Source organism: Microtus pennsylvanicus, chromosome 3 (assembly GCF_037038515.1).
Source record: "Microtus pennsylvanicus isolate mMicPen1 chromosome 3, mMicPen1.hap1, whole genome shotgun sequence".
NCBI classification, from domain to species: Eukaryota; Metazoa; Chordata; class Mammalia; order Rodentia; family Cricetidae; genus Microtus; species Microtus pennsylvanicus.
This window is the reverse complement of record NC_134581.1, coordinates 17,590,182-17,734,360: the sequence shown is the minus strand read 5'-3', so window position 1 is coordinate 17,734,360 and position 144,179 is coordinate 17,590,182. Positions and strand designations below refer to the sequence as shown.

At 45.2% G+C, this 144,179-nt stretch overlaps 1 protein-coding gene across 1 annotated transcript; it reads right to left on the bottom strand.

Moving 5' to 3' along the window:
* Positions 1–36,886: 36,886 nt before the first annotated feature.
* Positions 36,887–133,526, bottom strand: LOC142846949 (collagen alpha-4(VI) chain-like). Its single transcript, XM_075967714.1, has 36 exons — positions 133,451–133,526; positions 129,130–129,732; positions 126,021–126,608; positions 123,770–124,375; positions 121,183–121,815; positions 119,638–120,183; positions 118,446–119,000; positions 111,892–112,226; positions 110,740–110,818; positions 108,145–108,290; positions 107,893–107,985; positions 104,769–104,822; positions 100,571–100,642; positions 99,122–99,148; positions 97,788–97,832; positions 94,132–94,185; positions 90,237–90,299; positions 89,848–89,913; positions 77,959–78,012; positions 77,794–77,829; positions 74,085–74,147; positions 72,352–72,414; positions 69,769–69,831; positions 68,926–68,988; positions 66,338–66,388; positions 64,888–64,923; positions 64,723–64,785; positions 62,992–63,054; positions 61,167–61,202; positions 60,255–60,291; positions 57,521–57,532; positions 56,942–57,435; positions 45,620–45,710; positions 41,632–42,315; positions 38,012–38,108; positions 36,887–37,191 (listed from the first exon to the last, which is right to left on the bottom strand). The coding sequence occupies exons 1-36, from the start codon at positions 133,524–133,526 to the stop codon at positions 36,945–36,947; spliced, it is 6,894 nt and encodes a 2,297-aa protein (XP_075823829.1). The 3' UTR covers positions 36,887–36,944.
* Positions 133,527–144,179: the final 10,653 nt, after the last annotated feature.

The following is a 144,179-nucleotide window of genomic DNA, read 5'->3' as shown; positions in this document are numbered from 1 at the left end:
ATGCACTGTCTATTTCACTTCAGTTCTCTCTTTGGTTGTGTGAAGTAAAGATAATTATGCCCATTCTACAGAGAGACAGGGCCTCCAGCAGTTATCATAGCTTGTCCCAAGGCTTGCAGTCTCTTGACTACAAAGATATTTTCCAATACAATACTTCATCTTTCTAATGTTCTTATTCTATCATTCTGGTCTCTTCATATCCTTGTTACCTTCCAAGATAGAAATTAGCCTAACAAATCACTCCATATTAAGAGAACGGACTTAAAGTATCAACTGGAACCACCAAATAATGTAAAACGTAAAGGTAGCCTTTCAGAGACCAGACCTTGAATCAATTATGACCCCCAAAGAGTAGTGTGAAGGGTAAAAATTCACATAGATCAGAGGAAGTAGGTACACAGAGCACCCGGGGCTAGAGAGGTAACAAAACAGTGGCAGTTGGCACACACATAGCCTGTCCTCAGGAAGCAGATCACTGCTCTTGTATATTGAGACCAGTATTGCCCAGTGCACCCTTCCTCAGCCTTTGTGTCTGCCCACAAACCTGAATCTGAAATCCTGAGTGATGGGGATTCATCAAAGCCAACAGCACTGTCCAGAAAGTATACCCCCACCCTAGTGAGCATAGGCCCTCCACTACGAGAGATGCAGAGAGATCTGGGTACATGGTCCTGATGGAGGAAGGTCATTGGTTAATTAAATAAAGAAACTGCTTGCCCTAATAGGTTAGAGCATAGGTGGGTGGAGTAAACAGAACAGAATGCTGGGACGAAAAGGAAGTGAGCTCAGAGACACCATGCTCCCCTCCCCCAGGCAGACGCGATAGCTCTGCTCTCTGAGGCAGAAGCATGAAGCTCAGACCCAGGATGGACATAGGCTAGAATCTTTCCCGGTAAGACTGATGCTACACAGATTATTAGAGATGGGTTGATCGGGATATGAGAATTAGCCTATAAGGGCTAGAGTTAATGGGCCAAGCAGTGTTTAAAAGAATACAGTGTCCGTGTAATTATTTCGAGGCATAAGCTAGCAGGCGGCCGGGGTGCTGGGGATGCAGCCCCACTGCTCCTAATACTACATGGTCCACCCTGAGAACTCATTTCCTTCAGACGGTGATTTGAAGTTGATGAAGAGAAAAGCAAAATCAGAAATACCATGAAAACAAAACAAATACTGAGGGCTAGGGAGATGGCTCAATCTATAAAAGGCTTGCCACCCAGACACAGGGACCCGAGTTCAACCCCAGAACCACATAAAAAGCCAAGCTTGCTGCTGCACTCTCGTAACCCCAGCACCAAACCCCACATAAGCTAGGCTAGGCATGGGAGTGCATACTTGGCATCCTGAAATTTAGAAAGGAGACAGGAGAATCGGAAGTCTAAAGTTGATGGAGGACTCTGGGTAGATGTCCTTGTGAAATTCCTGAACCTCAGAGCCAAGGGCAGGTGCAGTCTGTCCAAGGCCCAAACCACACAAAATGCCTGTCAAAAGAAGCTGGCAAGAGAGGCATGGTGGTACCCAACTGTCATTCCGCAACACTAGGGAGACTGAGGTAGGAGGCTCTCAGTGAGTTCAAAACCACTATGAGCTACATATTTTAAAATAAAAACTAAAACACTAGGCACATGATCGTGGCTGAAGGATGGGCTTCCTTTCCCTGGTGGCAGCTGCGATTGCATCTCTTCGCCAAGCTGTGGCCCCTCCTGAGTGTGAGAAGCCAAGTCATCGAACAGGCTGAGTGGCATCCCTGAGGCTTGCTGGCCGGTCAGTCAAGCCTCATTGGTAAACTCCAGATTTAGTAAGAGACCTTCATCTCCATAAACAAGGCAGGCATGGGAAGAACAGCCCCAGAGGCTGGCCTCTGGCCTCCACACACATTGCAAACTTCACACTGCATTACAGAAAGTGTTGCGCACATGCTCACTGAAACAGACTTGATTAAAAAAAACTGGCAGCTGCAAACCGTCTTTGCAGGCTTACGACACTATTAGCAAAGCCTCCGGATTTTATTGACATGACTAGAAGTGTTTTTCCAGCCACTTTGATCAGTATATGATCATATATTGAGTTTTATTTCTGTTTTATCTGATAGGCGAATGGTCACTCGGTGTATTCATAAGCCTATGACCAGTAGGGAACATCAGGGAAATACTTTGGAAGAAAACTGGCAAGTGCTGAACCAAAGCACCACACACTTATTGCATCGGTTGAAGGGAGGGGAATCTGAGAAAGATCTGCAAGAAAAATTGGTACCCAAAAGATTTAGGCTTAAGGCAAAACCACCAAAAGAAAAAGCATGAAAAGCCACAACTGACCACAAACTGTATTTGTGCCTTCATTATCAAGTATTTAACGAGCTGGGCTCTCAGCAAAAATGAAGAGCCAGTTCATCTGAAGGGATGATTCAGAACCATGGGGATTTGTGCTTTTCACATCAATTCTTTAGAAGTCTTGGGATGCCCTAGGGGCTAGGCTAACATGATGGCTCAGCCAGTAAAGGTGCTTGCTGCCAAGACTGGAGACGTGAGTTCAATCCCCAGAACCCACTTAGTGAAAGGAGAGAACTAACTCCCTCTACTTGTCCTCTGGCCTCCAAAAGTACATCAGTGGAACGTGTGGACACACACAGAAAAATCAGTATCCTATTTATTCTATTTGTAAACTGTAGCACAATAAACTTAAGTATACTGAACCAAGAAGTCTATCTTGCCAATGTGGATTTTTCTTAAAGATTTTGTTTGGAATTCATAAAATACATTACATCTCTTCCAAAATTTCTAACCACTCATCCTAGATTGACAACAATAGCAATGAAAATTAACTTCAGAAGGGACAGCTGAGTGCTGAAAACCAGACTCCACGTGGCCTACGAAACACAGCAGGGATCTCCGAAGGCTCCCCCAGGAGACATCGCAGGCCTCCAAGTGGAGATTCTGAGAGTAGGTAATTCCCTCAGCACAGGGAAGAACCTTCGCTGGGGATCCACACACACAAGAAACTCCATAGTGTTTGTGGAAGCCTTGGGTGCTGCTTTGAGGAAACCTCACAGACCAGTTTAGAGCTTGAGGCCAGACACCAATCGCCACAGTGTGAGTATATCAGAACATTCTGGAATCCACCCACAGCATCTGCCGTCTTTTGTCTCAGGGTCTGAACAACTACCACTGAATCCGAGGGCTCTCTGCATGAGCATTAGTCCCCAAAAGTTAGACTGAATGGCCTGGCCGAGGGCATGGGGAACCGATTAAAACCTCTCAGATTCAGATTCAACAGGTCTGAGATCCCCACCCCCACCCCCCACTGCCGCCTCCCACCCCATCCCCACCCCCGCAGTCTGGCATTTCTAAGAGATTCCTAACACTTGGAAACCACACTCGCTGAGATCCCCTTCTATTCTAAGCTTCTAACTTTTAGGGACCTCAGTCTCTTCTGAGCCTCGAACCTGAAGAACAAGCAAAATCTACAGAGGAAGAGTCTCCTCAGACCCTGAGGTTCAGGTCCGGAACCCTGCACGCCACACTCACCCGGGCTTCCTGGGGTTCCCAAGGGTCCTGGGGCGCCCTGCGCTGCAGCCCTGTGCGCCCTGAAGCGCGCGCCTAGCCTCCGGGTTCAGGCTGAGTCGCGGCAGGTGCTGCGGAGTACCGAGGGCTCTTTTATGTCATTGCTGACTCGTGTTTTGGCCGGGCTCCCTCAGGGACTAATGCTTTGCAGAACTCCAGCGGGCAGAGGTCTCCAGCTGTTCATTGGCGTGACCTACTGCGGGGTCTTAAGGCAGCCACATGAACTTGGCAAGGCACAGTTTCTCAGAAATCCACAACCATTTCAGCTGGCTGAGGTCACTACAGCTACTGGGGCTGAGGAATCTTGCAATTCTTCAAAGCTAGCCAACAGGGAACCAGAGAACAACTCCTAGGAGGCTAGACCCTAAGGGGGGTGCATAATAAAGACAAAAAGCCAACTTCAGCAGCGCAGTTTGACCTGGCATTTCTAAAAAGGGTGGCGGGGGCGCGCGGGGGTGGGTGTACGGGAAGTACAGGTGTGATTCGTACATATGTATCAGATTCAGCAGACCTGAAAGCATCGAGTACCCTGGCATATTGTTAACATTTGACTTTCGTTTTCCTTTCATGGACTTGTACTCCGGCTTGAGATTTCACCATAACACCCACAAACACCAAGCTGCCTGTGAAGACACCTGCTGAAGGTACTTGCAAAGTTCAGACTATCGCAAGAGCCCTTTGGCTCCCCCTCGCTGAGCAAGCACCTCCAGAGCACCAGGCTCCCCCATATTGCATTGCTTCTGAGGAACCTCAGTTACTTTTCCTAACTTGGGTTGCACTTTGTATTTTCTCTGCAAAGAAGTAAAGCATTGAGTGAAGGGAAAGAAACCCTGCATCTTCAAGTGCAGAAAGGTTTTTAAATTTTCCTCAGACTTTATCATTACTTATATTTGCTGTTCGTTAACCCAGCGTGCACGTGCATGTCTTCTGCAAATGTTTTAAACTGAGAGCTGTAATACAGCGAGATACTGCGTTCCCCATTGGGAAACACCAGTGAAATCTAAAATCCATCTTATCAGAAATATGCACGATGATTTGGGTTGCAGATAGCGTGCCTGGAATATGACTTTATCTATGATGCAATCAGAGCTCTTAAAAGAAACAAAAAGAGGAGACACTTTCTCAGTGTCACTTGGTCACACCTGTGATAAATTAGATGCATTAATAACGGCTTAGGAACATGACTCTGCTCGTAAGGGTCTTGCCATTGAAAACTGACCGCCTGAGTTCAGATGCCCAGAACCCACGTGAAACAGGCTGCATATGTCTTTAATCTCAGCAACCCTGTTGAGAAATGGGAGGTGGAGGCAGGAGAGTCCCCAAAAGCTTGCAAGCCAGTTAGTCTGGCAAAGGCTCCAGGGAATAAGCCTCAAACATGGCGGTAGGCAAAGACCAAACCCAAGATTATCCTTAGACAATAAGAATCATATCAAGCACTAGGTGTGATAGAGCACGCCTTTGATCCCCAGCAACGTGGAGGCAGGGACAGATGGATCTCTGTGAGTTCCAGGTCAGCCAAGACTATACAGTAAGACCCTCAAACAGAAAGAAAAACAAAACACCCCAAACCAAGAAACCCCCAAATCATAGAAGAGGTATTTGTAAAGTACTTGGAAACTTTCCTGGAAGGTATTTATTTAAACACAAGCCACACGGGTTTAGCTTTGTCCGAGCTGCACATCCCACTGGTCTACTTTCAGATTATCTCTGCCCAATGCACACGCACGCGCACACACACACACACACACACACACACACACACACGCGCATGCACACACACTTTTAAATTAATAACAGAAGTTTGCTAATAACTAAATCCAAGCCACGTTGCTCTCATTATTAAATATTGTTAGGGTATGATTTGCTTTCCTCTCTTCTCTCTCTGAAGAACAAATGAAAGTGACTTGGTGACTTTACTCCAGGAAATCCTTGCTCCTAAAAGACAAGGCTGCGACTAGCCAAAACAGCTAGCTTGTCAGTATCAACCAATTTACCCAAAAGACTTGCTTCAGCTCCTTCCTCTCCCCATCCCCAACAACCCAAAGCCAACACATCATGAATTCTACCCAAATGCAACCCTTTATCTGACTGCAAGCCCCACCATCCAGGGGGTTAAGGCCAGGACCCTAACCCTGCACACATACCTGACTCGCTCTGGGGGGGGATGCTCAAGGCTCTGTCTCTGAGGAGCCCATCTTTATTATATTATGATCAGTGGGCAATGTTTTTGTTTGAGCCAGGGTCTTACTGTACAGCCCTGGATGGCCTGGAACTCACAGAGAACCACCTGCTTCTGCCTCCCTGTTACGGGATATTAAAAGTGTGAGCCACCACACCTAGCACTTACATAATTTTTAATAAACCTCTCGCCAGTCCTATATATCTCTACACCCTTATATTTTTATGTAAACTCCTCAACCCTTTGCCCTCTGATTGCCAGTTCATTTACTCAACAATTTATTAAAAACCTACTGTGTGCCAGCCTCTGTTTTAGGATTAGAGACACGGGGTTGACTGATAAACCAGATCCCTGGTCTTGGAGAGTGGCGGGAAGAAGCAAACGAGGATTCCTGTGCTTCGGAGGAGGCCGTAAGCATAGAATTCTCTGGCACAGATATCGGGGGTGAGGAGAGGTTTTGGGACTCTGAAGCAGTGAACTTGAAGTTTGGCTAAAGCGGCCACAGCTCTGCAAGGGCCAGGCTCGAAAACGCCGAGTACAAAGGCTGTGGAACAAGATAGACCTCGGCCTTTCCTAGGAAACGATAGGGCCCAGTATCGCTGACAGAGTGTGGGCAAGAAATCAGCATGCAGGAAAAAAAAAAAAGATGGGGCTGCATCCATCTGGGCTTTGCCAATTACAATAAGATGGTGGGTTTAATAAGGATTGCGGTGTAGGGGGGGATCTATTAAAGAATTTATTGAAAGCATTGAAAGGCAGAGCGCGGCCTGATGGGTGATAATTTAAAGCTTACTTGAATTGCAGAACACCAGGGTGGGGAAAGGAGGACAGTGTGCGGTCAGGACATCGGTTATCTTTATGTTAGGTATCCAACATATGATAGCCAGATGGATGCCATTGGGGTTATGATTTAGTGACACTGGTTTGGGCTGATCCTTGCTTGCCTCTGTCTTTTGTGGGGGAGTAACTAGCAGTATGTAGTGTGTCACCGTGCATCCAAGTTGGGCGAGTTTCCCTACATCCATCCATCCATCCGTCCATCAGTCCCTCGGGAGTGCCTCTGGGAATCACAGAGACACAGCCTTGTGTTCTCCAGAATCTCCCGGTTCCTGGAAGCCGTAGGGCTGCACGATGAACTTCATCACTTGAATTAGCCCATAGGCGTTTTCCCCAGAACATTTGGACTTTTACGTATCTTCATCCAGAACTCTTTTTCCCTTTATCTCTAAACTGAGCCTCAAACTAGACAATAAGCTAGCAGGACCAATTTCATATTCAGTCATAATTCCAGTCATTTTAATTGTAATATTACCATGCTCTCGATTAAAAATAATATGTGCTCGCCTTACTAATTAGACAGGGAGGCTAATTAGTATACCCCTTCTCCACAGAGATGGACTATTATATGAGAGCCGCTTAAGCTGTATTAATTACAACACTGCTTGGCCTATTAGCTTATGCATATTTCTAGCTCACTCTTATCTCTTAAATTAACTCATTTCTATTATTTATATTTTACCTGGAGGCTCATGGCCTACCAGCAAGGTTCTGCTCATCTACAGCTACATGGCGTCCCTCTGACTCCGCCTTCTTTCTCCCAGCATTCAGTTTAGTTCCCCCATCCCCATCTAGCTCTGTTCTGCCCTGCTATAGGCTCAAAGCAGTTTCTTTATTCATTAACCAATAAAAGCAACACATATACAAAAGAACTTCCCACACCAATGGACAATATGATTTGAGTTTGAACATCTGTTTTCACTGGTCAGACCCATCATTCCTTTTGCCTATAAAACTGGTGGTGTCAAAAAGAAGTATGGATTTGCTGTTAAGGTAAGGAAAGCAGGTCCTCATTGCCACAGTAGCCTCCTTGGCAAGTCTGGACAAATCCTGGCAAGTCTGAGTTTCTATAGGAAGAGCTCAAGGGCCACAAATATTGCATTGTCTCTGAATCTATCTTACTTAGTGGCATGTGAATGAGCAAGGCCAAACCTCAAAGGGGAAACAATACAGGAAAGGAAAAATAGTTTGAAGGACCCCAGGTGATGATTTTGGAACTCAACAGTGTCCATTATGTAACATCCATTTTTCTTTGATGTACTGTAACCAGCGCTTTAAATCTTTAGGTGGCCTTTTCTTGCTAGATACCCTAAACCCAACCCTTGGCCCCACCACAGCACTAGAGAGAGAAGTCCTGCTGGCCTTCAGGAAAATCAGACAGAAGAACGGTGTGTGTCCCTCCTGAAGCACACACCATACCTTTCCTTTCACAAGGGTAGTGGGGTACAGAAGTATAAAGAGCACAGCGCCACTGGCCAACTTCAGGTACCAGACCAGAGACAGAAGTTCAAGGATGCCTCACAATCTTCCTGTAAAGGAAGTCTGACTTTGAACTCACCTAACTGTGAGTGGGCATGGCGGGTGTGAGCGTGGGTGTGCAGGTTCTACAGCACATGTACAGTGATCAGAAGACAATGTGCGGGAACAGGGTCTCACCTTCCACTGTGAAGCTCCGGAGGTTTGAACTTGGGACCTGGGGCTTGGCCGTAAGCACTTTCACCTGCTGAACCATTGCATCAACCCACAACGTGGTTCTAAATAACAAAGGGATGAAGTTCACCTGAGAGCCAGGAATGTAAATGGGAGTCATTTAGATGCAAGCCGACTTTCCTAACTTACATGAAAAACAAATCTAGCTTGCTATTGCCCATGTTGGCATATACCTTCATTCTTTTGGTAAAGTTTTATATGTACGTGTGTCTGCTAACACTCCCCTCACAAACTCACTCAAACGTTCCTCTATGAATTCTCTTCCCTATCATCAGGCTCACTCAGCAATGGTCACTCCAGTCTGTATAGTACACGTGCGCTCTCTCTCTCTCTCTCTCTCTCTTGATCTCCTTCATTCTTTCCTCTTCTCCCTCTCTCTTCTACTTTCTCTCTCATACACACACAACACCATATCAAGCTACATCATTGTAGTGTGACGTTTTATTCTTTTGGCTTCTTGAGGGGGTTCACTACCCAGCTCCCAAATAAACCTCACACATGGAGGATGCTTGTTCTTAATTATAAATGCCTGGCCTTAGCTAAGCTTGTTTCTAGCCAGCTTTTCTTATCTTATACTAACTCAGCTACCTTTTCACTCAGGACTTTTATCTTTCTTAGTTCTGTATATCTTATTTTCCTTCTTACTCCGTGGCTGACTGGGTTGATTGACCCCTGAAATCTTCCTCTCCTTGTTCTCTTCTGCTCTTCCTTGTTCTCCTTTCTCCTTCTATTTATACTCTTGCCTGCCAGCCCCACCTATCCTTGCTCCTGCCTCGCTATTGGTTGTTTATCTCTTTATTAGACAATCAGCTGTTTTAGGCAGGCACAGTAACACAGCTTCACAGAGCTAAACAAATGCAGTGTAAACTAAAGCCACGCACCTGGAAATAATATCCCCCTACACCTCATAATATAATTTGTATGTTAATGTTCGTTGTACATATTAACCATACAGGACACTGTTTAAAAGGACATTTTCCTGTAATTATATACAAATATAATTTTAGCAGGTTCCTCTCATATGTGTACTGAGTCCTATTTTATTTTGAATTCCTAGATTTTCCTTTCTCTATCTTAGAAAACCTTTTTCTGGCAATATTACTGCAGAGAGATGTTACTTGGTGGTAATAGGGGACCCATATTGTTAGCCACAGTTCTTGATTTAGGGAAAGCCCTTGTCCAAGTTTGTTCCATCCACCCAGGGGTCCTGAGTCCAAGGAGGCTGGAGGCTGGTTTTCTGGTATGAGTCTAAAATGACAGAAGCCACATTCCAGTCACCTTGAAGGGTCTTTCAGATATTAGTGTTGGCATGCGAAGACGAGAGGGAGACTTCGGGGGTATCAGAACCCTGTGTTCTAGTAAGCTTTGAGACTTTACCTTTTCCATAAATACACTGGACAGGAAATAGCTTGTCTTGGCTTACATAAGCTGTGTTTCGCTCAATAAAAGAAGCCTGGCTAAAAGAATGGCTATTTCTCTTAATCTTGGTTACATTTGATTACTAAAGTCATGTCTTAGTCATTTTGGCATGTTAGAACTGTCCTAAATGAACTTACAAGTAGGACCACAGTAAAAGAATAAACAGTGGCATTCTCTGTCCTCATTCAAAATAGAAAGCCAAGCATAAAAAAGTTCATCTCGATCTCACTCACCATATAGAGCCAAATACCAGGCACACTCAGATCCAGGGTTCAGCATGCTTCCCCAGGAAGATGGGAAGTTCTCAGAAGGTCCAGTCATCAAAGTGGGATTTAGAGTTAGCTCAGTCTGATAAACAAAACATGCAGTCCCCATGTTGCTGGGCAACAACAACTTGTACTAAATGGTTAAGGGAATTCACTGGCACAAGACAAACTTCAAAGAGCTGCTGTTCTTGATGGGTTCTTGGCTTTCCTTTTCCTGCTTCCCTTCTATTAAATTGGAAGATTAAAGCATGTGCAATGGGCAGTGGGTAACACAGAGACTTGAGCTGTTCAGAACTTGAGAATCAGTGATTGTGAGCACGCAGCCACAGATGAGTCATGTAGGTCCCTCTCCTCCCATCCGAGGGCAAGAAAATTGCAGAAGGATGGGCAGAAAGAATCTAAGAATCAGAGGATTCAGAGGGGATCTATGAAATGCTGTCTTCTGGGCACAACATGACTGATGCACACATTAATTCAAAGCAGTTATACAAGATCAAGCCAATCAAACTTCCAGCTAGGCTAGAGGACATGGCTCCCACCCCTAGTTGAGGTGCTGTTGGCCAGTTGATGGCTGCTGGGGGAAGTGGTGTGGGAAGTCCTTCTGTATATGTGTTGCTTTTATTGGTTAATTAATAAAGAAACTGCCTTGGCCTTTTGATAGGGCAGAGTAGAACTAGGCGGAGAAAACTATACTGAATGCTGGGAGAAAGAACGCAGAGTCAGTGAGAAGACATGTAGCTTGCTGGAGACAGATGCCAGAACTTTACCCGGTAAGTCACAGCTTCGTGGCGATACACAGATTAATGGAGATACGTTAATTTGAGATATGAGTTAGCCAGAAATATGCTTAAGCTATTGGCCAAACAGTATTGCAAATACTATGGTTTCTGTGTGATTATTTTGGAGTTGAGCAGCCGGGAACAAACAAGTGACCTCTTACTACAGGGAAGAGTCACTTTTCTTTGAAGATGGAACCACTGGTAGGTTGCCATATTCCAGCAGATGACACACCACCTGAGGCTGACTCAATCAGAGTTCTTAGAGAATGGTGCCAGTGTAACGGCATAAATGAATTCAGACAGATTGTAAAAATATATAAAGTTTTAATGGGGAAATAGACTTACAGAACCACCGTTCTTGTGGAGACCAGGAAAGCAGAAGCAAGCACTGCGAGCAAGCTTGCCAGATTTATAGGTAAACATTAGCCCGAGGTGAACACGCCCCCTAGGGGCGGGACTTATCCCTACATGCCAGGAACTTGGATGTGATAAGACACCAAGGAAGACTCCTTAGACAGAAACCTTACTGGCAAAGATGAGCGGTACAAAACCAAAGAATTGAGCCATGCAGTCAAATGCACAGAATCCTGACCCACTGTCTTAGTTAAGGTTTCAATTGCTGTGAAGAGACACCGTGACCAAGGCAACTCCTATAAAGGAAAACATTGAAGTTGGGGTGGCTTGCTTACAGTTCTGAGGTTTAGTTCATTAACATTTGACAGGAATCAAGGCAGCATGCAGACAGACACTGTGCTTAAGAAGGAGCAAAGAGTTCTCACATCTCAACCTAAAGGCAACAGGAAGTGGTCTGAGACACTAGGTGTGACTTGAGCATATATGAGATCTCAAAGCCTGCCTCCACAGTGACACACTTCCTCCAGCAAAGCCACCTAATAGTGCCACTCTCTTTGGAGGCCATTTTCTTTTAAACCATCACACCCACACACTGCCATATACTTATTTTGCCTTTTTTATTGTCCTAAATTTACACAGCTTCCATCTGCTCTTTCTAACAACCAGGTTTAAGGAGTTAAATGACTAAACATGGTTACTATCTGAAGAAAGCAAGGACAAATGAAGATATCCTGTGGGCTTTGCAGTAAGATTGAATCCTTGTGCAACTAATGCCCCAGGAACACACTATAGGGCATGGAGAGAGCCTTGTCTGAATGTGCAAAGAGGAAATGAAGTCCTAGGTGAGTATGCATTGTTGACATGGGAATAGCCATGTCACAGACCCAATGACTCAGATCCACTGGAGGAAGGCTCGGAGGGATGGTAGAGCCTTCTTCTGGTCCAAATTTGATGTTGACAGTGTACACAAGTCCAAGTGTTTATGAATAATTGATCAGTGTGTACAAAACCCTGCAACTACAGCATCTTCTCCCAGTGTTTACAGCCTGAGGCAGCTGAGCTACAGAGGCCTCCTTCTGAGACTAGCTAACTCTCCGCACTGCGGTGCACATAATAAACACACTGAGTTTCTAGGAAGTTGTGGAGTTTGTCCAACTCCATCAGACTACACACAGGCCACCCAATTCAACCACTTCTGAATGTGTGTCTGTGTGTGTGTGTGTTTGTCTGTGTGTGTGTGTGTGTCTGTGTCTGTGTGTGTGTGTGTCTGTGTGTGTGTGTGTGTGTGTTCTTTATTCCCTCACTGCCCTAGTCATGGCTCCAGGACCCGCTCCATGCTGGAGGTGGGAACACATGATTTAGGGAAGAAAGGGGTGGGGAGTATGTTATCTAAGCAGTCATGAGACACTGTGAGTCAGCCTGAGGGAGCACACGCCAAAATTCTAACAAGACTACAGTGAAAGGTGCTGTTCAAGCCACTGAAGGAGGTCACAGTGGAAGAAAGACTAAGTGGGAATTCAGGTAGAGAAAGAGTCAGGCATCTCTGAAGTTGATGGTAAATTAGATGGGATTATTCTTTTACTCTGCTGGGAATCAGCTGATGATACTGAGATTGGGCAGGGCTAGGTAATGATGGAGTTCACATCTCTGAGTCCTTATTTCTCTACCTACTTGACTTCCTTGAATTCAGATTCCCCATTTCTTTCTGAATGAATCCTTTCCACGTGATACTGAGTTTATATAACTATTGGATCATTTTCCACTGTGAGGTTATCTTTGAGTTGAGATTCCCTGTTGTCAGTCCCCTTGGTGAGGAAAAAAAAAACAGTACCTTTTTGGTCCACCACATTGGTTTTGGTGAAGTTTGGGGAGGCATGGTGTTGTAATTTTTAAAAATGCCACAAAGAGAAGTCATGCTAAGCAACAAGGTGCACATAGGTTTATTTTAAGAGGAGAGAAAAGGAGCAGAGTGGGGGGCAGAGACCAGTTCCTGAAGACAAGGATGGCAGAAGAGAGAGGGAGCGAAAGAGAAAAAGAACGAGGAAGAAAGAGAAAATGAGAAAGAGATGGGAGGTGGGCATGCCCACCTTTTAAAAGGGAACATGGTGAATGTGCACAGGCGGTTCTCTCAGTGAGTGCAGCTGAGGATGTATCTGTCAGGACCACTCCCCCAGTCTATTTAAACTACTTCCCCCAAAAGTTCCCTCGGGGTCTCTTTTCCTCCCTCCCCTCCCTCCATGGTTGCGTTTTTAATTTGGTTTGTTGTGATTTGACTTGATTAGAATTTTTGCGTCGGCAGAGAGCTCGCGTTAGGAAAATTTCTTAACACTAATTTCAAGCGAAATAATAATCAATAAGTAACATATAGATAGGTACATGGATACGTTCATAAACAGATAGATAGGTAGATGGTAGGTAGATAGGTAGGTAGATAGATAGATAGATAGATAGATAGATAGATAGATAGATAGATAGATAGATAAATAGATAGATAGATAGACAGGCAGACAGACATCATTAAACCAAGTATTTAGAACATCTAGTAGACATCAACTGGGGAAACTCAGGCAGCTGGTTAGAGTTCCCGACTGGGCTTTCTCTCCAAGAATGAGCATCCCACAGCCAACCTTCCAGCCCCTCCTTTTCACTCTAGACATTTTTAATAGATAAACATGATCGTAGATGGGTAAGGCACTCTGCTGTTTTTAAGGCATGATGTTTTTATTGGGGTCTGTTTTGCTATTCCCACCACTGTTAAGGGGACAGCCCTTCCCCAGACAAGAGACCTCAGAAGATATTTTGATGCTGCTGGAGCTCCTTCTGCTCCTTCAGCCAATAGCCTTGAAGATACCAGCCTACTTGGGCGTGGTCTCTTTTGCTTTAAAAAGCAGCAGTAGCTCTTCTCTCTCTCTCTCTCTCTCTCTCTCTCTCTCTCTCTCTCTCTCTCTCTCTCTCTCTTTCTCTCTCTCTCTTTTTCTCTCTCCCTCTCTTTCTTTCTCCCTCTCTCCCTCTCTCTCCCTCTCTCTCTTGCTTCCCGATGTGCTTCAGGCTACTAGACCCTGTTCCTGGTCGCACAGAGGGCTGTTGTGACCTGTACGTTTTCCCCTTAAATAACACTTCTATTAATCATAATTCCAAACTGGTGTGGGATTATTTAGTGACTTACGTCTACATTTTGAGACAAGTGTGCTTGAGTCTGACAGAGGGAACTGCCACTTCTAGAAACAGCTTTCCAATGAGCTCAAATAGCACATGGCAATTTATGAGATAATATACATTATATAAGTTGAAAATTTAAAGAAACAAATACACATTAAGTGGTCCACACATATTCAAGCAAAACACTTAAAAGAAATACCCAAAGCTCAAGTCTTTTCTGCTTCTTTCTCTTGGTTCTCTTGGGAAACTTGTTCTCTGTGTGACTTATTGAGTAACTCTGTGTTTGCATATTTGTGCCATTGTTTATTCCTGAATCAACGAACATCTGTCAAGCATAATCATAATTGTGTAAAGATGTCTTTAAAGGATATTAAAAGAGAGGACTCTCAAGTTTTCCCTGCTAATTCCATTCAATGAGCAAGTCATACATTATCAGGATGCCCTATATCAGTGCTCATTGTGGTTGTCCCAGCTGCATACACCTGACATTTCTGGGCTGTTGTAGCCTTTGTTCCCTAAAAGGAAACTAGTTCAACTAATTGAGGCGAGAAATAATTCAGGAAAACCGCATAGGCATTTTATAATGAGACTAAGAACCCAAAGAGCGATCCTGGATTCCCTGGTCAAAGCCTCTGTTACCCTCAACTCTTGTCTTTTGCCTACCAGTCCAACAGTAGCATGCAATGACACCAAAACCTACTAACTGCTTAAGCATATCATGGACTCTTTAGATCATGACTGTATGCGTGTATAACTGTGTGAGCTGGACCAGAGCCTTGGGATACCTGCTAAGGAGAGTGCTAAAGGCAGTGGAACCAGCCCAAGAGAAAGAGCACATCACAGTCAACAAGGCTGAAAGGAGTTGGAGATCTGAAGAGCATTTTGACATCAGACATGGAAATGCAGAGTTTGGAGCTTGACCCGCAGGTTTTCGGTCTTGCTTTGGTCATGTATTTCCTCACTGTGCTCCCTTTCCGCCCTTTGGGAATAGTAGTGTTTACCCTGTGCCTTTATATGTTGGGAGTATCTAATCTGGTCTTGGTTTGATTTAGTAGACATTATAGTAAGAGACTGTCGTGGGTCTCAGAAAAGACTTTGGACTTTTACAGGGTTGAGACTGTTACACAACCTGGGGACTTTTTAAAGTTGGACTTAATGCATCTCTGTATTCTCGTATGGCTACAAGAATATGGGGGCCAGGGAGTGGAATGTAGTGGTTTGGAAGAAAATGGCTCCTATAGGTTCGTTCATAGGAAGAGGCACCATTAGGAGGTACATCCTTGTTGGAGTAGGTGTGGCATTATTGAAGGAAGTGTGTCACTGGGGCAGGCTTTGAGGTCTCAGATGCTCAAGCCAGGCCCAGAGTGGTATTCGCCCTTCCTGCTGCCTGCTGATCCAGCAGCATGTTTGCCTGCATGCCACCATGCTTCCTGCCATGATGACAATGGGCTAACCCTCTGAACTGTAAGCCAGTCCTGACTAAATGTTTTCCTTTATAAGAGTTGCTGTGGTCATGGTGTCTCTTCACAGCAAGAGAATTCCTAACTAAGACAGAAGTGCACGTGAGATAACAAGCCACATGTGTTCACTTCTGTAAACAAGGCTGGGTGCCCCACCTGCTTTTATGAGTAATTCAGAAAAGTGGGCAGGCTCAAGTAAGCTGCGTGGTGTCAGTTCTTGATGTGGGAGTGCCATATATCAATCTGTTGATTTCATTGGTTAATTAATAAAGAAACTGCTTGGCCTGATAGGTTAGAACATAGGTGGGTGGAGTAAACAGAACAGAATGCTGGGAAGAAGGGAAGTGAGCCAGACGCCATGCCGCTCCTCTCCAGGGCAGATGCGATGAAGCTCCCGCCCAAGATGGACATAAGCTAGAATCTTTCCCAGTAAGCTACTGCCTCGTGATGCTACACAGATTATTAGAAATGGGTTAGTCGAGATGTGAGAGTTAACCAAGAAGAGGCTAGATATAATGGGCCAAGCAGTGTTTATATGAATACAGTTTGTGTGTTGTTATTTCGGGGCATAAGCTAGTCAGGCGGCCAGGAGCCATGCAGCAGGAATGCAGCCCGCAGCTCCTTCCACAAGTTCTGAAAGCAACATCACCAAGGGCAGGATTTCTGGGTAGGAAGAGTGCATTATCTCATTAAAAGGATAATTATTTTCTCCCATCTTCTCAGCATGGCTTAAGGTAAACCGGCCTTGCTGAAGGATAGTTTCTTGATCAGGTGACTAACAGGCCCAGCTGGATTTTCCTAATTGAGTAAACAGTGATGTATAATGTAGTCTTCGATGCAGATCAGAATGCCATGTCTCCACGCAGGACCAGGATACTTTTCATTATTTTGACCAGGAGGAAAGTTGTCCCTTAATGGACCTTGGCTGAGACCTGATCAAGGCTAGTAATATAATCCTTCTTCTGAGGAAGTAACCCAAGAATAACTTATGAGATAGGCTGGAATTGGGAAGCAGAGATAATTCATTTTCACCATGAACCTCCAGAGATGCAGTTCCAAAGCCGTCCATTCAGCAGAAAGGGCTCAAATCTGGACAGGAGTTTCAGCATGACCCCCACACGACCCTCCAGGAAGGGCTGCTCACTTAGGAGGTAAGATGGAGCCTCTCCCTTCTGGCATTCCACGATGAGAATCAAGCAAACTCCCTCCCTCTGGCCAAGAATGATAATGCAGCTCTTCTCAGATCCCTGCCCTGAAACAACCTAGCCAACTTCTACCTCCTGTCCTCACGAGCAAGGTCAGGTTCCTGGCAGGGAGCCCCCAAAAGGATAAGAGATGAAGTTAAAGTTCCAAAGAAGACCCCAGACAGTGGAAGATGCTAGGACTGTGGAACATCCACTGAGGAAGGCTGCAGGCAATGCGTGGAGTCAGCCAGAAGAGAGGCACCACGTGGCCATGTCAGCCAGAAGAGAGGTTCCATGTGGCCATGTGGCCTGCAAATGGAAAGGCCGGAGATGTAGGGTTACCTAAGGCTGTTGGGGCTCACATCAGGATGCCATGTGTTCTAATGTCTGGTAGAGAGCTGAAGATTGTTTTCGGTGCTGGATTTCAGTCTATTCTCCCACCCCTTCCTTTTGGGATGGGTATGCCTACTCTGTGCTATTAAATGTCAGGAGTATGTACATTTTAAAGGGTCTCACAGCTAAGGGTTTGCCTTGAATCTTGGGTGGGAACTTGAATTTGGACTTTTGATCAACATTTGAACTATTAATATTATGACTAGTTGGTCCCTAGATAGAGGTGCTCTTTGAGGAGGTTCTGGGAGCTTTGGGAGGTAGGACCCAAATGGAGGAAGATCAATGGGAGGCAGTTGGGTTATATGGCCCCTTGCTGACTCCTGCCTGCCTCGTCATTCATCAAGTACACAAATCTCTTCTGCAGCACACTCCTGCTGCCATGTCCACCTGCCCCATGAACAGAGCCAAGTCACCGCAGGTTAAACCCTCTGGAACCTTCAGCCCTCTTCCCTTTGGTAAGTTGTTCTCTATATTTCTGTCAGTGTTGAGTGGCCAATGCACACAGCATCTAACATTCCTGATAGTGACTTTCTCCTGCGCAGAAGACACATGTGAGCCCTTACACAAAGGAAGAGCCTGGGCTGTCACGATCAACTTGACATTTGTGCTTCAGATTTCCTTCATTCCGTGACATTGAAGCCCCTTATGCTTCACTTTTTTCTAAGTTTAGCCACAGAAGCCAACTGCAGATGATAGACATAAAGCCAGTTTTGATTTTCTACTGTCTCCTCTCTGGTCCTTTTACGATCGTTTCTAACTTTGGCTACATTTTTATGATGACTTTTTTTTCTTTCTGCTTCTAACATATAATTGTTTCAATCTTCCCTTTCACCCCAGCCCTAAGTTCTTCCAGCTCATTTTTATTTCTTCCTCGCATTCTTTTTTTTTTCATTGACATACATTTATTTTAAAGCAATTCTTTGGTGTTACAAGTAATTTTACCATTTATTAAGAATGAAAGCAAATTTTCATACTAATAAGATAGATATATTTGTTGATTTTACATGAAAAGGAAACAAATCTTGGTTGAATATTTGGCACTGATGACTGATACTTTGATACTTTGAGAATGGGATTTGTATGAATTTGATGGACAAAATGACAGAAGTATGCTTAGGGTCACTTTGGAAACTGTTGGGCTTTCTGATCTAATCCCAAACCCAACTTCATTGAATGTTTTTTCTTAAAATAAATATAACTCAGATCAGCAACTCAAGCAGCAATTATTATAGTGTTTCTTTTTTCTTTCAAAAATTATGAGTGTTGTATTATGTGTGTTGTACACGTCCAGTGAGTTTGGCGTTCTCTCCTTTCCCCATGTGGTTCTCACAGAAGAAACGTGGGTGTCAGGCTTGGCGTCAGGGGTTGTTGCTCACAGTCAGCCTGCCTGCCCTTTTTCTCTCCTTTCCTTTTCTGTTTCCAGATGAGGTCTTTAGCTCAGGCTAGCAGATCAGTCTCAGACTTGCTATGTAGCCTAGGATGGTCTTGAATTCCTGCACCTCTTGCTTCCACTTCCAGTGCTGGTATTATAGACTTTAACAATGTGTTTGGTTCTCAAAGGTCAATTTTTAAACATCTTTTAGTTATTCTTTGACAATATTTTTTGGTTTTTCGAGACAGGGTTTCTCTGTGGTTTTGGAGCCTGTCCTGAAACTAGCTCTTGTAGACCAGGCTGGTCTCGAACTCACAGAGATCTGCCTGCCTCTGCCTCCCGAGTGCTGGGATTAAAGGCATGCGCCACCACTGCCTGGCTTTGACAATTTCTTAATGTATACAATGTATCTTGATCCTGTCTACCCCCAGACCCTCCCCTTACTTTTTCTGGATGCTCTCCAACAGGTCCCTTTCCTGCAGTCATATCTACCCTAGTCACTGTTGAAACACCATGACCCAGGCAACTTAGAAAATAAAGCATTTAGTTGGAAGCTTGCTTACAGTTTCAGAGGGTTAGGCAATGACCATCATGGCAGGTTGTATGGCAGTAGGCAGGCAGGCATGGGTCTGGAGCAGTAGCTGAGAGCTTACATGTTATTCACAAGCAGGAGACAGAGACTGATCCCGGATTGGGCTTTTGAAACCTGAAAGCCCACCACCAGTGACATACCTCTTTCAACAAGGCCACACCTCCTAATCCTTCCTAAACAGTCCACCAATGAAAAACTGAACATTCAAACACTAACCTATGGGGCCATTCTCATGCAAGCCACCACCACATCCTCTTCTTTGTTGTTGTTGTTCTTATGTTTGTTTTCATCTTTGCTTTCCTAAGCCATGAGTCTAACTAGTGCAGCCTGCTGGGATGTTGACTGATCTGTTGGTCTGATCTATGTAAGTCTTCTACAGGTACCCACAGCTGCTATGAGCTCATTCAATGCTGGCATTGAAGCTTTTCAAGAGTTGCCCTGGCTCCACAAGTGGTATCTCTTCTATCATTTGTAGTCAGAGACTGCTTGTTCGTTTCCCAGCTACTCAGACCTTCCTGTATTCAGCCCCATCATTGGGCTTCTTCCTAGCATTCTAAAAGGGAATCTTCTTTGCATCCTAGCGTCTATTCTTTGAACTCTTGTTGAAAAAAAAAAAGCTGTTGAGTTTTTGTTTCTTTTCCCCTATTTACTTTATTTGTTCCATATTTTCTTATTCTCGGCAACATCATCTTTCTCTTGAGTTTTTTGTTTCTGCTTGTTTTATTTTGCTGTTTGGTTATTTGTTTGATTGTTTTCATTTTCAAGGCTAGGACCTCACTATAGAGTTCTGCTGCCCTATAAGTTAGTATGAAGATCAGGCTGGCCCAAACTCACAGAGATCCGCCTGTCTCTGCCTCCCACATGCTGGAATTGAAGATGTGTGCCACCATGCCCTGTTTTTCTCAGGTTCCTGACACAGAAAGCTTTTCCATTTTGCTCTCTTGATATTTTTTCGTTTTCTGTGTCATTGGTGCTCATCTTTTTCATGGAAGCCAGTCCTGCTTGGCCAGCTACTTGCTGAAGAATACAATGCGGTAGGAGGCATGAGTCCAAGTGCTCAGGGCTAGCTGGCAGGCAGAGTCTGTATCTATTACTAGGAAATGCTCCGCCTCCAGGTTCCTACGCTTGGCTCAGCAATCAAGAACTGCACATGGCACTCAATGAAGCCAAAAGCATCGATTCTTCTAGGGGTTTGTACTTATTCTAAGTCATCTTACCTCTCAACATATCTCCTCTAGCCCACCATCCAATAATTTGTTCCTCATCAGACAATTTGTCCACTAGTCTTTGAGTTTGTGCTTTCTTATTTTGTAATGAAATGGAGCTCAGGAACTTCCCAGGCAGCTGTCTGTTCAAAGGCCCGAGACCAACTGCTTGTTCTCCTCACTAACACCCTACTGATGGAGAGGTCTGTGTGCTGGTGGGGTGTGCAGAAGCAACTCCATTTATTCCAAGATATTTATTGAGTAATCTCCAAATTCCAGGAACTATTTTAAGCTTTTGAACTCTAACAGCACCCCTTTATCCATGGAGAAGGCATTCCAAGCCTACCCCTAATAGATGACGGAAACCAGATATAGAACCAAATCTTGCATATACTATGTTTGCTCCCCATGCGCATAGCTGTAGTATAATTTATAAATTCAGTATAGTGAAATATTAGAAATTACAACTAATAATAAAAAGAACAGTTGTGATAGTACACAGTAAGAAGAGTATGTGATCTCTCTCCTCTCTCTCTCTGAATATCTTCCTACCCTATACTTACATTTTTCATGATACTGTGAAATGATACAATGGTTACATGAAATGAAGGGACACGCGAGACAGATCCTCACCACACTGTTAGCTTCTACTGACCTTCTCACTCAGACATGCGCATTGCAGTGTCCCCTGATCACTCCGATGACTACTCAGACACGTTGGACCAAGGGGAAATTCCCATTCTGGGCACAAAGGGGCAAGATGGTACGGGGGTTCACCATGCTACTCAGAACAATGGGCTTTACTTATATTGCTTCTTTCTGGGATATTTCCATTTACTATTTTGTTTTGTGAATTTTTTGTCTTTTTTTTTTGAGACAGGGTTTCTCTGTGTAGCCCTGGCTATCCTAGAACTCACTACATCAACCAGGCTGACCTTGAACTTGAATCTGCCTGTCTCTGTCTCCCCAGTGATGCCACCAGCCAACCATTTACTTTTTTTTGAATCACCACCAGCCAAAGCCAACTGAATTCAAAGCCATCAGAACTGTAGGTAAAGCCCGTTCCACATCAGTGACTCAAAACAGCGTCCACATCTGCCCTTGTGAGACTCGCACTAACGGGGCCTGAGCGAAGGGTAGGTGAAAATAACGCACAAATACCAGAAATGATACAGTATGCTCAAGAGTGATGAGCACCTGCGGAGGGAGACAGAGAGAGGGGTCGGGAGTGGTAGCAGACTAACACGCTACAGGTGAAAACAGATGCTCTGGATTCCACAGCATTGGCAGCAACATCCCATAGATGGGGATTTGAGATTTCCCCTTTGTGCCAATCAATCCTCTGCTTGTTTTCTTGGGGCTTCGGTGAGAACGGAGTTAGTTTTTCTTGGTTTTACTGTACTTAAGTAGACATCTTCCACCGCCTCATTTTGTGTTAAAGCACTCATCTTGTGAGTTATGGCAGCCTGGAGTGGAACATTCCTTTGTGTTTCTCCTTGGGCCTCATTTTGTATATATCAATGTGGGAAGCTGTTTAAAGCCCAACCATTTTTCCCCATCCTCGCTCAAATCCGAATCCAAAAACCGCATTCTCTGGCCAGTTCTGTTGTGTGTTAGCCAGTTTATGAAAAATGGTTTCATTTTTCCTTCTCGGTTCTTGCAGCATCTGAAGCAGGGTAGTAGGGGCAGCACTTAGGAGAAGATATGGCTGCATATAGGCACATAAGATACACTCCTAATACGCCAATATCTAAGCCACCCCCGTCAGTGATATCAATCAAAAAGTGGAAGTCTTTCTGATAAGAAAACAGAACTGGGGATGGGCAACCAAGGCAGCAAGCTTTCCATTGTTCAAATCCAGGTGTCAAGAAGCTGCTCTTTAGTGGGAGGACTTGGGTGACAACTGATGCTCTAGGAGTGCCCAGCCCTCCGACTCTTATTTCAATGGTTTAGTGGGATAGTGTTTGTTCAAGACTCTTGAAGATGACTGGTCAGAAAAACTGAAACTAACCCACTAAGAGAAACAGAATTAAAGGTAAAAACGTGGAGGACTGGAGAAGCAGCTCAGCAATTAAGAGCACTTGGCTGCTCCTCCAGAGGACCTGAGTTCAATCCCCGGCGTTCATGTCCATCAATTCACAGCTGCCTGTAACTCCAGCTCCAAGGGATCCAACGCCCTCTTCTGTTCTACACAGGTGCCTGCACTCATGTGGCATGTCCTCAGACACACACATACAGATAAGGGGCTTTCCTCCATGTGAACTGGATGTTAGAGGAGTTGGGGATCCTGTGAATAAGCTGGAGTCCTGGCTGGTTTCTAGCATGGGCTACAGGAGACTTTAGATTAAAAATGTTTGTGGTCATACAATGTGTGTGACGGGGAGATTTATACCACTATGATGGCTCATCTGGGTTTGGAGTCACCTGGGAGACACACCCAGAGTGTCGGTTCTCACACTGAATGAAAAGAGAGAATGAGAGTATGAGATGAGCCAGCACCCATCTCTCTTTGCTCCCTGACTGTGAACACAGCATAGCCAGCCACCTCCTGTTCCATGCTTTCCCTGACATGAGTGACTGTATCCTATCAAACCACACCCAACTTACCTCCCTCCAGCCCTTAGTGTAGTAGACAGACTCCGAGGATATGAGACAGGAAGAAAGAACTGGTCTCCTCCAGTCACAGTTGGTAACTGAAATATACATTTCATGTGTTTCATCTATAAGTCCAGCACTTCTATACAGTGCAATGGGAAGTGTAGACAAAAGAATCCCCAGAATCTCACAGGCCAGCTAGCCTTGAGTAGGCAGCAGTAAACAGAGCAGAAGGCAAGGACTGGTACCCAACGTTAGCTCCTGACTTCCACAAGTGCACCGTGGCACATGAGTGCCTGCACCCCCACATATAAATGCACTCAAGTACACACACACACACACACACACACACACACACACACACGGGTTGGGGAGGGGGGAGATCTGTGCACCAGAAAGAAAAAAGGGGTTTTTTGTTTACAAAGCTATTAAAGGCTGGACAGTTTGTTACATAGCAATCAGTGTGGCCATTTTATTAGTTACTTTCCTGGGTGTAGTGGCAAAATACCTAGCAAAAGCAAATTAAGGAAGGAAGAGTGTCTTTGGCTCAGGGTTTAATACAGTTGATCACAGCAGGGACAGCATGCAGCAGGAGCAGGAGGAGGGTGGACACAGGGAGGAGGAGGAGGAGGGTCACATGGAGGAGGAGGGTGGTCACATGGAGGAGGAGAAGAAGGAGGGTCACATGGAGGAGGAGGAGGGTGGTCACATGGAGGAGGAGGGTGGTCGCATGGAGGAGGAATGTGATCACATGGAGGAGGAGGAGGGTGGTCACATGGAGGAGGAGGAAGAGGAGGAGGAGGAGGGTGGTCACATGGAGGAGGAGGAGGAGGAGGGTGGTCACATGGAGGAGGAGGGTGGTCACATGGAGGAGGAATGTGATCACATGGAGGAGGAGGAGGGTGGTCACATGGAGGAGGAGGAAGAGGAGGAGGAGGAGGGTGGTCACATGGAGAAGGAGGAGGGTGGTCACATGACATCTTCAGTCAGGAAGCACAGAAGACAGCAGGAGAGACCAGGCTATAAAATTAGTAAATTCCCCCAGAAAGGGAAAGAATTGTTGTTTGTTTGTTTGTTTTTATTCTTCACAGATAAATCCTTGGAATGGGATATTCTGGAAGATTTCTTAGCACAGGTGTGTGCTCAGTGCATATTTATGCAAGGAACAAATGACTTTTACTTCCTGTTTTTCTCTCAGTCCTGTCCAGTTTCCTCATCATCTTCCTCCTTGTCCTCCTCCTTTATCCTCCTCCTTGGTTTTCTGAGACTGCTGGCTGCCCTGGAACTCACTATGCAGACCTCAGAATCACAGAGATCTGCCTGCCTCTGCCTCCTGAGTGCTAGGAATACAGTCATGACCCACCTGCCCAGCAGCTGGACAGACAAGTTCTTTACTCCCTGGGTAGGGAGAGGGGGAGGGGCATAGAACATCAGAGCCCCCATCACATTGACATCCTGACTTGCATGGCAACCACATCTTAATTTTATTCTTCTTTGATCATGTAAGTGACAACATAATTTAATTGTTGTCTATTTTGAAGCTTAGAGAGAACATTGAGAAAGGGATTGGAAAGGAAATGGATTGGAAAGGGGGAAAATTCAAGGAATAAACATTTGTAGAAGATATGGGTATCTGGAGAAATAAATAATGCTAAGACAGCGATGTAAATCCTGCTCTATCAGCCCCAAGCCTGCAGCATCCTGCCACAGCTGGCCACAGTTAAGAAGACTAAAGAAGAAACCTTCGTGCTTTGTAGGCCCAGTGCTGAAGATGTACAATGTATACTTTTGGGTCTTGCTATCAAAATGTGTCTTCTCAGATGTATTCTTGTTGCTGAATCTCAGTTCAGCTGCAATCATTTATTTTCATCCTTGCTAATCCAGTTCTTAACTACACTTGTCTGTGTGTTTTGTGTGTGCACATGCACATTTGCTGCAGCAAGCACGTGTCAGTCAGAAATCACTTGCGGGGGTTACTCTCCTTCCACGTGGGTCCTGGGGATCAAACCCGAGCTTTCAGGTTTGGCATCAAGTGTCCTTACCCACTGAGCCATCGCACCAGCCCTCTATTTTCTATCAAAGCACCACCCAGTAGCCACTCATTTCATTCCTGCAGCACCTGGGGGTTGTTCGCATCCTAGGGCTTTAAAGACCAGGCTGCTGTGAATAGGGTTGGAGGTGTGCCCGTGTCTTGGTGAGTTTCCAGGTTATAAGTTTTGGGAATGAATTTGCTAAGCACCCACTAAAGGATTTAGATTTTCAGTTTCACTAGAAAACACCAAAATGCTTTCTGGGTTTTGTAGTCCTATCTGGGAGTCCTTGTGGTTCCCTGTGGGCGTCACTGGGGGCAGGTTTGGAAATAGTATAGTGACAACCCCCTCATCTCAGCGACTCTTGACAACAAAGACCTCCTTCTCAGCCCGTTGGACAGCTTGCCATCCGTTACAGCCAGCTGCTGCATAGTTACCGCAGGCTCAGGAGCGATGGAGCAGGCTGCCCTCTGCTCCTACGTGCTTTCTCTGGCCTACTCACGCGGACAATTTAGACCTGTATACCTTTTTTTTAATCAGCCTCCAGAAACTGACTCTAGGCCAGCTCAGTGACCAAACAAACTTCCAGGTGACTGTGAGCACGAGCGTGCCTAGTCACACCCTCCAATGGCAGTCACTCCTAGCCCAGCGCCCCTGAGAGCAGATGCTTATTTAGTTCACGGTAATGTGGCTCCGTGACCTGAGGCTGAGTGTGGTTGGCTGGTTCTCCGGTTCCCAGGCTTCTTAGCTGCCGGCCTGAGGCCATTTTAAAAGCAAAGGAATGGTCTAGTACAGGGGATGACAAAACTCAAGGAAAAACAGCACCCAAATCACACCGAAGTAACGTGGCCCCTGCTTAGAAAACGCTAATACTGATTTTTGTTTGTTTTTGAGATCAAGTTTCCCCTAGCCCAGGCTGGCCTCGAATTTATGTTGTAGATGAGGATGACCTTGAGCTGCTAAGCCTCTTGGTTTACAGAGCTGTGTTACCAGGACTCATTTTATTTTATGGGACAAGACATCACTATGTAGACAGTCATGAACTCTGAACTCTCTGATCATTCTACTTCAACCTATTGCTCGCGCGGGCACGTGCGCACGCGTGCATGTGTGTGTGTGTGTGTGTGTGTGTGTGTGTGTGTGTGTGTGTGTACACGTGCATACACGCCTACATGTGCGTGCTTGGGGATAAGACTTAAAAGAACTTCATCCCTGAACTACATTCTTAACCTTTTCTGTTTGTTTTATTTTGCTTTTGTGTTGGGGGAATTGTCTGTCTGTTTGTAGCAGGGTCTCACATTTCAAGGTCTGTATTTCAGAGGATGACCTGAGATTATATTGGGCACCACCACACCTGAGTCTCATATTGATTTCTGTACTTTTAAACGCAGCTGGGAACCAAATTCTGAGCCCAGCAGTCCTAAACCCTCCAATCTCACAGAATCAATGGGATGCACTATATGTTTAAAAGCTCCATGCAATTGATTCGCCTAGTAACTAAAATGCTTAAGTTTTGCAAAGAGAACCAAGCAGATGCCCAGATAGTTCAAAATTCATTCCATTCTAAATTTAGACCAACTGATTCATCACATGAGGCTTGAAGTCACTTGACCTTCCTACAACTTAATTTCATGGTAAGAATTAATATTCCCCAAAGCAATACAAGGGGATAATTAATGAGACAACAAATCCAAATGAGAACTTCAAAATACATGCATGAAGCTTGTCCATGCCGTGATACGGTACACAGAGCCTTGGTGTTTGAAGTAAATACAAAATAAACAAAGGCAGAGGGACTGGAGAGGTGGCTCAGTGGTTTTGAGCACTCGTGGCTCTCACAGAGGGCCTGAGTTCGATTCCTATCATCCATGCTGTGACTCACGACCACCCATAAGTCCAGTTCCAGGGGATCCGATGCCCCCTTCTGACCTCTGAAGGTAGAGACAAGCACATGGTGCCCACACATAGATGCAGACCAAACTCTTGTGTATATAAATCAATCTGAAAACAAGATTAAGGAGAGCAGAATCTAGAAAGTGGTCTCCCTAGAGCAAGAGCTATAGAAAGGAAGCAAGCATGGAGGGTGTCTGGGAGTCATCCCTAAGAATGAAATCTGCTAAATGACCGAAATAAATCAACTTGTAGGAAGGAAAGCTGGTTGATTTGGACCCGTGATTTTGAGCTTTCAGTCTATGGTCACGCGACCCATTTGTTCTGAGCCTGCAGCCGGTAGAGACTTTATAGAAGGAACACAAGGCAGAGGACTCTGCTCACCTCACAGCAGTCAGCCAGCAAAGAGAATGAGACCTAAGGGCCATTCAAGGGCACGCCCCCAATGACCTATTTCCTTTCTCCGGGGTCCCACCTCTTAAAGGTTCCACCACATTCCCAATAACACCACAGTCTGGTAGCTAAGTCTTTAACACAAGGCCCGCGATGGAGCATTCCTAAAGAGTTAAATCCTAGCTAAAATGAGACGTGCCTAGCTGTGGGCTAGGCAGGAGTTCTCAGGAACAAGGCTCACAGCGTCGTTAGGATTCTAGAACAGTGGTTCTCAACCTAAGGGTCGTGACCCTTGGGGAGTTGCATAGCAGATATTTACATTAAAATTTATAACAGTAGAAAAATTATAGTTATGAATTAGCAATGAAAATAATTTTATGGTGGGGGGTCACTACAGCATGAGGAAGTGTATTAGGGTTGCAGCATTAGGAAGGTTGAGAACCGCTGTTCTAGCGGAATGGGACCAATGGGATGAGAATACACACACACACATATGTATACATACACATACATACATACATATGTCTGTGTGTGTGTGAGAGAGAGAGAGAGAGAGACAGAGAGAAAGGGAATTTATTACGTCACTCCTGAGGAGCTGAGAACCCAGGACTTGCTCAGTCCTGGAAGCCGATGTCTCGACAGTTCTGATCTGGTTCTGGAAACCTGGAAGTTTCCCTGATAGTCACTGAAAGCCTGGAGACGCTGGTTCTGAGAGCAGCGAAGCAGGGCAGCAGGGCAAATCAGGGTCAGGGGTCTTCCTCTGTAGCTCTCCTCCTTATGCCTCGAGACAAGGTCCCTCACTGCGCCTGGCGCTCTCACCGCTCAGTGATTGGCTAGGCTAGCCGGCCAGCAGGAACCCAGGATCCTCCTGGCTCTGCCTCCCAGTGCTGCTATTCTAGGTATGCGCCACCATGCCACGCTTTCTAAGTAGGCGCTAGGGAACCAAAGTCAGATGTGCTCGTATAGAACCTTTCCCCACTGGACCATCCCCCAGCCCCTAATTACTTTCTAAATAAACGAAGTTAATACATTTCCTATAGAAATGTCGAGGGCACAGATGGGATGAAATATAGCTTTTTCAGGAAACTACAAAGTTCTGTTTGGTTCTGCTGAAGGGAAGCGTGGGCGGAACCATCAATGAGGCTCAGAGACGGACACAAAGAAAACATCCTCAGGCCTTGTGTGATGCACAAACACTGAATGTGCCCTGTTGCATCTAGCAAGATAGTGAAACCTGAAAATGGAGCGAGAAAGGACATTCCAAGGAGAGAGACTGACAGGAATAATGTGCCTCCCAGATAACCCCTCAAGCAGGACTCCTGGCCCCAACTGCTGGGGGACTCTGGACAGAAAGCCTTCAGCAGGGTCTTTTCAGGGTCTGCCGTAGCTGCAGAGGTGCCTGAACCACAGACATGGTTCCTCAGCTTCCCACACCAGTGTCTGTGGAGGCAGGAGGTACTGACCCAGCCACCTGAGCCTGCCCTGGGCAACCCAGAGAAGCCTTTTTCGCTCCAGAGCTCTTTTGGGGTTGACACAGCTGCCATCTGGATTGACCAGCAATTCAACCACTGTCCGTATTATCCCAGCTTCTCTCCAGGTACAGAACGAGCGGGGCAAGGCACAAGAGCCAAACCTGTCGTTCTCTACCACGTCCCACCACACCACATATCTGTGACGCTAAAAATCCTCTCGTGAGAGATAATAGGAACAAACATAATGGAGAAATAAGAACCGTAGCCTGTGGATAAAAGGAATTCAAAACCAATTTCACCTTGTCAAACCTTTTCCCTTCCCTAAAATGGTTTCCTCGTCCCGGAAATGACATTCGTTACCATCTGAGGGTTAGTGGTGGGCATGAGCAAATAAGGACGAGAATGCAGAAAGCCTGTGTATTCAGATCGTGTACCTGGGAACAGCAAGCAGATAAGGCGGCTGCTCCTCCGCAGTCTTTAGAGGCGCCAGAGAAGCTGAGCGGAAGGGTTGTGCTGCCATCTAGGAGACTCAAGGGGAACTGCAGCTAGACCTCAACTGTTCGGAGGAAGGAAACCAAGGCTGAATCTTAGCTTTCAGGTCCCCAGTTCCTAGACTCAAGAACGGCAGAGTCGGAGTCAGAAGTATAAATGCATCACAACTCAAATACCGTCTTCTGGATAGAGACGCATTTCCCCGCTACCCAGACAGCTGGGACTGTGTCTAAAAGAGACAGGCGCCGGTAGTCAGCAGCTTTGCCAATGAGCCAGAACATCTACTGTTTCATTCCCTTCATTAAAAACATCGGCTCCCAAATCAGACACATAATATGCTACCACAGAAAAGAGAAAAAGCTAGGGCCTCCGGGTGTAGGGAAGCCTAGGCTATGTATAAATGGTTGGGAGAAAAGATTGCATAGGTCTGCAGTCGTGTCTTCCGTGTCTTCCTGGGCCTGGCAGGTGTGTTGCTGGGAACAGACAGTCATCCCTCTGTGACGAGACAAAAATGATCATTGCAGAAACAGGTTGAGCACTCTACATAGAGCTGGTTCCAGGACGGGGAAGATGGTCTAGCAGTTAGCAGCACTGACTGTTCTTCGAGAGGACTTGAATTCAGTTCCCAGAACCCATGCAACAGCTCCCAACCATCTGTATGTAACTCCACTCCCAGGGCACCTGACGCCCCCTTTTGGCCTCTGCAGACACCAGCCACACCCATGGTATACAGACATGCATGCAGGCAAGACACCCATACACGTGAAAAATATATAAGCAAAATTTAAGATGATTTATCTTTAAACTGATTCCCATTGCTTCTAAAATGCCACCAGGCTCACCAGACTGCAAAGGAACAAAACAACTCTAAAAACCCCAGCTTCTGGGGCTGGAGGGATGACTTGGCCATTGTGAGCATTTGTTGCTCTAGTAGCAGGCCTGGTTTTCATTCCTGCACCCGCATGGCAACTCACAGTAGTCTGTAACTCCAGTTCCAGGGGACCTAACACCCTCTTCTGACCTCAGGGAGCACCAGGCATGAACGGGATATACAGACATACATGCAGGCCACACACATAAATCTTAAAAACCATGAAAATTGAAAACCAAACAGTTCCTTTGTCAGGAATATGCCAGAAAGCAAACTCCACTGTGCCCTGGGATGGGTGGGAGTCATGAAGCCATCAGCTGTTTGTCTGGTAGGTTTGCGTCTCCTCAAATCCATACGACAGTGCTAATCCCAGATCTGATTGCATTTGCATTTAGAGCCTTTTGATTAAATATTCAGAAGGGTGAGGCCCTAATAAAATATGATTAGTGTTTAGAAGATACCAGGGTCTCTTCACCACCTTATTCCCGCCCTCTTCCATGAGCAGTGAAAGAAAATGTCCTGTGAGGCCATGTGAGGACACAAGAAAGTGACCATCTGCAAGTCAGGAAGACAGCCCTCACCAAGGAAACCGAGCAGCCTGCACACTGAGCCTGGATCTCAAGGCAAAGCTCTGAAAAGTAAACTTCTGTTGCTTAGGGTGCCCAGTCTGTGATATTTCCATAGGGAAACCCAAGATTGAATAATACATGATTTCACAGAAACCCCAAGGCAGGCTCCCTAAGTTTCCCAGAGTTCTCTTTCCAGTGCTTGATGGAAGCTGGGGATGAGTTCAGAGATCACGGAAAAAAGATGTGTGTGTGTGTGTGTGTGTGTGTGTGTGTGTGTGTGTGTGTGTGTGTGTGTATAAATGACTCATTCTCGGTGTGTGTCTGTCTGCCTGTCTGTCTCTATCTCCTTGTCTGTGTGTCTCTTTGTGTGTCTCGGTGTGTGTGTGTGTGTCGGTGTCTGTATGTCTGTCCATCTGTGTGTGTCTATGTCTGTGTGTGTGTCTGTGTTTGCAGTCACAGCTGGTTGTATGCCGAGGAACACAGGTGTAGGGAACTGAACTCCAGTCCTCTGTAAGAGCAGCAAGCTCTGCTAACTGCTGAGCTGTCTCTCCAGCCACCGTCCTGCAAAATGCTTCATCTGCTGGGGTTATGGTGTGCATGAAATGCCCCACCACACGCTCGTGTGTGGAATGCTCATTCTCCACTGGGGTTAGGGTGTGAGCCAGAAATGGCCCAGAACATGCTCATGGATGGAAGCTCCTTCTCCAGCTATGCAGCACTGGAAGCTTTAAGAGCAGGGGAGGCAGGGAGGGCTCAATGAAGGAAGTTATTAGCAGTGTGGCTTTAATGGTCAGACCATGTCCCCAGTCCCAGATCACTCTCCCCCTTCTCCCTGTCTGTTACGAGGTCAGCAGCCTCCTGTTCTGTCTCCTATAGCATGCTGCTGTGCCTCACCACGGGCCTGGGATCAACAGAGATGAGGGCTATCGACCAAAACCTCTGAGACCTGAGTCAGACACGCCTTTCCTTAATTTGTTGCCTTGGATAGTTTTCTCACAGCAATGCAAATGCAACAAGCACTGACCGTGAGCCTAAGCCTTTCACTTCATCTCTGCAGTGACAGCATCGATTTAACCCATGAGGCTGCTGAGCCTTTGAGGTGTGTCTGGGTCAACCAAGAAACTGGAGCTTCAATTTTATTGAATTTCCAAATCTCTCAACTTTAACAGCCAATGTGACCAGTGGTTACCGTATTGGTCAGAACTAGAGGAGGGTCCTTGGCACTTTCACTAACCAGCCCTAAGCTTTGGCTTGAAGCCTTACTAACACTCAGTATTCCTCATAGTCTTGAGCCTTCTGCATGAGTATGATATGTCATTGGAGAATAACAAGCAATTACTGGAAACCCCTAATTTTGTATTAGCCATTGCTTTCCCATGAATATTAACTTTTGCCTTCTTGGCAGACACTGCAGCCATCTAGGGTTTTACTCAAGTCCACGGAATCTAGTGACAAAGGGGAAAGGGTGTGGGGAAGGGAGCGTGCTGGTGAGTGGGAGGGCAGCTATTATGACATTACGATTTCACAGAGCCCTAGCTTGTTCTAGAACCCAATACAGATGTTTACAGTATAACCCTACTCAGGGGGTGGGAGGGCTCTGCATGCTTGGGAGATAACGCCAAAACCGGAACTATGTCAAGATCATCTTGGCTTGTGTGAAAAGAGATGATAGTTGATAACCCTAGTCTAAATTCTCCCCATCTGGTGCAATCGTAGGCTGTAGGTTGCTATGGCAGAGACAAGCTACAGCATGGGGGGGGGGCACAGGGGAGGCTATGAAAATTTCATAATGGCACAGAGAGGACCCTGAGGAGTGGCAAACTTCAGCCCAGAAGGAATGGGTGAGCAGTGCCACATCCACGGCTGTCTCGCCTGTGTGACAAAATGCCTCTCAGGTGGTGGCCGTCTCAAAATGAGGGGCTTGTGCTTCTTGGAGCTTGGCCCCCGGCAGTTCCCTGGCAGTCTGCTTGAGTTGAGGTGCCTGATTAGCCTCAATGACCTCGTTCACTTTGTTCCTGGCGATGGTTTCTTGCATTGACTCTGCTGCCCTTTCTTGAAACTGTTCTATTTTTCTCTTGACAAAAACTTAATCTGTTCAGGGAACCAGAAAACATTTCCACTGGCTCCTTGAATACGGAGGAACTGATGTGTCAGTTCCCTCCCTTGATTCAGGCCATTAATGTTATGATTAAGACTCTGGCTCTCTCTCTGGGGGAATTTACAGATACCCTAGAACAGAAAGAGCTCATGATAGGAGATTTGGTAGAAGATGGGCAAATTATGAAGGAAAATGTATGGAATGGCAAGAGTTACCATTTATGGAAAGGCTAGCCAGAATGAGAAACCCCTGGTGCATTTTAGATAGGAAAGAAAGGCAGGCTATTTTTGATAACATGAAGCCAGCCACTCAGTATTGGAACAAACCCTGGGGGTGGAATCCTGAAGAACGGTGTTTGGGTTACCTTGGTTACCTTGAGGGCAGATATGATTTAGGGCCATGAGAAAGCACAGTTGTTAGTGGTGTGAGACGAATTTCTAAAAGCTCTGCCCACCTGACACTGACCACAAGACTTGTTAAGAATAATCAATTGTCTGTAATCATTTTTCTATGGAAACTTTTATGTCTGCCAACTTCCTTCTGTAATCTCTTAAAAGTGATGCTTGAATTTTAGTAAAGTTGCAGCAGATTCAAATCTCATTAGAGTTGTGTCTGTCTGTCATTCGCCGAATCCTGGGTTCTCCTAAGCCTTCACCCCTGTTCTCCCTCGGTCTTCGATCTCCAAGAGAGTCAGTCCGCGGCAGAGCAGATAGGGTAGTAGAGATGGGCAGGAGAGAATGAGGTGGGACCACAGAGGCTGGGAACAAACAGCAGGACCCAAGGGCCATCTGTGACTTATATAAACATAATACATAGGGACACAGCAGCCACCAAGGCTCTAGAGCCTCAGAGCATGGGCCGACCCCAAGGCCCTGTGTTCCTTGCACAGGGTCCTGTTATAGAAATGACGTGCCCTGATCTGCATTTCTGGCAGGTGTTCTGGAGCTGTTCAGAGGCAGGGATGAGAAAAAGGACAGCAGAGAGTACACGAGGGGAGGAAAATAGGAAGATGCAAATTGCTTCCCCAAAGCCAAAGGAAGAGGGGTTTGAAAAGGAAGGTCATGGTCAACAGTGGCCAAGCCCAAAGAACTCAAGGCAATGAGGTCCCCCCCCCAAAAAAAAGTGCTTTGGTCTTTCTCTGCATTTCAGAACAAGCCAGGGGCCAGCCAGCACTTTTCTCCTGTAGGAGAGCATGAGATGGATGGAGCAAGGTAAAGGAAATTGCAGGTTTAATTTATTTACCTTTATTTCTTTTAAAAAATGCAAAAAAAGAGCAACTGGGGGGGGGCAGCCAGAGGAAGTCACTTGAGTTTCTGATGAAGGCGAAGGATGGCCTTAGAGTGCAGGAAAGAGCCAGGCAGAGCCACGCGGCAGGTGGCTGAGAAGTTCCTGGGGTGCCAGTTTTACGGATGGGACTGGGTTAGACAGCCAGTCAGCAATCCTCCGCCTCTTTAACCTAGTAAAGGATGCCTCGGAACGGTGGCTGTCATTGTTGATTGCCCTGGAGAACACCTAAGTCCCCCTCCTCCAAAAGACTGGTTGAACTGACCTCAGGAGAATGTTTCAAGATTCCGACCCAAAGGCAGGTGAAAGCTCAGCCCTAAATAAGGTATTTCCACCACCTCCTCTAAGGCTCAGGGAACATCCCAGAAGGGGTGGAGAGAATGTAAGAGCCAGAAAATAGGAGTGCTGTGACTTACTCCTCCTGTGTGCTGAAGATGGGTTGCTCTCGTTGTTAATAAGCTGACTGACCGATAGCTAGCAGGATTTTCAGGGCAGAGAGAATGCTGGGAAGAAGGGCAGAGTCTGAGAAGTCTTGAGGAGATACCCACCATGAGATGCAGAGCAAGCAGGAAGGTGGCGCACAGATGAGGCAACTGAGCTTCAGGGAAGTACATAGATTAATGAAATGGGTTAATTTAAGTTATAAGAGCTAGCTAAGGATGAGCCTAAGCTATTGGCTGAGCGTTTATAATTAATAATAAGTCTCTGTGTGGATGTCTGGGGAGTGGCTGCTGGGACGCAGAGAAACTCCATCTACAGAGGAGGGCTACAAACGCCATCTCCTGGATTCAATGAAGCCATTGTGATCCTGAATGGTGGTTACCTGAACTGAGTCTTCACAATTCCAACCCTGTCAACAGTCAGTCACAGAGGGAAAGGGGGCTCATGAGGGCCTACCCCTCCTCCTTGCTGAGGTTTCGGAAGATGAAGGTTGCGTACCCATTGCTGAGCCCACCAGGTTCAAACGGTTATCTCCAAGCCCACAATTCCCACAGATGGCGTGTTAAACTTGGTGGGTCACAGAATGTGAAAAGGGGATTTGTAGGATGGGGAGGAGGGTTGAAGGGGAGGGGTAGAAGGGAAATAACAGAGGGGGGTTGAGAATACATTGTATACATGTATACAACTATAGGAGAACAAGTTTGGTTAGTAAGAAAAGATTGCAAAGTGTATCCAGGACTAGAAATCATCCCCTCTGTAAGGTTAGCTGAGGGTATTCTGTACTGAAGACAGGATCAATATGCAACTTCTTCCCGTGCTCACTTTGACCTAAGGAAGGGAAGCCACTGTAGGAGCTCCTATTCCTGTGTTGTCTGGTTCTGTTGTTTATCTTGGACGTGTGTTGCTTTGGAATCTAACAGGTAACTCATTACACACGGCATCCGTATCTCAACAGCTAAGAGAGCTGTCTGCTTAGCTTGTGCTGAATGCAAAATACAAGCGTTGTCCTCAAAACAACCCTAAGAGAAAAGCACTCAACTAATTCCCATTTTAGAGATCAGAACAATGATCCACAGAAAAATTACATAGCTCCTGTCACCACCTGGCCAGCAGCCCTAATTGTAGGAGCCATGTAGGAACATTCAGCAACTCTCCTTTTATACAACTAGGGCTAACTCCTCATTAGAAACTCTTCATTTTCTCTTGACAGTGTTAAGGTCAGGGTCTGGAGACAGGGTTAAGAGCACTGGCTGAAGCCAGGTGGTGGTGGTGCACACCTTTAATCCCAGCACTCAAGAGGCAGAGGCAGGTGGATCTCTGTGAGTTCAAGGCCAGCCTGGTCTACAAGAGCTAGTTCCAGGGCAGGCTCCAAAGCTACAGGGAAACCCTGTCTCAAAAAAACAAACAAACAAACAAACAAAAGGGCACTGGCTGTTCTTCTAGGGGACCCGTGTTCAATTTCCACACTAGTGGGCCACAATTGTCTGTAACCCCAATCCCTAAGGATCTGATGCCCCCCTTCTGGCCTTCAAGAGCACTGCACCCATGTAGTGCACAGGCACACATGAAGGCAAGATACCCATATACAGAAAATTAAAAAAAAAAAGTTTAGAAAGCATTACAGTAAATCTCCCCATGTCCCTCAATAATTTATTTAATGTTCAGCTAAATCTGTTAATCACAGATAAGAGACAACATTTCTCCATGTTGTGATCTAAAACCAACCTACAGTTAGTTGTTTTAAAATGCTCTTTAAACGTGATGAGAATATGCCACAGTGGACATTTATAGACCCAGAATTCCCTGGTAGCAGTGAATTCAGTTCAAGATCAAGAGAAGGTCACCACATCTGCAAGAGATGTCCATTTGGTTGGTGGGTTGTTTGTACTAGACCAATAGGTCTCAATTTGTGGGTCACAACCCTTTGGGGGTTGAACGACCCTTTCATAGGGGTTACATATCAGATAAGCTGCATATCAGATATGTTATGATTTATAACAGTGGCAAAATTACAGTTATAAAGTAGCAACAAAAAATCTTTTATGGTTGGGGTCACCATAACATGAGAAAGTGTTTACAAGGTCTCAGCAAGAGGACGGTTGAGAAGCACCTTAATAGACCCTCGATTCTTTGTGACCTGGGATCACCTCCTGGGGAGAAAGTGGCATAATATACCCTGAGGTGTATTCTGCAGGAGTGAAAGAGGGCTCTTTCTGATGTCTTAATTTTCCACAGCTGTGTGCATAACTTTGTGAATAACGGGGTGTTTCAAAAACAAATGGTAACACAGTACAAAGAAGTTTTTATTTAAAGAGAGAGATTTTAAAAAGTGAATCCCACTTAGAGAGCAAGGAAGCCATGGTTTGGCGTCTCACCATGGGCAGTGCCCAAACGTCTTTTTTTTGCTGGTGTTTCTGGATCGTTTTCTTCCATGTCCGACTCACGCATTTCATAATCCCCCACTGCTTCTTGCTGAGCTACCGCTGTCATCTTGATTTTTCTCTTTTCTTCTAGAAAAATGTCTGGCGATTTGAGAGTATCTGGGTCATAACCAAAGGCAGATATGCCAAAATGGCGCTTGGACAACCTGTGGGAAAGCAGTCCTTGTCATACCACGTGACTTGGGCTGGGGATGTAGTTCAGTGGTGGAACACTTGCCTACATGGGCAAGGCCCTCCCGAAAGACCATGTCACATGACCAAACTGAGAGGTTCCGCCCTTGGTGGACATTGCTGGCGTGGCTTTGGGCTGAGGATTCACACTACTCTGTGGCTGAACCAGAGGCAGCCCTGGGCATTAACGTCACCAACTTTGCCCCTGAAACTTGAGGCTGGAGGATGAAAGCTACGGTGGGATGGGACTTTTCATTCTGTGCTTTTATGCACCCATGTGCTCTTTGAATGTTTTCTGAATATTGGTCCTATAATGCTTTTCATTATCTTTATGTATATGGGTGTTTGCCTTGTATGCACTTATGCCTGGTTCCCACGGAAGCCAGAAGGAGGTATTGGAGCCCCTGGAACTGGAGTTACAGATAGCTGAGGGCTACATGTGGATCCTGAGAACAAGAGCAAGTACCCTGAACTGTGAGCCATCTCTCCAGCGTAAGGTCCATTCTTACTTCTAACATGAGAACATCAGAAAAGAGAGCCCAGAGTGGTACCACATCTGTAATCCCCAGCAAGAGAATTACATCTGTAATCTTGGAGGCAAGAGAATGATATGATCAAAGCTGCCTGACCTACACACTGAGACCCTTTCTTTAAAAATTATAAAAGAAACACTAAGCATCATCAGAGTTGTCAAACCCAGGAGCTTCCTGAATGGTTTGGGTCACGCTGAGGACTGGAATTGCCTGTAGGGAGACTGACAGCGTCCTCCCTGGGTCAGCCTCATCACGTGCTCACCTCTTGGTCGGAGCATCTAATTGCAGCAAGGTATCCCCACGGTTTGGGCCTCCACACTCCTCGGTGAGCTCTGGGGGTGGATACCGGTTTATTCCACCTGAAAGGAAAACATTTTAAATCAAATCAAACATAAAATCACATCAAATGTAAAAATAATCTAAGGGAAAAGAATAAGAGAACTCAGCACAAACGGGACATCTAACGGCCGCCACCACTCTGCACCCGGTAAGGCTCAGGGACCTTCAAGGAAGAGGCAGCGCAAAGATTGTGAAAGCCAGAGTTCGGGGATCACCAGGGCAAAGCAGTGACATCTGGATGTGACAGTTACCGCTGCACTCAAGAACTCAGGGCAGAACTGGCTGCCTGTGCCCAGCCTGCAGGCATTCTAGCACGGAGGAAAGAGGCTCACTAGTCCCCACTCCTGTCTGAGAAATACTGAAGGCTGATGGCTTCTAGGGGAGGCAAAACTAGTCTTCTCTAATGGTATGGCCCCTGATAGGTCAACTATGGCCCAGTAGATAGCCTCCCATGAATATGTAGGCAGCGCATGTAGGACTCAGTGAGTTATTAAAAGTAAAGAGGATGTGAAGGTGGGAAGGGGCGTGGCGGTCAGAGTGATCTGGGAAGAGTCAGGTGAAGAAGCTGGTGTGACTATGACCAAAATATATTATATAAAATTTTCAAAGAATAAAAACATCATATTTAAAGTCAGGCAATGGTGGTACACACATTTAATCCCAGCACTCAGAAGACAGAGGTAGGTGGATCTCTAAGTTCAAGGTCAGTCTAGTCTACAGAGTTTCCAAAACAACCCAAGCTACCCAGAGAAGCCCTGACTCAGGGGAATGAACATATATATATATATATATATATATATATATATATATATATATTAAAAATAGAACATAAAAATAAAATAAAATACTACAAATACTACTAAAATCACCACCAAAATACTGCATCAAATTCAAAAGTCATCAAATCAAAGCAAAGTCTAAAATGAAATAAAATCAGTGTGAAAATACAGGCCAAATTGAACAATAAGAACAAAAAAGTCCATGATGCAAAATCAAAGGATCATAAAAGGGATTCGAACAAAGCATAAAACAGATGTAAAAATAAATGCAAAGAAAACAATAAAAATCAAATCAAAAGCAAGCAAAACCAAAACATAAAGTGCATTCATTCTGCTAGATAAATAATACCCCAACATAAAAGAATATAACAAAATATGAAGTGCAATCTAATAAAACCTCAAAAATAAAGCAAAATTTCATTAAACGGATGAGAAAAGCAGCCTGTTCTGCTCAAAGAGTCACTGAGCTGTCTGCTGTCTCCACTACCCCCTGCAAAGAGCAAGAACCCAAGGCCCAGAGAAAGCCCTGGGCTTCTCCTGCCACCACACAGTTCACGAGCAACAAAACTAGGACTAGAATTATTAACTCACTGACGTTTCTGTCAAACAGGAGGGCACATATGCATGGCAATACTTCTAGATACCCATCAGAATCCCTTCATGTCCTTAGTGATGAAGGAGTAGATCTTCCTCAAGACCCCCACCACCGTGGGATGTCACACCCACTGAGGAACGAACTCTCGCCTCCCAGGATGGAGGGTAACGGGCATCACCCATAGCTCCCCACACACCCTGAGCGTCTTTGTTTGGCTTGGTTTTTAATTACTTACTGCAAGACAAATACCTGGAATTGGCCAGGCTAATACCCCCTATACCCCGTGCTAAGTCTCCACTGTTATGTCGGGGGTACACTCTGGTCTTAGCTGCTCATGAATTAGGTTCATCTGGGTGTGATGGGAAGTGAGACTGCTGGGGCGGGGGTGTAGGAGGTGTAGGAGAGAAATCCAGCCGGGATACACTGACACAGCCCCACCCTTTAATCTGAAGAGGGACACCCCAGGCTCTTGAGTCACCCTTAACTTCTGGAAAGTCTCTGAGGACTTCTGACCTCACTCTGAAAATTCAAACTGTACTTCCTAATAATAATAGAAAACACTGCCTGCTTTCTCTAACGTACAGAACTTACATCTAAATTGTGTGTGTGTGCATGTGAAGGCATGTACATGTATGCACATGTAGATCATGAAACTACAAAGAGGATTGCAAGAGGGGAGGCCAAGGAGGGCAAAGGAACAGGAGTGGCATGGAAGCAGAGGGGCTATCTGGGGAGGAACCAGCCAGAGAGCGCTGAGACTCCTTAAGAGGGGCAAGAGGAAAGGGGAATGAGTGAGAACAACGTATAATGGCGCACACACATGCGTACGTACATGAATATATATATATACATACACGCACACACACACACATATGGAAATGCCATAATGAAACCCGTTTCTTTGAGTGCTAACTTAATGAGAAAATAGAAGAAAAATAAAGTTCCGTGTCCTTGTTATTTAAAGTGCGGCCTATGGAGTTGAAATGGTGGCACACTTCTATAATCCCAGCACTTGAAAGGGCGAGGCAGGGGAATTGCAACCAGTTCAAGGCCATCTTGGACTATATAGCAAGACTCTGTCTCCAAAAACAAACAAAACCTGTAGTCCATGGGCCAACCGTATCATTCTCAAGCTGATGAGAAACCCAGAATCTCAGACCCCAGCCCAGACCTACAGAACTAGATCCACACCTGACCAAGGTCCCACCCTACCAGCGGGAGAGGGGGCTGTAGAGGTGGCTCTGCAGTTAAGAGCACTGACTGCTCTTCCAGAGGACCTGGGTTCAGTTCCCAGCACCCACATGGCAACTCACAACTGTCTGTAACTCCAGTTCCAGGGCTTCTGATGCCCTCACACAGGTGTACATGCAAACAAGCACCAATGTACATAAAACAAAAATAATTAATTTAAAAAGAAAAAGATCCCCAGGGGATGGGTGTGTGAGTTAAAATCTGGGAAGCATGGCATCATCGTGACAACAGCACCTATGTATCTGCACAGTGGTGACACTTCAGAGTCCCTCCGCAAGCACCGGGCTTCATGGGCAGGGAACAGACAAATCAAAATTCTCGTTTTGGTAACTGAGAAAACTGAGAAGCTACGTGGAAGCTACCAGGTGATGGGGGGGGGGGGCAAGGTACTTGCAGCAGATCGCTGGGAGTGGTATCTTGAAAAGCTGTCAAATACAGGGATGGCTGCTGGGGACAGTCAGCCGTCTCCAGTGGTCTGTTTGCCCACAGTAGGGTTCCCGTGTTCCTGAAGTAAATGGCCCTGAACCAACGGCCAACCCCAACCGATACCACTAAAGGCACTCAGAAGAAAGGACGAGGAGGGGGAGAGAGGGAGGAGGATAAGGAGGAAATGACTAAGCTGGGAGGAGGATGTGAGGGAAGGTTCCAGAAGAGTTGAAGCAAGAGAAGTGATGTGATCTACATACATTACCTTCCTGTATGAAATTACCAACAAATATAAAATATAAAAACTTTCAACTACCAAATAAAATAACATTAAAAAATAAAATAAAATGTTTCAAAAAACATACAAACATCTGTAAGTTTCTGTGGCCAGCACTACCTAGGGTAACCCAGTCCCTATCCATCCCTGCGGCCTACGCCCCCACCCACCTACATCCCCACCTATACCTATATCCACCCCCGGGGGCCACTCACTTTTTAGAAGGTTCAGGAAGGCCTGTGTGAATCTGCTGGCATAGGCTACCTCCTCCTCTGAGACACCCTCCAGGCGTAGCAGGTGCTGTTCTGAGGGTGCGCTGGCCACGCCAGCCAGCTCGGCAAGCTCCAGGGCTCCCACTCCTGGGCCCACGGCCAGCACAAACAATGTGATGCCCTTGCACTTGGCTGCCTGAGACAGAGTCCTCAGCTTCTCTCTGTCCCAGCTGCTTGTCTCACTGGCCACAATGGCAAAGAGGACCTGTGACCTCCGTGGCAGAGCAGCTGCCAGAAGCACTTTCTCCAGCGTCCACTCCAGGGCGTGGCCCAGAGCGGGGGCTCCCTGCAGCAGGTGACCCGCAGCCTCCTGAACCTGCCTTTGCATCTGTGTCCGATGCCCATAGGAGGTCAGGTGGAAGTATTCAAGCACAGGGGCTCCGTCCACACCAGGCCAAAAGCCTGCAGTCGTGTGTGTCACCAGGGCTACACGTGCCCCCTGCCAGGATGTGCCAGGCTGGGCAGCTACCTCCAGATCATTGAGCACCAAATCCACTAGCCGCAAAGCCCCAAGGTATACATCCCTGCTGACGCCCTGGGAGCTGTCCACCAGGAACACCAAGTCCATGTCCAACTCCTGCGGCCTGGGAGCATCCAGCCGACACTCTGGGGCTGGTCGGCACTTGTCTAGCAAGGAAACAGGAAAAAGCTAGAGTTAAACCAGGCGTCCTTCCTTTGTATGTAGAAAACCCTTCCAGTCTCGTGGAGGACACCTGTCCAGAGTGCTGCCCCAGAAGAATTGAGTCGAGATAACGATCTGTTCATTTAAAAACAGGTGCCCACTCTTCAGAAGACAAAATTGAAACCGACTGCACGTTTAATGCTCTCCAATACTGCTGCGGTGTCAAGACCATTGACACTGCAAAAGCATATTGGTGTCTCAAGTGTGTCTGGCCACATTTGCAGCTACCCTGGGATGCACGGGGCCCACGGGGCCCAGGCTGAACACGTGTGTTAGGCCTTCTGACTTCCTAATCTCTGGTTTCTCAGTGTCTTTTCCTCTCCATAAAAAAAGAACTAGCGACAAACTGTTTAAGCAAGTCCATGAACATCATACTGATGTTTGAAAAACCACACACGCGCACACATCAGCTGCTAGAGCTAACAATGAACTTAGCAACCCGGTGAGACTGACATTTCATGTTTGTTTTCTTACGTGAAAGCAAATATTGGTGGTTTTAAGATGACAATCTGGTCACAAGCACGGAGTTCTCGAGCTGGTTCAGCCTCACAAGCAGATGGAATTTCTTTCCTTTTTTTTAATGTGGATTCTTAATGAGGGATTCCCCTCTGTGTGCTGTGAATATGCTTTATTTCCATTGGTTACTAAAGAAGCTGCTTTGGGCCTATGACAGGGCAGAATAGAGCAAGGTGGGAATTCCAAGCAGAGATAGAGGGGGAAAGAAGGCGGAATCAAAGAGACGCCATGTAAGCCACCAAAGGAGACAGACACCTGGGAACCTTACCAGTAAACCACAAGTCTCATGGTAAAATACAAAATAATGGAAATGGGTTTATTTAAGATATAAGAGCTAACTAGCAATACACTTAAGTGAATGGCCAAGCAGTGTTGTAATTAATACAGTTTCTGTGATTATTTCAGGTCTGGATGGCAGGGAGCAAACAAGCAGCCTCCATCAACAGATTCTAGTTTAATAGAGCTGACACAGGGTTCAGGATTTTGACATGGAAGTGCACTTAGGTTCTGCCAATGTTTTAGAAACTCATCCATGAGACAAACCCTTTCATTAAGAACTGGTGGTCAGCCAATGTTCTTAACCTTGGGCCATCATCCTCCAAGTGATCTATAGAGCATGGAGGGGTATGACATCTTTATTTTCACTACCTCTATTGCAATAAAATTTTATATTTCCTTCCATTGTGCATAAAGGCAACCAAGCATGTATTATGGTTGAGGTATGAGTTCACTATTACACGCATTCATCATTTCCGTAGTGGTTAGACTTTCTGCTAGAGCTTGTTGACACACTAATTTTTAAAGCACGTGATGAACTAATTATATTAACAAGTGCAATAGTATAGACACAATAGAAGAGCATTAAACTATCAAAAAGTAGGATGTTCTGTCATTTGTGATGTGAGTAAATCAAGAGGACATTTTGCTAAGTGAAATAAACAAAGCACAGAGAAGAAAACACCATACAACCTCTCCACTGCAGAACACAATCCCCTGAGCATTAGGGTGGCCCCTCCATCAGAGTGCTTATAGCTACTTGCAAGAGACCCTGAGGTTGGGCCTGTTGACTGCTGACATTCCCTCATAGAAGGAAGAGGTGGGGAGGGGCAGCAGACCCTCCACTGATATCCCAGCTACTCCTCTTGCTCCTCCCATCTAGCACTAAAGTATTCTGTAACAGCTTGTGGCCTCCTGGTCTCGGGAAGTGCTATTATATATAAAAGGCAGACTGTCAACCAAAGCAGGGACTTCCTCTGCACAACTGTGGGGAAATTGTCACCCATGCTGGGGTGAGACATTTGATGGTGCAACTGCCTTGGGGTCACTGACACGCCTGGAAGTAACCCCTCACCATGCTCTGCAAGAAAGCCCAATAAACTTACTGGTTCCCCAAGTTGGACTTCAGTGGAAACACGCTTTGGTTTGTCATAGGTGTCCTATTTGGGGGAGCATGCATGTGATTATATCATCCCAGAGAAAAAGGTCCAACAAGACTCACTTCCGAGTGAGGTCTATAATGAACCTAATTGCCTGGTTCAATCCAGGTTCATCTCTTACTCAGGCAAATGAGTTTGTCTCCTCCAACCCCCATCTGTCAGAGATAATGAAGATAATAATAGCACCCATCTTATGGGGTTGCTTTTGGGGGTGGAGAAATGGTGCCATGGTTAGGAGCCCATACCACTCTTACACCCAAGTTCTTATTCCAGCACCCACAGGGAGTGGTTCACAGCTGCCTGTAACTCGAGCTCTAGGAAAATCTGACACCCTGGCCTCTAGGACATGTGCATGCACATACACACACACACACACACACACACACACACACACACACACACACACAATTTATAAATAATAAAAATGAGGTCATTTTTATGTTTACATTTTTAGAAATGAGTTCATATATGCAGAATTTCAGAACACAGCCTGCTGGACAGTAAGATCTCAAGGAACACCCGTGATGTTAGGTTTCCACAAAAGAGAGGCTGGAGCTCAAAGAGTGACCATGTGTCACGTGAGCTGACACACGTGAATGCAGCTCCCCGGTCGCGGCTTAGTCCACACGGGCAGTTCCTCAGTCTGTTTTATCTCTTGGGGCTGTGCATGGCAACATCCTCTTTGGAATTCAACACCCCCCACCCCACCCCAACCCACCCCCAGCCTGAGTGAAGTGGGTGTGGCTGGGAACGCCTTACAGGTAGGCATGCAGAGGCTTCTGCAGACAGTTTCCTTGGGCGCAAGCTAGTGAGCTGTGTGGTATACAGTGAAGGAGGTTGAGGGGTTGGATCTCACTGCGGGCCAGAATAGATCCATTATCGAGAACCCAAGACTCTTGACCCTTAGTTCAGTAGTTTTCCCACAAACGAGCCATTAAAGGGTGATGCTCATGCCCAGACACACGTGGGAACTTTGAAGAAGATAAGTGAACAGAATGTCTCAGGGATATGCCAAGGGGCAGGGTGGGAGGAGGAACTGTGGAAAACAAGGCATGCAACCCATAAGGAATCAGGCATCCTCTAGTCTGTGGTTACCCGGGAATGTAGTATTTGTGCCTCTCAGGATAATTCTGACTTCCTAAGAAACACTAAACACCCAGATGAAATAAAAATTCCCAGATTCTAAAGCCCACACATGCCAAGCAAATGCACATCTGCAGGGCAAGTCAGCATGTGGCCAGCAGTTTATCCGTCCTCTCCCAAGCCCTCAGATCCGAAGCACTGGCCTAGCTCTTACCATAGCAGAGAGTACAGCTGGCCAGGCGCTCCACATCCTGCTGGCGTTCTGTCTCCCATGTAAACAAGTGAAATCCATTAAGTTCGTCCACCTAATTCAAACATACACACACAAGTTCATGATCAGTGAAATTCAAGGTCATGGTCTCTGTGGCTTTTTTTTCTAAGTCAGATTAAAAATAAAACATTAATGTTTTTTAAGAAATATATAGCTACATAAAAAATACTTATAAATACTTTGACATTATGTGATGTACTTAGAATCATCTCCAGCCCTAGCTCTAACAGGACACACACTGTGTGGTAAGGAGGTAAGGGGATTGAGGGGGATACTGTGTAGGAGGCACCTATAGAACATTCCTTGAGTTCAGGGCGGGAGCACAATACAACTAGAAGGTAGCAATGGAGAGGAATGAAGAACACTTTGAAGAGATGGGAAAATCTATTTATCTCTTTCATGTACCTCTCTGATCATTAGTTTAAAAACCAATATCGAAAATTAAAAATAAAATGTGCCAGGACAGCCAGGGCTATTAATCAGAGAACCCCTGTCTCAAAAAAACAAAAAATAAACAAATAAAATGTGGACAATAACAATAAACTCAACAAGGTGCCTGGAACACCATGAAAGCAAATCAACAATCTCCCACCTTCTTCCTAGAAGCACAGTCAGACTACATTTACCAGGCTCTGATGTGGGAGTGTCATATATCAATCTGTTGATTTCATTGGCTAAGCAATAAAGAAACTGCTAGGCCCATTGGATAGGCCCACCCTTAGGTGGGTGGAGTAAACAGAACAGAATGCCGGGAGGAAGAGGAAGTGAGGTCAGACTCCGCAGCTCTCCTCTCCTGAGCAGACGATTCAGAGAGACGCCATGCTACCTGCTCCAGGGAAGATGCACGCTATGAAGCTCTGACCCAGGATGGACTTAGGCTAGAATCTTCCCGGTAAGACCGGTGCTCACAGATTGTTAGAGATGGGTTGATTGGGATATCAGAATTAGCCAGTAAGGGCTAGAGCTAAGGGCCAAGCAGTTTATAAAAGAATACAGTGTCCGTGTAATTATTTCGGGGCATAAGCTAGCCGGGCAGGGCAGGCGGCTGGGGTGTTTGGGGACGCAGCCCCGCCGACGCCGCTCCTTATTACTACAAGGCTCCTTTGCAATGAGTTCCTAAATATGACTGGGTTTGGCAATGGGATAAAGGTAAAAGTGATTCATGTCATTCTAGTACATACATTGTAGCCCCTTGCTCCCTCTCCTTCACTTGTCTGACAGATTTAAAGGGTGGTAAAGAAATGGGTTTGATGCCCTACAGTCTAGTGAAGGCACAGAGAGAAGAAGCCCAATTTCTGAAGTGGCTACATGCAATAGAACCCGCCCTGCCCAGCACTCTTCCCTAAGAGCTACATGCACTCAACAGAAAACATCATGGCACTCGTGTGTGGTACGAATGTCCCCACAGTTAGCCAGCCCTGACTAACAGAGTTTCGAGACTTCCATCTCATGATGAAAACTGGAAATGTCCTCCAATCCTTCCTCCGAGGAGCCGAGTGTGGTCTGCAAGGCAGCAAGTGTCCCAGCTTAGCCACACCCATCTTTTTATCCACTCTGTCAAAGGCTGTGAGAAGGAGCCCCACTGAGGGTCTGCTCCTCTCACTCCACGCTCATGGCTAGGCACGTGCCGACACTGAGCCCACCTCTAGGTCGTAGGGTGCCCAGGCCATGAAGACATCATGCCAGCTCTCAGAAAGACAGACAGTCCAGGGTTATCCTGGGAAAGAAATTTCTTCACCATGGGTTCTTTACAAAGCTCTTTAATCTTTCTTCTTGATGCTCTAGCCAACCTGCGGCACTGCCTTTCAGAACAAGCTCACTTGAAGTAAACATCTTAATGAGGAAAGAAACATGAAGAACTGACATTTATATTAATGTACCACACACACCAAAACAAAAACAGGCAAAAATATAAAAAGAAATAGAAAAAAATCCTCTCTTGTTCTTTATGGGGAAAAAGCAATAGTTAGGTTATACTCAGGCTGATTAGTAGATACTCCCAGAAGTCCTCATAAGCCATGTAAGGACAGAAAGGTGACATGGCCATGCCTTCACTTGTGGAAAGAGGGATAAAGATCTTCCAGAAAGGAAGGGCTCTAGTGATATATTTTAGGAACGTGGGAAGAGGAAAGAGAGGCATTTCAAGGAAAGGGGTTGGTGAAGGCCATGCCATTTGACATTTTAAAGAGAGTGAGAAAAGAGATTTAACAGGCAAAGCAGTAGTGGTGGCCTTCTAGTATGAAGGATGGCATGCACAAAGGCCCGGAGCTGGACACTACTCATCTGAACTCTGCCCCATGTCCTATATATTAAATAAGGCCACTTCCGGGGTACAGCTGTTGAGCACATCCGAGCTGTGAGGCTCCCTGACACATGGAAGACACTAACGCTGAGCCTTCTGGAGTAGAGCTGGTATTCATCATCCAGACTCCTCCAAACAGCCATCAGATCTGAGCACGGACTAACCAAATGGGCCCAATTCATCACTCCAGATTATAACAATGTAGACAGGAGTGTGACATGCCATCCTTTCACTGGAAATCACAGAAGGAAATTGGGAGGCTACTGGGACCAGGACCCATGGCAATTAGCCAGGAGACATAAAAAGCTGGAACAACCCAAGTGCTTCACCCCAGCCTTACAGGGAGATGGAAGTTGCTATACAACCATCTTTAAATACAGGAAGTGCAGTAGAAGCTAGAAAATGCAAACTTGAAAGGAAATGAGAAACTTCAGACAAATATAGACATTCATTCATCTTACATCTTTACAAAGTCATGTTTTTCTATCTTAGAGATGGCTCAAGGGGAAAGAAAGGCCAACAGACTTGATGTTGGGAATTTGACTTGTAATTCTTGATCTGCTAAATGTGGCTACGTGGCCAGAGGGAGGCATCTGCCTTGGGTTTCCTTGGAGACAGTTTTAGGGTGAAAGTCAATGCTGCTGAGTTCTCCTGAGCCAGCAGAGCCTGGTCCTAGGTTACCATCATTCATGTCTGCTTCTGTTTGGGACAATATATGAGCTCCTTTGTGCTGAGTATCCTGGAGCCCATAACTCTTCCAAGTTTTATTCAGCTCATTGGAAAACTGTCAAATTCAATAAAATTTGACCAGAGACACGAGTTTCACTTTTAACTTTTCTTAGAAACAATCACTTCAAGATCCCACTTAATATCTGTACTGTTCTTGCCAAATAATTGTGGTAACAAAGACCAAACATGCAATGGCAGTCCACAGGGAAGCTGTGATTCAGTCTAGATACATCTGTGTGGGAGGTTATTAATAACGTTCCATGATTTTGACTTTGGACCTGTCAGCATAGTCACTGTCAGTAATAAGGTTTCCTGAGAAAACTCAAGCAGAAAGTGTGGGAGGGAGCATCGATGTGAAGAGAGAGCACTGGCCCATTGATTCTTACTGAGAACCGCATCCACACCAGAGTAGAGAATCAAAACCAGAAGGCCGCAAACACAAGCCAAAGTGCAACTTTCATTAGAATCTGCACCACTGACGTATTTCAACCAACTTGATTTTGAAATGTCCAGTAGTGTTTGCAGCAGCAGAAGTCACAACACAGCAGAGTCAATGGCAGCCTCAGGAGTGCAAGCCCCTCAGGGACCAGCACTTCGGTAAAGTGGGATTCTTGGCTATGCCACAGAAAATTACAGGACAAGATAGAATGAGGCAAAGTGACTGATTAAGTATTTAGACAGACTCTTACAGGAAAAAGATAGATGTGGTCCCAAGGCGTGGATGTGGGCTTCTTGAGAGAGAGAGAAGTGCTGTGGTGTCTTCACCCTGTCTACATTCCTCCAAGGATATAATCTACAACTAAAACTAAAGATTAAGCCAAGTGATCCTTTCTGAGACTTCTGGCTAGGACTAAATATAAACATTAAGTAAAGCTTAAAATTTAAGTAAGATTTAAAATCTATTTAAGCTGGTGTGCTTATTTTTTTTATCTTGGAGACTTTCCTTTTGTGGTCTCGGAGATAGCTTGATCATAAAGTGCTTATCCCGTAAGCATAAAGACAGAGTCTGATTCCCAGAACCCGCAGGAAAAAGAGGAAAAAGCTGTGCATAGTGACACGCGCTTAGGATTCCAGCACTGGGGTGGCAGGGACAAGCAGATTTGGGGGCTCAGTGGCCAGCAGGGGTAGCCTACTTGGACAGTTCCAATCCAATGAAAGACTCTCTCTCACAAGAAAAGGTGAATGACACCTGATGAAAAGCCAAGGTTGTCCTCTGACCTTCACAGGTCACCCTCATACATATGAACCTGCACTTGCGCATGTGTGTGCTTGCCAGCGTGCATGTACCACACACACACATATACACACACAAAATAATTTCTTCTTGTGGATGCAATTATAAGGCAGTTTTGGGGTGAGGTGTACTGTTTAAGATTTAGGAATAGGGGCTAGGAAGATGGCTCAATGGGTTAGAATAATTTTGTACACACGAGGACTTGAGTTCAAATCCCCAATAAGCATGTAAAAAGCTCAGAGTAGCCACACACACTCCTGTTGTAACTCCAGTGTTGTGATAGGGCAGAGATAAGAAGATCTTGAGTTTGCTGGCTGCCAGTCACCTCCAGGTTCAATGACAGACCATGTCTCAAAGGAATAAGGAAGAGAATAATAAACAGGACACCCAATGTCTTCTCCTGACTCAGGGGTGCTCTTGCCCATATGGGCATATACCACACATACACACACACATACACACACACACACACACACACACACACAAAGATTTAGGATAAGAGCAATGCTGATAGGGTGAACTCAGGGTTACAAACATTCTGACCCCAAGTAGACATAATTTATTCACCCATTTTGAGGTTCATATTTGAGATGTTTTAGGAAAACACACGTGATTTCTGCAGGCACTTTCAGTTGGATCCGTGATGTTGACGTTTCCTGACACTCAGTCTGTAGGAAAGGCAAACTAGGTCCCAGGGTGGTATGGGACCATGGTCTATATTCTGCCAATTATATTTTAAATAAATGCTGATTGGCCAGTAGCCAGGCAGGATGTATAGGTGGGACAACCAGACAGGAAGTAGAGGCGGGTCAAGTAGAACAGGAGAATTCTGGGAAGAGGACACAGTCCCGGCCCAGACACAGAAGAAGCAAGATGTGAATGCCTCGCTGAAAAAGGTACCAAGCCATGTGGCTAACATATACTAGAATAATGGGCTAATACAAATCGTAAGTTAATAAAAAGCCTGAGCTAATGGGCCAATCTGTTTATAGTTAATGTAGACCTCTGTGTGATTTCTTTGGGACTTAACAATTGTGGGAACCAGGCAGCACAAGCACCGGGTGGGACAGAAAACCCCAACAACACCAGGCTGAGGGACTTCTTTCCCTTCTCATGTCACCGCCAATGTTTCCTGTCTCTCGACAGGAAACTGTTCACCTCCACAGTACAGTAAAGACAGAAAGGGAAAACATACACCCGTGAGTTTGTACTGACATCCTTTCTAGTTAACAGGCAGAGGGACACCACATCCATGCTCAAATCTCACCCCATCTTATCTCACACTAATGAACTTCCCACGAATCCTTGTCCTGGAGAGACTCCCAGACTTAAGTCGAGGCTTCAGCTGCTGTACTCAGCTGCCAGAGGCCAAGAAAGGATGATTCCTGGAACTGAGCTGGGGAGGCTCTTGGCTTGGGAGAACCGAAGCAGAGAAGGCGGGAAGAAGCAAGCACTAGGGAGGAAGGTTTACCTAGAACTGAAGACATCTTTGGGAGCTTACAAACTATCTGGCACCAAGTTGGGGGAATGGCTCAGAAAACATGGAGAAGAAACTATGAGGGACAAATTCATGTTTAGGAGGACAGAGAAAGGGAGAAATGACAAAGTCACCACCTAACCTGTGATGGCCCAAGGAGCTTGAGTACAGTTTCAGCTCCTCTAAATTACCATAGTGCCACTAAGGTCAACCAAGCAACCCACACTCCCTGTACTCTGCAGAAACACTGCAAGTCGGAACTGGGTTAAGAGTACACAGTGAGAAAGAAGGATGTGGGACCATGCCATATCTGGATGCAAATGCCTGGACGACCTGGCTCAGAGCAAATCCCTTCTCCCTCTTCCCTTTGCTCTCTTCGTCTGGAAAATGTAGGTTAGCATTATTAACGGGTAGGACAGTCATGAGATTTAGACAGTGCTGGTGATGGTTAGATTTAACTGACAACTTTCCACAGCCTATAATCACCAGGGAAGAGTCTCAGTGCAGAACTGTCTGCTTTGGGTCTGTCTGCAGGCAAGTCTGTGGAGGAGAATCTTAAGTTAACTGATGTGGTAAGATCCAGCTCACTGCAGGCGTGAGTGGCACCATTCCCTACCCAGCGGGCCCTGAGACATATAGGAGTAGAGAAATAAAACTAAGTACACGAAAGCAAGCAAGCATGTAAGCCGTGCATCTGCTCTTGACTATGGGGATAGTGAGTAGCGGGCTGAAGCTCCTGCCTCGACCTCCTCACAGTGATGGACTATAACCTGGAATTATGAGCTGCAATAAGCCCCTTTCTGTCTTAAATTGCTTCTTGTTACATATTTTAACACAGTAGCGGAAATTAAATGAGAACACTCCTCAGACCTTGGCATCCACGTAAACTACCCAAGTATCTTGACATATACACGCAGGTTCAGACTGATCAGATTAATCAGGGCTTGAAGCTTAGCCATCTGTACTGCCTGGTGATGCCTTTACTTCTGGTCCCCAGACTACAGTTGGAGTCCCATGAGGTTAGGATAATAAAGTGTGGCCACTGTGCAGTGTGGTGGCTACAACTATGTAGGTGCTTGCTCAGTGGTAGTTCCTGGGCCACACAAGGTATAATATATCCATGCTGATTATCATACAGAGGGTATCAGATGTCCTTGTAAATATTTTATAATTTTCACAATAATCCTATGAGCCAAAAACCTCGCTCTAGTTATGTTGAACTGCCCAAAGTGACTCCATTATATTCTAATTTTAGCTAACTCCATCTCATGCTTCACCTGACTGCTCCCAGGCCCCACCCCACCCCAACCAACCACATCTTGCAGAGCAGAACATTCTCACACAGCTGACCTATAGCTAAGGAGCTCCATTGCTTTACAACATAAAACAAGTTATTTTAATCCACTGAACTGAAACTTCTGTTACGTGGCCTGCTCCTGGTGTGACATAATTGTGGGATTTGACTTTATAAGCCCTTTCTTGTCTCACTTCAGGGCCAATAGTCCTTTTGGGCATGAACCTGCTCTCGACCGCAAGCAAATAAGACTTAACCCAACTTTCATTGCTTAGCAATCTTCTGTTTCTCACGTACAATAATTTAAGGGCCAAAACCATGGTTTGAAGTCTAATTTCTTCCCTAAGTTGCTGCTCCCGGACATTGCAAAGCTGAGAGGGAACATAAGAGCCTCAAGTGTTGGCAGCAGGTCGGTCTTTCTATTAAAAAAATAATAATAATATCTTGACCTAGAGACATAGATCAATTGATAAAGTACTTGCCACACAGCTTGAGGATGTTTGATACCTGGCACCCATGTGAAAGGTTGGCCATGGTGGTGTGAGTGTGAGTTTGAAAGAACAAGATGTGTGGATGCCTTAGGCTCCGTAGCCAGCCAGCCAGCCAAGCCTAACAGAAGAGCAACAGTTCCTAGGCAGAGACCGTGTCTGAAAAACAAGGCAGGCAGTTCCTGAGGAGCTACAACCAAGGTTGATATCTGACCCCACGTGCGTGTACACCCACACACGTGCTTGAACATGAACACACACACACACACACACACAGAGACAGAGACAAAGACAAAGAGAGGCTATTTCTTTATGCAGCTTTCATAAATTCTAAAATTACATCAAAATTTAAAAGTCACACACACCCCAGTGTCTTTATCTTCTAAAGCTCATGCTGCATGAAGGGAGGGGACTTCTGTGACAGCCAGCCTTACATTCTTTGGATAGGCTAAGGGGTAAAACTGAGACCAATTTGTAGCCATATCTCCTAATATTATTATAAAGATAAAATGCATTAAAAGAGAGGAATGATTTAAACTTGGAAGGTCTCTGTTTTTCTTTCCTGCTCTTGGCATTTGAATTCAAAGCCTCAGAGCTTATAAGAGTGAGCTCCAGACCTTGAACGCTCACTTAACTGCCTGGGTCTCTGCACCATTGTCTGACGAATAGGCTTATCATACTGCCTATCTCGTTGGGTTCTGAGGATTAAGTGAATCAATAAAAGCTTAGAATGGTGGCTGGATCAATAAACATGAGCTATTTTCCTAGGCGTTGTTTCAAGGGAACCTGCACGAGGCTTTTTAGAAAGAAAAATGGAATCTGAAGCCTGGCGTGCAAGCTGCATTTCCCCCTCTAAGGCTCTGCGTCTTTGCTTTAAAAAAAATGATCTAATGAAGGCTTATGTTTTCAGGCATAAGATGCTTCTTAATGACGGGATTAGGCACCAGGAGCCCAAATTTGATAATGCTGTTTTATTGAGGACTGAAATAATTCTATGGATGGTGTAAAAAAGCTTTCCAATAGGCGTGGCAGTCTCCAAGTGTGCTTAAATGAACTGAGAAGTTAGGATATCTGTTTGTATAAGCCGTTCAATTTGAGCTACCGTCATTTGCCCAGAAGTATGTGGGGACTGTTTGGAAAATGATAATAGCATCGAGTTGAAAGACAAAAGCCTCACACAGAATCAGAAAGCCTTTAGGCAATGAATTCAAAAAGCAAACCACACGATCAGCCCATTGTCTTCACTAGATTGCCCTCATGTAAGGAACAGGAAGAACAGGGGAAGATTGCAGCGTGCCCACTGGAGAAGAACAAGGGTTTCCTGAGACGCCCTGAAGACCGGGCTGTCATTTTGACAGTTTCTCTCCTTGCCAGTGTCACCAGCAGCGAGGTCATTTGTTACATCTGAGCTGACAAGCATCATTTAACATCTTTTCTAAACCATTAAATTTTCAAGATGCCGCTCTATCTCCCAGAACCCTGGGGCAAGAACATGCCCACATAACGGGAGGGGAGAGCAGTTACAGAGAGGCGAGTCTATTCCAGCCTGTAACTTCTCCTCACATACCATTTCACCCTTTCACTCTGAACCCCAAGACAAGGAGGGCAAGCAGGCTATGACTGAGGATTATCTACAAATCAAAAGCGACCACTGACTGTCCAGCAAGCAGCCCATCAGAGAGCAGCATTGGGGTGCATTCAAGGAGACACAACTGCACCACGGTGTTGCTCTCTGTCGGGGCAGATGTCCGCCACCAGCCCGCCCTATCCAGACATCCTGCTAGGCAAGAGGGATGCGGCAAGAACAGTAAAAAGCCCTCTCTTCATTTTCTGTTTCTCAACCTGAGACAGCTGCCCATCCTCCCAGGAGTCTGTAAGCTGCCACAAGCTTATCTGTTGGCACACTCCGTGTCAACCAGATTTCTCACCTAGCACTTCTGCTGCGCAGCTCTGTCTCGAGACAAGATGAAGTGGCCTGGCACAGAGGAATTCATCAGTTATTAAGTAAAACTGTACAGCATTTCCATTTTTCCAGGTCAGAAATGGTCAAATGTTGGTAACGTCACATGGCTAAATCTAGCATTCACACACAGTGGGGAAAAAAAATCAATTTTCATTCTGAGAAATTGTCTCAGAAATTCTGTGAGCATGTACTGCATAGGTTTTAGTTAGAAGGGTAAACTTTAGAGACTAGACATGTGAATAACTCCAATGTGTGTTTCTACACATATTGAAATGTCACACAGAAACAACAAGGAACAACTCCCCCTCCACACAGCATGGATAAGCAAAACCAGACGTGTTGACTGGAAGAAGTCATATACAAAAGACCAGACGCTGAATGATTCCATTTATATCAAGATTCAGAATAAGCTTGTAATTAGTCAGAGGAGAAGCTACGCTGGGCTTTGTGATTTGGGAAGGAACGGGGAGAGAATTTTTTTTTTTTTTTTGGTTTTTTGAGACAGGGTTTCTCTGTGGCTTTGGAGATTTATAAATACCAAAGGTGTTCTGAGCCTTAAATCACATCCAGGTCACAGAGGAATAAACCACACAAGAATCCACCTGGGGCTGACGAGCAGACTCAGGCAACAAAGTCACACAAGCAGGAAGACCCGGGTTCAGATGCCCAGCAAAAAGCCTTATATGGTGGTACAAAACTGTAATCCTAACACTGGGGAGGTAGAGACAGGGGAGGGTACCAGAGTTTGCCGGCCAGCCAGCCTAGCCTACTTAGCAAACTCCAGGACAGGGAAAGAGCCTGTCTCAAAATAAAAGATAAACAGCCCCTCAAGACTGACAGCCAAGGTTGAGCTCTGGCCTTTACATGCATGTCTCTGTGCACACACACACACACACACACACACAATCCATTCATGTGTTTGCTTTAAAAGCACTTCATTTTTCCATGTTGCTAAATGAGTTTATAAGGTTATATACCAGGAAAACGAAGGAGGAAGAGGAGGAAAATCACAGGCTCCAATCTCGGGTGACAGATGAGTACAGTGCTCTGGACACGCGTTGGTGTAGGACAATTGTATTCTGTCAATTATATTTTAAATAAACGCTAATTGGTCGGTAGCCAGGCAGGAAGTATAGGTGGGACAACCAGACAGAAAGTAGAGGTGGGTCAACGAGAACAGGAGTCTTCTGGGAAGAGGGAAGCTATTTTTGCAATTCTGAGCCCAGCACAGAAGAAGCAAGATGTGACTGCCTCACCAAAAAAAAAAGTACCGAGCCATGTGGCTAGCATAGACAAGAATAATGGGCTAATATAAGTAATAAGAGTTAATAAGAAGCCTGAGCTAATGGGCCAATCGGTTTATAACTAATGTAGACCTCTGTGTGATTTCTTTGGGACTTAACGATTGCGGGAACCGGGCAGGACAGAAAACCTCAGACAACAACGTGTGACAGCAGATTACATCAGCCAGTCACCTAACTAGTTACTTGACCCTCAAGAATATGCTTACCTTCTTCTTTGAATCTGTTTTTCTTATTCTTGAAACAGAAAGAACCGATGAAGCCTAGCTAATAAAGCTTTGGGGCTATTACACAAGACAGCATCTGTGGGCTCTTTGCACAGACCATGTGTTCCAGACGAGCTGGTTCCCCTCCAGCAGATCTGGAGAATTCCTCCCCTGAACCACACTCACAGCTCATGCCATCCCTGATGGAGGGGTGAGAACGAGACTAGCTCCAGCACCTCTTCCCATCAGCCCTTCCCCACTCCTCATGTACCAGCAAGGCATCCGGGAGGTTGTGCTCCTCTGTGAAGGTTACAATTGCTGAGTCAATGCCCGCCGCGTGGAGCTCCAGCAAGGCTGTACTGACAGAGGCTGTGTCGTAGTTCCCACCAGCCTGGAAGAACAGGGCCACCTTCCTTACCAGAAGGCCTGAGCGCACACGTTTGAATGCGTGTCTTGCCACAAACCTCATGGTGGCCCCAAGGTTCCGGGACCCAGAGGACCGCTCGAGGGGGATTTTCCTGGTAGCCTGGAGTAGGGCATCTTTTCCCTGCTGGTCTGAGAAGCGCACTAGATAATCTGTCCTCGTGTTATAGGAAACGATGGCCACTCGGGCACCAATGGGGCAGTTACTCTCGGCCATTTCCATCTTCATCAACAGAGATAACAAAATGTTTCTCATCCTCTCAAAGGCCGACTGGGAGACATCGTTGGACATGTCCAAGGCAAAGAGCACTTCTGTTGGGAACACTGGGCATCTGGAAACCCCTTGACACAGGAATACACAGAACTTGAGCTATGTATGCTGCCTCCGGATGGGTTAGGAATTACCTGAACAGTAAGCGTTATTTACCTTTTGAGCAAGCTGGAAGGAAAAAGAAGACATGTTAGTGGATATGGGAAATTTATACTTAATATAAAATATACTCTTTTGGTTTGAAAATTTTCCTGTGTTACTCAAGTTGACCTTCATCTTAAAAATACTCCTGCCTCAGCATCCCAGTTGCTTGGATTTTCAAACCATGTCCACTTCTTAAAAACCCTCTCTTTAAAAACCCTCTCTTCTGAGAAATCCAAATGGCCTTCCAGACACCCCTCCCCAGTATGGCAAGAGCTGCTACTATTTGCCAGTATCCTCTCTCTCTCTCTCTCTCTCTCTCTCTCTCTCTCTCTCTCTCTCTCTCTCTCTCTCTCTGTTTCCAAGATAGGATTTCTCCTGTCCTAGAACTCATCTGTAGACCAGGCTGGCCTCAAACTCACAGAAATCCTCTTGTCTCTGCCTCTCGAATGCTGAGACTAAAGGCAGGTGCCACCACTTCCCTCTCTTATTTTTTTTTCCATTATAATAAGACACCAATATCCACCTGGGTACATGGCTGCCTGAAACACAGGCCACACTTTCATGGAGCTGACTGGCTTACTACATTCTGGGTAACAGGATAAGAAAAATGGTAAGAAATGAAATCCATGACTTGCAAGGCTAAAAGAAAAGCTGACACACCCTTTACCCTTTGCCTTTTGCCCTTTGCCTCTGCTCCCCTTTCCCTTCCAGGCTGGCAGAAATGCAAAAGCAATGACTGAAGCTTGACTAAAGGGGGGGGCGGGGGAGGGAGGAAAGTCTATTCTGGAACCCCTGGAACACGCCAGCCCCCCCAGGACTCCTCATCAACCTAGACTGATGGTGTCCAAGCTTTGACTTAAGAGACAATTTCCCCATTGTTAGGATGATGTTGACTACTTTCAGCTAAAATTAAATCCAACTAAAACACTAAGCTATTCTGAAGCTGTATTTTACATGTATCTCATATATACATAGTCATAAATCATATACAATGATATCTTATGTAAAAGTATATATGTACATAGATGTGCATATACATGAGCAACACATGCGCATAAAAGGTTAAGATTGTTCTTATTTCACCTTTTTTTTCATACATAAAAGTACTTTTCATCTTATTTGATAAAATTTGGAGCTTAAAGTATGTTTGACTCTGAAATATGTTCCACTTGGTATGACATTTTTTTTTCAGTAAATTCCAAGAGCTATCATAGATTCTACTATGTAGATGTCCCTTGACTTCTTCAGCCATTGTCTCTCAGGGGAATCATGCAAGTCTCTGTGTCTGTCACTAGAATCATGGGTTTTGACATGGACGGTCCAATCGCTCTTTTGAAGGCACTGTAGTAGTTCCACAAGTCACAGGAGCTGCCACACGTTCCCCAAACTAAGGGCAAGGATTATTCTCATTTTTTTTTAAATATTTCCATTATGAAGCCTAGGCCTGAAGGTACAAGCCTGCATTCCTAGCTCTTGGGAGGTTGATGCAGGAGGATTACAAGTTTGAAGCCACAGCAGCATACATAAGGAGTTCCAGGCCAGATAAGGCTAGTTAGCAAGATTCTATCTCTAAAGACCAAAACTATACAAACAAATATGCATATATATGTATGAATATATAGCAATTGTATATATGTTTTCAGTTTGAGAAACAAAAAGAACCTATCATTGTTTTAATTGATAACTTTTGATTTCCATCAAGGATGAATATTCTCACAGGTGCACTGTTAAATTTTTATTCTCTGACTCCTTTCATGTCTTTTGCCTATTTTCAATTCAAAAGTTTTTTTTTAACATTTAGATTTAGCTTTCTAAAAATGTCTATGTTTATAGATAAAATGGTTATGCAGCAGCAATTTTTATCTTGGCATGACACAGCAAGCACACTGAGCCCTCTACTTGAGTCTGTTGCTTCTATCTCAAATGTCTGTTTTCTTGCTTTTCTGTTTGCTTTTTGCCCCTGTGGACTCCTCAAACGTAACGAAGTTTTAACTTTCTACACAGCCAGTTCTTCCTTTCTGACCAAGGTGATAGATAGTATTTCTCTGTGTGACTTCCATGAAAATGGATCCTGGAATCTCCTTGACCAGCAGCTGGGAGTGGACCGAAGCCAAAAGGTTGAGCAAAAAAGCAGGCGATTGTGGCTAAAGCCCAAACTTCGGCACCAGGTGCTCTCCCTGCCACCAGGAAGGGGAGGAGTGTGCTCTCGGTAGACAGAGCACCCAAGATGCTTGTTAAAGGGAATACGTAAGTGTCAGCTGTTATGTGACAAAGTGGTACCTAAGGCCTAGTAGTTCATAGTTCCGTTTCTGCAACGGAAATGACAACCAAACGGGGCATATTCTTTCTGAAAAATCATCACGGATCCTACTTGTTGAAATCAAAAGAACAGTACCAGCCTCGCTCTGTTTCATGCACCAAGAGGCAGGCACATATGCGTGTGAGTGTGGTTGTGTTTGGGGGGAGTTTTTCTCCATTAGTGAGACGGTATGTCTTTCAAATACTTCCTTTCTGAGCCCATTTAGGAAAAGACGACGTACTCAAAGGGAGATTGGGCCCATTCTGTCAATGGATAAGATCTTTCTTATGACAGACAAACCACTTCCCAAGCCTCCGTCAAACACTCAGTGACTTAGACCTTGATCCCTGCCCCCATCCACACCACTGGCTTAGGCCCTTAGATTCTCCCACTCCACCTCATCCGCACCCCACCATGCTCCATCTGAGTGCCTCCCTAACAACTTACGGCAGTTCTCTCGCATGAAATCCACAATTTCACAAGGCTGTAGAGAGACGGGGGAGGACGGAGGGAGGAAATAAGCATTTAATGCGAAGCGGATTTCACCGTCGTGATTTGAAATGTCGTGTGCACATCTTCAGTGCCTAGCTGAAGTGTTTAAATTTGTAATAGAAAAACCACAAAATTGCTGGAGCTGACACCTAACAACTTTATTTCTAGATCCAGTAACTAATTTAAAACATTTTACTTCATAATCTGCCTTACTAATCAATGGGATCAAATCTGATTTTGAAGGTGAAATAATCTGGTGATCTAAGCACAGAACACTGGAGATTGCTGCCAGTATATGCATTTTTAGAGTAGCGTTTGCTAGAATACTTCTTTAGAACGAATGCCAAGACAGGTCCCCCTGTATCCTTCACCCCCATAATTCTATCTCTTTCCTTTTATCTCTTCCTCTGTTCTGTTCTTCCCTCAACATCAAACCCCACCACTTCCTGTTCTTCAGGTGTTTTCACATCCTCCAACCCCTAACAGTCTGTGTGTACTGGAAGAGAAACACCATAATTTCTGAGATTGTTTCTTAAAGTGTCCCATAAAACACAAAAGTCTATACTATTCTGTGAGTTGTTTTATTAAAAATGCATAGCTTTAAAAGCATTGTTTTTAACTTTATGAAAGAGCACACTGCAGGAAGGTGGTAGCTTCCAAATATTTTCTTTTGTGTCGCTTAATGTTTAAAATATTATTCTACTATTTTTATAGTGGCATTTCTGGGAACACTCTGCAAACTTACAAGATTAACAGTATTTATTAAAATAAAGAAGTTTTAAGATTAACAAACCTTACTTTGTGGATATAGAAAAAAATCTATGTTCTAAAAATGAGTGAATTTTCAAATTAAGAGTCTTCACCTACCGTCCTATCTGCCAAACCTTTTGAGCCCTTGGCACCCTAGGAAGAACAGAAACGAGGATCAAAATGCAACATTCTGATTGCCAACACTTTCTTCTCCACAACCAACTGGAGATCCTGGGGATTCTCCATGGCACACTGGCCCTGGAGCTCTGTCCAGTCCAGCCGGGAGGACAGAGTGCCTGAACAATACAGCCCAGATCTTGGAGTGCAGGAAGCCAGGTAGACAGGACACAGACCCTTGGGAGACCAGATAGTTTTGAGACCAATCCATAGTTCAAGTTCAAATTCAAAACACAGTCATTCACAATCCCAGGTCCTACCGCAAGCTATTCCAAAGTACATCCTTCTATCGCCATTGTTCCTGCTCTTCAGGCCCCTCGTCCCTACCCTGTCTCTGCCCTATAGTAGAGGAAGCCTCCCCGAAGCCTTCCAACTTCAGCTGTCTGCCTCCAGCCCCTCTGGGAGCCTGGAAAGTCTTTGTTTAGACCTTACAAGGCAGTAACTGGTAACCTTAGGCAGGTTGCCATACCAAAACCCTTGCTCAATCTGTGTTTCACCATCAAATGGCCATGAACTAACTCTGTGACGTTTGGTGTTCTGCCTTAGTTGCTCTTCTACAATAAAAGTCCTGAGCTCCAGTAAGTCTAGTATGTCCCCCTCCCACCTCTGGCTGATGAATACACTACCCCTCACAGAATGACAGTCCTGTCCTGGATAGCTTTTGTCAACTTGATTTAAACCTAGACATACCTTGAAAGAATGACTCTCAACTGAAGAACTGTCTCAGACTGGCCTATGGACGTGCCCATGAGGCATTTTCTCGATTGCCAGCTGAGACAGACGGTCCCAGACAACTGTGGACAGATGGAGCACCCCTGAATAGATGGAGCACCGTCCCAGGTAGAGGAGCAAATCAGTAAGCAGTAGTCCTCTATGGTCTCTGCGGCAGTCCCAGCCATCAAGCTCCTTCCTGCCTTAAGCCCTAGCTTTGATTCCCCTCAGTGATAGACTGTCACCTGTAAGCCACATAAACCCATTCCTCCTCAAGCTGCTTTTGATTGGTGTTTTCTCACAGCAACAGAGAGGTAAACTATATTAACCAGTCTCTAAAACCGAACAGAGGGTGGAGCCTCGGAGTCTTTCCACGTCCCAGGGAATTCTAGTCTTCTCCACTTTTTTCTTTCTTTCTTTCTTTCTTTCTTTTTTTTTTTTTTTTTTTTTTGGCTTTTGGAGACAGGATTTCTCTATGTAACAGCCCTAGCTGTCCAGGAACTAGCTCTCATAGCAGGCTGGCCTTGAACTCACAGAGATCCACCTACCTCTACCTCCCAAGAGCTGGGATTAAAGGCAGGTGCCACCACTGCCCAGCTTGTCCCAGGGAATTTTTAAATTCCTCTAGTCTTGTAATATTATCAATTCAGTTTAGATTGTACGGTTGGGTGGGGCTGTGGTGGCACACACCTTTAATCCCAGCTCTCGGAGGCAGAGGCAGCCTAATCTATAGGATGAGTTCCTTCTGGTTTTATTTGTTGGTCATCGGGTTTGCATTGGTAAGCGCGTTCTCCCATGAGTTGTACGTATTGGCTTGTGTATTTAGGAAGATCCATAAAGCTCTAGTCACTTCGAGGTCACCCCCACATTCAGAGAAAAACTGCACATGGGATATTATGTTTAGGGTTTGAAGTCAGTATTCTCCAAGCAGTTTGCCTGTTCCTGTGACCCTGCTCAATGTCCCAGGTGTTTGTTTCTTCTGTGAGGCCTCTTATCAAACTCTTACTCATCTTGACACAAGGGGGGAAATAAAAACAGGAAGAGTACTTGTTACCATTTTTCCTGGTGGGCCTTGGTCACCTGGAATTCCAGCAAACCCAGGAAAGCCAGAATTACCCTAAAAGAGAAAAACCAAAGGAATAAGCTTCCCTGTTGGCTACAAGAACTGACCCTCCCAAAATAACAAACTGCTTTAATGAGTCTGTCCTTGACCTCTGTGAACCTTGTATCCGTGGAGAGACAGGAGGCTTTCTGGAGACTAGACTGCTCCCTTCTAGTCTACCCATGTAGCTCCAGCTGGCCCATGGCTGATACACACACAGATACATTTCCATGCAGAACCTTAAAAGATGACTTAACCCTCAGTCACGTCTCATGGGCATGTGATAAACATATTGTGTGGGCCTGCAGTGAGGGTCTGACGATGGGAAAGGAAAAATTCCCACAGTGCTTTTGTAAGACTTTAAGACAATTCTGAAGCCATTTCTGACATTTCTGAATCCTCTCAGCCTCCGTGCCATAGTGCTTCCCCTCCTCCCCTGGGAACCAAGGACCTAACAGCTACACTCGCACGTACTCAGTTCCTGAACAATTACCCATATACGTATGTTTTGGTTCGGTCCCCTGGGAAACGGGGTCAAAATGACCTCTTACCTCATCTGATCTGGCAACAGCTCTCCAGTCAATTATTGGTAACAGCCCTTTCGAATAAGCCAATCAGAATAGTCAAAGAACAAGCCCCCTAGCTTCTGTGGCCCCAGCTATTCGAGGTCTCTCGGCTTCCCGAATGCTGAGGGACCCTGTCATGACAGAATTAATAAAATCCTCATGCTTTTGCATCGGCTGTGGTGTGTGAGGTGGTCTCTGGGGGCGATTCCTCCTCAGTGTTTGGATGCTAGAGTCCAACACTTTCTGGGCCTCAGTGTCTCAGGAAAGGTTTTAGGTGGCTAGGGGCTCACTGCTCACGTTCTAGGTATTTGAAGTAACACAGCACACTGATTAACTGGATTTAATCAATGCTTTATCTTTTATATTTGAAAGAAGAAAGATAAGTTACCAGGTCAGAGCAACCACAAGCAGAAGCAAGCTGAGCAAACATGGGGCTGACTGTCTTTATGAGCTTGCCGACAGATGAAAACACCAATCACCGAGTCCAAGGAAGACACACGCTCTCTTGCCTTCCCTCCCTTCTGCTCCAAATACAGGCTCGTGTCCTGTTCCCAGAAGGCTTTACTTTAAACATTTTTAATTACACTTACTTATTTGGCGGGTGTGTGTGTGTGAGTGTGTGTGTGTGTGCACACCACGGTGCACATGTGAACACCATCACATCTCTCCCATTACCATGTGAGTTCTGGGGTTCAGGTTCAGTAGTCAGGCTTAGTGGCAGATGACTCAATTTGCTGAACCTATAGGAATGGGTTCTTAATGGGAGACTCAAGGAAGCACAGTAGACTTGAAGTCCACCAAGACAGAAGCCATGCTCTTGGGACTCTAGTCCCTGAGAAGCTTAGGGAAGACTCAGATAAACTACACTTGACCGAAAGCGTTGTCCTTGACAAGGCCCTTCCAAAGCTTCCCTAGAGTCACCAGGGCAGAGGTGCCTACCATTGTCTTGAGCAATTGGCAGGGCAGAGCTGCGACTCCGGCCTGCCTGCTCTGCAGTTACCATTCCCTGTACGTAAACGAGAAGATGGGGTAGGGTGTGCAATGTGTACCAACTGAGCAGGGCTAGGCTAGTGCCCTCCACGCCCGTGACAATGACTGATGACCCTTTGGTTCTTACCCTCTTCCCTCGGATTCCCTTGGCCCCCTTCTCTCCTCTATGGCCTGGGTCACCATCTTCTCCCTTAACAAAGACAAAAACAGAGTTCTGAATGTAAAGAAAGACGTGCGAATCCACTACAGACAGTGGCCACCAGTTGCCAGGCCCACAGAGAGCTCTTCTTACATGCACACCAGGATAGCCAGGGAAGCCAGGTTCACCCTAGGGTCAGAAAGAAACAAGATAACGATCAGTGCCGGGTGATTAAGAGTTTCCTCGACATTATCTGGGAAAGAACTAGTCACATGGCCACATTTCACCCCTGGAGGCCAAGAACTTAGGTGACTTCAGAAAGAATCAAAGTAGAAAGTCAAGTGTTGACTTGGCCTAGATGACAGATTTAACAATGAGAAGTGATTTAAAAAAAAAAAAAACGTGGCTGGACATGTGACAAAAATGGCTCTAAACACTTGTCCTACCAACCAGAGGATGAGATCAGGACGGATTCTCTGAGACACAAAAGGCTGCAGGAGGAAATAGCTTTTTCCAGAGCATCAGTATTGATGGATGGGATGTTGGATGATGTTAAAGGATAATTGTTAATTCTTAGGTATAATAATGGTATCTGATTATAAAGAATATTTTAAATAATATTTAAAATAGTAAATGTTTGTGCATGAAATGTATGGTTTCTGGGATGTTCTTAAAAATAATTTCCATGAGGGAGGAAAAGTGAGTAAGACTTTGAGTAAGATAAAACATAATTGGCCCTAAGATTTCCATTGATGAATCAAGGCGATGGGTACCTATGTCAGTATCCCAACCTGTCCATTCACATGTTTGCTAAGATAAGAACTTGGGGTCAACAAGATGGCTCGGTGTTAGAGGACTTGCTGCCAAGCCTAACTACCTGAGTTTGATTTCTAGAATTGACAAGATGGAGGAAGAAAAGTCACTCCCTAAAGTAGTTGTCCCTGTGTGCAATGCACATACACACACACAGACATGCACACCTACGGGGAGGGGGCAGAGAAAGGTGAATTAAAATGTAAAAGTAAATAAATAAAGTGTTGAAAAATTAAAGAGGAAAGTTATTGTTGGAAGATGGGCTGAACTTAATTTGTTGTGGATGATAAAAAAGGAAACATCTGTGGAGTCTGTGTGTCGATCTAAACTAGAAGAGTCAGGTGGAGATCCCAGGGTGGAGGGGCCTGATGCTTTAAAGGCACAGAGCAAAGGGCAGCAGATTGTGTCTGGAGAAGTCCACAGCTTCTGTGAGAATACGTGAATGCGTGAGTTCATCTTAAAACATGAGCTACAGTTGTTCAAGGGAAGGAGAATGAAAAGAAAATTCTATGTCATTTGCAGAGACAGAGTTGGGAAAGGGATCATGTCTCCAGATCCGGATGGAGTGCGCATGAATATCAGTGAAGCTGGAGGCCAAGGCTAAGGGGAGTTTTTAAATAAATGAGTAATTAAATCAGACTTTTACTTCTCAGGGAGGGAACTCTGTAAAGCTATGACATGTTGGGGGGGGGGGACATTCCTGAAACACATCCTGAAAAATAACCATATTCTGGTAAAGTAAAATAAAAACTGTGATTTGATATCTGAATACTCTTTACATGAGCCTCACCTTCTTGCCTTTTCTTCCCGGGTGACCGTAACCATCTTGACCAAGAAGACCCTAAGAAGTGGACACAAGATGAACTGACTGAGTCGCCCAGACCAATTCATGGCTCATGACAAGAGCCAAACCTCTGCAAAAGTTAACTATGTAAGAAACTGGAGAAGAGGGTGGGGATTGGTGGAGGTTGGGAGAACACCTTCACAGGATAAACACTCACATTGGAGGAAATAAGACTTAAAAGAAGACCATGACAGTGCCATCGACATGATTGTTGGGAAGAGTATGGCAAATTTGCATAGATGTGTTCTGTGGGCAGATTTTTCTGTTCCACCTGCCAGCTCCCAAATAACCACATGGAGACATATTAATTAGGTGAGCTTGGCTGATAGCTTAGGCTTGTTTTTAGCTAGCCAATCCCAATGGCGTATCTTCACACGGTGTAAAGGACTATTCCACAGCATGTTCACCATCTGGGAAACATGTTGATATTATTTCCAGTTCTCAGGAGCTGAAGTAAGAGGACTGGGTCTGAGCCAGCCTGTGCTACACAGTGAGACCCTGTCTCAACACACACATCATACACATACATACATGCACACACGCGTGCACACTCACACACACACGTGCTCTAGTACATTACTGATCTGAACACCTACACGTACAGATAAGAAGGATCTATCACAAGGAGTGAACTCAGAAACCTGCAGTAGGTTTTGCGTGGAACGAACAGAAACTGTTTGTGGATCAACATGGAAGGCAAACAATGAAGCTGAAGGCCAGACGCCTGTTCCTGTAGCCCTAATTGGGAAAAATTCAAAGTACAAAAGAAAGAAAAGTAAGGGACGTGGGAAAAAACTGAATCCTTTGTGGGGAGGAAAGAACCTTTCTTTGGTTGTTACCCTGTCTTCGTCTCCTTAAGACCCACAGGGCGTTCACGCAGGCAGCTACAGGGAGAGACTGAGGCCTGTGTTTGGAAGCTGCCCACTGTGGGAAAGCTGGAGTTAAAGATGTGCGCCACCACGTCTATCTTCTGAGTTCTAGGGGCTCACATTTAGGTCCTCAGGCTTATGTGGTCCTGAAATGTCTCCTCTGATAATGATATCTTTCCCTAGCTTTCAGAGAGATGAGACAAAGAGAGAGGGAGCGCAGCATAAGCTCTGAGATATTTTCAACCAAGACAGTTGAATAAAATCAAACAAAATACTAATTTCACTACTTTTTTGGAGTATAGACACGGGGCGTCGTTTGCCTCAGTCCACAGACGTCCTATTCTGCTCCTTCTTCTTGCACATTTTAATTTAAGCTTCCTGGGCCTACTTCAGTTTTCTCTCTTTCCCAACAAACTCAATTTCAGTGCTGAAGAGGCGGGGGGACTCTTTAGGCCCTTCCTAACTGCTGCTGGAAGAAATCTCTGGAAGACAGCATTACTCTTACAATAAAGCAAACTGCAGGGAAGTGGTGAGCTGAAAATAGCCGTATAAAATAACTAATTCGTTCTTGTGCTCACATCACTGGGCAAGGCAAGAGCGCAGAGCGCTGCCTTTGAAAGTGCCTGCCATCTCTAGGAAGAAATCGCTCGTGATTATTGGTCTCCAACATTATTCCTATGCTCTGGATAATTAAACTCATAGTCTGAAAAGTTAACCATTCTAACTGGGTGTCTTATTGGTGATATCTGGAAAGGTGTGTCTCTATGCTGGAGGAGATGGCTCTGTGGGTAAAGCTTCTGCCGAACAAGCGTGAGGATCTGAGTTTGAATCCCAGAACTCAGGTCAAGCTAGATATGGTAGCACGCATCTTCACCCCTGGTGCTCTCAGAGGGAAGTGGAGCTCACTGGCTATCTGGGCCACCTCACACACATATAAAAACCAAAGAGATCCCTTTTCAAACAAGGCTGAAGGCTGGAGAAATGGCACAGAGTTTAAGAACACTGGCTGCTCTTCCAGAGAAAACCTGGCTTTAATTCCCAGAACCAATGTGGTGGCTCACAGCCATCTGTAACTTCAGTTCCAATGGATCTAACACTCTCTTCTGGCTTCTCCAGGAACCGGGCAGTCATGTGATACACAGACCAAAACAGCCATACATATAAAGTAAGTCTTTTTATGAAGCAAAAAAATGTAGACCACCACCCAAGGTTAACCTTCACACACATGCCATGGTATGAACATGCTTACACACACACACACTGCTGTGTACATGTTCTCTCTCTCTCTCTCTCTCTCTCTCTCTCTCTCTCTCTCTCACACACACACACACACACACACACACACACAGAGCTTTTTTGAAGTTTCTCTGAGCATCTCATTAGTCCCCAAAGACTCAGATATTTGAAAAACTTCCTTATCAAATAGAAGAGGTTCACAGACACTCCGTCTTCAACAATGAAAAGGCAAAAGAAACCCCAGCACATTTTTGGATTCTTTATTTATGTGAAACTTACGAACCTTTGACTAAATCCTCAACAGCTCAAGCCATTATGTCACATTGGTAACCCCAAGTTAAATCATCAAGGGAATTCTTTTATGTGAAACAAGAACATAGACCAAATAAGAAAAATACAAGGAATTCAACAAACAGAAACTAGACTTACAGGCTGCCCTCTTGGTCCTCGCTGACCCAGTGGGCCTCTCTCTCCTGCAAGGCCAAGCTCTCCCTTTTAATAGAGAGAAAAGATGAGATTAGTTTTCTCTCATGAGTTTATGCATCTTTGTGCCATTTTCCTTAGAGGTTGTTTGGTTAGACTTTTCGAGCCGTTAGCATCACCATACAGTCGACAGACTTAAGGCTTTCTTGGAAATGGAACACAAATGCACAGTGGAATTGGATACAGCTGTAAAGAAAAGACACACTAGCTGCAGGAAAAATGGATGCCAGTGTAACTCATTGTGTTAAGGGAAATAAGCCACACTTACCAATCCTGCATGATTCCTCTCAGACGAAGAAGCTGGATTCAAAAGTATGTTCCTCTCTCTCTCTCTCTCTCTCTCTCTCTCTCTCTCTCTGTGTGTGTGTGTGTGTGTGTGTGTGTGTGTGTGTGTGTGTGTGTGTGTGTTAGTTAAATAGAATCAATTGTAAGTATACCAGTGGTCTTTGTGCTAACGATGAGAGTAGACGCACAGAATAAATGAGAGCATTTTATCACTGTCACTTTCCCAGGTGTGGGTGTGAGAACGTACACTTGCAATGAGTCCATGTGTCTCTCTGTCAGTGCGCTTTTGCCTCCTGATATATGTGAGCCACTTTGCCGTAGGTCAGTTTATATAATTTCCTTCTTTGTATGCATTCTCCAGCTATCGGCTAAGAGACAGCCAATAGCATCATCAACATCCGAAACATGCTGGAAATGATCACACAGCAGGGAAAGAGTTGCCTAAGAAAAAAGTCCAAAGGGCTCTTAAAGTCATCCCCCAAGCGTCTCTTCTCTGACACCCACCTTCACTCCTCTGGGTCCAGCCCGTCCTTTTGAGCCATTTGGTCCTGGAGGCCCAGGATTCCCCTGCAATGATACCATGAATACAATCATGGATCTTACTACATATAGCCCCTGGCTTATAGCAATTTGACTAATTTTTTTGGTTTATACTTTATAATAGAGGAAAAATCATATGCATATAGTCAAACCCATACTTCAAATATTGCATTTTCCTGGGATACTCATACTTGATACAAGACTGTCTTGTGATGCTGGGTATTGGCAGTGAGCCACCCCCATGAAGCCACAGGAGTCAACAACCGATACTCTCCAGGGCTGTATTGCTAAACTACGATGTTGGTTGGCCACGCTAACATTCTCAGCTGTGGATGGCTTCATTGGGATATCATCCCACTATGAGTCAAGAGCATGTATATTACTGAAATGCTCTGGAATTGTCAATGTGTTCATGAATCACCACCTCCAGACCCAAGTCAGAGGCCAATCCAAATACTTTCTGTCTGGGTGGCAAGTTGCTTAATCTCCCTGAACCTCTGTGATGCTATTTACAGGAACAGAACATATGCCTGTATCTTCACAAGGAAGAAGGGAACTGGCATGAAGATGTAAGCACTGTTGTCTTCCAACATGCAAAATGCATAGCAGATGCAGTTAAACTGTAGGCTGGGGAAGTCTGGGAAGAAGCACAAAGTCTACTATGTGAGAATTAAATCTACAAAATACTGAGAACTGGGGGGAATTATCTATACACTATCTGGGAAAGGTGACTTGATCAAAAGATCAGGGAAACTAGAGCCTAGACTTTTACCTACTCCAAACTGGAAACCTGTTTAAATAACACTTAACAATATCACAATGTGTTGGTTTTTTTTTTAATTTAACTTTATTTTATGTGCAATGATGTGCAGGGAGCTGGAGTCACAGACAACTGTGAGTCGCCACATGGGTGCTAGGAATCAAACCTGGGTCCCCTGGAAAAGCAGCCAGTGCTCTTAACTGCTGAGCCATCTGTCTAGCCCCCACAGTGAGATTTTTTTAAATAACAGCTTAGCCAGAGCTTGTAACATACACCTTTAATCACAGCATTAGGGATACAGAGGCAGATAGATCTCTGTATGTTCCAGACCAGTTAGAACTACATAGTGAGACCCTGCTTCAATAGATATAGATGATTGATAGATAAATAGATAGATAGATAGATAGATAGATAGATAGATAGATAGATAGATAGATAGATAGATAGACAGACAGGCAGGCAGAGAGAGATACAGACAGACAGACAGGCAGGCAGGCAGGCAGGCAGATAGCTGTGTTCCAAAAGCTTGGTTTCTAGCCATAAATAAAGGACATTGGGCTTATAATGCATGTTCCTAGAGAAGCTAAGTAAGAAGGTGAACCCAAAGACAAACACATAGGCATCCTCATGAATATTAACCTTCATCAGGCGATGAAAGGAGACAGAGACAGAGGAGCACGGGACAGAAATCTCAAGGTCCAAATCAGGAGCAGAAGGAGACGGAGCACGAGCAAGGAACTCAGGACCGCGAGGGGTGCACCCACACACTGAGACAATGGGGATGTTCTATGGGGAACTCACCAAGGCCAGCTGGCCTGGGTCTGAAAAAGCATGGGATAAATCCGGACTGGCTGAACATAGAGGACAATGAGGACTACTGAGAACTCAAGAACAATCGCAGTGGGTTTTTGATCCTACTGCACTTACTGCCTTTGGGGGAGCCTAGGCAGTTTGGATGCTCACCTTAGGAGACCTGGATAGAGGTGGGCGGTCCTTGGGCTTCCCACAGGTCAGGGAACCCTGATTGCTCTTTGAGCAGATGAGGGAGGGTGACTTGATCGGGGGAGGGGGAGGGAAATGGGAGGAGGTTGCGGGGAGGAGGCAAAAATCCTTAATAAATAAATTAATTAAAAAAATAAATATATAAATAAAAAAATAAAAAATAAAAAAAAGCAGCAAACTAGACTTTTGTTACCCAGGGTGAGACTGAGGACCGGACTATGGCTTTGGTCATCCTGTGGCTGCCATTCTGAGTGGGTGGAAACTGCAGACCTGACTCAAATCCAGCTGCTCGAGTGTCTAAGCAGAGGCAAATGTCCCTGTCCTCAGGAAGTCATTGACCACACAGCTCAGTCTCTCTGACATTCCGCTAGCCGCAGACATTCCATGGACAGTGGAAAGCGCACTAGAAAGACCCACGCTGAGTCCATTTGACCACTTGCTATCTGTACAAGTCATTGCCTCTCCTTCAGCCTCTGTGGCTTTATCTTCACAGTCGAGGATGCCCTTTCATATTCATGAGGAATGGGCAAGGTAAACGTGCCTCCTGTACAGAAACACAAGCTGTGATCTATCCTTGAGGTTCAAACTCAGAACTTATTGGTCACTGTATGCCCAAAAGGAAGGGGGTACAGAGTTGATACCAATGCCAACATCATCAAACTAGATGTTCTGGAAGTCTTTGGTACTCACAGATCCCAAACAGCTCACCCAGTGAGTCCTCCGAGGCACGAGTCAGCCACTGCTCAGCAGCAGCTGTACTGTAGCTACTTGTTTTGCAAACCTACCTGGGCACCCAGGTCCCCTTTTTGGCCAAAAATTCCTGGGGGTCCTTGCCTTCCTCTGGGTCCCTGTTCCAGAAGAGATATTAAAATTCAACCAATTTTTACAGAGTCATTTATGCCCCATGCAAGTGCAAAATCGTCTCAGACGACGGCTGAACAAAGGTACCCAGACCAGACCCATCACTGTCGTCTCTACACACTGACGTGTTCACGGACCGCCCACTCTACACTCCCTCCATCTACAAGGTAGGACGTTGGTCCCTGGCATCCATGCCCTTAGCAATCTTTCCAGATGGACCTGCCAAGCACTGGAGTTTGAAAGTGTTTTCATGTCCTCACCCACCCGACAGAGCGGACTGAGGGCAGCAGTTACGGTGTCCCTCTCATTTGGAAAGGACCCTTTTATTTGCACAGGCCAGATGACAGCTGTTTCTCTCTCCAGAACCAGAGGTCCCCTGGAGTGGCTCTATGTTGTTGCTACGGCAAGAGCTGCTTATTTCCTCCGGGTCTGTTTTGCTTTGCTGATTTCGACACTTTAATTTTTCTCCAGTTTTTCTAAGAAATACTTCCCTAATGGAAGCATTGATCTTGGCTTCTATTCTCCCAGGTGAGGTATTGACAATCATTGATTTAAATAGACCATCACCCCCACAGCCCAGTGGGAAGGTGAGAACGGAGGACGGGTTCTATCGATTATCTCGCTTATGGTTCTCAGCACAATGCGCAGCCCTTTCAAAAAGGCAGAACCCGGCGACTAAAGGAAAGAAAGCAGGGACATGGCAGTAGCAGGGGTCCGAATCTGAGATGAGCCAGTGATCAAAGAGAAAACGGGAAAATAGGCTTCTTCATTATATCCTCCTAATGCCGTTTCTCTGTCATAAAGCAAACACGCCCTAATTACACTTTGATTGCTCTTTTCTTTTGAGTGTCTTTGCCACCTACATCAGCAGACAGCTTCTCAAATTATCGTCTGACACTCGCAGGATTTTTAACCATGGGGAGAGGAGTCGATGGGAGTGAAGTTTGTTGTCAGTTTTAAGTTTGCAGTGAACTTGGAAGTAATTTGTTTTATGAAAGAAACAACGTGAAGGTCTGGAAAATGGTAGGTTTGGCGCTTTTTTTTTTTTTATGGTTCCAAATGAGCTGCTTGGAAATTCGGGTTTCCATTTGACACTTTGTAATTTACAACCCTCAAAGAACTGAAGCCCTTAAGGGAAGACTCACATCCTGCTGGTCTAAGCACCCCAGGGACTGTGAGGAGGGAGTCCCATGCATAACAGACACCAAGCAAGTGCTTTGCTGATGGGATACAGTTTTAAAGAATTAAATTCAACTTTGGAGCAACTCGAATCATAGCTCCAGAGACATTCACAAAGAGCGTTGACTTTAAGTTCGATTTCCAACCCTATCAACTCATGAGCAGTGTGACTTTGGCCAATTTTCCCACCTTCTCCATCCACCCTCTATATTTGTCCCTGTGAAATGGACTAATAAACCTACTCAGCCCCCAGATGGCAGAATGAGTGAACCGGTGTTAAGACCTAGGTTAGTAGCAAGGACGTGGAGTCTAATCAATACCAGCTATTGTGGTTTGGCCTTTCCAAAAGAGGGGCTGTTCAAGCAGCTTTGGAAGGCCAGGAAGCTTCCTTAGGGTCATTCTGACTCAAATTTATATCACACAAAGAAAAGGTTTCAAATACATCTCCTTAAAATTAAAACCCACTTCCCAATACAACCTGTGGGCCTGGATACCCAGGCTCTCCTTGAGAACCCAGTTCACCAGCATCTCCACGCATACCCTGCAGAAATGAAAAAAAGAAAAATACTCAGAGAGCTTCCAGCCAAAGCAAGTGTTCTATTAAAGACAGCTTTGTAAGACATCCCTTAAAAGCCCTCAGGATAAGTCACAGGAAAAAGATTGGATTGGTTTGGTTGTGCTCAATCCTCCCCAGAAATGGATCCATGCCAGAGAAAGAATCTGAGGGGTTTCCCCTTTGACTGAGAAAATGCAGGGGCTGATTGTTACTGTCTTTCCTTCCCAGTCTTCATACATCACTTTCGAGAAGTTCCACCAGTGATGGGCCAGAATTCCTTTAAATAACCCAAACTCTTTTCTATTTTGCATAAGAACTGTATCTCAAAAAAAACTATATCTCGTGCGCACTTGTGTGCATGCGTGTGTGTGTGTGTGTGTGTGTGTGTGTGTGTGTGTGTGTGTGTGTGTGTGTGTAAACCAGAGGTCAGTCTTGGTGATCTGCCTCAAGGACTTGTCAACCTTTTTTTTTTTTTTTTTGAGACAGGGTCACTCACTGGGACTTGGGTCTCACTAATTCGGAAAGCCAGCCGGCCAGTGAGCCCCAGAATATCCCTGCCTCTGCCTCTTCCCGTAGGTTCTGGGGATGGGACTCAGGACCCTGCATTTGTGCAGCAAGCATTTTAGCTACTGAGCCATCTCTCCAGCCCGTCTGCCTCTCTTTAAGATACATGGACTCAGCTCTCATGTGCTGGCTAGTGTTGTCACCTTGACACAAACTGGAATCCCTTGGGAAGTGGGAACCTCACTTGAGAAAATGCCCCCACCAGACTGACCTGTGGACGTATCTGTGGGGCATTTTATGGTTAGTGATTGACATGGGAGGGCCCACGTGGGTGGTGCTAACCCTGGGCAGGTGATCCTGGGGTATGTAGGAAGCAAACTGAACAGGCTAGGGAGAGCAAGCCCTAAGCCACATTCTCCTAAGCCACATTCTTCCATGGTCTCCTCTTCAGTTCCTGCCCTGACTTCCCTGGGGATGGATGGTTATGTGGACCTATCAGCTGAAAGAAACCTCACCTCACTGATTTGTTTTGAGTTGTGGTGTTTATCATAACAATAGACACCCTAGTGTCAAGGACCTTTATCTTACTCGTGGAAACAGAATGTTGACCACACATGGCAGTCGGGAATGAGGCCTCACTTGAGGTTTGGGAATGTGGTCCTACTATGTTGGCCAAGCTGTTCTTGAACTTCTAGATTAGGGTGACCCTTACACCTCACCCCATCCCTGCTTTTTTATTCTCCTTTCTACATATTGTACTGTATGTATACATTTATGGTAAATATGTGTGCTAGGATCCACATATTAGGGAGAATAATCTGTTTTTTCCTTCTGAGATTATGTGAGCTCACTTAATAGTATATATTCTAAGTCCATCCTTTTTTCTACAAATTTTGTGATTTTATTTCCTTTAGAGCTAAATTGCATTTTGTTGGTGAACCAAATTTTCATTATCCATTCATCTATTGAGGAAAAACTATTAATTAAAAACTTGAATAGAAACACAAGCAGGCCTCTGCAAAGAGCCCATCATGTTGATAATCTGTGAAAAGAAGAAGCATCCAGTTACATCCCATAGTTTTCATAAGTTCATTCCTGTTCCAGATGACAGAGTGACAGAAAAAAATCCTCACATGACTGACTATAGTGGGGGTCTATTAGGAAGCTGTGTGATTCATTAACAACAGGTACACAGAACATAGAAGAAATAGGGCAAGGGGGTTCACAGAAAACAAAATCATAAAGTGAAGGACGCTCAATTAATGTGGCCAAAAGTGAACAGATAAATACATGACAAGGATGTGGCAGGGAGTAGATGGGAAAAGAGGTAGATGGCAACAACAGCAAAGTGAGCCAAGCTGGTCCCATGTCTCTAAAACATGAGTGGAGTGTGGTCAGACTGCATCTGAGAGAAGCCTACAGGCATTAAGCTGATTGTGTACAACATCTTCAAAAGAGCATCATAGTCTTTGATTTGGGCATTAGATTTGAATCGGTCAGTTGTGGGGTCTCTGGCGAGTTCCTTCCAAGTTGCTAGTCGATCTGCTAGGCAAAAGCTTTAAGGCAGAGATACACCCCAGACCAGTTTCTACTTTTCATTTTGAGACAGTCTCACTAAGTTGCCCAGGCTGGCCTTGAACTTACTCTGTAAAAGCTCAGATAAGCTGACCATACTCTGGGGCTAGGGCACTGGGACGTACATTAGTATATTGCTAAACTGGCTGGTACTGTTTGAACTCTCTGGGAAGCTGACTCTGGAAGTGGGGCTGGCCCACTCCCCCATTTCAGACCTAAGCATGTTTGTCTGAAGGGGTCATCTCAGGCCCCCTTGTCTGAGGATGGGCTGCCAATTCCCAACTCTGTGAAGAGGGCAGGGAAGAGCAAAACAGCCCAAGAGTGAAGCATCTTATCTTGGGAACAGTTAAATTAAAAATCATCCCAACAGAAGTTACTGCTGTTTATCCTGTGATGTAGGAAGAGACCACTTGTTTGTTCCAGCCGCCCAGAACCAAAATAACCACACAGAAATGGTATTAATTAAATCACTGCTTTGCCCATTAGCTCTAGCTTCTTATTGGCTAACTCTTACATCTTAATTTAACCCATCTCCATAACCTGTGTATCGTCACGAGGTCGTAACCTACTAGCAAAGTTTCAGCACATCTGTCTCCAACAGCAGCTCCATGGCTTCTCCTTGACTCCGCCCTTCTTTCTCCCAGCATTCAGCTTAGTTTTCCCTGACTAGCTAAGTTCTACCATGCTATATGTCCAAAACAGTTTTTTTATTCATTAATGGTAAGCACAACACACAGAGGAGACTCCCATATCACTTTGGGGGAGGGGTAGTCAAAAGTTCAGCCATGGGAAGCTCATCCATGGAGACAAAGTGACCTGGGAATTGCCAGGTCACTGCCTCAGCTTCCCCTGTTGTTGTCTACTAAACGTTGTGAATGCCAGATCTGAAGATACCATCCCCAGAGCTTCCCCGGCTGATTTCTGCTGGATATTCCAAACACCCAATTTGATGACAGTTTACTCTGTATGTATCTTTTGCTTTTTTATTCTTTTGCTTTGACTTGCTATGTACTTCATAACTCACTCATTCTAAACCAAAAGCAATGGCTATTGTAGGCCATTCTCCTGACCCTATGGAACAGGAGCGATGGGAAGAGTTCCATGAGCTGACATGGGCAAGCATCTAATAGGTAAAACAAGATTCCTCCCAGAACAAGCATCCTATGCACCATCTGGGTAAAACAAGATTCCTCCCTGGAACAGTCCCCAGCCACCTATCAAACTACACCCACTCTCCTCTGGAGACACCCTGGCCTCAGCCCTTTACCTTCATCTCCACAGTGTGTGCTTGTTCGTGCACACACAGGGAGCCCTGGCCTTCACCCAGAAATGTCTTTTTATTCAGAAATGAGAGCTCTTCTCTAGAGTACTGTTTTAAATACTAATGAAATTTAGTGGGTGGAGGGCATTTTAACCTTTCCCTTCTTCCACAATAACTTCCCAGTGATCCCTGTGCCCCCTCAACAGCCAACCAGCACTCCCCTTGACCTCAGAGAGAACCATAAAAATAGGCCTTACTTGTAGAAGAAGAGAACTGTCCAGAAATACTGACCTTCAACCCTGGCAGGCCGTGTCTTCCAGGTGATCCCTAAGAACACAAAGGAAGAAAAGATCTCAAAAAAGGAAACAAGTTAGCCCTGCAGCAGCCTAGCCCTCTCTTCTCTTACCCAGCTCTCCTGCAACGGAGTCCGCCTCCCCCTCCAGCAATTACACCTACCAGAGGTCCTGCACTGCCTGCTTCCCCCAGAGGTCCATGGAAACCAGCACTTCCCTGAAAAGTTAGAGAAAAAAGAAAGACTTGTTTAAATGCCACAGAGTATTGTGGGAGAGATATTCAATCACACTGTGAACCCCAAGTGTGTGTTTGCGTTAATTAAATAAAATCAACTCAGGAGGCTGAGTTAGCAACTAGTTGACAGAAAGTAGTCATAGAGACTCAGAGGGTTTCTGTAAGACAGTAGAGACCATGGGAGGTAGTTGGGAGGGACTTTCTGTGGTGTGTGCTTTTTGTTTTAGCAGAGTAAAGGGGACACTCTTTCAGAGATGCCAGCAAAGAGAGAAGGGCAGTTGCTCAACCTCTCTGAGCTAGCAGGTTTTCACCCCAGCCCTTGACTCCCAAGAGTTATTGATAAATAGAATGATAGAGATTTAATGAAAAACTGTATATGGTGGCAGCGACATAGCCAGTGCCTGTGGGAACAGAATTCCCTCCAGGCCACAGCCTGAGCCTCCAGGCCAATGCCAGAGACGCAGGCCAGTCACTGCAGAGTCACAGTTGCTGGCTGAAACAGCAGTAGCTAAAAGCACGGCCTTTGTGCCGACGGAAAAACAACAGAGTCCTGGTTTTATTCTGTAGACTTGTGTTGTCCAATGCCAAAGCTGCTGGCGATATGTGATGATTCAACTTAATTAACGTGAAATAAAATTAAAAATCAGCACTGGCTACATCCCAGTACAAATATATAGGGCTAGTAGTTGTCATACTGGGAAGTGTGGAGACAGAGTCTCCGTTGGTCAGCACTGCTCAACAGCTAACCTCCATCCCAATGGGTGAAGTGCTCACTGTACGTTCAGATCCCCAGCACCCACAAAGAAGCTGAAGCAGAGGTGTGTGCCTATAACCCCAGGACTGGTGTGTGAAAGACAGGAGCTCACTAGCCAGATGGCTTAGCAAAAACAGTGAGTAGTGAAAGACCTTGTCTCAAAAAATAAGGTAGAGCAACTGAGGAAGATACCCAACACAGATTTCTCACCTACACACACACACACACACGCACGCACGCACGCACGCACGCACAAAGAAGTAAATGTCATTAGATTCTTGTGTTTCTGAATATTGATATAGTCGCTGTCCTTCCCTATGTCCCTTTGACAATAGCACAAGGTTCACTATGCTAGTCTGTGACAGCAGATCAAATACTCTTCAGCAAGCCATGTTTGGTATCTAAACATTCTGGCATTTCCTTTCATACAGGCACCATGCATGGTCCTGAGTGGCAGGTAGGAGGAGGCAGGAAGTTGTGTCTCTGGTCATGAAGGGACCAACAAACCCTAGTCATGATAGAAAGAATGGTCTTACAGCTACCAGGAGAAGGACCTGGTGCTGTCACCTCTGTGGAGTCAGAAGAGGGGACGCACATAGAGTCCAGCAAATGAGCCTGTCTTTCAGGAGAAATGGAAACATCATAGGATCCCAAGAAGGAATCCGCAGATAACCATTCAGTGAAGTAGCTGCTACCTCCGTGGGAAGAGTGAGGAAAGTTAAATGCAATACTGAAGCAAAAACTATCTCGTTACTGTTATTTACAAAAGACTAAATTCTAAAACAATTTAGCCCACAGTACTAGTAGGCTGTTAGTTAAATATGGAACATTTATTGAAATATTATTTTAAAATACTTATCAAAACACAAAAAAAGGGTAAAAAATTCAAAACAGTTGCATGAGAAGGGCAGGATATGTTTGAATAGACCCATTATTGATAGTTCTGTCTCTCTGTCTCTCTGTCTCTGTCTCTGTCTCTCTCTCTCTCTCTCTCTCTCTCTCTCTCTCTCCCTCTCTCTCTCTCTCTCCTGTCTGTCTTAGGGTCTCACATAGCTCAAGCTGACCTTGAACTTCAGATCCTCCTGCCAACCAAGTATTGGGATTCCTAGCATGTGCTATCCACCTGGTTTCTGTTGCTATTACTGTGACAGACACTCATCCTAATGCAGATTCACAGGGATCTTACAATCCTCTGCCTCAGTCTCCCGAGTGTTGAGATTACAGGTGTGAGCTACCAACTCAGCTCATTATATCTTTTCATTAAATATTTCAAGGACTTTAAATATTGATTTATTTTCAATATTTAAATAGGTACTGATTTTGGTTTAAGATCACATGAGAAAAATATACAAATGAAAGTGGTGTCCACATGCTTGAAATGGCAGCATTGTGAGGAGAAACCACCCAAAAGATGCACTGAAGCATCTGCTGTCCACTGGTCCTCTGTGTACACTGGCTGGGAGACCCTGTTCAGTTTGACTTTTCTATTCGGAATTGCCTTTCCAGGATGGCCGACTCCTTGTCATTGTAGTTTTTGTGGAGGCCCAAAAATGTGAGCCAATCTCCATCCTGACAGATGGTCAGGATGTGTAAGCCTACATCTGCTCCTTCTTTTGTACTATGAGGTCACCTGGGGAGTGGCTGCCTTCAGGACATTTGGACTAGGGTAGCTTCACTGCCCAAACTACAGAATGTTAATGACTTGATGCCTCAAAGGGTTAAAGCAATTAACTCTTCCAGTTGTCCTTTGTATGATATTAAAGAAGTCTTTTGTTGCCTTCTTCCCCTTTTGTACTGGGGTATAAAAGCGTATGGAAAATTAAATGTGGATGACTTCAGAATTCACTGGAATGTCCTCTCAGCACTGTTCTATGGTTTCTGCTTTATTATCTTCACATGAATCTTTGTATTCTTTACTAATATTTCTAAATCCCCATGCCCCTACTCTGGCAATAGCTGTTTTTGTCGAGGCCAGTCCCCAACAAGTCTCCAGCATTCCAAAGTTTCTTTTTAAATGTTTTTTTTAAGGAATTAAATGTGTCATAATAAAACAGTGCACACTGGTAGGCTGGGGAGACAGCGGCATGCATAGAGTGCTGACCAGGGAGCTCAGAACGCCAGCACCCAAGGACATGCCAGGTGGGCAAGGTATCCTCCTGTTCCGAAGCAGAGACAGGGGATCCCAGAAACCAGAAACCAGGTTAGTTAGACTAGTTAGTTGCATCTGACAAGCTCTGAGTTCTTCTGAGAGACCCTGCTCCAATGACAAAGGTGGAGAGCAGTCTAGAAATATCCCTGATATCAGCGTTGGGCCTCCCATATACATGGAACACACATCCATACACACATGCACAGAACATAAAAACACTGCATAAAAATTAAAGAATACAAACTTAGAAAGAAAATCTCAGACTCATTCTTCTTCTATGGTAGTGTGGTAGTTTGAATGAAACTGACCCCCATAGGCTCAGAGATTTGATGCTTAGTCCCCACTTGGTGAGCCGTTTAGAAGGATTAGGTGGTATGGCCTTGTTGGAGTAGGTGTAGCCTTGTTGGAGGAGATGTGTCACTGGCAGTGGGCTTTGAGAGTTCAAAAGCCCACTCCAAGCCCAGTGTCTCTCTCTCTCCCTCTGCCTGCTGTCTGTGGATCAGGAGGTGGCTCTCAGCTTCTGCTCCAGCACCATGCCTGTCTGCTTCCTGCTGTGATGAACATGGACTAACCCTCTGGAACTGCAAGCAAGCGCTTCGTTAAATGCTGCCTTTTATAAGCATTGCCTTGGTCATGGTGTCTCTTCATAACAATAGAACAGTGACTAAGACAAGAAACACTAGTAACCAATTACTTCTTGTAAAATTCCAAAATTTTTCTGAATGCTCAAGAAGACATAAATGTATGTTTTCATAAACTCAGGTGGTTCATACAATAAACACTGTTATAATTTTTTACTTTTCATATAATTTCTTGGTGGTCCTTAAAATCAACACAAATAATAAATATGTTTGACTTTAAGTTTATCAAGTACTTAAGAGGTAAGGGGATGGTGTAAATATTAAAGTAGAAAAGAAAAATATTCAGGTTAAAGGTTAAAGCAAGGATGGGGGCAAGAGGGACAGGAGAAGAGAGGCGGGTACGTTAACCAAAACTAAGGCTGTATGAAAACTCTATAGAAAACCAACTACTTTGTAAGCAAATTTTTGTTAAAAAAAATATTTTTAAAAAAGGAGTTTGGAGGGCTGGAGAGATGGCTCAGAGGTTAAGAGCATTGCCTGCTCTTCCAAAGGTCCTGAGTTCAATTCCCAGCAACCACATGGTGGCTCACAACCATCTGTAATGAGGTCTAGTGCCCTCTTCTGGTGAGTAGACATACACACAGACAGAATATTGTATACACAGTAAATAAATAAATTAAAATAAAAAAACTTGTTTAAAAAAAAGGAGTTTGGACACAGTGCTTCCCCTAGAAGACATAGGTTTTGAGATGTATATCTCAGTGTCGAGTGTGGGGTACATACCTAAAAGTTATTGGTTAGAAAAGCCCTTGAGACCACCAAAACAACATAGACTATTACTACTTCTTTTTACCGTGCACCAGAACTAGACAATAAAGCCCTATTACAAAAGACACAGCACACCTTGATTGCAGGGCATGAGAACTCAAGCTGGAAATGATCTGAAAACTTCCTCCTTGGTTACTAGCTTTCACAGCACCAAAAGTTACCCTGCAGACCACTGGGGGAGGAAAAGTTATCAATGGTAATGCATAGCATTAACCTCTAAATTCTGCAATACTAACTTGTCAAGTAGAATGTTCACTGGTGCAATACTGGGATGAAGGCTGTGGGGATAACCAAGCATTTCCTGGTTAGATTTGAAGCCTCCCTCTCAGGAGGGAATCCATGACTGGCTCCGTAAACCTGGTCAAAAGCCCATGACTATGGAGGTCATAGGCCCTAGAGGCAACCTACTACTGTTGTTTTGATAAATGGAAATGTTACCAAACTGTACTCTAAATGCTTTTGCTTGTACCCACATACCTATTGTTGACCACACCAGAGAAGCTTCTGCAGTGGACAGCAGCGAACGCAGAGACTCACAACTGTCTAGGTCAACCCTCTAAGACTCAGACAACAGTGAAGAAAAGGGGGCAGGAAGTATATAAGAGCCAGAGACTAGAGAGGAATGCTGAGAAATGCTGGATGTCTTCTGGATACAAGATGGCCATTGCACACCTGACCTCACTGCCGATATTGTTATCCACACGAGATCACGCCAGCAAGGCCAGTCAACACTCCAGCGGTAGCACTGGCCCGACCAGTGGCTTCCAAAGCAAATCCAAGGAGGAAAAGACATGAAGGCGAGAAGGGCACATGATGGGAAGGATTTGGAGAATTGGGAGTGGACATGGCCAAGACACCTTACACACAAGTGTGAAACAGTCAAAGTTAAATCATCTTCTTCAACTTTATAAAGTAGAGAACTGTGTGGTGTGGTCCTGTTCTTTTAAGGCAAATTATTTAAAAGAATAATTTTATCCCAAATAAAGAAAAATGACAACTCCTTATTTTTTTAAAAGAAAAATACTATACTAGGTGTCTAAAGACTATCCCAGAATGGAGCTATGTGAGGAGAGTTCTGAGGGCTTGTGAGAAAACAAGAGTCCTGTGACCTCTGCTCCTTCTAAGCACAGCTTTGTTCTCAGAATTCTGTGTTTGTGTGCCCCTCCCAGGTGTAAAGAGAGCAGGATTACTCAGACTGCCCATCATCTCACTATGGATATTCAGATAATGTTCCTGGGCAAGGCTCTTTTGTGATCATATGCAGCTTGAACTCACGTGAGCTCTGTCATATGACCTTGATTAACTCTCAGAATATAAATTGTCTGATGCTCTAAATAAAGTTGGCTACTGCATGAAAATTTAGTCTACCTCATCTTTAGACTCCATTCTCATGGATCCCACTACCTCTAGGGGCTGGGGAGATGGCTCGGTGGGTAAAAAGCACCTAGGACATGAGTGTGAGGATCTGAGGACCCCAGCAACCACAGGAAAGCAGAAGCACACATCTGTAAACCGAGGGCTGGGGAGACAAGGGCAAAATGGATCCCCAGAGCTCACTGGTCAGCCAGCTTAGCAAGTCAGTGAGCTCCAGAACCACCAGAAATCCTGTCTCAAATATAAGGCTGGCAAGATGGCTCAGCAGGAGAGGGCGCTTGCTGCCAAACCTGACGACCTGAGTTGGATCCCTAGTACCCACATGGCAGACAGAACCAACTCCCACATGTACTCTGACCATCACGTGCGTACCATGGCACATGCACATGTCCTCCCTCTTCCCTCCCCCATGCACACAATGCACACATACATTAAAATATAATATGCATATGTTACACACAAAACCATTTTAACAAGTCCGTGGGATCTTATCTGATTTCCTCTGCTCTCAGCTACTGGAAATATTGATAATTTTCTCCTCTACACCTTTTCCATGTCCTCACAGTTTGTAGTAAATGCTTCTGTGAAATTCTTTTTGAAGTGGGCTGTATGTGGGGGAAGACACTAAATAAAGCCTCTCATAACAGATCTGTACATAGCAAGGGTTTTTTCTCCTAAAAGATTTGTCACCTCACTTTGATAGCAGACAGCACTGTGCCGCCAGCATCGTCAAATGATTACTGGGACACAAGCTGGAGCCACTGGGTGAAAGGCTGCCACAGTCCTGGAGTAAGTGCCGTTCCTCAAACTATTTATTTATTAGAAAAGAGGTAAAATATACTCACAATAGAGAAAGCTGGAGACCATAGCTTAATGAAGGGGCCAGATACAGCATCACCAAAACCAAGCCAAACTCCTGAATAGCATTACTAAGTTATACGTTGAAAAGGAAGAATCAGCCTGCCTCTAGATATAGAGAAATAATCAGACAAGTGCTAATTGGGAGATGTGTAGCAAAAAAATTGCTCAGGAATGCCAATGTCATCTAAGCGAATGAGCAACGTGCTGACTGCTGGGATTAAAGAAAAATAAAAAGGCAAGATGCCCTGACAACCATGGGCTTGGAGAACATTCCATGAGTGACAGTTCCAATACTGCACTTCCTGCCAAGCTTGCACCAGTGAACGCATCTTACTCGGCAAGTTGGTATTGCACAATTCAGGGGTCAGTGCTGTGCAATACCATTGATGACCTTTCTCCCCAGCAGTCCGCACAGCACCTCTGTCACTATGAAAGCTAGCCGTCAGTGTGCTCCCCCAAAGGAAACGTGTTCAAATTTAATCCCCATCTGAAGGAATCAGGCCTCTGGGAGGTGAGCTGGGTCCTAAGGGTGGGATTGGTGCACCCCAGCCCTCTGTCTGCGAGGTGACAGCCAAGAAGGCAATGCATGAAGCAGAAACTGGGCTTTCATCGCATGCCAAGTCTTCCAGTGCCTGGTGTAAAAATAAATGTTGTTTAATACAACCTGTCTGCTGTATTCTGTTACAGTAGCCCAAACTAAGACATGAGAAAAGTAGAAAAAGGTGACCATGGACTGTGCAGAAAATAATATTGTTTATGTGTGGCACAAACAACAAAAATGGACTCAGAAGGTTGTGTGTGTGTGTGTGTATTGCATACACATACATAAATATGTATGTAACAAATATAATCAAAGAAAAAGGCCATCAGCTTGAGAATTGGTGGGGCATGGGAGGATTTTGAGGAAGGGTAGTGGGGAGGGCCTGGAGGGAGGAAAAGGACGGAGGCAATGATGTAATTCTATTTCAATTTTTAAAAGTTTTAAAAAGAAAATAATGTATAAATATTTGGTTTCTGTAGTGTGAGTACTCTATTGTGTCAGTATAGAGAGGTTTCCTTTGTCTTAAACTAATGTGCTGTAATGCTTTCAATTGATCTTCAAGTAGCTCCAAAAACATCATACACATACATACATACACACACACACTCACACACACATATAAAGCAAATACGGTATTGGTTGCTATTTATTCCTGCAGTTACATTTAAATAAAAAGTTATACAAGCTCTTCATGGACTATGTCAATAACTCAGAATGCAAAGGGAAAGAAATGCATACATTCTGGTGATAAAGGTAGTGACTTTTTTTCACCATAAGTGTGGTCATAAGTTGAATACACTTTTGCAAACCTGTGATTTTTTTTTTCACTTACTACTATGTCATGGATGTTTTCGATAAGGAGAAAAGCTGTCTGGCTGAAGATGTGGCTCAGTAGTAGAGTGCTTGCCTATTGTCACAAGGTCCCGGTTTCAATTCCCAGGAGAAAGAAAAGGGGATGGGGAGAGGAAGGAGAAAAGGGGGAGCGGAACGGAAAATATGTAGAAAACTGCTGGTGTCCATGTCAGGAGCAGGAGGTGGCAACTGACTTCAGGGGATCAGCCCACCAGAATGCAAGACACTGATGGTGAATCTCAGCTAGGCAAGACCCCAAGGGCTCAGCTCCAGAATGTCTCTTGCTCCTGCTGTGCCTTTATATGTTTGCCACTGCCAATTTTCTCTGGTTTCATGTTATATGGTATCGGGGGATCCCCACTACCGTTAGTGTAGTGTGACTATCTCATGGAAATACCCCGTTCTACTGGGCATTTTTATCTGTGGATTATTATGAAGATGACTCTCTTAAGCTGTACTGTTTATCTAAAGCAAAGATTTTATACAATAATAGTGTTAGTTTAAATAGAATTTCGATGATGACGAGTTTTTAACCAATGTAGTAAAGGATTATGATAGAGATTAGTTTAGAGAGAAAATTAAAGGTAGGATAAGATGCTGTCCCCGCCCCTGATGAAGCAAAGGCTGCAGAGGGTAGAAAATAGGAACAAGAGATTGTCATGCAGCTCGGGCTTACGAGCGTCTCTCGAGGAGTCATACAGACGATGGCTTAGGTCAATGATTAAGGAAAACAATTGAGTCCCAGGAGTTAGCTCAAGTTCCTTCTGATTTTGGAAAATGTGTTTCACAGGTTTCAGTGTGCATCATAGCTAAAGCAAAGCTCTAAACAATTGACTCCGCATGACTAGAAGACAAGGAATTGGATGGTTAGTTGAGATAATTGGACAGGATCCTGAAATGAGAAAAGGGAGACCAGTAACCTGCTTTTCTGGCAATTATAAAAACTGCTGCCTATGGAAACAGTCATGGCTGAAAGGTTCTGATCTATAAGAAGCCTAAAAGATAAATGTTTAACTGTATGTGGGTTCTTGGGGATAATTTGTTTTTCACCTGTAATATGTAAAATGTTTAATCATGTAAAGGAAATGGGAAATATGCTGTTTTTTTACTTGTACTCATTGTAATAATTCACTTAAAAAATAGAATGCAGCCACACTGTGATTTTTATACTGCTTGAAAGAGTGTGCTGGGCATATAAGGTGTAAGGGAAAAATAAATAGGGTAGGTAGAAGGAAGATGTCAGGAAGAAGGCAGCAGGGAAACATCAGGGTAGAAAAACAGAAGGGACAAAGAATCGAGTAGAACGAGCAACAGAAAGAATAATTTTAAAAAAGAAGTTTTTATCCCTCGGAAGTCTGTGTGTTTTCTCACCAACTCTGCATCTCATTCCCAGACCTGCAGAAAGCTGGACCCTCGGCAGAAAACCAGGCATGGCAGCATGAGCCTAGAATTCCAGAACTTAGACAGCTGGGGCAGGAAGGTAGTCAGTGAGTTTGGGGCTAACCTGGGCTACATGGTAAGGCTGTCTCAAAAACAAACAACAAAAATAAGAAGTGTTCTTTGTTATGTTTCATTGCCTAACCCAACTGCACCACGTGAAAGTAACATTGAGTATGTAAGTGATCTCTTATCATTAGATGCTGACTATCTCAATATTTCACTTTTTTTTTAGACAGGGTCTCATGTATATAACATGGATGGCCTAGAAATCAATATGGAGCCAAGGATGAACTTCAACTTCTGACCCTCCTGCCTGCACCTCCAAAGTGCTGGGGTTACAGGCATGCACCACCACGCCCAGCTGGGGCGCATTGGGATTCAAACCAGGGCTGTGTGTGTGCTAGGCAGGCACGCTACCAGCTGAGCCACATTCCCATTCTCATTTTTATTTTTTAAAAATCACTGCAATGATCATAATTGGAGCTAAGTGTTGCTCTTGATCCATGATCAGCTTTGAGGAAGATACCCAGTGTCAACCCCTGACCGCTACAGGCATGGGAATATACAAATACACACAGAGAGAGAGAGAGAGAGAGAGAGAGAGAGAGAGAGAGAGAGAGAGAGAGAGAGAGAGAGACAGAGACAGAGACACAGAGACAGAGACACAGAGACAGAGAGAGACAGAGAGAGACAGAGAGCGCTTTCAAACTCGTGACCTGCAGGAATGATTCTCCACTCTTTCCCCACACTAGGTATAAAATACAATGTCTCTGCTTGCTTGGAAACACAGTTTCACAGAGGAATTTTCCCATCTTAACTGTGACACTGATCCCATTGCCTCTCAGAAATACTAGCAAGGAAAGACTGCCCCCTGGCTGTCTATCTTCTAATCGCGGGGAGACTGTACTAGCATGCACTACTTTTGCAAAGAAGTGATTTTCTGTCACGAGTCTAGTCAAAGCATATCTCATTAACACCCTTCCTTGAGCCCAGCGTAGGAGGAGAAGCCACAGGAAACACAAAATCCAATCGAACATGGCTCTCTCTGAAACAGTGACAGTTTCTGTTCCACGCACAATACAGGAATGGAGTCAAGATTAACAGGCCCTCGGGGATGGAGGCCCTCGAGAGCCCTCGGGGATGGAGGCCCTCGGGAGCCCTCGGGGATGGAGGCCCTCGGGAGCCCTCGGGGATGGAGGCCCTCGGGAGCCCTCGGGGATGGAGGCCCTCGGGAGCTGTGGTCATGAGGCTCTCACTACAGTTGTGGAGCTGTGGTGGTCACCACCCTGAACAGTGTGTTCCAAAGCCTGGGGCCCTTCCTAACAGCTAGAGCGTTCCATGGTTACGCTGCAATCCTAACGTTTCTTCCCATGACAACCAATGACTCACAGACTAATGGTTTCTCTAGCCTTCCCATCTTCCAGATGCGAATCCAGAGGTCCGGGGGGTTAAGGGTTGATCCCTCACTGTGTGCTTAGCTCAACCCCAGAGCGTGGCCATTCCCAGGGCTCTCTGATCTCAGCTCACTGAGGGAAACAACTCATTTGTTCAATACAATTGTAATGAATGACAGGATGGAAATTTTTCCCACACAGTGACATAAAAACAATGGTCCCAAGACGAGTTTCACTCGGAACCTAGACATCACAACATGGATTCTGGCTAACCACACTCTAAGAGGGGAACCAGTGTCCTAGGCTTTGTCAAGGGATCCCAAGTTGGAATTCCAAGTAAATGAAGGTTCCTTCCAACCCAAATATTAGCTATGTAGACCTTCTGACCAGAATTTAGGAAGGTGAGGTATGAGAACTGATACCCTCATTATCCTAGTCATTTTTCAGGATCATGCATTTTAATGTCTGAGCCATAAAAATCTAAGGCTGCTTGTAAGACACTAGCATCCGTCAGGCTGACCAATCTCTCTTCCCTCTGCAATGTCTTCTGTCGTGACGGGTCCAGTCTCCAGGATGAGACGGGCATCCCATCTTTTACCACTATCTACTGCCCAGTTAGCACCAGTCAGCTCTGGCTAGGATGGAAAGCAAGGCAGCTGCATAAGGACATTTAAATCAACACTGCCCTCCAGGAGCAGGGAAATTCAAGATAGAGAAGAGTCTGGACCTCTCTAAATCTGATGCTTTCATTTTAGGAAAGAAACCGAAGATGGAAGAGGTTTAAGATCACCTTTACAATGCTATTAGTGTAGAGTGAGGGGGCGGGGACTTGTGTAAGGAAAAGAAATAGTTGGACAAGGAACTCAAGGACCAGGAAGCGCGGGGAGGTGGCAGCCAGGGCGCCTATGCCCTGGAAAATGAGAGTCCTGTGGCTTTGCTCTTTGTGTCCTGTCAGATTCAACCAGCGTGTCCAATTGTTCTGAAAGAGCATATGGTCATTGCTACCTGTGTTAGTCCCCACATGCAAACTGCACCCATCTTACCTGACGTCCACGCCTTCCCTTCTCTCCCTTGGGGCCTTGGATGAAATTATCAATCCCAGGATCCCCCTGAGGAAACAAAGGGGGCAGAGTAACTACAGAGCATGCACAAGGCTCTGGATTCCATTCGTAGCACTAGGTGAGAAGGGAGAAGGAGAAAGAAGAGAAGAAAGGGAAGAGGGGACCAAGAAGGACCCTTCCAGTGCCCAGACCTGTTTACTCAATAATCACAGACACCCGAGCCAAATAAAGCCCCACTCTCTTTCCACAGCGGGATCCTCTCAAATCTCTAGCTTGTCACAGTGCCATAAAGACAGACTGAGCTGGCCCCTCATTAACCAACACTAGATCAGCCTTTGCCTCTGCACAGAAAACCTGCAGCCATTACTTACGGGATCACCCCTCAGTCCAGGCTCCCCACGATGTCCAGCTTGTCCGGGCAGTCCAGTCAAACCCTTAAATCACATGGGAAAAAAATGAAAAGTGAACCACGTTATAAAATCACTGGATGCTCACAAAGGTGTAAGAGAGGAACTGGGGAGTAGATCTCAAGAGCGGTTTAACATATTCACAGTCAAAACAGCGGCAAGGTTGAGAGGTAGACATTAACATTTTTCTGGAAAGCCTCCCGATGCAGGGCTCTATGGAAGTGTCTGCACACCTGACTCTCACATCTCAGGAATTAATCTTCTGCATACACCAGGACCCAGGCCTCCCTATGGTCTCAGCCCCTGGTCTTTTTACCTCCCTGTGATGGTATTTTACTTGTGCTCTAACAAATAAAGCTTGCCTGAAGATCAGAGTATTAAGCAAAGCCACTAGTTAGCCATAAAGGCCAGGCAGTGGTGGCATATATCTTTAATTCCAGCACTTGGGAGAGAGAGGCAGATGGATCTCTGTTGGGAGCAGTGAGACCCCAGATCCTGAATTTCTTGTAATCCCCTGATCTGAGTGCCTACTGCTGCTCTGAGCACGAGACCTTCAGGAGTTCCTGATGGCAGGAGAGTGGTTTCTGGTGGGTTTGGCTGGGGTGTGGCTATCTCTATATAATCTGCCCTTGAACACAACAAAGGGGGCATTCTTGGGGAATTCAAGGATGACCCGTGTTGCTGTCTCTCTGTCTGTGTGTGTCTATGTATTTTAACCTCCAGCCCCTTGCCCGAAGCTCAGTAACTGGGTGCCAGCGCATAGAGCGCAGACACGGGGGCGCAGTGCGTGGCATTTGGAGGTCTCCACCGAGATAGTGCCAGATCTCTGTGAGTTCAAGGCCACCCTGGGCTACAGGAGATTGAATCAGTCTAAAAGAGAAACAGAGCTCACACAAAGGTGATCCCAGCACTTGGGATCCCATGCTTTTAATCCCAGCACTAGGGAGGTGGAGACAGGAAGGATATGGCTGGGCAGAGAGAGGAATACAAGGCGGGAGGAGACAGGAGCTCAGGATTCAGTCTGAGAACTTTGTACAGACAGGATACCCAATTCAGTCTGAGGGTTTCATAAAAGACACGAAGAACTAGTGACTGGCTGCTCTGCTTCTCTGATCTTTCAGCTTTCACCACTTAATATCTGACTCTGGCTTTTTATTATTAAGACCAATTAAATTCATGCAACCCCCATGCTCTGCAAAGAATCACACACAGTGGGACAGTGGCGGGGGGATCTGTAGCAAAGGGGGTTCCACTTTACCCACCATGTATCTGGGTAGGGTTGGCAGAGAAAGATCCCATGGATGGAAGGAGAGGGCAGGATTACAGATACACTTATGGATACACAGCTGGAACCCAGTGCTCAGGAGGGTTAGACATGACCTTATAAGGCCACTTTATGGACTTAATGAGAAATTAAAATGTTCAGTACAGAGGCAGGCACAGCGTTCCTACTGTGGTCTATCATACTTCTTCCCAGGCTCTTTCCAGCTTGCACAATGAGCTCGCAGAGTCCTTCCCCATGTCTGTAGCCTCAAGGATGCCTCCCTTACCCAGAAACAGCCAACAGCCCCTAAGGACTCAGTGGGAAGAAAAACAAAAGTCATGGGAGAGACGGATTGGGAGGAGAGGAGGGAGGGGAAACTGTAGTCAGGATGTTAAATATGAGAGAAGAATTAATTGATTGATTAACTAATTCTTACAAAGTCAGGGGGAAACGGCACTGAACTGACCTCAGCTCGCCTTTCAGGAGAGCCTCCTGCTCGTTCTGTCTTTCTGACTCATCTGCTATTCCTGCATCCTCATGCCCACCCTGAAGTTTCCCAACTCTGTGCTTTCCCTTGTGACTTTTTCCCGACAGGAATACCCTGGTTCAGTGTCTCTCTCTCCCATCCCCTCTCAGTGATGTCCAAATAAACATACCACAATTACTTATGGTCCCAGGAATGCTAGGGTCCCCTCTGTCCTTCAGTCTCTGCTCAAGTGCCCCACAGGGCCTCAAGGTCAATGGCAGCCATCTTGACCTCTTAGTTATTCAACCTTTGTACTTCATCACATCTTCACCTCATGGAGGAAGCCTTCCTGGATGCACCAGGAAGTCCCGCCCATTGTAAGTTATGTCTGGATTCTAACAGATGCTCAGTTGATATTGATGACTGAAGGAGAAAGACCTTATTTGTTTTCCTCAGCTGTGTCCCAGTGATTCTTTATTTGCACCATTCCACAGCCTTTGCCATGGTGTATCTTGTACTATAACCCTTTGCAAACTTTATTTCCTACACGTGGTAATAGCCCTGTGTTGGCCATAGCCACAACTCATTTATCTTTGAACCACTCCCTGTAGATAACAAAATGCCCCATTGGTAGGAGGTACCTGGCAGATCTCTATTGTATTCATCTCAATTTAACTGAAACTTAAAAGTTTTTTGTGTTACAGAAGCAGAGTCCACTCTACAGGTTTCAAACTCTGACCCACAAATGTCTAGTATTTAGTTAGACATTCTAATTGGGAAGTAAACCTTCCTAAAGAAAGGCTCCCTTCTCTTTCATGTCTCAGGAAGCTGGTCCACACCACTCATTATGTACCCCAGAAATAAAAGCACCACTTTAATCCACAAGTAGTACAAGCAGTGACAAGCAAATAAATTTAGCCTCCTCTGAAAACCTAGTGATTACTAGACACCAACTCCAACTCTTTGTTGAGATGGCTCCTCCAGCTAAGTTTGAGTCTGTGCTCAATTAGTAATGTCTGCCATGGGCACAGAATGGAGGAGGTGAAGTACATGCAGCAGATATCTCCCTTCTCCTATACAGAACTATAAGTATGACAGGAGACAGTAAGTAATGCCTATCAAAGACATAAAGAAAAGAGGGATCCCTACAAACTGGCATAGTGGAGTGTTGTGTAGCAACTACCCTTAGCTCAAACATTTTATCCTGGAGGAAGCTACCTTAGATTCAGGACACAAGCAACTCAGAAGTCTCAGGAAGTTCCTGAAACATCTAAGACTCACAAGGCTTCCTCAAGGTTATGGAGGCAGTAAAGAACATGGGGAGAGGAAATGCTCTAACCAGCCAACTTCCTGAGGAGACTCTGCAACCTGACCTGTCCAGCTGTCTGCCAGTCATGCATGGGGTTCAGGATTCCAGGTTCTGCGAGTCATCACCCATGTTCTAGTGGCCTTTTTAGTGATAGCTTCTTTTGTGTCATGCATACCTCCTAAATAACCCTTCATTCAGACACTTGCAAGTAATCCCAAGGAACTCATCGTTTTAACAAAGCTGGACTTTAGAGAATAGTTACTTTGGTTGGTCCTTGGTTTCCATCTGGGGTAAAGAAGCATTGGCTCACATCTCCCCAGTAAAGCCTCACATAACATCAAGAAAATTATTGTGGAAAGGAAGGAAAGGGAACTAGAAAGCTAAAGACAAGTTAATATTCAAATGACCACTGAAGATGTAGTCATTGGGGGGGGGGGGTGCATGGCACCCAACATGGGCAAAGTCACAGGGGCAGGCAAGCATGAGGAATGTTCTGGAGGCAGAGGGTGGTACAGTTGGGCTGGAGGGACACATCTGAACTGAGACCAAAGGGTCCTGGTGGGAGACCACATCCTCAGTGCCAGGGTCCCATGAGAAGCTTATGAGTCGCAGGGTGACAAGCCCACAGTACAAAGCTCAGGTCCTAGATTCATGCAACTTGCGTCATCTCCATCCTTCAGGTCCCAAGGAAAGCTTCCAAAGGGTCATCTAACATGAGCTGCCTTTCACACCACCAGACACTTCCTTCCCACAGCCTAAACTGCTGGTGTCGGTGTGCACATTAGCCATACGACAGAGTAAAGACACACTCATACTTTACCCGACTGCCTCTGCTCCCTTTCTCTCCAGACGGCCCTGAGGCTCCACGATCACCCTAAGAAAAATAAATATGCAAAGAATATTTATCCTCTCGGTCACTCTGGAAGCTTTCTTGAGGTAGTCTTACACTCCAGCCAGGAGTGGGAGGGGGGGTGCTTTAGGACAGATCAGGGCTCTGAGTAGCCCTCACACCAGAAACAACTTCAAATACCGGATGAATTAAAACAACTCTTAGGTCATTAATAAGATGCGAAATAAGAGGAAATTCTTAGGGCTCTCAATGAAGAAAAATCAGAATACAGGTGGGATTTTAGGAGACTCATATAGAACTTCTTGGGCTGAAAAATGATTTGTTAAATAGCAAGAGAAACAAGTGAATGAAGTAAAAAATAACCAGTTAGAAACCAAAGCGTGAGCGGTGGCTCTCACTGCTAATCTCACACCGGGGAAGCAGGCTGATCTCTGTGGATTCAAGGCCAACCTGGTCTATATAACAAGTTACAGGCCAGTCAGGCCTACGCAGTGAGACTCTTGGTTGTGGGGAGAAGGTGGAAGAGGAAGGGGAAGGAAGAGGAGAAGGAGGAGGAGAGATTATATGGAATGGAGCTCAAAAAGAAAATGTGGAAAGGTGACTGAGAGAGTTGAGGACAAAATGGGAATTTCTCATACATTTCTAGTTAGATATCCATAAAGTCATAATAGAGAAGTGGTTCTCAACCTTCCTAATGATGTGACCCTTTAATGCAGTTCTTCATGTTGTGGTGAACCCTAACCATAAAACAATTTTTGTTGCTATTTCATAACTGTAATTTTGCTACTGTTATGAATTGTAATGTAACTATGTGTGTTTTCTGATGGTCTTAGGTGAACCCTGTGAAAGAGTCAGTCAACCCCCAAAGGGGTTGTGACCCACAGGTTGAAAACCACTGTAACACAGGAAACGGGTGCTATGTGTAGTCTTTAATGTCTCCCCAAGGTCTACATGTTCAGTCCTGATCCCAGTGTGTTAGTGCTGGGAGACGCTGTGGAACTTCAAGGGTAGGGCCTTGGGGGAGGTCCTCAGGCCACTAGATTGAGCCCTGAGCGGACCCCTGGGACCCCTGTCCTTTCTTCTTTTTCTCCTTCTTCCCGTCACAAAGTGAGCAGAATTCTCCATGACATGCTCCCCACCACGGTCTTTTGTGACTCCCCCATCAGAAACTTAAGAGTGGATTTACCCAAAGTGGACTTGAATCTTAAAACCATGAGCGGAAATAAGCCGTTTCTCTTTATATGTAAATTATCTTGGGTATTTTGTTATGTGATGGGAAGCTGACCACAATACAAAAGCTAAAACTTCCAATAGGGTGACTTTCTACGGATTTTCTAAGATCCACAGAATGCATAAATAAATCCAAAAGCTTAACAAGTTCCAAGGACAATAAATAGAAAGAAACGTACAGCTGGATACATCATATTGAAACTGCCAAAACTAACAGCAATGGGGATTTTTTTATGCAGCCTGATATATGTTTTTGAAATGTTGCTTGCCAAGAAATAATTATTTTGACAGATAGCTTCTAAACAGTAATAATGAAAGATCCAAGGCAAAAGAAGCCAGAGACTAAGAAACGACATTCTCAAAGTTCTGAGAAGGGATAACTCTCAGAACAAATTTATTTACTCAGTGAGATATCCTTTGTGGGGAAAAAAAGGAAAAAGAAAACCTAAAACAAAGAGATATCAGAGAAACAAAAGCCAAGGGAATTTACAATGACCATGACCCCCGTTAAAGGAAACTCTGCAAGGTGTATCTTAGGCAAAAGAAATGAGATCATTTCATGTTTTCTTTTTTTGAAGATATCAACTATTTAAAGGAAGATTATCTGTGGTGCTGATAAATATGGGAGGAAAGCTAAGAGAATGTCAGCTTTTTAAAACAGTATTAACAATACAGCCTGGGGCTAGAAAGATGCTTGGTGGTTAAGAGAACTTGCTGCTCTGCCTAAGGATCTGCGATCAGTTCCCACGACCCACAGGGTAGCTCACAACAGCCTGTAACTCCAGCTATCAGGGATGCAACACCCTCTTCTGGCCTACGCAGACACCTTCGCACAGAGGCGTATGTTCACGCATGCATACAAGTATAAATCTTTAGCAGAAAAGAAAATGTCTAATTGCTGAATTTTAACAAAACAGAAGATGGAAATGAAATTCAGGACAATGCTAGGCAGTCTGGGAGGGGGCTGACTGAAGTTAAGGGCCCTCGGATGGAGAGAAGAGGACGCTGTCAAATGTGCGCGTTAAAATGACTAGTCAGGAAGGCTGTCCTTGCTTTGAGAGTACGTACACCAGACTAATAGAAGAGCAGAAGCGGGAACTATTTGTGATGGAGAAGGGGAAGCAAGAGGAAGGAGGAGGAAGGAAGGGAAGAGAGAGGAGATGAATAAGAACAAAGGATCCTGGCCCTGACATATGAAGACGCCATAATTTTTACATATTAACTTAAATTCTTTTAACGTATATTGTGAAATCTATTAAATAAAAGATTACATTTCGCTCTGAGGCTCTGGGACCATTGTGGGAGAGGAGGCGGATAGAACATGAGAGGCAAGAGACGGTGAAGAGTGCATGGAAGACCGTCTTCTGAACACAGCATGGCCGCTGCCCCGTCAACTCACAGTAGCAGCGGCTGCGTGCACAAGGCTGGAACCATCAACATTCCATCGCGGAATGGAGAGACCACATCCTGCCCTGAGAAGCTGTATGGTTAATGGTGGCTGAGAGATAGGAGTCTAGTCCTTAACGTGATAGCCATTGGAAAGCCACCCTGCTTGAATAAATACACGCACACACACACACACACACACTCACTCACTCACGTTTAGTTAAGCCAGCTTTAACTAAAAGCAGTGAACCACAAACAAAATGACATGAAAATAGGAAGGGGACTTAGAAAGATGTGGGGTTCAGTAGAATGGGGGTGATAAGATAATAGGGATAGGGATGATCAAAGTACATATCGTGTGTGTGTGTGTGTGTGTGTGTGTGTGTGTGTGTGTGTGTGTGATAAAATTATTTAAAAAATGTTAAGGGTCAGAAGTTGTTTTTCAGTCCAATATGACAATAAACAAAGTTTTCAAAATTTAAAAAAATCACTCTTGCAAAGTTGTATATAATTAATTTACAATGGGCATGAGAAGTAAGAGTGGAAGTTTAATGACATGAAGGTGGTCACTGAGAAGACATGTTTAATCCCAGTGCTGAGGAGGCAAAGCAGGTGGAGCTCGGAGTTCATGGCCAGCTTAGTCTACATAGCAAGTTCCAGACCAGCCAGAACTACTGAGACCCTGTCTCAGTAAATAAATAAATAGGGACACAACAAGATAGCTTAGCAGGTAAAGGCTTTTGTTGCCAAGCCTGTCTATTAGAATTCAATCCCCAGGACCCACAAGGTCAAAAAAGAAAACCAACTTCTACAACCTGACCTCTGGTCTCCATGTGTGTGCAGTGGTAAGCACACAGGAATGCGTGTGTGTACACACATATACAATTAGATAGATAGATAGATAGATAGATAGATAGATAGATAGATAGATAGATAGATAGATAGACAGATGGACAGACAGATAGAGCCAGAGTAATGGGCATAAAATATAAAGCAAAAAAGCTCCATACCTGTTCTCCATCTAAGCCCCGAGCACCTTCCTCACCAGGATTGCCCTGTGGGGATGAAGGGCAGAAGTTAGACAAGAGACCACGGGATAGAGTGTTTCTTCTGTGTTAATTTCTTTTTCAGCTGACAAGAGCACAGAGCTTCTGAAACAGTGTTAACACCACACCCAATTATTAAAAAGTAACAATTTGGTCTTCCCCAAAATGGTCCTTACTGCTTTCCCAGATGGTTCCATGCTAAAGTGGGGGGAGAGGGACTAGGAAGGGAGAAAGAGGAAGAGGAAGATGTATAAAAAAACAGCAAGAGGGGACACACAAGTGTGGTAAGAATGGGTAAGAAAGACTCTTGCAACTCAGCACTGAAAGTGAGCAAGCCCTTTGTCAATGTCACATTCTAAACATGACATTTGTAGCTGGTGTGGCCCACACCTGTAATCCCGGCACTCAGGAGTCTGGAGCAGAAGGATCAAGAGTTCAGACAGCCTGGGCTATAGGTGAGACCCTGTCTAAAAACATAACACTCAGAGAGGAAAGAGAGAGGGAGAGAGGGACAGACAGACAGACAGATAGACACAGAGAGACAGAAAAAGACAGAGACAGCATCTTTTGAAGAAAAACTGTCAGAATTTCACAAACCAAATGACACACATGCCACACATGTAAAAGAGTGGGTTATACCTATTGTCTACCTAAGAAAATCAAGTTTAAAAGAGTTCTTTTTTAAACCCGAGTAAAATTGAATTAGCATATGACAATAAACACATCTAGCAAGCTCTTGAATTGCTGATGTGACACCTTTGCCCCAGGTCACAGGATGTAATGGAAGGTTCTAGAATGCATAAGTAAGATCACCCTGAGCCCAAGTCTGTCTTATCATTTTGTAAACTCTACTCCATGGTAACAAGAGGAACCCAAAGTGTGTTATGTATATTTCTAGAGCAAATAAGCCAACAAATAGATATTTTGATTCTGAATCTGGATACAAAGTTACTCATTAATTGTGATCACCCAATTTTATCACCCCTCCCCTGTATGTACACTGTGACCCCACTCTCCCCACCACACCTTGGACCAGAACCAACTCTTTTTAGACCATCATGTGATAGATAATGGTAGTACAATTATTACAGAGTTGGAAATAGCAATGTATGTCACAATCTATGCGCTAAAATATCTGTCTTAAAGTCAGCCCATCAGCCAGGCAGTCAGCTGGGAAGGTCTATCTCCTTGTCTATGAATTTGGCATTTCACTGAAACCGTAGAACAGGGCATGAACTCAGTACTGTGTTTCCCAGGGAAGCTGCCATCCAGGGAAAGAAAAGAGAAGGTGGTCCTACCTTCTCTCCTGAAAATCCTCTTGCTCCCTGAAGTCAGGAAGAAATAAAAATAATTAAGCTGTGTACACAGATCCAAGAAGTGAAGTTACCATGCCAAAAACATACCTACATGCCTGCGTTTACTATGACAATGTTCACAATAGCCCAGGTAGGAAGGCAGCCTAGGACCCATCAATGGGGGAGTGAATTTTTTTATGTGATACAGATACACAATGGGATGTTTTTCAACCATTAAAAAAGAAAGAAACATTCTGCCATTTGGAACTGGAAGGCATTGTGTTAAATGAAATAAGCTAGACACACAAAAAAAAAAGACTAGTAATATATAGTTTTTAAAAGTAAAAATAGAAAGTCAACCCAAATGTAGAATACTGATCACTAGAGGATGCAGAGGCAATGGGTTGTAGCAGGCTTTCTTTTGGGGCACCAACCAGTTCCCAAATCATGACACAGAGACTAATTAGTTATGAATGCTCAGCCTTAGGCACATTTCTTGCCAACTCTTATAACTTAACCTGTTTCTCTTTATCTACATTTTGCCTTGGGGCTTTTTACTTTTTCTTTTTCTTTCTGTATATCTAACTTTCACTGCTTCTCCTGTCTGGTTGACTGATGGCTGCCTCGTTTCTGGCCCCAGACACGTCCCTCTCGTTCTCCCTCATTCTCTGTTCTCTTTTTCTCCAGCCAAGATTTCTCCTTACTTATTCTCTCTGCCCGCCAGTCCCACATAACCCTCTCTCTGCCTAGCTATTGGCTGATCAGCTTTTTAGTAGACCAATCAGGTGCCTTAGGCAGGCAAGGTGAACCAAATGAAACATATCTTTACCTAATTAAACAAATGTAGCACATTTTTACATCATTAACAAAAGCAGCAGAAACAAATGTAATATATTTCCGTAGTTAACGTAATATTCCACAACAATGGGACAGAGCAAAAGAGGGAGGAGCTTGGAGTCAGCTGCTGCATTCTATGTGCAGCTACTGAAATAAGCCACTGAATTCATTCATAGATACAATTCTTACATATTAATTAAAACTGAGACAGAAAGGACTGAAGGCTGGGGATATAGCTCAGTGGGTGACATGATCAGTATGACTGGGGAAGTTCTCTTTAGGACTATTATGTTGTAGATTATTTTTCTGAGCTTATTGAAGGAGACCCTCCAATCATGGAAGCTTCAGAGCCACCTAAAGCAGCCATTTCAAAGGGGGCATTCTGCTCATCTCCCCTTAGCTGTTTAAATCCTTTAAATCCAGGATTCCAAGCCTACCTTCCTACTATCAGCACACTCAACTCTTGTCTAGCAAAGGCTACAGGTTTTCCTTCAGGCAATCTTCATTCTTAGGCGTTGAGATTCTATAGTTGTGGTGAGGAATTAAGATCTTTCTCCAACGCAAGGGACAAAATCATGAAAGGCAAAGGATCTCAAAGTTCAAGGACACACTCACCTTAAGACCTCTCACACCTGGACACCCTTCCTCACCTCGAAGTCCAGGAAGACCCCGGGGGCCTCTTTGTCCCTGTGAAGAAAAACATAGGAAGATACTAATTAGCTATCTCCGTGCCCACCAAAGCAATTCTAACCGGCAGGGATGCCCGGCACAGGGCTGGGACACAGATGGTCCCTAGAGTTTCACATCTTCCAACACTTGACCAGACAAAGCCTACAAGGTCAGCAGATTATAAACGCATCATCTGGCCAAGCTGAGCTCCCAAATGAGAAAAAAACTGCAAACCTCAGATGTGTCTCGCATCTCCTTCAGATAGCTCAAACTGTGGTCTCAGGGGGAAATAAACTATTGCTTAACATTTTCTTATCAATGACTCCCTTCTTGTCCCTAAGGTTACTGCCTCGCCTCAGCAATTTTTCCTGTTGAGATCGCCCAATTGTTCCCTTATTGTCCTTATAGTATTTGGGAAATCAACTTTGCATTTCTCTTACTTAGGTTTTGGGTTTGTTTGTTTGAGACAGGGTCTTGCTATGTAGCCCAGGCTAGCTCTGAACTTGTGATCCTGCTGCCTCCACCCAAGGACTGAGATTATAAGTACATACCACCAAGACTGGTAGATGTTTTCTAATTTTTTGCAGTTTGTTATTATTGGCGCATGTGTGTATACATGCATGCGTGTGTATATAAGCATGCGTGTGTACAGGTGCAAGGGCATGTGTACATAAGCATGCATGTGTAGGGGTGCAAGATACTACAGAGAATGTGTGTAAGTCTGGGTACACCTTGCAGGAGTTGGTTCTCTCTTTCCACTATGGATTCCAGGGGTCAAACACAGGCTGCCAGGCTTGCATGGCAAGCACTCACACTAGCTGAGTCATCTCACCAGCCCACTTTTTTCAATATATGAGAATCTCCTGCTATATTTTTAGATTTGTGTCCATCCAGCATTTCAGCAGAGATGCCAGGCACAAAAGAGAAGATACCACCCCAGCAATGGGTCCTCCAGTCCAGTCTCGAGAGCCCCAGAAGTTCTCATCAGCCCAGCTGGGACCCCAAACATGGAGGAACACCTGGCCTTTGAGCCCTTTTTTATCTCCTCACCCACAAAGTCAATGAACATAACAATTTTTATTTCAATCTTGTGCATGTGCGTGTGTGTGTGTTCACGTGTGCGTGTGTTCACGTGTGCGTGTGTTCACGTGTGTGTGTGTTCACGTGTGCGTGTGTTCACGTGTGCGTGGAGCACATCTGGCCCATGGCCAGGTGTGGAAGTCAGGAGGACAGACTCGCCTTCCACCTTGTTGGGCACACAGTTTCCTGCTCTTAGCTGCATCTGAGTCCTGGGAGAGCAGGTTCGCACACAGCTATATATGCACGCAGAGTTGTGGGATCCAGACTCAGGTCCTCAAGACTGCACAGCAAGGGCTTTACCCACTGAGCCATCCTCCCAGTCTCAGGATGTTATCTTATACCCTTGGGTTGGAGGGTGGGCTCAGGAAAGGCGTGATGAGTTACTAACAGAAGACATCGGGGAGAATAAATTGTTCCCGAGACATGTTCTGCTTGAGTCTACAAATGTGTGCTCGCACGTCTGACAGCATTCCACCTACAGAGATATCTCTGGCGCTGAGCAGGAAAACCTACCCATTTTTAGGGATAAAAATAATATTAAGAGCTGTTCAGAGGACAGCACACAGTGAAGTCATCTTCTCTTGTAAGAAATTACATTAAGCATAAAAGAAGGTTGGAGAGATGACTCAATGGGCAAGGGAACTTGTGCCAATGTGATGAGCTGAGTCCCCAGCACCCACGTTAAAAAACCAGAGCTGTGGTATGATCCTAGCACTCATGTAGGAAGATGGGAGGCATAGAATTGTCTGGAAGCTTCCAAGCTAGTTGGCCTAAGTATAAACAAGAGAGATTCTGCCTCAAGATGGAAGACGAGATCCTACTCCCAAAAGCGACCTCCACATGACACACACATGCTCACCCATTGACCCACCCCACAGGTACAAAAAATAGCACAGGACATTTTAAACATCATCAAAAAATTAGAAGAAATATTTCTGTTATTTCTAAATGTAGGCTGTGCTTACTGAAAAAAGGGAGGGAGGGTTGAGCAAGCCTCCCCAAACTACAAAGTAGGTTGGTTTACACACGTCTTGGCAGCTATATTCTACATTCAGACAGTGTAGGAGTTCAGAATAGCAGCAGCTAGAGGGAAGGATGGATGGCTCAGTGGTTAAGAGCACTGACTGCTCTTCCAGAGGACCCAGGTTCAGCTCTCAACACCCACATGGCAGCTCACAACTACCTATAACTCCAGTTCCACAAGATCTGACACAATTTTCTGACTTCTTTGGGTACCAGCCACATATGCAGTATGTAGACACATCTTCTGGCAAATAAAATAATTTAAAAAAAAACAGTTGGAGCAAAGAAAATATCTATGTTTATATGTACAGTAGTTCACAAAGGGTATTTTTCCCAGTTACACTGAAGGGAGCAGGCAAAAGCACCTTGGCCTCAGTACTGCCATTTTGACTTCAGACTCCATTTTACCTGCAGGATGAAATAGAGTTCAGGTTCCCAAGCCCTAGGAGAGCTGGAAACCTTCCAATAGCTGACCACCCTCCTCCCTAAGCCATAGAAGCAGCCATTGTGCATCTTTAGCTCTCTAGGAACATTATGGCTGCTCCTGACCCCAGAAGGAACAAATGAATCTGATTGGTTGGACTGAAAGGCTTCCGTTGTATGGAACACACAAGGAAAAGTTCCTAAAATTTGATTCCTGGTTGGTGAAAATTGTAACTGTAACTTGGCAACAAATGTGTTGTGGTTTTTGTGCTAATAACCCCTGCTTCTGTCTCTGCTTCTGTCCCTGCTAGGGAGAAACGAGGCCCCAGAGCCCTCGTCCTGCCGCCCTGATCATCAGTGACCGCTTATGTGGTGAGTTAGAAAAGTCTTTGGAACCCATAAGTGCTGTCCCTCTCCTTCCTCGTGGGACACAGCGGGCAAGGTGGAACAGCATTCCAGTGTTATTTTCTGTTTTTAACTCTCATTCTTTCCCAAGTTTAAGGCAGAGGGAAGAGACACACAGATAGTGGCACCAGAAAAGGCTAGACAAAGAATCAGGCATGCAGATTCGGCTGCTACCTAAAAGCTAAATATGGAAAACATTGTTCTTTTTATGCTGGTGCTTTCTGTTCTGTCAAATATATTCATTTTTCATAAAGTAATATCATGCATGTTAATGCATAGTGGATTGTTGTCATTATGAAATAAGTAAATAAAATTCTCTTAGCTTTAACTTAGACATCACAAAATGGTGATGGTTTTCTGTCTCTGACGGAGCTTTACAGTTTGGTCACAAGACTATCCTGGCACACCCGAGGCCTCTTGATTTACAAGCTCCACTAGGGCTTGGGAACCTGAACTCTATTTCACCCTGCAGGTAAACTGTACACAGCAAAGACTAAAGTTGCAGGGGTGCGATGTTGTCCTTCAGAAAACATAAAGATTAGATCAGGGCTTTGGAATAAGGAACTTGTCTTACCCAAAAGCAACTTTTGTGTAACAGTCAATAAAAATGCTTCAGCATGGCAGTTCGAGGCACGGTACCTCGAAACCGTTCCTCCATGCTGCAGAGAGCCTAAACTCCATCTCGGGGTGACCTCCTTTCTTCAACTGATCCACTCAATACAAAACACCTACAGTCTGAAACCGGGAAAGCTCGAGAGCTAGTGGTGTACACGCAAATCCGCTTTAAAGCAGGCTCGGGGGACAAAGAACTGCTTCAAAATCACCTGAAAACCACGGCTTTCTTAAACCCTCCTGGTAATCCTGTGAAAAGATGAAGCCGGTCTCCACCGCTCTGCGCTCCTACCTCCTGCTCCCTCTGTAACAAACATTTGCCTCGCTGATAAACAAACGGGGAGTGCTGCTCCTGCAGCACATCCTGGGGTGGCGTGAGGTATCCAGGGTTCATACAAACCTTCAGGGATCCGCCATGACCCCAGAGCCTTCACTGCCACCCAAGAAAGCTGGGTCCTTATAAGAACGGACTTGGACTAAGTTCACCTTGCCACCCCAGTCATTGTCATGGGTGACTCGATAATCACAACAAATCACCTCAGTTTAGCTGGTGGGGAGGAGAGCGGAAGGGAAGAAGGAAAGGAAAACATCCAGTACTCACATAGTCACCCTCTTCTCCGGGATGGCCAGGAAGCCCGTCCAGACCCCTCTCGCCCTGAGAAGACAGAAACTCAACTAAGTAACTTGGACTCTGGATTCTTCGTCATTTCTCAAAAAAAATTAATCGCTACTATCAGATCGCCTTGTCTCACTGGGTTCATATGTTATCAACCAATCCATTCGCTGCTTGCTGGAGGAGCTGCATGGAAATAGAGATTCTTAGTCTGCGTTAAAGGGGGCATATGGACACTTGTTTGGCTCATTGGGTTATTGTTATGATTCCAAAATATTTTTAAGCCATTCTATTATAAAAACTCAAACCAAGACCAGTTTCTAGTTTGAAGTGTTATTCCTACATAGGTCTTTGACCTTGTTTAACACAATCTGTGGGGTCATATGCCCCGATTTCTCATGAGGAAGCGCTTCTTTCTGACTCAACTGTTTAGTCTTTTTTTTCTTCAGTTTCATGTTTACAAACTGTATCATCCCCAGGAATGTTGGTTTACCATTTGAAAGGTAGATTTGTTTATTTAGCCTAAAATCCACCAGTAACATCAACGAGACATGCTTTATTTGTAAATTCAATACAACCAAGCACAACTCAGTTCTAACCGAGCAGGGACATCAGCATCCTCTAGTTCTCGGCATTCAAGACATGACCACTTAGGTGCCATGCACACAGTAAGGGGTTCCCAAACTCAGTCTTTTAGTCTAATCATAAAGAACGTGAGAGACACAAACCTGTCACTAAGGCTTAACCAATTTCTTTTTCAAAGACTTTACAGGGCTAGGCACGGAGTCAGTTGGCGGAGTGCTTGCCTGGCATGCATGAAGCATGAGTTCAGTCCCCAGCACTGTGGAAACTGAACACGCTAGTGCACACTTCTGGTCCTGCTGCTTGGGAACTGAAGCCAGCCGGAACAAAAGATCACGGTCATATTCAGCTAAGTAAGAAGTTCAAGGCCAGGCTGGGTCCCAGGAGACCTTATCTCAGGAAAAAAAAAATCCTTACATACTTTCTACTGTTTCAAATTGATAGGGCGGATCTGCAAAGCCATTAAGAACTCATGCTAGAAGGTGGAGAGATGGTGCCACAGTTAAGAGAGCAGGCTGCTCTTGAAGAAGACCCAAGTTGAGTTCCCAGCACCCACGACAGATGGAAGCAGATGCCCTCTCCTCCACAGGTGCCAGCCTTGTTTATCCATGTCCATACATAGGCATGGGTGCACACATACAAGTAAAAATAAAATTAAATCTTTATTTATTTATTTATTATGTATACAATATTCTGTCTGTGTGTATGCCTGCAGGCCAGAAGAGGGCACCAGACCCCATTACAGATGGTTGTGAGCCACCATGTGGTTGCTGGGAATTAAACTCAGGACCTTTGGAAGAGCAGGCAATGCTCTTAACCTCTGAGTCATCTCTCCAGCCCCATAAAATTAAATCTTTACATACAAAAAAAAAAGAACTCATTCCAGCCAAGCACTGAGCTGAAGATGACTACAGGTGTGTGCCACCATACCTGGTACACGCCTGGCAATCACCTGGCACACACCTGGCAATCACCTGGTACACGCCTGGCAATCACCTGGCACACGCCTGGCAATCACCTGGCACACACCTGGCAATCACCTGGCACACACCTGGCAATCACCTGGCACACACCTGGCAATCACCTGGCACACGCCTGGCAATCACCTGGCACACGCCTGGCAATCACCTGGCACACACCTGGCAATCACCTGGCACACGCCTGGCACACACCTGTAATTGTCCTCAGCTCAAGGTCACCCCAGCTGCCTAGAGAGTTCCAGAACAGTGTGCGTGCCGGTGGGTTTGGTTCAACCTCACACAGGGATTTGAGGCCATGCACCACTCAAAACTTTGGCCCCTGGGTGTCCCTTAGAACCTAGCCAGCCCTGAGTACCTAAGGAACGTTTCTCTGGGCTAGTCTTCCCTCAAAGTGCCAGGTACTAATTTTCCTACCAGTTAATTCAGAGTTAATGGAGAAGAAAAGCAACTGCTGCGCGAAGCCGAAGACTGTATCTTTTCTCGGATTTTAATGCTGTGAGAAGAACGTTAGGAAGGGAACGGCATTTACTGCTGGAAAAAAAGATGCCAGCCAGGTCAATATTTGGTAAGTGCAACATCCTGTGCAAAGGTGGGGTCTATGACCGCCTTGTCAGTTAGACCAAAGGGGGCTTAGAGATGGCTCAGAGGTAAAGTCTGAGCTCCTCAGCATGACTTCTGAGCTTACATGGCAACACGTGACTGTAATCCCTGCAATTGGGAAGGTGGAGACAGGAGCACTCTGCAGCTTGGCTGACCTGGCCAAATAGGTAAGCTCCAGGTTCAGAACACTAAAGTGGACAGTTACCACCTGAGGGAGATTCCAGATGTTGATCTGTGACCTTCACACAGACTCACACATACAAATAAAAAATGTAAAACAACTTGTCCGGGTTGCCAATAAAAGCACTTGCCATCAAGACTGATGACCTGGGCTAGACACGGTGCACACCCGTAAGCCCAGTACTTCGGAGGAAGAGTCAGGCTGACCTATGTAAATTCAAAGCCAGCCTGGTGCACAGAGCAAGCTCTAGGCCAGACCCTCTCAAAAAAGAAAACAAAACAAACAAAAACTCATAACCTAAATTTAATCCCTGGGACCCACATCATGGAAAGCGAGAACCGACTCTCAAAAGTCCTCTGAGCTCCACATGGACACCGTAGCCTGCACGTGTGTACATACATACACATGCATACAAATAAATGCAACAAACACGTGAATTAAAAATAATTTTATGAAAAATAAAATGAGTGATAAACTAAAAAAAATAATAATTTTAAATCAACATAAAAAGGAAACCTTGTGTGATAGAAAGAACAGGCTATGGTGATGTCAGGAAAACACAGGAGCTCAAGTCTCAAATGCCTTTCCATTCTGGTCAGTTTGGGGAGAGCATTGTCCACTCCCAGAACTTCAAGATTGCATATGTGAAGTAACAAGGTCCTCAAAGATTTGTTACAGCTGTAGAATTAGAAAGAAGGCTGTGAGGATATCAGCCTTGGTGTGCACTGGGCACTGAGTGTCACCTTCTCCCTCCACCAGGAATTCTCACCTTCTTCCCAAGAGTCCCAGGATCACCTCTGAGCCCGTCATCTCCATAACACTTGGCATACACGTGACAACATGTCCTCTCCACAATTGTGTCCTGAAACACAGAATCTGTGTCACATACGGTTTTTCTTCTATATCAGCCTGGGTCATACTATACACTAGACAGGTAAAATTCCCATACACATACCCCAAAGTCTTCAAAGTCATTATCATCACTGGGATCAACCAAAGGACACCTTGGAAGAGGACTTACAAGTTGCTTCAGTAAGATGCTTGAGAGGGACGGCAGACCGATGCTCAGAGGCTGCCGGTACGCGAACCCTCGGCCAAACTCCAGCTCCTGCAGCTCCTCTATCTTCTGCATGCCTTCCAGGCCGATGAGCAGGAGTCCAGAGAGTCCTTCGAAGTATCAAAGGGGGGTTACTTACCTGTCTTCCAAACCATCTGCCTCCGTCTCCATCCCAGATGGTCACCATCATTCCACCACTGCCACATCCTCAGGCTTTCTTGTCTCAAGCTGCGTTTTTGTTAAAACAAGTTCCCATACCAATTGAGGCTGACCTCTGCAGCCCCGGAACATGAAAGCTGAGGCATGAAGATCAGGAGTTCAAGGTCCACATGGGCTACATGGTTTGCTGAAACTGAGCTACACAGTGAGACTAACTCAAAAAAAAAAATAGTGAAAGTACAATTAGCCTTCTTTTTCATTGCTCTTGCTGGCTTGTCTAGTCTGGGTTTGTTTCTTTCTTTCTTTCATACAGAATCTACTTATGTAGCCCTAGCTAGCTTAGTGCTCTCAAGAAAACCGAGGCTAATCTAAAATTATCAATGGTATCCTGCCTCTCCCGCAAGTATCTTTTTTTTAATTTTTGAGATTTTATTTATTTTTATTCCATGTATAAGAGTGTTTGCCTGAATGTATGCCTATGCACATGTAGTACCCAAAGAGGCCAGAGATGGTATTAGGTTCCCAGAACTGGAGTTACAGATGGTTGTGAGCCGCCATGTGGGTGCCTGAAATTGAACTTGAGTCCTCTGGAAGAGTAATCAGGGCTAGTCCTGCAATTCCTCTCTATTAACAACATAAACCCTAGTTTGGCCTGGGGCTATGCTTGTTGGTTCTCTGCTGCTCAGCCCCAAAATAATCACACAGGAACTGTATTATTTAAATCACTGCTTGACCCAGTAGCTCTAGCTTCTTATTAGCTAACTCTTACATCTTAATTTAACCCATTTCTAGTAATCTGTGTATTGCCACGTGGCTGTGGCTTACCAGGTAAAGTTCCCAGTGTCTGTCTCTGGCGGGGCTCCATGGCTTCTCACTGACTCTGCCTCCTTTCTCCCAGCATTCAGTTTAGTTCTCCCTGCCTAGCTAAGTTCTGCCCTGCTATAGGTCCAAAGCAGTCCTTTATTAACCAATAATATTCACAGCTTACAGAGGGGAATCCCATATCAGGGCTAGGTCTCTACACATTTGGAGGAAGTTCTCAGGCTGCTAAGGAAGGCAGTGTATCAGGAGCTATGTGTCAGTCCCCCCGTGGGGACACCTTTGTCCTTCTCCTTTGATGGGGCATATTCAATACATACTACTGGAAACGATTTTGCCATTGGTGTTGAAAAACATGCTTGTTTGTTTTCTTTAATGACAGCTTGCTTCCAGATAAACTTGCTTCATTGATTACCCTGGAAAGTTAAATTATTGCAACTTTTTTTTTTTTGGAAGAAATTTGGGAGTGTGTGACAAGAGCCTGCAAACTTTGCTCACACATTAGTTGCCAAGAACATACTTTTAAGGCATAAATTGGGAATATGTACAAGATTGTCAGCAGCTTGTTCAGTAGCAAGAAGCCAACTGCGTATATGCTGGGAGTTTACAGATCAAAATATTAACAGTAATATTTGTTCTGACAACAAACATGGCAATTCCCGGTTGAACTTCTTAACACCCATGTCTGTTTGGTCTCAGTGTGACATGACTCCACTGATACATTAGTGCCTGTTTCATTAGACAGGATAGGGTCTGCCTAAACTCCCAGATTCTCCAAATCTCAGGAGCATGAGGTGGTCAGAACATATGCACTTTCTACTTCCTGCTCACCACTTAAACTCCTTGGCCCTTTTCAACTGCTGTGGGTAAGAAACTTCAACCAAATTCTTGTATGAAGGAACTTCCTCTCTCTCCTCCCCTCCCCATCCTTGTGTCCCCAGAATTCTCCCTTCCTTTTTATCCTGCCTCAAGGGAATTTGAACAAATCAGTGTGGCTGGATATTCATGCTGCGTTTGCTTCTTGTGACCCAAAACAAGAACAGCCAAAGCCACTTTATGCATATGCACGAATTGTCCTACACTAGGACGCCCAGCTGAGCAGCAAGTGTGTTCTGAGATGCAGCCAGCAGCCGGCACAGGGCTGCATCCACAGGGCAATGGGCATCTTCGAATTTCACAAACAAGCCACCTGGAGTAGCTCCCTGACCCTTCAAAGTGGAGGAAGGCAGGGGGAAAGATTGAAGAGAATGGTGGGGCTAAGAGCAATGTTTGGCTTCCAGCTGGCTCCAGTGGTTAAGGAAAAGACATACAGAGACTTCTGAGAAACCTAAAATACTCAATGACAATACTTGAGTATAATAACCGTCCTAGTAGCTCTGACGTTGGGGATGCTAGGAAGAGGAGATGCCTCCACACCCTGACTTATACAAGAGAGGCTGGACCTCAGCCCATTGGAACCACGCTCCACCCATTAGGGCAGGTGGCTTCCAGGAGTCCAACCTGAAGGAGCTCGACCTTGGTGGGAGGGGCCTTGGTGGGAGGGGCCTTGGTGGGAGGATCCAGTCCACGCAGGAGGCTTACCTCTGTTGCGGAGGAGCTCCGAGGTTCTCCGAAGTCTCTGTAGATCCTCGTCAAGTCCATCAGTAAGCACTAAAAGGACCTGGGACATGGGGGAAGAGAGGGAGGGGAAGAGAGCAGGAAAAACAGAGGAAACAAAAGAAGAAAGAAGAAAAGAGAATGCAGAAGTAAATGCTAAAAATTGCACAATTTGTTTTTCTTTTTTCTTTCGGTTTTTCGAGACAGGGTTTCTCTATGTAGCCCTGGATGTCCATGAAATCACTCTGTAGACGAGACTGGCCTCGAACTCAGATCCGCCTACCTCTGCCTCCTGAGTACTAGGATTAAAGGCATTTGCCACCACTACCCAGACACAATTCTTAAAAATACAAGTGAATTTGTGTGTGCGGGCCCAGCAGTTTAAAACATTTCTTCTGACCTATCCATTTGTTACTAAATTACAAACTTATTCCCATTTCAACTTTTCCTCCCCTTCACCCCAAGGGGAGAAAAAGAGAAGAATTGAAACAGTCTAAACTAGCCACTCAAAGATGCTTCTAAAATCACCTCCTCCATCTTTACCCGTTCAAAATATACCAAAGTGCCATTAGCAAGAGGAGAGGAGGCATGTGGACGTTGAATGGAGGAAGAAGTAAGTGCCTGAGGTACACCATTTAAGGGGCATCAGGAAGGGAGGGACTCCACGGGTGGGCTTCGGCTAGCTCAATGTGATGATTACAAAAATAACGGTTGAACTCCGAATAGCTGGGAGTGAACATAAGAGACTAGGGAGCCTAGGGGCATGCTCTGGATGTCTTAAGAAAGAATTGTGCAGGTAGGGTGTGGTGGTGCACCCCTTAATCCCAGCCTTGGGAAGGTAGAGGCAGGTGGCGCTCTGTGAGTTCAAGGCCAGCCTGGGCTCCATAGAGAGACCTTGTCACAAACAAATAAACAAAAGGATGAATTGTATCATGGAAGGATTTGGCTCTCTAACCTGTGAGCAGTTGGAAGGCAAGGCTGTATTCTATTGTTTAGCCCAGAGCCGCCAGGACTTAATAAAGACATGCCGGCTGAATGAAAGCTTCCTCTTCTCAGTTCTGTTGGTTTCAGTTACAAAAGCCTTTTTATCCTACCCTGCCCCAAGGCTCCATAGTCTGGGTTCTAGGCATGTATTACCTTCACTGTGGCAAGAGATAGCTGGATGGCAGTCTCTCCCAGGTTCTGCAGAAAGTCTACATCCATACGATTGTTCACCAAACCCTGATGCACCAGGAACTTCTGGATGATCTCATCACTGTATTTCTCAAAGCCTGAGTCAAAGACAAGCTGGCCGCTGGAGCCTGGGATCATGTAGCGGAACCTGGGTTCCATCTGGCCGGCAGTGTCACAGCTGACGTTAGAGAGCACAGAGAGCTGCTGCATCAGCCCCGGGAGGAGCCTTCGCAGGTCCTGCTGAGCTCGCTCTGAAGAAGTTGAGAGATCGATTCCAACAGACAGATCCATGCCGCATCCTTTGAAAGTGGAGAAGTAGTATCAGTCTCCTGCCATGGTGGAACTGAGTACCCAAGCTGGAAAGAACGCTCCCCCAGGAAACTCCCACAAGGCCAAGCCTGGAAAATGGTGGATTAAGTGTGAAGGTTGGTACATGGCAAAAGCTAACTGATACAAAACAGGCTGCGCCTTGCCTTTGTCATGGCAGATCTTATCCCTCTGCCTGGAATGTCCTTTCCTATGTAGCCAACTGACATATTCAAGTCCTTTAAGTACCAATCCAAATGCCTGCCTCACCATCCAAGTAGTCTCCCATTTTTACCTGTGCCCCCTCCGATCAAGTACGTAATATCCTGTGTATCACTGAAGCTTTCCTTTAGTCTTCTCCTCTACTACGGTGGTTCCTTAAGAGTGGGTGCTATGCCGTGCTATTCTCCCATGACCTAATACAGACCCTCACTGGATGTCTGGCAGATAAGGGTAGCCTATAAATAAGCCTTGAGTCTCTTTCAGCAGTCCTTGTAACTCACCTTCCTCGCTGGGAGTCTTCTTCCTCGTCTACTGCCCATACAGCAGCCTTATGTGGGGTGGCAGACTATTAGAAAAGGTCAGGGCTGAATGGTATCCTCTATTTTCTGTTTCTTTTGTCTGAATAAATTGTAAGGCCCCCTGGGGAGGCTTAATCTAGAATTTGGAAGGTCCACTGGTGTTTCAGGGTATAATTAGTGTATAATAAGCCCACTTATGAAATTCCATCGAGAATGCAAAATTGATGCTCACAGACAACATCTAGTTTCAAATGTAGATGAATGAATAATTTAGCCACCATGAAAGAGCTAGCACTATTAATTACTTCAGCAGGGGCAATGAGTATGTGGGCGTTTCTTCCTTAAATCTTCACACATTGTAGGCTGGCACAATGGCTCAGTGGGTAAAGGCTCTTGCTATCAAGCCAGAGGGCCTGAGTTCAAGGCCCGCATAGTGGAAGGAGAACAAACTGTTGTAAGTTGTTCTCTGATCACACACACACACATACATACATATACATGCATACACACATATACATATACACATTCACACAAATACATAAACAGACATACATACACACACATATACATACATACACACACACACAAACACACACACATTGGAATACTTGACTCACAACTAGAAAAATTAAACCAAAGATTAGGCAATACAATTTGGGGAGCAATGAGTATGTAGTTGACCCTTCACCGATGAAATGCTTCCCATGGCTGGATCATGAGCTTTAGCCCCCTGAAGATCATACCCACACTAGCTGGTATGTTCCTGAAACTAACACAGTGGAAAGTGTCTTCCTCCTGTTTTCACATAAAATAACTGGGTTTTGCTTTATTTTTAAAATCTAGTTCAAGTTGACAAAATAGCAGTTTCGCAGAAGTAAATCCCATTTCTATGTTAGATCCAATTTGAGACAAGAGAACTTTGGCTTTCTCAGTGGCATAAGATTGTGTTGCTCGCTTCCGTCTCCCCTAGAACCTTCCCAACTGGTTTTACTCGGTAATTGACAAATGCAAGGAGCCATTTTCTTCCCTGTTAGCAGAGAGGATGGGATCTTGACAGGCGACCACCAAGGTCTTTTCAGCTCTGTGACTCCAGAATTCTGTAACTAACTAGCTTCTGGCTGTTATTAGAATGTCTAGCCCAATTTCATCAAAAAGTTAAAAGCAAAACTGAATGAACAAGAACCTTAATCCACCTGGTACAAAGCGAACAGAAAGAAAAGGTAGGTATGTTCCCCTGCAAAGAAAGAAAACTCAGGAATTTGATATCTGGAGAATTCGAACTACATATGCAGGGCAGCCGACAATCCTTGCTTTTTTGTTTTGTTTTGTGGTTTGCTTTGATTTGGTTGGCTTTAGGCAGGTGTCCTCTACCACTGTGAGCTAGACTCAAAGGTGTCTGGATGAGCCCAGAGCACACCTTAGCCTCCATCTTTGTGACAGCTTCATCTATGTGTTTGATTCAAACGATTTCCAAATTCACTGGGCATCTTGAAGCAGCCTGAGCGAAGACCCTAATTTAATACTTCACAAAAATAGACTTTAAAGCTTTGATAGGACGCAGGGAGCCCAAATGAGTCTTCCACAATAAAGCCTGGCACCTCTTAGAGCCCAGTTGCTCAAGAAAAGTCTCTGTGTGCCTACATAATGATTACCGTGTGGGCTTTTGTTGTTGTTTGCAGGCGGTAGTTACATATGTACATATGTACGTGTGTGTGTGTGTGTGTGTATGTGTGTGTGTGTGTGTGTGTGAAGGAGAAGGGGGAGGGAGGAAGGGAGGGAGGGGGAGGGAGGAAGAAAGAGAGAGAGCGAGAGAGAATGTGAGTCTGTGTGTATGTGCATAGTGAGTGGGGCCCAGAGGTTGACGCTGGGTGTCTCCCTCAAACATTTGGCCACTTTATTTTTTTGAGACAAAGGTGTCTGGATGAGCCCAGAGCTCACTGATCCAGCTAGACTTGCCAGCCAACCAGCCCCAAGGATCTTCCTAGTTCTGTCTCCTGGGATAACAGGTACATACCACCAAGCTTGTATTTGGCTCTGAAAAGCAAACACCTTACTGACTGTGCCAATTCCCCAGCCCCTATTTGTTTTCCTTATCTATTTCTGAGATAGGGTCCCATGTAGCCAGGCTATCCTTGAACACAGTGTAGCTGAGGTTGACCTAGAACCAAAATGATCTTGACCTGGCCTTTTGCTTTTTTTTGGGGGGGGGTCTTACTATATAGCCAAGACTGGCCTAGAATTCACAGATCCTACCTGACTGCCTCTGCCTCCTTCCCCTGCGTGCTGGGATTAAAGGCATGCACCACCATGCCAGGCAGTGAGTGGTCTGTCTTTTGCTGCCTTGTTGAGTAATTCAACCCCTGCCTCCCACTGTTTCCCTTTTGTTTGCAACCTCTCTCAGCCCAATTTTCCTCACCTAGGAGTTGAGTAGCTCAATAATGGCATCTACCTCACGGGAGCCCACGTGACTGTCAGATGAACGAACACCATCTAACACGTTAGGACAGCACTGTTCTGGAGTGAGAAAGAATGTTGATTGTGCCCCAGAGGAGTCACCCGCCTTGAAGCCACCTTGTGTGAGACAGGTGTGGTAACGAATGCAGTGCTTCCCCTGGGAAAAGCATCCTGGTGAAAGCATTTCTTTTGTTCTTAAGTACTGCTTGCTCTCTCAGATTCTGAGGAACCAAGGGCTTTGTAAATGTCCAGAGCCCACGTTTGCCTCCCGCCAAGGCTGACAAGTCATGGGACCCTGTTAATAGGCACTTAACTAAGGAAAAGACCAGATTTTCTTCCTTGGTCCCTTCAGACTCAAAGAGCTAAAAAGTTACAAGGCTCCACTGTCTCAGTGGATGGGTGCACCCCTCGTGGTCCCGACTTCTTTGCTCATGTTCTCCCTCCTTCTGCTCCTCATTGGGACCTTGGGAGCTCAGTCCAGTGCTCCAGTGTGGGTCTCTGTCTTTATCTCCATCCATCACCAGATGAAGGTTCTATGATGATATGCAAGATATTCGTCAGTATTGCTATAGGATAGGGTCATTTCAGGTTCCCTATCCTCAGCTGCCCAAGGAACTAACTGGGGACCTCGGCCTGGGCACCTGGGAGCCACTCTAGGTTCAAGTCTCTTGCCAACCCTAAGGTGGCTCCCTTAACTGATCTATTGGGAGCTCACCAAGGCCAGCTGGACTGTGACTGAAAAAGCATGGGATAAAACTGGACTCTCTGAACATGGCGAACAATGAGGGCTGATGAGACGCCAAGGACAATGGCACAGGGTTTTGATCCTACGAAATGTGCTGGCTTTGTGGGAGCCTAGCCAGATTGGATGTTCACCTTCCTAGATATGGACGGAGGGGGGAGGACCTAGGACTTACCACAGGGCAGGGAACCCTGACTGCTCTTTGGACTGGAGAGGGAGGGGGAGAGGAGTGGGGGAGGGGGAAAAGGGTGGGAGGAGGGGGAGAAGGGTGGGAGGAGGGGGAGGGAAATGGGAGGCTGGGAGGAGGTGGAAACTTGTTTTTTTTTTTCTCCTTTTCTCAATAAAAAGAAAAAGCTACAAGGCACGCGTGGTGGCGCATGCCTGCCTCTTGGCACTCGCGAGGCTAACACTGATTAGCAGGAGTCTCGCGCCTGCCAGGCCACACAGGGAGTTCCAGGCTAACCTGAGCTATAGTGAGAGGCCCTGTCTCAAAAAAAATAGATAATTTACACAATCATGTGTATATAAAAATATGTATGTTTAGAGATAAAATAACAAAATCATCTCCTATATAGTATTTTTGTAGGATTATTAGAGTTCATGGTTTTATTATACATTCCTCTACATGATTCTATGCTATGGTGTATTATACATTACCCCAAACTATACCATTCTATGGCTAGATTATGCCTCGCAATATCATATTACACTTCCCCCCTATTCAGAGCACAGTTCACAGACTTGCAGGATTAGTACTACCTGGTAGCTTCCTAGATATACAGACTCCTGCCCATGCTACAGTAAACAACCTCTGTCCATATACAGGCTGCCAACCCTAATTAAACTCAGTGGTTTTCACACACATGCACACATACACATGTACACACATGTGTACACACACACATGTACACATACACACATGGATACTTGTTGGGAAGAATGAGTTCACCGGGAGCCAAAGGGGAAGGACGGGGGTGATGGGTGTATAAACGTGACCAATGTACGTTATAGAAATGGATGGAATTTTCAAAGAATAGTCAATTCATTTTTAAAATGCAGACCCTGACCCTGACCTCAGATTCTTCATTTTAACAAGACCGAAGATGATCCAAACATGTTTAAGTTTTTAAGACCTTGTCATGCTGCATCAAAAGGCACAATAGTGACTGGGCAAGGTGGCGCACGCCTTTAATCCCAGTACTCAAGAGGCAGAGGTGGGTGGATCTCTGGAGATCAAGGCCACCCTAGTCTTCACAGCAAGTTCAGGGCCAGCCAGGAGTAAGTAAGGAGAACTGGTCTCATAAATAAATAAACAAACAAGCTGTGCCACAGAGAATGCAGAACCCGCTGCCTTGAGGTTCAGCTCAGGGGCAGAGAACTTGTTTAGCATCCTCAAAGTCTCCCTGATGCTGAAGGGGGAGGGGCAACCTGCGAAACAGGAAAGATGGCTCAGTGGTTAGGAGCACTGGCTACTCTTGCAGAATCAAGTCCCAGCACTCACATGGTGGCTCACAACAGTCTGTAACTCCAGTCCTAGGGAGAATCCAACATTCTCTTCTGGTCTCCATGGGCACCTGTACACATGTAGTGTACAGACAAACATGCAAACAAAACATACTCATAAAATAAAAATACATAGTTGAAAAAAGTAAAAGTTAGCTATCCTAGGGTTTGAGATGGAACATGATGACAGAATACTTTGCCTGGGATGCTCAAGTTCCTGGACTGATTCCTCAAAGTTAGGGTGTGGGTATATGTATAAGTGTGTCTGTGTGTGTCTGTGTGCATGTGTCTGTCTGTCTATGTGTATCTGCCTGTGTGTCTCTGCATATCTGTGTGTGTCTGCTTGTGCATGTGTTAGCTACTGTGGTGAGGAAGGTGTTTGTGACAGCCTCTCACCTAGAGTAAAGTCACCCATGAAGGTGGTTTTCCATCTCCGTCACTCCTTGAAAGTCAATTTTAAGGAAAGACGAGAATAGGTCCAGACGGCCAGAATGAGGTTAGACCTCACCATCTTGGGCAGGGGGTGAGGGGAAGCTTAACAGGGTAAGGCAGAAATGAATCAAAGACAACTTTGGCCCTTTAGAAACAGAACAGAATGGGCAGCAAGTTTCTGTGCAAGGGTTTCACAGAAAAGACAGTGTGTTCTGCTTCACAAGACATGGCCCTCTGCTCCTTCCCCGACAGTAGTCACAAACTTCAGGAAGCTGTGCACACACATTCCCTCTGGCTTTGTCTATACTACAGGAAGTGTGATAAGGGATTGTGGTGATGGATCTGAGAATGTTCAGGTCTCAGGTGGCCAGGGGGTGACAGCAAAGGGATAATTAAGAGTTCCCAGGGAAGCTACAGTGTCAAGAGCTCGTCCCACAGACGACCTTCCCATCCACCTCATGCCCAGCACGGAGGATCAGAGTTCTACATTACTGAGAAGACAAACAGGGTCACTGTCGCTTCTGATAGCTCGCAGGTCAAACAGCTTCTCTCTCACTCACCTTGGGAACTGCAGACCTCATAAAGGATTTCTTTTTCCAGGTTCTGCAGGGACTCAAAATTTTCCTCATGGTACACTTTGTTCTGGTCATTAGTAATCTCCAAAAGCTGGGTTCTTTGAGCCGCTCCTACTCCGATGGCAAAAATAATTATGTTTCTGTCCCTGAGGGCTTTGGCTGGGGGGACAACATTATCCTGGGAGACCCCATCGGTGATCACAATCAAATACTGATGAATACCGGGTCTCCCTCCTTTTGATCTGCCAAAAAAAGGCAGAGTAAAATTCAAGGCCTTCCCAGTACGAGTACCATCGTTCATTTGCTCGACGTCCGATATGGCTCTGCGCATGTCCACCTTTGAGGAGTATCGGTTGAGCCTGAATTCTTCCCGGGGAGCGGAACTGAACTGCAAAAGGCCAATCTGAATCTCATCAGCACCAACGTTAGATTGGTTCACCATCCTCTCCATGAATTCCTTCATCTTCCCAAAGTCCTTAGGGGCGATGGATTCTGAGCCGTCAATCAAGAAGATGATGTCAGCTTTCCTGCTTTTACAGGCTGGGGTGGGGGACAGCACAAGAGGACATTCGGTCAGAACCAGGAGCCGGGGGATTACAAGTTGCAGCAGACAATCAAGGGTCACATATACAGCACAAAAATATTTTTAAAGGGAGTGAAGCTCAGTCAATAAACTTCCAGCAACTCAGCACAAACTAGTCTCAAAATAAGACACGGGCGTGGGATAAAGATATAAAATTTGACCAGCTTGGTTTATTCTAGGTCACTGTCACTCTGCGCTCAAAACTCCCTCATAAGCCAGTGAATTACCTAAGAAAGACCATTCAAACAATTAAAGCTCCACTAACGAGATTTAAAAAAATTCTTACTCTAGCAGTGGTAAAACCTCTGATGCAATGCCACACATTCTTGTAAGCAACCTCCCACCCACGTTTCCATAGCAACTCTCATGAAACTTACTGGATTGCACACAGAGAAGAAGGAATAAAAGAAAAAGGGAGGAAAAACCCTTGAAAGTAGAAGGGGACAGTTGGGAAGAAAAGGGGATCAGCAGAAATAGGAGGGGGCAAGAGAGAATAATGGAGGACTGTGATTAAAATATACACACATATGAGGTATCATAATGGAACCCAATTGTTACGTGTAATTAATATATGATTGTTTTATTAATTCTTACTCTCTGAGGAGCAGATGTCCCGAATCACTTCCTGTTGAATGTCTTTCAAGGAGTCAAACTCATATATGAAAAACATCTTGTTGTTTGCTATTTCCTCGAGCTCAGTCGTATTAGCATCCCTTACTCCAATGGCATAAATGTTGACTCCAATGTCCCTCAAGCCCTGTGCAGCTGCAGCCACCGGGTCTGTAGACTTGCCATCCGTGATGACTATGAGGTACTGGGCAACACCGGCTCTGGCGGTTCCTTTAAAGATCAGGGCCATTTTGCTCAAGGCTTCACCAGTTGTGGTACCACCTCCTCCTTGCTGGATGTCGTCGATGGCTGTCTTCAGCTCCGCCGTGTTGGCACACTGGTTGAGGAAAAGTTGGCTTATAATCTTGTCTGAGTACTGAATGACTCCAAATTGTACTCTGTCCGGCCCAATGTGGAACATGTTGGTCGCTTCCTTCATGAACGCCTTCATTTCAGTGAAGTCTTCTGGCTGGATGCTGCCAGAGCCATCAATAAGAAAGTAGATGTCTGCCTTCTCCACATGCACGCAGCCTGACCAATGAGAAGAAGCCACAGCCCGTTAGAACAGAATGTCAGGAGGAGGCGTGTGCCCAGTCACTGATTCCAATCTCCACCCTACTGGTAAAAAAATCATCCAACCTTCTATTAATATCTAGGCACCCTCTACACTCTAGACTTTGGGACAGTTTTCCTGACTCCAGGTCCCTTCTTAGCCACTGTGCAGCCTGGAACAGAAGTCAGCTCTCAGACTCTTCACCACTATAAGTTAGTTAGACTCCTTTTCTCCCCTTCTGTCCAATAGGATATAAGCAGGAAATGGACCAGAAAATGAAAGCCATCTTTAACAAATTTCACCTTCCCAGAACAGAATTAGGGACTAAAAACACAGGTCAAGGGGAAAGACTGAAACGTGTTTATATGATTTCATATTTCTAGACCTCAGGACAAGAAATCAAAAAAATATAAAAATCATTTAGTATTTTTAATAAAACCTCAGTGATATCCCCTGAAGATATCATCATGGGCTTGAATTTCTTAGTCAATTATCCATATTTCAGTGATTTGAATTGAAACCTATTGTTCTAAGTTGAATCTAAGAAATACTAGCAGGGGAGGGGAAACCAGAAAAAGCAGACCCAAAGGCCTTCACAGCAGCCCAACATCTGAATTTTACACATTAAGCAAGGTTTGGCAATACAGGACTGTAATCCCAGTGCTTGAGAGGTGGAGATAGGGGGATAAGGGCTGTAGGTCAACTTCAGCTTGTAATGAATTTGAGGCCAGCCTGGGTTACAAGACACCCTCTCTCAAAAAGTAAGATGCTTACTAGTCCTGCACTTCCTCTGCGCTGCTTAGAACCAAGACAATAAGGATTTCCTAAGTGGAGGTTTCTTTTTTTTTTTTATTGAGTTGACTCCATTTTTTTCATGGTGGGAAAAAGACAGGAAGGACACGCACACACACACATACACACACACATACACACACACATACACACACACATACACCAAATGCACTAATCCCTCCTACCTTCTTCTGCTCTTTGTGGACTAAAACCCTCTGGAGAATAGAATTTGCTCACAGTCTCAAGGCAAATCCTGTTTTTCAGTTTGTTTCTCATAATGACAAGTTGCAGAAAGGACTCTAGGTGGATGGCATGCTTCCAGGGAGGGTATGTGGAAATCTTCTCCAGGTCCTTACTCACAGAGGCAGGCTGGATGCCCGCTGCATAGATGGTGACCCCGGCCCTGCGGAGGCGAGAAGCAGGCATAGACACGTTGTCTAGAGAGGGACTTTCCATGATGACCACGGCTATCTGTTGCACGCCTTGCTTGGAACGGCTGCCCTTCTCTGGAATGAAAACTTCATTCTTCAAGAAATCCAAAGCAGCACCCGCCTTCGCCCTTCCTCTTCTTCCTTGGAAGGTCAACTTGTCCAAATGGTCTAAGACATGGGCAGCACTTTGAAACGTGTCCAAGGAAAACTCCAGCCGTGGCTCCTCACCGTAAAAGACCAAGCTGATTCTCACAGCATGAGGGTGGATGCTGAGAGATTGGACAGTAGTCTTCAGGAAATGGATAACTTGTTGGAAATTGGGTTGCCTGGCCCTGCTAAATTCTTCGACAAGGAACACCAAGTCAGTTGGGATGGCAAATGGACATTCTGGAAACGAAAAAGACATAAGGGGTTTCAACATGAGAACAGACGAATAACGGAAACACTCATATATACAGGCGTCACTGTGACGTGGTCTATCTACCACAGTAATGTGTTTAAGGTTTTAAGTTACACTATGCTAACTTCTACTTGGTGCTTTAGAATTTAGAAAAGTCTTTCTTAACATGATAATCAAAGAGGTTCATACCTATCCCAAAATATTCTCTCCCCATCTCTCTCCCTCCCTCCCTCCCTCCCTCCCTCTCTCTCTCTCTCTCTCTCTTTCTCTCTCTCTCTTTTCTCTTTCTCTCTCTCTCTTTCACACACACACACACACACACAACGTATCCACATCTCTTTCAGTTTACAGACACGCATCATAAAGTTACTCGAGATCACCTTCTGGTTTGTGTAATGATCTTAGAAGCACGAGTACTGGAAGCCTTTTTCCTTCATTTTCTACCTTCAAAAAGACTCTGGGTCAAAATCCCCCTTATGGGTCCAAAACACCCTTTATTTAATCACTTCTCCCCTCTTCGTGTTATTTCAAAAGAAACAACATGAAATTCTGAAAGCTTTGTGAAAATCTTTCTTCAAATATTGAGTTCACTGGGCAGGGTGAGGCACGCCTGTAATCCCAGCCCTTGGGAAGCTGAGGCAGAAGGTCACATTTTCAGGGCCCGCTTGATTTTATGCAGTGAAACTGTGTCTCAGAAACAGACATTGAGAGGCTGGAAACATGGCTCCGTGGTTAAGAGCACTTTTTGCTCTTACAGAGGACCTGGGCTCAGTTCCAGGCATCTACACAACCACCTGTGACTCCAGATTCAGGGATCTGATGCTCTCTTCCGGCCTCTAGGAACTCGTTTATGTATGTGTTGTCCGCAAGCCCACACACACATACACATGAAAATAATAAACAAGGGTGGAAGGAGGGCTCAGCATTTAAGAGCACTGGCTGCTCTTCCAGAGGACCTGAGTTTGTTTCCCAGTACCCACAGATGGTCCTCAGCCACCTGGAATGCCAGCTTCCTCTTTTGGCCTCCATAGGCTTTAAACACACACATGGTACACAGACATACATGCAGGCAAAACACCCATACACATAAAATAACAATATAAAATGAAAGGCTAAGGGTCAGCCTAGAAAAAGCACGTGGTAGCTTAGGTTAGTATTTAGAAATATTCACTCCTGCTCCTCATATGCCCATGCGACAATATGCTTTCTTCCTCCAAGGATGCTGACAGTCGTGTGATTTACTTTGATTAATAGTATGTCAGCAGGTGCTGCCGGGCTCTGAAAAGCATTTATATAGTAGATTTTTCTCTTAGGGCTCTGCAATTACCACAGGGAGAATGTGCTCGGAGTAGCTGGGCTGACCTTGGAAGCAGAGCCGTTCTCAGCTAGTCAGCTCCCATTAAACCTCAGATCTCTGAACCAACCCAGGCAAGGTCAGCAAATCTACGTGTGGGGCTTCCCCACAGCCAGCCAACTCAGACCTGCCGTGAGGATAAATTATTATTTCAGGCACTGATTGCAGAGGGTTTACTCGGCAGCATATTAGTGGTAACCAAAGATAGAAAAGATGGCGACTGAGGCACTCCGTGTCCCCTTTCTCTCCCCTATGTACATAGACAAGTGTCCTAACACCGAGGAATACCCTCAGTAGCTGTCTTTCCCGACACTTTCTTCCTTCTTCTCCTCCTTCAAAAAGGGGAGGAGTCTCGATATGTAACTAATGAAGCATGACTTTAAACTTCATATTCTCCTGCCTCTATACCTAAAATGCTAACGTAATGGGCATGCGTTGTTGTACAGTTTATGTGGTGCTGGGAATCAGACCCAAACCTTCAGGCTTGCTAGGCAAGCACTCTGCCAATAGAACTCCCCCAGTCCCCCAGATTTTCTTCATACCCTGTGACTTCCTGGTGACTCAGGTAGCCAAGGATCAAGACTTACCTTCTGCAGCTCCCTCTGCAGCCTCGGTCGTGACCTCAGACTTTTGAGTCTCCTGGATCACCACATTTACATCCTGTATTAGCTGTCTGATTCCATCTTCTCCCTGCTGGTCAGACACAAACACCAGAGACCCTATCTCCTCCAGTTCTGTCCTGTCAGAGTCCTGCACCCCCACAGACATGATTTCAATGCCTCTCTTCCTCAGGACCTGTACGGCATCTTGGACCTCACCCTCAGATTTGCCTGAGGTAATCACCACTGCATACTGAGGAACACCTTGTAAGAACCGACTTCCTGCCGCCTCCTGGAAAAACGTCTGGTGAAGAAACTGGAGGGCTCGGCCCGTCCTTCTGGAGCCACCTCGGAGCACCAAATGCTCATGAATGTGTGTGATCATCTCATTCCGGGTCTTGTTGGTATTAAACAAAAACTCAGTGTAACCTTGATCACTGTACTGAGCCAGCCCAATCCGGTACTTGTCCTTGCCAACCTCCAGGACGCCAATGATTCTAGAAATGAAGTTCTGCATCCACTGGAAACTGGCCTGCGATGTGTCCTGTGAGCTGTCAATAAGAAAGACTACATCTGCATAGGTCTTGGCGGACTCTAGAGGGAAAAGAAGATGGGCAGAAAAGATAAATCAAATCAAGTTCTTAGGGGGAAAATGGAGTACAAGGATGGCATGGCAATAACAAGGACAGGTAAGATACTGGCATAGCATGGTACACCCAGGGCTTGCCCCTTCTCTGCTTGGGACTCTATCACAGGCATTCTCTCCATCCGTGTGTGTGTGTGTGTGTGTGTGTGTGTGTCCTGCTTCTTTACTGTCTACTTCATATTCTTCTTCCACCAATGCAGAAGGCGAGAAACTAACCACGACTGCATGGCCTCTGCAAGCCACAGCTCTTTATATACTTTGGTGGCCTAATCCTTATAAATCGTTCTTCTGTGAGATCATTGCCCCCATGGTGAAGGTGAGGGCAATGAAGAGAATTGGAGTTGCTTCATGCTCACATGACCACAGCATGGTATGGTTAAGGGGGAAGTTTCTCTTAGTTGTACTTAAGTGATATCAAATATCCAGAGGAATCTAGAAGAGTCCAGAACAGACAGAGAAAGATGTAGACTGAACACAACCAGCAGACTGGACATGACAGGGGGGAGGGAAGCAGGAGAGCAGGACAGAATAGTGGAGATAGCAAGAGACGGAGAGTACAGTGAGGACGACCAGAGCGGAGAATACTGAGAATAGCTGGGCTATACGGAGTGAGAAGCTGCGGGAGGGAAGCCTATGAGCTGGGGATAGTCTGGGATAGAGGAGGAGGTGAGAAGGGCTAGGAAGCCTGTGAGCTGGGGGTAGTCTGGGGTAGAGGAGGAGGTGAGAAGGGCTAGGAAGCCTGTGAGCTGGGGGTAGTCTGGGGTAGAGGAGGAGGTGAGAAGGGCTAGGAAGCCTGTGAGCTGGGGGTAGTCTGGGGTAGAGGAGGGGGCGAGAAGGGCTAGGAAGCCTGTGAGCTGGGGCAGTTTGCGGTCGAGGAGGGGGTGAGAAGGGCTAGGAAGCCTGTGAGCTGGGGCAGTTTGCGGTCGAGGAGGGGGTGAGAAGGGCTAGGAAGCCTGTGAGCTAGGGGTAGTCTGGAGTAGAGGAGGGGGTGAGAAGGGCTAGGAAGCCTGTGAGCTGGGGCAGTTTGCGGTCGAGGAGGGGGTGAGAAGGGCTAGGATGCTAGCTGACAGGTACTTGTGATACTGAGGGAGCTGGAGGCCCGCATGCGCTTTGATGTGTTGAGAGGCACCATTGTTAGCCATCTGTTCCTTCTATCAGAGATGAGGGAAATGATTTCTTTTGGCAGCTGGAAAGAGGTTTTACAAGTTCCTGGAGAATGTTGGCTTTGATCTAACTGCCAGAAATCTGTTGAACTCATTCTAGATGTATGGACTGCCTTTTGGAGTTTGGGGAATTGGAGTTTCCTTTGGACCTAACGGTAACTAAAACGTGGCAGATGCAAGATGGAAAAAGCATGTCTTCTGGACTCCAACCCCCATGCTGTTTCCTCCCAACAACACGACAGCACAGCCTCTCCCTTCTTTCCCACCCATGAACACTCTCTTCTTCCTTCAAGCCCGGCTCAAACTTCCTTTCCTCTCGGAAGCATTTCTAGACGCTCCCATGAGAGCAGGCCTTGCTTCCCCTTTGGAAACGCATCGCTACATTGTAATTCAGTGCTAGATCTGGAGTGGTCGATTGAACATGGCTTACTTTCCATCTGTCTCTCTCCTGCTGAGCACAGAGCCTGGAGGAGGCTTCCTGCGAACTCCTGCAAGATGCTGAAGTTTTCTGTGTTGAAGAGAAACTTCTCAAACGGCTCACTGGCTATTTTTTGCAACTCCTGGACATCTTGGACATTGATTCCCACCACGTAAACAAAGACGCCATCTCTTTTCAGCTGGTCAGCCGCATCCTGGACCTCGTCATTTGACTCCCCGTCTGTCACCAGGATAACTATCTGAGGAACCCCATCCTTGGCCCGGCTGCCACTCATCTCAGTCAAGTAGTTGGCCCTGATGAACTCTAGGGCACTTCCTGTATTTGTGCCTCCTGTGCTGTAGGTCAGATTCCGGATCCATTCCAGGACCACGCTCTTCTGAGAGGACTGTTTCAGCTGGAAAACTGGGTAGATGCTGTCGCTATACTGGACCAGGCCCACTTGGACCTGATGGCTGCTGATGTCAAGCCCCAAGACAACCGAGTGAAGGAAATTCTTTACTTTCTGGAAGTTCTGGGGTCCAATGCTAGTTGAGCTGTCCACTAAAAATACGATGTCAGCCAGGGAGGCTTCTGGGCAAACTGTAGGAAAGAAGGGAAGGAAAAGAGGCTCAGAGGTTTTGTTCTAAAGACTGAGTCTGTAGACCAAAATGCTGAACACAAAAAAAGGACAGTGGCAGTGTGCCACGCACCGCGCGCCCGTGTCTGCGCTCTGTGCGCTGGCACCCAGTTAGCGAGCTTCGGGCAAGGGGGCTGGAGGTTAAAATACACAAACACACACAGACAGAGAGACAGCGACACGGGTCATCCTTGAATTCCCCAAGAATGCCCCCTTTATTGTGTTCAGGGGCAGATTATATAGAGATAGCCACGCCCCAGCCAAACCCACCAGAAACCACTCTCCTGCCTTCAGGAACTCCTGAAGGTCTTGGGCTCAGAGCAGTTGTAGGCACTCAGATCAGGGGATTACAAGAAATTCAGGATCTGGGGTCTCTGGCTCCCAACATCAGGGTACTGGGGAGTCGTGTCCCTTCCCTCCACCCCCTCGTCTTTCAAGGCTTCAGGCCTGCTCTACTGCCATGGCCACCTCCAGCCTTGAAACCCAAAGGACAATGACTAGACTCACATCAAGAAGTTAAACCTTTTGAAATTTTGGCAGCATACTGTAAGGTGGGGTAGTCTCCTCTCCAGTCACAATCAGCCACCTGTCTCTCCCCTCCTGACACGAACCTCATCTCTAGGCGCGTGCCAGCACCTACAGCTCAGAGAGCTGGAGCATGTCAACCTTCTTTAGTGGTCTCGCTGCCGTTCTGACCTATTTGCCACTCGCCTCTGAGGTTTTTCTTCTCTGCCCCGCTGTGATCTTTACACCAGTCCCTGCGTGCTCACGGGTATTTCGAGGAGCGTCTGCTCTAGCAGACATCGCTACTCTGCCCAGGTCCTGTTGGTTCTTCTGGACCATTTCTAAGCATTGCTCTTTGGAAGACTTGCCTTCCACTACTGCCTTTTTCTCGGCTTCACAGAAGCCAGTTTCTTGCTGGACCTAGATTCAGGGTCAAGACAACCCTGAGGCACAACATCTGCTCTCAAGGTCGCACAAAGGGTCAGGACAACACCAGCCTTGGTGGAGCTTTGCCAGAGTCGCACCCTTCCTTCCTTTCCTCTGCATCTCTGTCCCGCACAGCCTTAGTGACTGCCCCCTGCAGTCTACCATGCCCGCTGTCGACAGTGGGCCTAACAGTCCTGGGATCCAAATCTTTAGCACTTCCACATTCCTGTGGTGCCTTCAGCCTCAGTTTCCTGAGCTGAAAAATGCAAGAATAATGATACCAATCATCCTGCTTATTTGCAAATTTGAGACAGCAATGTAAACAAGGTTTGAAAACTGTAGAGCAGTTTGGGGCCTTTGGGGCCAAATGACCCTTTCCCAGAGGTCACCTAGGACCATCAAAAACACAGAGATTTACATTATGATTCATAACCGTAGCAGAATTACAGTTATAAGTAGCAGTGAAAATAATTTGGTTGGGGTCAGCACAACATGAGAACTCTATTAAAGGGTCGCAGAATTAGGAAGGCTGAGAAGGGCTGCTGTAAAACAAGCAGGGGTAGCTATGACTACATATACAGAATATCTCTGTAAGCCCTGAAGTGCTATTCTAAAAGTATATAATATCTGTTTGGACATAGGAATGCCACACACTGCCTCACTAAGGGGTCAACTTTTAGCACTTCTTCCAACTCAGATACCCGTAGGAAAATATCAAAATAATGAAATTCTGTCCTTCTGTATCTTAATGGAGCTCATACACAATCATCTCTTTCTCTACTTGAAGGTTTACACTTTAGGAAATCCAATGCAGGCGTCCACAAATCTAAAATGAATGCATTGAGAGGATTTTTAAAAAGCAAAGGTTCATGTTTTCTCATAAAGCTAAGTAACTAGCATGAAGAATCTTCACCAGTTTGGGTCCGATCACCAGCAACACAAAGTTGAAGTGTACAGGTGTGTCTTCTCGGAGGCACCAACAGACAAACAGTAGGGAAGGCACGGGTACCCCTGCTTGTGTAGCCACTGTGCCCAGCTTTTTAATGACACAATTTTGTTTAATGCTTCTGACTGAGACAGGTACTAACATCCCAGGAAGAAAATTCAGATCTGAAGAGGTTAAATGGCTTATCTAAGATGACACCGGAAGTGGAAAAACTAGGATCTAAGGCCAGGTCTTTCTTTTCTCAAAAATGTGTCCTCTTGGCCAATGAAACAAGCAAACATCCTGGGGACATCCTGGTCCTCTTACCTCCTGTGGCCCGTTGGCCAAGCAAAGTGGGCAGGTAAACTCAGAACAGTAATTTCACTCTAGAAACAAAGAACCCTTCATTCAAAAACAGACACACACTCCTTCGGTGTATGACGCCACCACGAGGCCCCAGGATGGGTGAGATGTGGTGAGTGGCCGGAGAAAGAGAGATGCATCGTTTGGTAAAATTCTAATCTCTGAGTTAAACGTGCCCACATATAAATAAGAAAGTAGTAAAGGGGTACAAGAAAAACAAAGTTTGGGGCTCTTTGATGTTCAGATGAGAAAGAAGGGAAGAATACCTGGAGACTTGTGCTCAGTGGGTTGAGCCGCCTTTGCTAGAGTACTGCAGAGCTCTTGCCGCAGCTTCTGGGCGAGGCCGGGCAGACCAGAGAAACTGGGAACAAAAAAGGTGAATTTATCCTTGGGACTACTTGCAATCTCCCTGAGCTCAGCTTGAGCTGCGTCTTTGACACCAACTGCATATACCAAGATTCCTGCCCTCCTGAGAGCTTCGGCAGGTTGGCGGATGTTATCCTCAGCTGGGCCACTGCTCATCACCAGGGCCATCTGAGGCACTCCTTGGCTTGCCCGGCTCCCAGCTCCTTCCTGGAAGTGATGCTCTAGAATGAACTGCAGGGACCGGCCCATCTTGTTGCCTCCAGGCTTAAACTGAAGTCGCTGGATGTGTCTCAACACGTCACCTTTGCGCTGGTAGGTGGAAAGCAGGAATTCAGAAGCAGGTGTATCGCTGTACTGGGCCAGACTCACACGGATGGTTTCTCTGCCGACATGGAAACTGTTTGCCAAGACATACAAGAAGTTCCGCACGCTGCGGGCTTGCTGGGGGTCGATGCTGGTGTGCACCAAAAGCACAATATCCCCCACAGAGGCCTCCCTGCAGGCTTCAAAAGAGAATGACTTTGTGTTAAAAAAAAAAATCCAAGTGGACAGCCACCAGCCAAGAGCCAGTCTCATTCATTGCCACGTCTCCTCCCCAGAGTGTGCTGGCACAGATGTCAGATGGTAGGCAGCCCAGACACACTGTGATCTCCTCTGTCTGATCCCCGCATCCCCACCAGCCCTCCTTGGTCATCTGCCACCTTCTCATCCCCTCCTCAGACATTTGACCCTTCAGTTAGGTCCCTCCCGCAGGTTCTCCATGACCTCCTGCCCACTTGATAAGAAAACCCACATTCTACTAGTAGTGTAGAAACACTTAGACTTCTTTCACTGACTGACACACGTATTTCCCTAGCTGCCACAATGGCTCCAGGTAACTACTCACGTTTCTGTCTGGGAGAAGAGAAAAGGAAGGGGAGAGAGAGAAGATAGCGTTTACAAGAAAGGGACCCTGTTACTGTTGCTATGGTCATCATCATCATCATATTGTACCGTGTGCGCCACAGTGTGCGTGTGGAAGTCAAAGGACAATGTCATAGAGCCAGTTCTCTTGACACCTTCACATGGGTTCAGAGGATCAAACCCAGGTCATCAGGCAAAGGCCTCTACCCACTGAGCCATCTTACTGACCCAAGGATGGAACTCTTGAACAATAATGAAAGCAATGAAGACACTGATATTTTAGAGCTAGAAATCATTGTAACCAGGGGAATGTAGCCACATGTGGTCATTTGCTCCTGCAACACAGCGAGTGTGAAGGAGAAACATGACTTTATATTTTACTGCATTTTTATACTCAAAATAGTCAAATAGTCACAAGAGACTAAAAACAGGCTACTCAAATAGATACAGGCAGTGAGTAGCCACTGTATTGGACAACACATGTATAAAATAACACATCTCATTCACCCAAGGGTGGCAGCACCACTGTGGAATGGTCCCACCCACATCAGCTATCAGCTTGCCCGTTGGTCAGTCTGGTAAGGACATTTTCTCAACGGAGATTCCCTCATCCAAAATGACCCAAAGAGCTAGACAGCTCTTCCAACATCCAACCCATAAAAGTTTAATTATGAGTCCATGCTTTCGAAAGAAAAAAACCCCATCCAGGCATAAACAGAGAAGGGCTGGGGGAAACGTGGTAAAAACCCAGGGACATCAAATCCCTGTGTCCATTTTGGAATCCTGGGACCTGCCTTGCAGAAGTCTCCCTGACCATGGTCAGAAAGCCAAGTGGAGTCTGACTTTAGGAAAGGAAGACAGGTAACACAGGATTTGTTGCTCTTGGGCTCCTCCACTGGGAAGAGAGAATTCCATCACTAGTCCAGAATTGCCTCATTGGTTTCTGCCCTTGTGATGGCTAATCTTGGCTGTCAACCTGACTACATCTGGAACCAACTAAAACCATGAATCAGGGCATGCCTATGAAGGGATTTTCTTGATTGGATCATTTGAGGTGGGAAGACCCAGCCTAAATCTGTGCCGTGCCTTCTGGTGGCAGCCCACATGAAAGACTGTGGAAGAAGAGGAGAATTATATGTTTGTCATATTTATATTTAGGATAATTAGGTTTTTTAGATACATAGAGATTATGTTTAGTATAGATAATATAATCTTCAACCTCTTCGAAGAGGTGTAGAAAATGGCCTTTAATCTAACCTAGAATTCCGTGCCAACGAGACACAATCACTCCTGGCAACACCGCTCTACTCCCGAGAGAACGTTGAACACCAAAGACACTCTACTGAGAGCTTGTCTTCTTCTTGGCACAACTGGCCTTTGGGCAAAAGAAAAGCCCATACCTCAACTACTGACAAAGATACAAAATATCCATAAGTAGATAAAACAGGATTGTCTTATCTTGCCAAGACAGGGTAGGATAGTTCTAAGAAAGTTCCTTGCCTTTAATAATGGTATGTCAGTTATGTTAGGCCTTAGCCAAAATTGGTTGACTCAACATTGCAAACGAGACTTTGGGTGATTGCCCAGGTACTCAGTTGTCTCTGTCTATTGTTGCACATTTTGGAAATTTCTCGTTTGTTTTTCCTGGTTGCTTAAGTAATATTACTTCCCTTCTCAGATCTTTGACAGAGTTGGAGATTAGATAATTGTAGTTACTCTCTGCATTATTTAGACTCCTTGAGATAGAATGTTTAGTAAAACTTTTGTTATATGTTTCTTGCTCAATATTGTTTGTTATTTGTAATTTTATATTTATTATTTGTTCCTATTGTATATAGTTGTATTTTGGTTTGGCTCTGTCTTATTTAGACAAAAGGGGGAGATGTAGGGGAAGCCCAGCCAATCACCTTGCTTGAAGGGTAGGGTCCCCTGAGGTTATTTTTTACTTATAAAGATTGTGGGCATGCTCCCCGCGTTCCCTTCTGCTTTCCTGTTCTCTGCGGGAACCTTGGTTTTATAAGTCCTTTCCTTATTAAAGCTGAATATTCTATAATAATTTTTGTCTGCTGTTCATTTAAGCCGTAACATTGGCTTTTTGCCTGCTTGCCCTCACTCTTACTGGCAAGTTCATCTGTCCTGTTGCTGAGCCATCCCTCCCTGATACTTAGAATCTTCTTTCAGAATTCCAGTGTAGACCAAAGACCAGCAGCTCTCTCAGAATCTCCAGGACTCCACCACCAGATTGGAACTGCCAAATCATCCAGTCTCGTGGACTGAACAACTTCCATATTCTTGGCCTTTCCATAAGGAGACAGCATTGTTGGACTACTGGGACCACAGCCTGTAAGCCACTCTCCCACATCATATATATATATATATAATACACGTTCATATTCATTCTATCAGTTGTTCCTTTAGAGAACACTGACTAATATACACCTCTCACAGGAGCAAACACAGCCATAAAGCTTTCCCTGGTCCTCCCAAGCTGAAGGAACCACCCCCATCTTTTCCAGCAAGTATTGATTCTACCATGAGACACCACAGAGGTACCTCCCGCTTTCATGGTACTGTCTCCGTCAGTTCTTTGTAGTTTTAGAAAGCATTTGAAACATGACGAGACTTACCGTCACAGCTCTGCTCACAGGAAGGGAAAGACGGAGAGCTTCAGAGTTTTCTACCAACAAATATGGTGGTCTGTGCAACTGCATTTGAGTATTTAAACCTCAGTGGTGTCTCAGTGGGGCTTCAGATCACTCAAAAATGCTCCCTTGACAAGACTTTCATCTTGAAAAGTTTATACAGTCTATTAAAATGACTGACAATAGGCTGGGTAGATGACACACACGTGTACAAACACCCAAAAGCACACATGAACACATTTATGTATACCATGTGAACATATCCATATGTATATATACTACATACATATAAAGACTACAAAACAATTGCAGAGGTGTCACTGGTATCAGACACAAGTGCCCACCTCATGATGACAATTACCCTCAGAACAGCTCTGTCGTGGAGACAAAACAGACCACACAACTCTTGCAAAGTCCTATAACACAAGCTTCTTAAACTCCGGCAATCCATTCAGATGCATGACACTTTCAACATACCTATTTGTCTTACCATTTGGGGTTAGGTATTTTTTAAAAATCAAGTATCCATCCCTCACTAAGAGCTTCCAGATTCCAATCAAGGGATCTATTCCGCTTTATTAATTATGATGTTCCTGTCGCTTTTCCGTTTAAGATTGTCACTATTACCAGGTCCCTGGCAAACAAGCATTCGGAGTTTAAGAATTTCATATATTACCAATCCTTTGTGATTTAATGCAGTCCAAACTAGCTGCAAGGGAGATGATCAGCCAAAATGTCTTCCAAGTCCCCATGCTAGATGTGATCCTAGAAAGAAAAAGAAAGAAACCTGTGATAAAAAATTATGTCCTCATTGAAAGTGATACATTGTATCACATTGTCTGAAAGTTATACTTCGGCAATGTTGAAAAAAAATTGGAAGACAGGTTCTCATGTAGTTGGGCATGTAGCCTATAACCCCATTCCCACCAGAGGGGAGGGGAAGAAGACAGCAAGTGTCAGGTTCAAGGAGAGACCTTCTCTCAAAAAAAAAAAAAGTGAAGGGCCAGCGAGATGACTCAGTGGGTAAAGCTACTTTCTCCCAATTATAACAACTGAGTTCAATCCCTGAATCTCACATTATAGAAAGAGAAAACCAACACTTGCCAGTTGTCCTCTGACCCCTCAGGTGTACATAGCACATGAGTGTGCACACACACAAATAAATAATAAATAAACACATGCACAGTAAATAAGTGAAATAACATGAAGACGTGACTGAGGAAGACGTCCTGACACTGACCTCCAGCCTCTGAACATGCCTATGTATGTGAGCTCACCCACCCACACATACAAGACACACTCATGCACATAAAATGATGATAATTAAAAATAATAATAATAATAATAACCTTGTCACAGTGCTTCAACTGTGTAAGGAAAGTGTCCCACTAGTCTGACTTGAGGAAAATTCTGTAAACACTAAGAGTACACCTCAGACTTGTGTTGACATCTGTGCAGATGTGGCTTATGGGCAGGGGAAGCATATGGGGGTTGGAGGTAGAACTCCCACTTCACACACTGAATTCATTTAGTGGAACATAAACATCTCTGGGCGATTTTGCTTGTATTTTTATACAAGAGTTAGATGACCCGATAAACATTTGCAGCATCCAGAAACTGTCCAATATCTTAGAACACATCTGCCTGGTAAGATCATCTCAGCCTGAGCATATCTTATTTTCCCCTGGAAGGAACATAAAATAACCTCTTCCCCCTGAACCTGAGCCTATTTCCAGAGGCATCCATGAAAATTATTGAGTCTGAGTCCATTTTTTCTTTTACTGTAAGGACGTTGTAGTGATCACATTGAGTGAGGCTCCACGTGGCGCAGGAGACATCCCATCTCTATGTTCTTGGCCATCAGTCTCCCAGAACTCCGGAGATGGGTTGTTTGAGTCTAAAAACACTAAACAGTGCATCTTGGGCAAATTGTATCATTTCTCTGTACCTTAGTTTCCCCAATAGCACCTGCCTCATAGTGCTGTGATCAAAATTGAATGAATCCGTCTTTGTAAAACATTTTATCCATAAAAATGGCAAGAAAAAGTAAGCCAGAATAAATTCATGTATGGTCCTCACAGTTACAATAACATACGACATTTCAGCCAGGAGCGGTTACACATGCCTATAATCCCAGTACTCAGGAGGTCAGGGCAGAAGGAGCAGAATTCCAGGCCAGCCTGGGATAACAGCAAGACCTTGTCTTAAAATAAGTAAATAAATAGCCATGTGTTGTTAAGGCAGAAAGATAGCCACGAGTTCAAGCACAGCGTGGGCTATATATAGTGAATTCCAGGACAGCCTGGGCTATGGACTGAGATCCTGTGGAAGGAAGAAGGGAGAAAAGGAAGGAGAGAGAAAGAGAGGGAGGGAGGGAAGGAGGGAGGAAGGGAGGGAGGGAGGAAGAAAGGAAGAGAGGGAGGAAAGGAGGGAGGAAAGGGTGAAATAAAAGGTTGTATTTCAATATTGTTTAATTCAGGGGCTAAAAAAATTACATGTAAGATAAAACCTCCCAAGAAGGCATCTACATTTTCATATTGCATTATGTCCACCTTATTATAATTAATACAATTAGTCAAAAATGTATTTACTATTGCAAATAAAATCTAGTGGGAAAGTCAAACATTTATAAACACTTGACAGCTGTGCATACATGCGATAAATATACATCAATGACTTGATGTTTACATCATATATACTACTTCAGGAAGCTGTTTAAGTCTGAGGGTTTGCATTTAAACATGCAGGGCCCACCATGGAAGCAAGACATAAAACCACTGGATGAAGTATGATTAGGTTGGGAAACCAGGGGATATAAAGTCCAGTAACTAATGGTGCTGAACAGAGAAAGACTTCTCTCAGATCATGTTGAACAAATAACTCGCCTGAACTTTATCCAGTGCTGTGTACCTGGACAAGACCGAGTCTCTTGGGAGCTGGAGACAGGGCATAGCGGTTAAGAGCACTGGCTGCTCTGTTTACAACTCAGGGTTCTGAACCCAGAGCCTTGCACATTCGATCAGTACTCTACCATTGAGCTACACCCCAGCCTGACAGCAACCAATTTTGAGAAAGTTAAAATTAAACCAACTGATTTAATTAAATCAAACAAATAAATTAAATACACAGAATGAAATGCTTCTCTATTAATATATAAACTAGTAATTACTTCCCCTACCCACTGAGCTTCATCCTTAATAAAAATCTATTTTTTAAGATTCTCTCATTCAAAGAATTGCTTTGTTGGGCTGGTAGAGATGGCTTAGTGGTTAAGAGCACTTGCTGCTCTTACAAGGGGGCCTGAGTTCAGTTCTCAGCACCCACATAGAGTGGCTTATAATCACCTGTACTCCAGTTCTAGGGGATCCAATGCCTTTGATCTCCACAGGTGCCTACAATCACATGTACATACATACATACATAGAGAGAGAGAGAGAGAGAGAGAGAGAGAGAGAGAGAGAGAGAGAGAGAGATTATCAAAATGTTTTTAATTTTGCAACCACCACAGGAACAAATGACTCCAGAGGACACCTCAAGACCATTGGATAAAATTTTGTTAAAAAAAACAAGATAATTACTGCGGTGGTTTGAATAAGATGCCCCTGCGAGTCTTGGACATTTGAATGCATGGTTCCTGGCTGATGGCTCTATGAGGAGGATTGGGAGATGTAGCCTAGCTGGAGAGGAATTGTGCCACTGGGTGCAGGCTTTGAGGGCTCAAAGGGCTGGCGCCATTCCCAGTGTGTTCTGCCTATTGGTGGATCCACGTGTGAGCTCTCAGCTGTCCCTGCCACCATGCCTTTGCTCTGCCACCATGAACTTTAACCCTCTAAAACCAGAAGCCCAATTAAATGCTTTCTTGTCCAAGCTGCCTTGTTGTTTGTCACAGCAATAGAAAAGTAACTAAGACAGCAACACAGTCTCAAAGTATCTCTTTTAAATATTATCTACAAGTTACAAAGGACACAACTAATAGCCTTTCTAATGGAGAAAGCTGACAGGCATGACAACCAAATGGTCACAATTAACATCAACAAACCAGGATGAGGCAACAATGTGCATCTCCTGGAACCGTGCATGAGAAACCTCACCATCCCTCCTTATATTTCCTTCCACCCCAAAGTCTCATCACAGGGAGATAATCACAGAAACCACAATTTAAGGGCAGTCTGAAAACTAAATGCCTGTGTCCCTCGAAGATATTCTGAAAGACTGAAAGAGCTAAGTAAACAGCCAAAATGTGTGTGAAGATAGAGACTGTAGTGATAGAATAGCAGACAAACTAGCCCATACAAACGTGCACAGTTAATTTAACGTATTTTCCCATGTTCTTTCTCTCTATCCTTTATTCTCTGACACTGGCGTTCTCTCCTCACACTCATGGGGTTAGGATGAACACTGGATCCGGAACTTTCTTATAGCATGGTCCTGCAGTGCTACACATCTGGACTGTGAGCTCCAGAAAGCAAACGACTGGGAGCTGTGAAGATGATCTTCTGCACACATCATATTAGATCCCAAATGGTATGTTTGGCAGTAAGAACTAACCTAAAGTTCAGCCTAAAGCGATTGCATAAACACTAACATTAGCTTCCTGTGCCCATTCCTAAATCTTGGCTTAGACATAAATACAACTTTGTTGTAAAATATTTGAGGGAAGCTGTGTCAAACATTTCAATGACAATTAATGGCTCTTTAGACTCCAAAAACAACAATATGTAGAGCTTGGAGCTTTCCGTCAGCAAGTGGTGAGGAGAGAAGGCTAGCATGGCTCTCTGCGGAGCAATAAGTGCATGCTGACTCCCACCATGTGCCAAGCACCCATGGTAATCCAAAGACTGGCACACAACCGGTGAAGAGTTTAAACTTTTGGAATGGGATGGCAACTTGGCTGCAGGACTATTTTTAATCAGCCTGGGTCTTCTCCACATGCTGACTTGTCTAATTCATTGTGATACCTGGTTCAGACATCAGCTGGGCCATCTGCTGAAAGTGACATCAGTACTCACCTCCACAGAGAAAAGTGACCAGAACAAGGGGTAAACACCTCTGTTTTGGTCAGAGTGTCTAAGGCGTCATACCGTGGTGATACAAGGAGTGGAAGAAGCCCTGTAGAACACAGACGTTCAAGATGGCCAGTCAGAGATGGAAGGAAACACCCCATTTCTGATCCCTGATTTCCTAGTCAAGATCAGCTTAACCAGCACATGGCTTACACATCACCCCTTCGGGGAAAGTAAGGAATCTCACAGTGGCCCTAAGCACTGCCCAGACATCTGAGGTCTTTGCTGCTGGGGAACACTGCAATCCACACCGGGCTTCAGCAGCTCGGGAAGCAGCCTAGAGGCCACATAACTGCACTACTCCAGGAAAGGAGCCTACATTGTATTCTGCTATCCATCTATGGCCCAAGCTGCTACAGTGTGTGTCGCCTTGAAGTTGAAGTTACTGCTAGGATGAATCCTGGCCCAGAGGATGGTTAGTTACTGCATCTCTGTCACTGAGGTCACCACAATCAGTATGGTCATCATTGCACCATGCTCACACATCATGTATCCCCAAGTCAACCTACTCCCTGGGGACAAGTTGCTGTATCTCTCTCCACCAGTTGGTATTGGCCCCTGCTCTTGACTACCCAAATCCTAAGCCTGTAAGATGGCTATGGTGGTACATACCTATTACTCCCGCACTTGAAAAAACAAAAAGTTCAAGGCCAGCTTTGGCTACATAACAAATTTTAAGCCAGCCTGGGCTTATCTGAGACCAGAAAGGGGATGGAGGGGGGAAGGGGAGAGGACTTGGGTGTAAAACAACCTCATCCTCCCAGTGCCAGACCAGCCTAGTGTGCTGCTACTGATGATGATGATGATGATGATGATGATGATGATGATGATGATGGTGATGATGGTGATGGTGATGATGAAGATGATGATGGTGGTGATGATGATGATATACACAGGCAGGGGAGCAGCTGAAATCCCAGAACCCAAGTTTCCTCCGGAAATGAAGGGAAGTAAAGCGCAGTAAGAACTGCGTAGAGCTAGCCCATGATTTCTATTCCAGTGACAGTCCTGCCATGTTCCCGTTTTACGTCTTCCTGCACATCTCTGGAATAGTCTACACCTCAGCTCTGTCAGCCATAAAGTTAGAGTGTGTGCTTCTTTGCCAGCACCATTCAACAGAGTGAGTGTGGAGACAACGAACCTGTGGAGGAGGACAGATCTGTGGAGAGCTGTGAAATTAGAGATGTCTGTCTCCTTTGAGTGACAATCTACAAAACAGGACCCCAAGCTGAGTCCTTTCTCATTGGTGGAACAAAACATCAGTATTTTTTAACCAAAGAAAAATGCTTCCTTTGTATCAAAGACCTGACCACATCTTTGACTTGGTAAAACCAGGAAATAGCCATGTTTTGATGAGCATGAGATTTCAGATTCTAACAGACTTTCTATGGCAGTGGGAGACAGAGCCTCCCTACATCAAAATGGTGCAGACGTGGGGATGTGACATCCCCCAGGAGACCACGGTCACTGCAAGGAAACAAACTCTTCAGAACTAGCTGCCTATGTCTTTTTCAATGACTTTCATTTTTATCTCAAGGATCTGAGCTTAAAGGAACTCAGTGACATTGAACTGCTTCTGCATCATTTTTGATATCTTAAATAACTTTAAATGGAATTGGAAAAGCACGCAATAACACAAACCTATCTGCTGCTGAAAAGGATCCGCTATTTCATTTTCTATCCTAAGATTCTCTGGACTACAGACTCCAGGGAGGTGGTAATTACAAGATAACACATTTGCCCAGTTTGGTTCCGGCTTTGCAGATTCCTAAAGCTTCTGTATTCCTTCCTCTCGCTGGAATCCTCAGGACTCACACCCATGGATGTGAACACACCCGGCAGGCTCCTAAGCATTTCCAGAACCCAGCCCACAGGTCACTTCTTAACCAAGCCAGGGAGAGTCCCTCGCTCCTCTTGCACTTCGCCTGTGAACCTAGTACACTTATTTCCGTGAATAACTCAAACGTGTCAAGTTTTCTTTGTTGTTTATACCAGTCAATGTCCATAGCAGTTCTCTCCTGAAACTGTCTCCCCACACCCCATTTTTTTCCTCACTTAACTTCATGACAACTAAGTCAGGCTTAGTGGTGTATGCCTTTAATCCCAGCACTGGGAGGCAGAGGTAAGCAGATCTCTGTGAGTTCAAAGCCAACCTGATCCACAGCGTGAGTTCCAGGACAGGCTCCAAAGCTACAGAGAAACCCTGTCTTAAAGTCTTTAATAAATAAATAAATAAATAGGCAACTAAAGACTTTTACTTGAACAGACACAAAGCCCTGCACTTAGCACACACTCCTCTCCCATGCAGAGGAAATTTTGTTGGCTCTGCCTTTGAAGAGAGCTAACTACAAGTGGCTCCTCTGTCACCATTTCTACTGCAAACACCTTAGTGCAAGACAATCTCACCTCTCTTGCTTGATGGCTGCAACAACTTTCCTGGGTCCCTGTTCTGACCTGTCTCCTGAAATCTGCTCTCAACACTTGTGAAATGTAAGCCACTTCTTCTCCAAACCTCCCGAGGCTCCCTGTTCTTCCGAGGAAGAGACGAATTAGGCCGCAGACTGCTAAGCGATGTGACCTGGCTTTTCTCTCCCATTTCTTTCTCACTGACACTTTTAATTAATCTGGTAGAGGAGGTAGGTGAGGGCAAGTGCGCATGTGTGCATGTGGGGGCCAGAGATCAACTTGGAGTATTGTTCCTCAAAAACCATCCTCCTCTGGAGACAGTGTCTCTCACTAGAGCCTGGGGCTTGCCAAAAAAGCTAAGCCAATCCAGCAAGGCCCTGAGATCCAGCTGTCTCTGTCTCCCAGCACACACGGGACATTTTACCGTGTTCTGGGGACCAAAGCAGGTCCTCATGCTCACCCAGGAAGCACTTCACCTACAAAGCCATCTCCCCATCCCACACCTTCACTTTTTATGCTCCTGATTTGGGTCACATCAGCCAGACACTCCCTGTGGCAGGAGGGGGCTCTGTTTCGAGTGTTCTTCAGCAGGGCTCCATGACCAACGCCTTAACCTCTTTGATGTCTGCACTCAGATGCCACCTTCACAACCACGTTGTTGTCTACAGTTGTTATCAGCCCTCCTTCCCTGCTCCACTTCCCCTTTGTCACTGTGGTTGTTGAGAGCCATTTTCACACCACACCCCACTCTAGAACACAGCCAAATCCTTCCATTTTCCATGCTGTGCTTTGAATGGGCTGCATAGATTTACTGGCTTACTGGAAAAGGCTTCTCTTTTAAGATAGGATGTTCTACAAAGATTTAAAGGTATCCTTAGGACATCTGGTGTGCCCTCACTTGTTCACAACAGATGTGAACCCTATTGTGTTCTCATTGATACTTTAATCAAAATTAAATTTTAAAGTCATTTGCATTAAGGATTTAATCATGTCAGGTGTAGTGGCTCATGCCTTTAATCCCAGCATTCATGGGGGCAGAGGCAGGTGAATCTATGTGAGTTCAAGGTCAGCCTGGTCTACAGATCAAGTTCCAGGACACCCAGAACTACATAGAGAGAGGCCCTAAAATTGTGTGTGTGTGTGTGTGTGTGTGTGTGTGTGTGTGTGTGTGTGTGTATCCAGAACCAACTGCACAAAACCAAACAGAATGTGGGCACTGAGTTCAAGAGCCCAGAGAACACCGAAGAGGAGTCAGTCTGCTGTTGCACCCTCTGGCCAAGGCGGACTTGGGAATGTGGTCAGGAAGAAGGTCCCGAGCTGCTCCTTACACAGAAGGCACAAGATGAACTAGGGATGTTGCAACAAGACAGACTGGTCAGGGCTAAAGCCCCAAGTAGACAAGGGTCATCATTTCAGTTCCTCTTAACTGCGACATGCTGGATTTGCTGCTGCTGCTGCTGAAGGATACAGATGGAATTCCATTCCTCTTGGTCAGTGACACAATAAACAGCTCCAAAGACCTTTCCAGGAAGCCCATCTCTGAGAATCTGAAACCACCCGATGGCACTTTGCGAAAGCAGACTTTCAGAGCTACAGCATTCAGAGGCCAAAATAAAAAATGGCCCCTCTACATTTTGCAGCCCCTGGGGTGATTGCCTGGCTTCTAAAAATCAATTTTTAAAAAAGGAAAGGAAAGGAAAGGAAGGAAGGAAGGAAGGAAGGAAGGAAGGAAGGAAGGAAGGAAGGGCAAATAAAATAAAAATAAATAAATTATTAAAAAGAAAATCGCTCCAGCCTCTGACTCAGGGTTGCCACCGTCTCCCCAGCAGGCTCTGTCAAAGACAGTCGTCTTTCCCCTGAGCTTGTATCTTGACTACACCTGTTGAATCACTAAATTGTCAGGGCTGTCCCCTCCCCTTAGTTCTGCCAGCTAACACCAATCTGCAACTTTTAACTCTCCAAAAGCTTTGTATGGGTGGAATAATCCACAGAGCACACATGAGACCCAGACCAGCTGGGTTCTCCTTTCCACAGGATGGAAAGTTCTGGATGTGTCTCCTACTACTTATCTTCTTGCTCAGTAAAAGTTCAGAGGCTTGCAGGTTCCTCCTTATCAGTTTCAACCTGAGTTACTTTCTCTATTTCTCCAACAAGTTTTCCTTTGGATTCTTCTCTGCCTCTGCCCCTGCCTTGATTTCTCTCTCCTCTCATCCATCTATGTTCTCACCTGCCTCTTTCTCTCTTGGCCTAGGAAGGAAAGAAAATGCTTTTAGAGGCCAAGCATAGGCGGCATGGTGGTGCCTGGCCTGCAAACCCAGTACTTTGGAGGGAAAGGCAGAGGATCAGGAGGTGTTCAAGGCTAGCCTCTGTTACATGTTTAAGGCCATCCTAGGCTACAATGAGACTCTCCCTCAAAAAAAATCAAAATAAACAAACAATGCTAAGGAAGAGAAAAAGAGGAGAGGAAAAGACAGAGGAGGAGGAGAGATAATTTGTTAAAACAAATAAAAACAAAGATAGCTACATTAATGATTCTGCAACAGTATCCAGTCAAAACCAATGTAACCTCTTTCAATTTACTCTTACAACTGGACAATTAGGGTCATGACACAGTGGTAAAGTTTAAATACAAAGCTATTGTGGTCATGTTTAAAAACAGGAGGTCTGTAGATCTTACAAACAACTTGCTTAGGATTTTGTCTGTGTTCATTCATAATAAAAGATACTTTTATGTGGAAAAAATACAACAAAACATATACATCTATATAAACCTGGCCCCTAAGAAAAGCAAATAGCTCTTACCTGAGAAACCCTGGAGTCTTTTCAATTTCTCCTTATCCTCATCACTTCAGATTCTATTTGAGCCTAGGAATTAGTTCCCTGGCACACAGGAAGCCTGAAGGACTCTATGACACACTAGCTTCCCCAGTGTTTAATACTCTCCAGAGACTGGGGGCGGGGTGGAAAGGGGGCTGAGTTTATGGTGATACAGGGCCCGCACTAATGCCTGCCTTATTGTCATTAACCAAAAATGGTAACCTGCCCTGTGAACACTGGCCTGGAGAATGAATATACAAACATGCCAGGGAGGACGTCCTCAAAAAGAAAAATAGTACTAAGGAAATAACACAAATGAAACCAACTCTTTTTTCAATTCTAATTTCTGAAGGGAAAAAAAACGTCTATCACAAGAACCCCTGATTTAATATTTTTACCCTCTTTGAAGTCTCTAAACTATAAGTTTCTTCAAAGCATTCATTTTTGGATCATCCACACACCTGCTTACCCTCTGTCAAAGAGTTCTATACATACTGAGCCTCAACACAATTTATATAACAGGTGGGTAAAGAGAAAAACTGATGAACCAGACAAGGACAAGCAGGGCCTGCATTTCTAAAACTGGGGTAGGAAGCGTCAGCATTCACCTTGAGTGCTCTAAACAAGCCACGACAATCAGGCTAAGGGGCACGCGGAGTGAAAATCTGTGTATCAGTACGTACATGTGTATGCGCATGAGTTAGACCAGGAGACTGTCCTGGTTTGATTTCTGCTGCTGTGATAGACACTGCGATCAACAGCAGCTTGGGGAGGAGGAGGGTTTATTCCGTTTTACAGCTTACAGTTCATCATTAAGGAAATCAGGGCAGGAACTTAGGACCTGAAAGCAGGAAGCGAATCAGAGTCCATGGAGGAACACTGCCTACTGATTTGCTCCATTTGCCTCCTTATACCACTCAGGACCACCTGCCCAGGGGATGCCACCACTCACAGGGGGCTGGGCCCTCCCACATCAAGCTTAAGCAAGAAAATTCCCTATGGATTCACCTACAGGCCAGTCTGAAGAAGGCATTTTCTCTTCCCAGACAGATGATGGCACGTTGACAAAAACAGCTAATCAGCACATACCTGCAATAGGAAAAGACCAGCTAACCAGCA

Excerpts from the sequence above, each read along its gene's own strand:
- LOC142846949 (XM_075967714.1), bottom strand. The coding sequence starts at position 133,526 with ATGGGGACTTGGAAGACATTTTGGCTGATCATCTCCCTTGCAGCTAGT. Across the intron at positions 97,833-99,121 it reads GAGGATTTTCAGGAGAGAAG|GGCAATCCTGGTGAGGAAGG; the intron begins GTAGGACCACCT and ends TCATCCCCACAG. Across the intron at positions 38,109-41,631 it reads CTTCCTGAACCTTCTAAAAA|GTGGAATAAACCGGTATCCA; the intron begins GTGAGTGGCCCC and ends TTTTCCTTTCAG.